The sequence below is a fragment of the Colius striatus genome, chromosome 27 (assembly GCF_028858725.1).
Source record: "Colius striatus isolate bColStr4 chromosome 27, bColStr4.1.hap1, whole genome shotgun sequence".
Classification (NCBI taxonomy): Eukaryota; Metazoa; Chordata; class Aves; order Coliiformes; family Coliidae; genus Colius; species Colius striatus.
Window position 1 is genome coordinate 2,235,451 of NC_084785.1, and position 127,076 is coordinate 2,362,526.

General features: G+C 58.0%; 8 protein-coding genes across 14 annotated transcripts; 1 reads left to right on the plus strand and 7 right to left on the minus strand.

Annotated features, from left to right (window-relative positions):
• Positions 1–6,289: 6,289 nt before the first annotated feature.
• Positions 6,290–7,470, minus strand: TCIM (transcriptional and immune response regulator). The gene has a single exon (XM_062015797.1). It carries the CDS (start codon positions 7,425–7,427, stop codon positions 7,107–7,109), a length of 321 nt encoding a protein of 106 aa, XP_061871781.1. The 5' UTR covers positions 7,428–7,470; the 3' UTR covers positions 6,290–7,106.
• Positions 7,471–20,470: 13,000 nt separating this feature from the next.
• LOC104561280 (indoleamine 2,3-dioxygenase 2) lies at positions 20,471–27,613 on the minus strand. Its single transcript, XM_062015766.1, has 10 exons — positions 27,515–27,613; positions 26,864–26,959; positions 26,167–26,286; positions 25,856–25,974; positions 25,666–25,680; positions 25,070–25,169; positions 24,809–24,926; positions 24,492–24,543; positions 22,031–22,179; positions 20,471–21,049 (listed from the first exon to the last, which is right to left on the minus strand). The coding sequence occupies exons 1-10, from the start codon at positions 27,611–27,613 to the stop codon at positions 20,679–20,681; spliced, it is 1,239 nt and encodes a 412-aa protein (XP_061871750.1). The 3' UTR covers positions 20,471–20,678.
• A 2,054-nt stretch (positions 27,614–29,667) lies between these two features.
• Positions 29,668–38,260, minus strand: ADAM32 (ADAM metallopeptidase domain 32). Its single transcript, XM_062015768.1, has 20 exons — positions 38,227–38,260; positions 38,059–38,135; positions 37,811–37,872; positions 37,539–37,617; positions 37,066–37,142; positions 36,765–36,948; positions 36,345–36,410; positions 36,035–36,106; positions 35,244–35,410; positions 34,857–34,938; positions 34,594–34,730; positions 34,039–34,225; positions 33,430–33,519; positions 32,907–33,105; positions 32,134–32,242; positions 31,333–31,516; positions 30,886–30,966; positions 30,169–30,286; positions 29,985–30,087; positions 29,668–29,755 (listed from the first exon to the last, which is right to left on the minus strand). Exons 1-20 carry the CDS (start codon positions 38,258–38,260, stop codon positions 29,668–29,670), a joined length of 2,196 nt encoding a protein of 731 aa, XP_061871752.1.
• Positions 38,261–38,633: 373 nt separating this feature from the next.
• Positions 38,634–61,757, minus strand: ADAM9 (ADAM metallopeptidase domain 9). 3 transcript variants are annotated; one of them, XM_062015796.1, is made up of 23 exons: positions 61,603–61,757; positions 55,692–55,789; positions 54,971–55,035; positions 52,827–52,905; positions 50,958–51,034; positions 50,035–50,227; positions 49,231–49,296; positions 48,726–48,797; positions 47,902–48,071; positions 47,572–47,653; positions 47,044–47,177; positions 46,533–46,704; positions 46,335–46,427; positions 45,953–46,148; positions 45,480–45,585; positions 44,603–44,786; positions 43,920–44,000; positions 42,932–43,037; positions 42,224–42,356; positions 41,680–41,770; positions 41,026–41,153; positions 40,185–40,324; positions 39,862–39,949 (listed from the first exon to the last, which is right to left on the minus strand). In XM_062015796.1, the coding sequence occupies exons 1-22, from the start codon at positions 61,694–61,696 to the stop codon at positions 40,210–40,212; spliced, it is 2,535 nt and encodes an 844-aa protein (XP_061871780.1). In that variant the 5' UTR covers positions 61,697–61,757; the 3' UTR covers positions 39,862–39,949; positions 40,185–40,209. The 3 variants fall into 3 exon arrangements, with proteins under 3 accessions (XP_061871778.1, XP_061871780.1, XP_061871779.1); XM_062015794.1 differs by lacking the exon at positions 40,185–40,324 and having other exon boundaries at positions 38,634–39,949; XM_062015795.1 differs by having other exon boundaries at positions 39,866–40,324.
• Positions 61,758–64,662: 2,905 nt separating this feature from the next.
• On the plus strand, positions 64,663–66,282 carry TM2D2 (TM2 domain containing 2). Of its 2 annotated transcripts, XR_009820504.1 has the most exons (5): positions 64,663–64,947; positions 65,027–65,114; positions 65,203–65,318; positions 65,515–66,053; positions 66,161–66,282. XR_009820504.1 is itself a non-coding variant. In XM_062015852.1 (4 exons), the coding sequence occupies exons 1-4, from the start codon at positions 64,733–64,735 to the stop codon at positions 65,726–65,728; spliced, it is 633 nt and encodes a 210-aa protein (XP_061871836.1). In that variant the 5' UTR covers positions 64,663–64,732; the 3' UTR covers positions 65,729–66,282. The 2 variants fall into 2 exon arrangements, 1 of the variants encoding a protein (XP_061871836.1); XM_062015852.1 differs by having other exon boundaries at positions 65,515–66,282.
• A 1,701-nt stretch (positions 66,283–67,983) lies between these two features.
• Positions 67,984–84,575, minus strand: PLEKHA2 (pleckstrin homology domain containing A2). 2 transcript variants are annotated; one of them, XM_062015850.1, is made up of 12 exons: positions 84,464–84,575; positions 80,956–81,119; positions 80,309–80,365; positions 78,603–78,651; positions 77,984–78,081; positions 76,167–76,313; positions 72,885–73,031; positions 72,689–72,757; positions 72,495–72,565; positions 71,530–71,593; positions 71,040–71,117; positions 67,984–70,689 (listed from the first exon to the last, which is right to left on the minus strand). In XM_062015850.1, the coding sequence occupies exons 2-12, from the start codon at positions 81,094–81,096 to the stop codon at positions 70,348–70,350; spliced, it is 1,263 nt and encodes a 420-aa protein (XP_061871834.1). In that variant the 5' UTR covers positions 81,097–81,119; positions 84,464–84,575; the 3' UTR covers positions 67,984–70,347. The 2 variants fall into 2 exon arrangements, with proteins under 2 accessions (XP_061871834.1, XP_061871835.1); XM_062015851.1 differs by lacking the exon at positions 76,167–76,313.
• A 3,131-nt stretch (positions 84,576–87,706) lies between these two features.
• On the minus strand, positions 87,707–89,102 carry LOC133628041 (prostate stem cell antigen-like). Its single transcript, XM_062015769.1, has 3 exons — positions 89,093–89,102; positions 88,342–88,455; positions 87,707–87,915 (listed from the first exon to the last, which is right to left on the minus strand). Exons 1-3 carry the CDS (start codon positions 89,100–89,102, stop codon positions 87,707–87,709), a joined length of 333 nt encoding a protein of 110 aa, XP_061871753.1.
• A 1,678-nt stretch (positions 89,103–90,780) lies between these two features.
• Positions 90,781–120,831, minus strand: TACC1 (transforming acidic coiled-coil containing protein 1). Of its 3 annotated transcripts, none has more exons than XM_062015819.1 (13): positions 120,813–120,831; positions 111,819–111,928; positions 104,851–105,868; positions 102,212–102,272; positions 101,629–101,827; positions 99,999–100,054; positions 97,776–97,910; positions 97,550–97,626; positions 96,936–96,979; positions 96,674–96,834; positions 96,142–96,248; positions 95,337–95,457; positions 90,781–94,632 (listed from the first exon to the last, which is right to left on the minus strand). In XM_062015819.1, exons 3-13 carry the CDS (start codon positions 105,630–105,632, stop codon positions 94,564–94,566), a joined length of 1,812 nt encoding a protein of 603 aa, XP_061871803.1. In that variant the 5' UTR covers positions 105,633–105,868; positions 111,819–111,928; positions 120,813–120,831; the 3' UTR covers positions 90,781–94,563. The 3 variants fall into 3 exon arrangements, with proteins under 3 accessions (XP_061871803.1, XP_061871802.1, XP_061871801.1); XM_062015818.1 differs by lacking the exon at positions 120,813–120,831 and adding an exon at positions 120,336–120,355; XM_062015817.1 differs by lacking the exon at positions 120,813–120,831 and adding an exon at positions 112,464–112,633.
• Between the last annotated feature and the right edge of the window lie 6,245 nt (positions 120,832–127,076).

Here is a 127,076-nt window from a genome sequence, read left to right on the forward strand (position 1 = left end):
AGAACCATTTTCCCATTCAGAGTATCAGGTGAGTTTGAAACAGGAGCCCAGCTGGAGGATTCAGCCAGTGTGGGGAGAGTCACTGAACAATCTTCTCTCAGCTCTGCAGTGTCACAGCAGGAACAGCAGCGGCTGGGGAAAGTACCTGGGCACTGGAGATGTTTGTGTGCCAGGCTTTGCCTGTTTCCTGGAGGCATCAAAGCAACTTTACTTGGCAGGGACAATGGAAATCCACTCCCTTCTTCTGCATAGAGCTTTGAAAAGCAGGAGTTGTTCTCTGATGTGGTGGCAAAGCAGCAGGGATGGAGCAGAAGCTGCTGCAGCTGCCCAGCTGGGTGCCTTTGCCACGGGGGTGCTGTGTCCCTCGTCTCTGCTACCCCCAGGCACGTGGGACACCACTGACCTCTGGGCTTTGTGTAGGCTGTTGGTGTGGGGATGGGGCAGCACAGGGACCCTGAGCACCACTGAACCCCCACTGGGGCAGCTTTGCCTGGGGGTTGGCAAGCATAAGGACCTTCCACATCCCCCAAAAAGCTTCACCACTGCATCTTCTCGGCCTCTTCTCAGCATTCCCGCAGTTCCTTGCTCCCATGGGCAATTTCAGGTAGCAGTTTCTCCCTCCCTTCCCCCCAGAGTGATGGGCTCGTGGCCCAGGGGCTGAGCTCTGTGGGAGGGAGGCAGGGAGCCGGCAGGGCTGGGCAGGAGCAGCACAGCCAGCAGCACCAGGAGCTGCTCCTGCTGTTTCCAGCCAGGTGTTGTGGGAATCGGTGGCTTTGGTGAGTCAGGGAGCCCCATGAGTCAGGGAGCCCCCCTGGCCCTGGGCCCTCGGTGGGTCATGGAGAGGAAGCAGCTTTTCCACGGAGGAGGAGGTTGCAGTGCTGAGTCCCAGCTGTTGCTGGGTTGCTGAAGCCTCCACTCACCCCGCTGATGCTCTTGGCGTGTGGGTGGCTGGAGAAGCCAAGGCTGGGAGGTGATGGCTCACTGCCTCAGCTCTGATTCACTGCCCAGACCTTCCCCTCCCACCCTTAGAAACCTCCTGGCGTGCAAATGAGCCCCACAGGCCACCTCTGCAACAGCTCCCCCAGCTTCCAAACCCTGGCTGCCCTCCTGGGGAACCCACCTGGACCCTCTGCAGCTAAAAACACCCTGTGGGAACTAACCCTGGAAGAGATGGCATTGAGCTTTGGGTGCTTTAGGAAAGCCTCAGTACTGTGACATCCCTGTGGGAGAAGGGGTGGCTCCTGAAGTGCTCACTGTGGGAGAAGGGGTGACTCCACTGCTGCCCATGGCCGAGAGCATCAGCATTGCTGGTGTTCAGTGTCCAGCTCCATGGATATAAGGGGGTTTTCCCAGGGGTGTGTATTTATGTTCCTGTCATAGCCTGACTCCTACTTTTTAGCAAAGATACACAGCAGCTGTGGCACCTCCTGTGTGCTGCAGTATTTTGGAGGCTTTTCTTCTCCTAAACAGCCCTGTCTGTCACCTCAGGCTGACCCTGTAGCATCATTTTGCTGCTGCCTTAAAGCCCAGGCCAGCTCTTCTCCAGGTAAACCACACCAACCCAACCATCAGCCTCCCTGCTTTGGGGCTCTTCACTCCCATTCAACAGGCTTTATGGCAGAGCTTTTCCCCTTGCAGCCACAGATGACACACACCTCATCTGTGCTGATGCTGAGCAGAATCCTCTCTGGGGGAGGGTGGATGGGTCCCTCTGCTCACAGAGCAGAGACCACCTCCATCCCAGCTACTGTCTCTCCCTGTGTCTCTCCAGGCTCTGGTGGGAGGAAGGGTTTTCCCCTGAGCCCTTTGTGGGTGGCTGATGTGCTGTGGTGCTGCACTGAAGGCACTGTGGCTCTGCTCTCATTCCTCATGTAGTTTATCCATGAAAGCAGACGAACCTCACCACAGGTCATCCCTAAGCAGCCTCTGAGCTCTTTCCCCTTGTGCTGTCCAGGTGAGCAGGTCGGGGTGGGGGTGGTTTTTGCCTTACCCTGAGCCACCAAACCCCTTGTGCTGAGGTTCTGGCTTCCCTGGGTGCCTGCAGGGTGCCAAGCAGAGTCTGTACCTCTGGGCAAAACAGATGCTCAGTTCAATTTTTAACTTGCCCCATTGCTCTGTGGCATGGAAGGGAAACATGCCCCGAGGTGCTGCTGCTGACTGCACTCAAACAGGGCTGTTTGGAGCCTGGCCCAGCCCTGCTGTGGCCTCTGCTCACCTTGTGTGTGTTTGGTTTCAGCAGGTCACAGTACTGGATGTTCAGATGCTGGGGGACGTCCCCATCTCCTTCCAAACACACTGGACAGGGTGAGCAGGAGCACTGACTGGTTCCAGCCCCATCTTCCCAGCAGCAGGATGGTTGCACAAGTGGTTTGTTTGGAGAGGTGGGGAAGGGGTGTTTGATGGAGATCTGTCTGCTGTAGCTCCCTCCCCTCTTTGCTCTGTGTTGTCTCTTTCTGGCACCCCCTGAGCTGCTCCTCACCTTCCCCAAAGCTCCTTTTCTCTCCTGGCTTTCCCCAGCACTAACTCCTGGGCATGGCTGCTGAGCTAGGGGTGCACAGCCACCCCCCCCCCCCCCTCTCCTCCTTGGCTGGGGCAGAGCATTAGGAACACCAGCTATAATTAGGCAGAGAGGCGTGTTCCTCAGGATGCTGGGCAGGGGACAGGCAGTCCAGGCAGCCCCAGGCAGGGGAAGGAGCGGGGGCAACGCCCGGCCCGGCTCCTGCCAGGGAGGAAACGCCTCAACAGCCTTTTCCTCTGTTTGTTGCAGGGGAGGCTGCAACAATGGGCAGGAGCAGCACGGGGCTGGGTGATGGCTGCAGCACACGGCCCCACAGACAGCCAGTCTGCAGCAGCGGCGCTCAGGAAGGGGCTGGCACCAGGGGCTGAGCTGCCCCAGCACCAAACAGCACTGAGCTGCACCCAGCACCAACCCTGAGCTGAACCCAGCACCAACCCTGAGCTGAACCCAGCACCAAACAGCACTGAGCTGCACCCAGCACCAACCCTGAGCTGAACCCAGCACCAACCCTGAGCTGAACCCAGCACCAAACAGCACTGAGCTGCACCCAGCACCAACCCTGAGCTGCCCCAGCACCAAACAGCCCTGAGCTGCACCCAGCACCAACCCTGAGCTGCCCCAGCACCAAACAGCACTGAGCTGCACCCAGCACCAACCCTGAGCTGCCCCAGCACCAAACAGCACTGAGCTGCACCCAGCACCATCACTGAGCTGAACCCAGCACCAAACAGCACTGAGCTGAACCCAGCACCAAACAGCACTGAGCTGCACCCAGCACCAACCCTGAGCTGCACCCAGCACCAACCCTGAGCTGCCCCCAGTACCAAACAGCACTGAGCTGCACCCAGCACCATCACTGAGCTGAACCCAGCACCAAACAGCACCATCACTGAGCTAAACCCAGCACCAACCCTGAGCTGAACCCAGCACCAAACAGCACTGAGCTGCACCCAGCACCAACCCTGAGCTGCACCCAGCACCAACCCTGAGCTGCCCCCAGTACCAAACAGCACTGAGCTGCACCCAGCACCATCACTGAGCTGAACCCAGCACCAAACAGCACCATCACTGAGCTAAACCCAGCACCAACCCTGAGCTGAACCCAGCACCAAACAGCACTGAGCTGCACCCAGCACCAACCCTGAGCTGCCCCCAGCACCAAACAGCACTGAACTGCACCCAGCACCAACCCTGAGCTGCCCCCAGCACCAAACAGCACTGAGCTGCACCCAGCACCAACCCTGAGCTGCCCCCAGCACCAAACAGCACTGAGCTGCACCCAGCACCAACCCTGAGCTGCCCCCAGCACCAAACAGCACTGAGCTGCACCCAGCACCAACCCTGAGCTGAACCCAGCACCAAACAGCACTGAGCTGCACCCAGCACCAAACAGCACTGAGCTGCACCCAGCACCAACCCTGAGCTGCACCCAGCACCAACCCTGAGCTGCCCCCAGCACCAAACAGCACTGAGCTGAACCCAGCACCAACACTGAGCTGAACCCAGCACCAAACAGCACTGAGCTGCCCTGAGCACAAACACTGAGCTGCCCCCAGCACCTCATCCCCCAGCTCTGTATGAGGCTGGAGGAGCAGAGCACAGCGTGGGCACAGGTACCAGGGAGAGTTTTGCTGGGTTCTACCCTGGGTGTGCAGCCTGGTGAGGGTGAGAAGCTGCAGTGGTTGGATGTTTTGTAGTGGTTGGATGTTTTTGTACCTCAGGCTCTCACTGATAAATGTTTGATAACGATTAATTGTGAGGTTTATGCTGTCCAAAGGTCCCACAGGCTGGGAGCAGGGAAATTGGCTTTTTCCACAGTAAAAGCCCAGTAAACACCTAACTTTAGGGGTTTTTGGAAGTAGATTTAACCAGAGGTGCCACTTTGGCCAATAATTTACACCTAATGAGGCAAGAGGGAGTTGATAGCCACAGGATCTTCTCAATCATGCTGAGCAGGAATGTCTGGGCGAGGGTGGGACGTGCCAACAGCTTCAGTCAGCGCTGCCTTCAGTCTGCCACAGTCCTGGCTTCCTCCACAGCCCACGAGGAAACAAAGCTGGCAGCTGACACACAGGGCTGCCCTGGTTGTGCCTAGCAAGGAGCTGGCTGTGGCTGCAAGGAATCAGAGGGACTGTAGCATGAGTCAGCTCTGGGAGCTGAGTGGGAGTGGAAGGCAGGAGGATGGCGTAAAGCTGCCGTGGTACCCATGGGGTGGGGAGGCTGAGAGCATCCTCTTGCAGGAGGGTTGGTGGGGTCCTATGGTGTAACCCACCCCAGAGGCAGATGGATTTGGTGGCTCCATCATCCCCCTGGTTTCTGTTTTGAGTGTCACACAAGAAATGATGGGGAAGCCCAGAGATGCTGCAGCCCCAGTGCAGCAGGAGAGGTGTCCAGGGCTGCAGGCAGCTGCCCAACAGCCCCTTTGGCCTTTGTAGGAAACAGGTGGCCACTGAGCAGCCCTCCTGGCCTGTTTTGGAAAGCCCATGTGAGGCAGTTTGTGCTGCTACAGATGGTTTGGTGGGGATGTGTTGTGAGTGTGTGAAAGAGCTGCAGCTGAGCGTGGGCTGCTGCCCCAGAACAGGTCAGGTGCCAGGAAACTGGCAGCTCTGGAGCAAATCCCACCCTGAAGCAGATTGTTATGAGCAAGGGAAAAAGGAGCTTTTGGATGCTGTTTCAAATAGGTCTGACTCCAACCAGGTGTGACCTCAGCTCTCTGTAGTCTTTCTGGGAGGAAGGACCACCGTGCATCACCCCTCCCCTGCCCCAGAGAGGTCTCTGTAGCTGATGCTGAGCGTGAGAGCAATGGGAGCACAGGGCAGGGGGGCCTGGATGAGCTCTCCTGCCTCATCCAAGCCTCTCACCCTGCAGTGAAGGCTGCAGTCACCTCTTCCACCTCCTTCCTTCAGTCCTGGGGATGCTCAGGAGAGCTGGTGCTGCTCCACACACAGAGCACTGCACCCCCCAGCTTGGGGCTCCCAGGGAATACTTGGATATGCTTCACCACACTATAAATAATTGCAATTATCTGTTCTATTAAGTAATTTAAAGGGTTCTTTCTATTCTCCCTGACTTATAGGCAATTTGGAGCTGTTACTGTAGGCAAAGAAAAAGCCCTCTGTAGCTGGTCTATCATTCTTCTGAATTGTTTTATCTTTGTTGCTCTAAGCAGAGCCATGGGAATGTTGTTCCCTAACCCAGCAGGTTATTAGAGGACACACTTATAAATAACCACTCTTGGCTATTTTTGAGTCTTTTCAGCACAGTCTATCATTGGAGTATGGCACAATCTGCAGGAAAACAGAGGCCAACTCCACTGCTGCCAGCTCACTTCTGTTTCTTTGGATGCTTGGGGAACCAAGTGAGTTCTCCTCAGTCTGCTTTGCAGGAGTGCCAGGAGCCTGAGGGGAGGCACAGCAAGCTCTGCTTGCAACTGCTCCTTTGCTGACCCCATTTTGCTGCTACACTAGGGCAGAAGGTGCCACTGGCCTTTGTTACACAGGGGAAAGGGAGCAGCTGGGTTGGATTTACACCTAAAGTCAGTGAGGTCTTGCTGGGGATGCCAGGATCACCACAGCAGCCATGGGAGGGACTGGGCTGGATGGCAGAGCTGCAGAGAAGCTGGGGGCTGCCCCAGGCTCTGAACAACTGAGGCAGGGAGGATTCAGGAGAGGGGCAGGGAGTCTGCCTTTAAAGTGAAATCTGTATGGGATGACCAGAGAGAAACCCAGACCCCCAGCCTTGTGGGAGGATTGAGCATTTCAGACAAGAGAATTCAGTGTTACTTCATGGTTTATTAAACTTCAGATCACCATATGCAATAAATTATAGTCAGAGTAACCATCACAACGTGCCCACCAAACCTTGCCATCAAGTACTTGCCTCACAGCCATTGCCATGATACAAAGCAGAGCTGCACTCACTGCATTTAGAACCTCTAGTGTTAATGAGGAATGAACAAAACACTAAGGAACTTCACAGTAGGTTCAGGGAAGTGTGGCATTATTATTGCTTTTATGGCAACAGTTCAGGCTGCTGGAGCAAGGAAAGGTCCAGCTCCGTGTTGTGTCTCTACAGCAAATGCATTCCCTGAGGGCTGAGCTCCCTGCAGCTGGCTGGGTGCACTCACAGGCACTCCCACCAATGCAAAGTGGCCCTGAGCAGCAGTTGATGAGTCTCCAGAAGGTCCCTGTGAGCCCCCAGCAGCCAGGCTCAGCGAGGGCTTCAAGGAACAGGCAGAGCACGGTGAACACTGGAGTCCGTCAGAAGGTCTCGAGTCGTGCCCAAGGGTGGGGGGTTCCCCTCATGGCTCACTCCCACGGCTGCCTGGAAGAGCCTGGCTACCTCTGCCCAGGAGACACCTCCCTGCAGGGAGCCTCTGGCTGCCACCCTGCCATCTGCACCCGTGCCGTGCTCCCCGCCGGTGCTGGCCCACGCCGATGCTGGGGCTGCAGCGCCGCTGCCACCCCTCAGACACAGCTGGGCTGAGGCCAGGCTGCTGTGCCAGGTCCTGGGACAGTGGAGTGTGGCAGGAGGTCACGGGCAGTCCCATCCCAAAGCGTTCTGCTCCATCTGAGCTCCCTGGGCCAGCTCAGTGCACCTTGATGCGATATTTCCTGAGCGTCAGGAACTGCAGCAGTTTGTCTTTCCTCCTTTGCTTTAACGCCATCAGCGCTCTGGTTTTCTCCTCCAGGTCCTGGTCTGTGGCGAGGATGATTTTGGCTCTTTCCTCTGCTTTCTTGTCTCCAGAGTTCTTGAAGAGCTTCTGCAGGGCCTCCTGGCTGATGCTCTCGAAGATGTTGGCCGCGGCTTTCTTGCGCAGGGCGGTGTCGAAGCGGCAGCCGTGCAGCGAGGGGCTCACTCGCAGCGACCCGGACATGGCTGCAGCTGGGGAGCTCCTCTTTGCTTTCATCTATGTGAGTTTTGCCCTGTGTCGAGTCAGAGGGATCCAGTGCTGTGCTGGCTCCCCAGGACTGGTATTTAAAGGCAGTCTGGAGGAAAAGCCCTGGGAGGGTTCAAGTTCCAAGCGGTGATGTCAACGCCGACAGTCCCAGTGTTAACGGTTGAGTTGCCAACTTCCCTCTGCAGCTCCAGCCCAGCACTGTTGTGCTTCTGTGCTGGGGAAGGTTTTCCTTTCCCCCTGCTGCACAACAGGCTTTGTGCACGTTCAGACACAGCTGAGCTGGAGCTGCCGGGGCTCCAACTCCACTCCTGGTTCGCTGTTGGTGCAGAAACGCTCTGGGTTTGGAAGCTCCCATGTCATAAACAGTTGGGGCTCCAGGTGGGAGCTGCTGCAGTGCCAACAGAGCTGCTGCCTGCCAGCCTCTGCCTGCCAGCCTCTGCCTGCAGATGTGTGCTTGGCTGTGGCTGGGTCAGACACACAGTAAGGCAGCAGAGCCCGCTCAGCTCTGCCCATGGGACGCTTGCTGCTGCTTCCCAGCTGATCTGGGTCACGTTCAGCACTCACAAAGCTGTTTGATTTAAGTGGCAAAGGCTTTACCAAAGGCAGCTGATCCATAACGTCCTCTGAGGTGACTTCCCTGGGCTGCTACACCCCAGAGCTGCCCAGCCACACGTGGCACATCAAATATGTGCCCAACCAGGGATGCTGCAACTGCAGCAGCAGCGGCACTGAGCAGCTTTTGCCCTGCTCCTGCCTCGAGTGTCCTTTTCCTTTAACTTCCATGGGAGCAGCTGCTCTGCTGCAGGAGTTTGTGCTCTGCACCCCACCCTTGGCCAACGCCAAGCCCTTGGGCTGGGAGGACTTACTCATAGGGATTAGCTTTAGGCAGCCCTTTGAGGAGCAGGGAGGTGGACTTGATCTGCACAGCTTGTGTTGCTTGGCAGCTGCCTGAACATGAGCCAGGAGTGTGCCCAGGTAGCCAAGGACAGGGTCCTTTCTGGTGACAAGGGAGGTTGAGGTTGGAGCTAAGGCAAAACTGTTTCCCTGAGAGGGGTGTCAGCCCTGTGCCAGGCTGCCCAGGGAGCTGGGGGAGTGCCCAGCCCTGGAGGGATCCCAAAGCCGTGGGGCTGAGGTGCTGAGGCTGTGGGTCAGTGCTGGGCTGGGCAGGGTGAGGGCAGGGCTGGGGCTCAGCAGCTTCAAGGGCTTTAACAACCAAAATGACTCTGTGGCCCTTATGGGCTGATCCCAGCTCAAGGGCTGCCGTGACCCCGTGAATCCCCCTCGCTGGGGATGTGCAGTGGGCACTTCAAGGGCCTGGCACTGACCACTGCAGAGTCCTGCTGGGCTTAAAGATCTGGTACCATTGAGCACACCTAAATCTGTCCCAGTGTGCTCAGAAGTCCCGTGGGTGCAGGGAGCTGGAGGGGGTGTCTGTGGGTTGGTGGCTGAGCAGCAGCCGGATGCTGCAGAGCTCTGTTTGGAGACTCAGCAGCCTGTTTACTGCTTGTGTTGATGACCCCTATTACTCATCCTCAGTGAACAACCCCAGAAACAGCCTCTGTCCCTGTGCCAGTTTGGCCAAGAGCCTCAGGAGGTTTCCCTGACGTCCAGAGGTGATGTCCAGCCACGGAGCTGACCCCTGCCCGTGATGCGCAGAGCGGGGATGACGCTGCAGCCCTCAGCCCCAGCTCCATCCAGGCCCTTGGGAACTTCAGCTGGCCAGGGCTGAGCAGGCTCCTATCTCTAGGAGAGGGAATGAGCTGCATTTTAGTGCTTGGCCTGGGACTCAGGGGATCATTCCTAAGTGCTGGGCATGCCCTGATGCTCCACATTCGCCCACATCCCGTCAGAGGACGGCTTTCCCCTCGTGCCTGCCGGGATGGTGTTGGAGCTCTCTCTGCACATTCCTGCTGTGGTTTGTTTCACTGCCTCTGCATTGCTGTCATTGTGTGGGTTACTCTGGATGAGTGTGTCAGAGTTTCCTTTGTCTGTGGTGCCTGTTACGTGCTTTAGTGGACAAACAACTACTTTGCAAAGCCTCCTTCTGCCAGAGAGACTCGAAAGGCTTCTCCCTTTGCTGGAGTCTTGCTGGATTTGTGAGTTACACATCAGCCACAGCTTTCTCTCTGGAAATAAGATCTTTTTGATGTGGCTGGCTCCTGGGTCTGTGCCTGTGAAAGAGCCTCTTTATATAGACTCCCCTTAACATGAACCAAGAGGGGGAGCAGCAAGGACCACGCTCATCACTGCTCCCCTCCTGCTCAGGTGCCAAGTGCTGCCTGGAGCTTGGTGTAGGGCTGAAACATGAACCATCCTTTGCTTCACCAGGCAGGTCAATGGTGCCAGAAGATGTTGTGGCCATAGAAGATGAGCTGTTGTTTTGCAAAGCACACTTGGCCCCATTGTAACCCAGGAGCTGAGGCACGTTCACATCTTTCTCCACTGCTCTCCCTGCACATGGAACCATTCTGCAGGTATTTGCAGAGCCCTGGCTGAGGGAATAAATTAACAATCTCTGTGGAAGATCCAAGCTCAGAAAAGTATCTGCCATGGAAACAGAGAGTGAGGCTGATGCTTGAGGAGACGTCAGAGAGCTGCCAGGATGAAGCGTGTGTCTCCTTGTGAGCTCATCTTGCTCCGAGAGGGAACAAACGTCTCGGCCCCTTCTCAAGCTTCTCTGCCAGCTCTGTGTAAATTTAGTGGTGCTCAGGGGTGGAACATGCCTCCTCTGGGGTGGGTTTTTTCTAGTAAGTTTTGTTTATCTTGGTCTTTTAATACTGCCTTTGCAGTAGTGCCTGGGAGGAATTATTCATGTGTTGTATGGGAGCAAAACCTGGGAGGAGATGTGATTCCTGCCAGAGCTCTCCTGCTCTTCTTGGGGAACTGCTTCATGAAGCACAAACACTCTGTTTCACACCTTAATGGGAGGATTCATTGCTGTCCCCAGCAGAGCAGCTCAGCCACAGCACTCATTGCACTCAGCCTCTCACAACCTGGTGGGCCTGGGGAGCTCAGCTCCTGGGGGGATGAGCAGGTTTGGGATGAGCTCTGAGGTGTGAGGGGCTTTTCTGGACAGTGTGTCCAGAGCTGGGCACTGGGGCTGGGAAAGGGGCTGCAGCACAAGGGTGCTGGGGAGGGGCTGAGGGAATGGGGGTGCTAAGCCTGGAGAAGGGGAGGCTGAGGGCAGCCAGGAGCCCTCTCTGCAGCTCCCTGACAGGAGCCTGTGGGGAGGTGGGAGAGGAGCTCCCAAGGACCAGAGGAAACAGCCTCAAGTTGCACTAGGGGAGGTTTAGATTGGAGATGAGGGAGAACTTCTTCCATGAGAGCCCTGGCCCAGGAGGAGCAAGTCCTTTGGTGCTGAGGTGAGGGAGCCTGGCCCAGGCTGCCCAGGGAGGGTGTGGAGGCTCCTCAGGAGGTTTCCAACCCCACCTGGACACGTTCCTGTGCCCCCTGAGCCAGGGGAAGCTGCTGGAGCAGGGGCTGGGGTTGGCTGAGCTCTGCAGAGCCCTTCCAGCCCCCACCATGCTGTGAGGCTGCCTGTGACTTGCCCTCTCTGGGCAGGGGCAGCTGCAGCAGCTTCTGCCCTTCCCGCAAAGTCTTGCCGAGAACCTTTAGTCTGCGTTTGTGTAACTGTCCAAAATCACTCCAAAGAAGGAAATCTGCTGTGCTTTTGCATTTGGCTGGGGCATGTTTTGCATAGCTTTCCTTTCACTGGCCTGCCTAAGCCTGCACAGCTTGTAACATGGTGTGGGCATCCAAAGGTGCAGCAGAGCCCTCGGAGAGCAGTGGGTGCTGCAAAGAGCATCCCAGCTGCAGGGGACGTGCTCAGAGCCTTTGGAAGGGCACCTAGAAGGCTTTGGAACAGGAGAGGAGACTTCCATTGTTGCCTGAATAGATAGATATGATGCAAAATGTCTTCCCTGAGAGGGTTGTTAGACACTGGTAGAGGCTGCCCAGGGAGCTGGGGCAGTGCCCAGCCCTGGAGGGATCCCAAAGGCTGAGGTGCTGAGGCTGTGGGTCAGTGCTGGGCTGGGCAGGGTGAGGGCAGGGCTGGGGCTGCAGCAGCTTCAGGGGCTTTTCTAACTAAACAGTTCTATTATTCTATGATTAATTCAGTATAAACTAAGGATCTGAAATAGGAGCCTCAGAGTGTCTCTTCCCTTCCCATGCTTTCCCTCTCCCTGTGGCTCAGCATCTGGCTCACTCACAGCTCCTGCTGCTGCCTGGGCAGGCTGGAGAGTCTCTGCTCTCTGCTGGGAAACTTCTCTGGGGTGTCATGCTCTGCAGCAGACACAGCTGCAGGATGGCTGTAAGGCCAGAGAGGATCCAGCTCCTCGTGCAATCTGAGCAGAACCCGCTTTAGGAGAGGATGGGACTGGCTGATCTCTGCAGGTCCCTTCCAATCCCCATCATTCTGGGACTCTGGGCCACCAGGGATGCAGGTTGGACTGGCCTGAGGGAGGGGGGATAGTGGCCTCAGAGCTTTGCAGAGCCCAAGGAACACCCTGAAGCTCAGGCCACGTGGGCCCAGGAGCTGAGCATCGCTCCCTGCAGCGAGACCATATAAGAGTAAAGTCTGTGGTGCTGCTGATAATGGATCTCTCCTCTCTGCTCATAAATCCTCTGGTGAATGTATGATCACTGAGTTAATAATGCAGGGCAGGGCATAATGAACAGCCAGTCACAGGGAGTAAATCACGAGAAACAGAACAGAATCAGAAACTCCTGGCACTTTGGGAAGGCTGAAGCCTTGCAAAGCAGCCCTGCAGGGAGGACACAGACTGCTGGAGTGGCTGGGGCTCGGGAGGGGAGGCTGCCTGGGTCAGGGACCCATGGGTAGCTCTTCTGTTGCTTGAGGCTTCCCAGAGGTGTCTTAAGAAGGGAAACTCAAACTGTAGTGCTCCCTACTTGTGGTGGGAGATAATTAGCAGAGATGCTGGTGCCAGGCAGAGCATGCCTGCTAGGGAAACAGAGGCTGTGTCTAGAGGGGCTGCAGGCAGTGGCAGGCAAATGATGCCCTCTGAGCACTATAGAAAGGAGTGGGTTTGCTGGGGACCCAACTGAGCATTGTGAGGGGGTCCTGGGGTGACCCCACAGCCAGGTGAGCAGCTGAGCTGTGAGGTGAGTGCCAGCAGGACCAGCACCCTCCAAGGGCTCCTCACCACGGTGTTTGCAGCCAGCTCACCACGTCCTGCCCTTGCCATGGGACTGAGGGAAAGCATTGTAAGAGCCTGACTTCAGCATCCTCCTCCTGTGTCAGCAAGACAGGGCATGGCAAGGAAAGTTTAGGCTTTCAAGCACGAACAAGCTTTTTTCTTTCTCTGCTGAGTTTCCTGTTTGATGTTCCTGAAGGTCCCCAGGCAGCTGAGGCTGGAGGAGGCTGAGGGCAGAGCTGGCTCCAGCGCTCAGACACCTCATTGTCTGGTGCTGAGGGGACGGGCTCACGGGAAATCCTGCCCTGGGGCTGGGCCCTGGGGCTGCCTCGGGGTCATTGTCACAGCCCAGCCCCAGCCACACGTCCCAGCGCCCCACCTCAGGGCTCTGAGCTCTGCAGAGCTGCTTCCTCCGCTGAGCAGGGGCTGGCGGACAGGATGTGTCCCTTTGTGCTGCTCAGGGGCCCTGGGTGCCCTGCTCAGCTCCTGGAGCCACAGAGGCTGCAGCCCAGGGCTTGGGATGGGGTCAGCAAAGGGAGCTGGGGGCTGCTGTGGGCCATGGCACGGCACAGCCTGGCTGGGGCTCAGGGACAGGGAGCAGAGCATCACACAAGCAGTTGGGTTGGTAAAGCCCCTGAAGCTGCTGCAGCCCCAGCCCTGCCCTCACCCTGCCCAGCCCAGCACCAACCCTCAGCACCTCAGCTCCAGGGCTTTGCAATAGCCAGATGTGCTGTCCCTCCCCACCAAAGCATCTCAGAGGCTGCTGGGGAACCCAAATACCTGCCCAGACCAAGCAGTGCCTGCTGCTTTGGGACAGCTGAAGGAGAGGTGGGCAGCAAAGCCCCAAGACATTCATCCTGCCTGGTCCTGATGCCACAAGTGTTTGTGCTTAATGATACTGACTGTGCAGCTCCTTTCATGTGTTAAACCTCAGAAGCCCCTGAAGCTGCTGCAGTGCCAGCCCTGCCCTCACCCTGCCCAGCCCAGCACTGACCCCTCAGCACCTCAGCCCCAGGGCTTTGGGATCCCTCCAGGGCTGGGCACTGCCCCAGCTCCCTGGGCAGCCTCTACCAGTGTCTAACAACCCTCTCAGGGAAGAAATCCCTCCTCATCTCCAATCTCAATCTCCCCTGGGGCAGCTTGAGGTGTCAACACACAGCAGCCAGGGGTCATGGGGGGACAGAAGCTGCTGGTCCTGATGATGCCAGGACAGGGCTGAGGCTGTTCCCCAGCTCCTGGGGGTGGGCAGTGACCAACCCCTCACACTTTTGAGGCAGTTTTGGGTTCTGGTTTGCAAAGCCCAGGTGCTGCTTCAGCATCCAGCTGGAAGCAAATCAAAACCAGCTTCCCAGGTCGTGGTTGTGGGAGCAGAAAACCTGCAAATTGAGGTTGCAGTTCCTTCATCTTGAGGCAAAGCAGAAGTGGCAGGTGGCAAAGGGGTCTGCTGCCCTGGCTGGCTTTTGGGGAGGAACAGGGTGTGTTTGGGAGCAGGGTGTATATTTGGGAGCAGGGTGCAGATGAGGTTTGGAGACATGTAACCCAGTAACACTGGGAGAAGAAAGCTGCTAATTGGGGCTGAGGGAAGCACCCAGCCTGTGCCTATAGACATTGGGATGATGATATGGAAATTGTGTGGGAGATAAGCTTGGAGTTGTGGTGTTATCAGCCTTGTAGTTCATCCCTCCAGTAACAGGAGAGCTCCTCAGAGAAAACAGATGGTGTTTGCCTCCCATCACCCTCTCTCATGGCCCGACAGCTTGCACTTTGTAGGTGCTGGAGAAGCAATCTCTGCCACCCTGCCTCCTCCTGTCCCTGCTGCCATCAGCCCCAGCCCCTGCAGGGCTCTGCATCCCCTGCTCCAGGCTGATCACGGGGGTGAGGGGTTGTGGATGGTGTTTGGGAGGATGGGTTGATGCATGTTGAGGCCCTGCTGCAGTGTTGTGCATGCTGGCAATGCCCCTGCCTCGCTGAGGGACAGGAGCTGTGCTGCCCAGGCTGTCACAGGGGGTTGAGATGGTCACAGCTGCTGGAGCTGAGCTCAGGCTGATCACAGAACCATGGAATCACTTTGACTGGAAAAGCCCTTGAAGCTGCTGCAGTCCCAGCCCTGCCCAGCCCAGCACTGACCCACAGCCCTCAGCACCTCAGCTCCAGGGCTTTGGGATCCCTCCAGGACTGGGCACTCCAAAAAGGGGCCCAAAACTAAACATGGTATTCAAGGTGCAGCCTCCCCAGCCCCTGTTCTTGCTGGCCATCCCACTGCTGATCCCAGCCAGGCTGCCCTTGGCCTCCTTTCCCACCTGGGCACGCTGCTGGCTCATGCTCAGCTGCTCTCAATCCACCCCTCCAGGTCCTTTATCCCCCTGACAGCTTTTTAACCACTCAGCCCCAAGCCTGTAGCACTGCCTGGGGTTGCTGTGACCCAAATGCAGGTCCCAGCACTTGGCCAGCTTCCCAGGAGCGTTGCTGCCTGTTGCTGGGGCCATGGCAGGATCCTGAACTGGGGCCAGGGGTTGTTTTCCCCAACAAATTGCCACCAACAGCTCACGTCAGCTCCTTCTCCCAAGAGCAATAGCTGGGCTGTAAAGGCTGCTGCTATCAGAGGTGAGGCTGGCAGGGATGGTGCCAGGCTGGCATCACCCTGCCCTGCTGAGGGCTGTGTCAGGCAGAGCCAGGGCCAAAGGGACTCCCACAGTCCCTGGGTCACAGAGCACAGTGGCACAGACCTCTGCAAAGGGGGAACCCCTGAGGCTTCCTCTGCTCCCAGCCTTGTGTTGCTCTTGCACAGATGCTTCTGGATGGTTCCTCAAGGGTCACGTTGCCTCATTGTTATCCTCTCAGTGACTGATGCCTTGTTTACCAGGGAGCCTTGTCTTTGTTCTCAGGATCTGCCCTTGAATCCCTGATAAGTGTCCCTGCTGCTTTATGGGTGTTTGGGGCTGTCTGCAGCAGCTTGTTTATGCACAGCCCAAACACAACCCAACCAGTTTGGGGCTGCAGGTGTCTTTCAGCTCAGTGCAGGAGGGGAGATGGATGGAGGCAGGTTAAGAGTGCTTTGCAGCCCCTGTGAGAGAGAGCTGGCTGGGGGGCTGAGCTGTCACTGCTCCATGCATCTGCTTTGGTGGCAAACTGGAGAGCAGCCCAGTGTGCAGGTTGTGGGGGTGTGTTGGGAGCTCCATGACGTGGGGGGCAGCTGAAAATAAACCCCTTTGTCGGTGAGTGAGGAGCCTGAGGTCAGAGCCCAGCCCTGGCTGCACAGAGCTGAGTCAGTTCCTGCCACGGTGAGGCTCAGGGAAGGATCAGACAAACAAAAGCCTGGAGACATCTGGCCCCCAAACCCTGCCTCTCTGCAGCCCTCACCCCCCATGGGCAGGCAGGAGAGGATCCTGCTGAAGGGATGGCACTTGCCCCCCTCATAGGCAGAGCTGCACCCCACAAGCTTGGGCTGTGTGGGAGCTACACCCAGGAAGGATGCTCAGGGGGCAGATCCTCAGCACTGCCCCTCCCCACCTGCCACCACCCCCAAGAAATGAATGTGGCAGAGCTCCTGCTCAGCCTGCTCCAGGCTCACCCTGCTCCAGGCTCACCCTGCCTGCCTGGGGCACCAGTGCTCTTGGCTGGCCTCGTGGCTCAGGTTTAGTGATGCTGGAGGAGTTCCCAACAGGGCTTTTCATGCTGAATTAGGAGGTTTCTCCTGGAGCCTGTCACTTCCTAAACTCCTCCTGAGAGGACCCTCAAGGGCAGCTGGATCCAATCTTGGCCCCTGACAACTTGAGGGTTGTCTTGGCACGTGAGGACACGTCCTGTCAGACCCTGCAGCCAGCACCAGCTGTCCCAGATGCCTTCTCCTGGTGTTGTACATGCAAGGAATGCCCCTGATTTAGTGATTGGAGAAACCCATCTTTCCTAATAAAGCACTTTTCTTCGTGGTATTTATTATTGCAGTTACTCTGGCACAAGCATCATAAAGCAGGAACCTGCTGTGCTTGGCTCTCAGTAAATACAGCAAAAGACAGTCCCAGCCTGGGGGGAGTCTGCACTCAGAGCCTGGGCACTTCATCACCTCCCTTCTCACTGGGACCAGCCCTGGAGCTGCTGTGGCAGCCAGCAGCAGGAGCCCCAGCCACCCCCACCCCTTGATAGGGATCCCCCCCATTCCCTCCTTTAGTTCTCCACAGGTGAAAGGATGCTCAGAATGGAGAACTGAAGCGATTGCTGCTGGTTTCTCGACCCCAAAAGGTGTTTCCAGGCCATGCTCATGATGGATTTGTAATGCTGTCCCAGTCTGTGGAGGAGGGGAAGATGCACAAGGTGCACAGCAAGTGACAGGACGAGGAAATGGCCTCAGGCTGCCCCAGGGGAGGCTGAGATTGGAGATAAGGAACAACTTTATCCCTGAGAGGGTGGTTAGACACTGGTAGAGGCTGCCCAGGGAGCTGGGGCAGTGCCCAGCCCTGGAGGGATCCCAAAGCCCTGGAGCTGAGGTGCTGAGGGCCAGGGCTGGGACTGCAGCAGCTTCAAGGGCTTCTCTAACCCAAACAATTGTGTGGTTGTGTGTTGCTGCCTCTGCCTGTCCCTGCAGCCACCATCCCACCCACACTGCTTGCTCACACTTTCCATCCAGCTCCTCCGCTCCCTCAGCCTCTGGATCCCTCCTTGCCTTGGCTGGCTCTCACCCAGGTCACCTTCCAGCACCCTGCACAAGTTCCAGAGATGCCTCTGCTGCTGGGACTCCTGACCCTGCTGCTGTCCCTGGGAATACTTGAAACCAAACAAACCCACAAACACTGGGATTCCTGACACTTGCCAGCCCTGAGGCATCTGTGTGCCTGGTTCTGGGGCCAGAAGAGCCTCTGAACAATCCCAGTTATTCCACATGCAGAGATCAATCTCCCTCCTCCCCTCCAGCCACAGGTTTCCCTCTGTGGCTTGCTGCACACTTTATGATGTCCATCAATATCCAGGTAATTAAAAGCCCCTGTTAGCCAGGCCCTGGCTGCCTTCTGAGCTCCCCAGAGCTATAAAATCACCATCACCAGCCCTCCTGAAGTGCCCAGGAGGGCTGCAGCCCCATCTCAGGCTCCTGTGGCTGCTGTTACAACCCTGCAGGTCCCACTCCAGTGCTGCCCAGGCTGTGTCTGTGCCAGGATCGCTCCTGTTCTGGGCCAGAGCTGCTCATTTTGATGTGCTTTGTTTTCTGTAGCTGCTGCCTCTCCACAGGTCTCAAAGCAATCTGTTAAGAACAGCCAGGTTTGCTTTACATTTCCCCTTGGGAGGGCACAGAAATAATTACCTTCACCTTCTTTCTGGTGCTGCTGCTCCTCCCAAGCCCTGATGATGCTGGGAGTGCCCTGGGCAGCACAACCCTCCCAGCACCCAGCCTGGCAAGGGCACACACACACCCAGAGGGTGCTTCATCTCTGCCCAGGGAGTTACTCAGCCAGGTGGGAGCTACTGCAGGCCAGATATGATTAAAGGACATGACTCAAGCTCCAAAGTGCTAATTACAGCCCAGGAGGAGGAGGAGGAGGAGAGAGGAGCTGCTAAATTACACCTCATAGGGAAGGGGTGTGAGCAACAGATTGGGAAGTGATTGCTGCAGCTGCTGACTGCAGCACTATCCCAGCCCAGGGCCATGGGCACTGCTGTGCTGGGGACACCCCAGCCACACACCTCTCACCAGCACTGCTTTTGTCCTGCAGTGTGCATCATCCTGATGCACTGACTACATCACCTGCAGGGCTGGGCACTCCCCCAGCTCCCTGGGCAGCCTGGCACAGGGGCTGACACCCCTCTGAGGGGGGAAAAACCCTCCTTAAAAGTTCTTCCTTCCCCATCACATGGGTCTGACAAACAAATCTCTGCTTGATACAAAGGGGTAATGAGCTATCAAGAAGGTGGCCACACCTCCAGAGCAGGGCAAGGGGTGTTGGGTGCCTCCTGGGCTGCAGCCTCAGCATGGAATGTGTGTATCAGTGCTGCAGGGGCATGGCCTGTTTGCACTGATAAGGTGGGTGGTTTGCTTTTGTGTGGGTGGCTCTAATTTGGGTCTGGAGCTGCTGTTCTGCTTGTGGCTGAGGGCTGTGACGTCCCTCTTGGGTTTGCCAGCAAAGGAGCCATGAAGGGTCTGTGCATCCCTCTCTGGGTGCTGTCAGAGCTGCAGGAGCCCCCCCTGGAGCTGACTTTGAAGCAGCTGAGTCTGTGTGTTGGGTGCCTCTCTCACAAAGCAGCTGGTAAGGTGGCCTCAGATGCTGTGAGCTCTTGCTGTGTCACTCACTCACCTGGGAGCATCATGTCTTCACTGTTTCTGTGCAGCTTTTCAGGCACCTTCCTCACCCCCTGGAGTGCTGTGACAAAGAGTGTTGCCAGCAGTGCAGGGAACCTCCTTGGCCCCTTTTCCCTAAAGATGCTGATCCCAAGGGCTTTGGGGTGCTGAGCTGCAGGGGTTTGCTGCTCCTGCTTCACCTGCTGCTGTGCCTGGGCCAGAGGAGCCTGTATATTGGGTCCTGGGCTTTGGTTTGCAGCAGATACCTGGGGAGGAGCACAGCTGAGGTGTTTGTCCCTTGCTGGTCCCTTGAGGACACCACATCCCCTGGCACAGCACAGAAATGCTCATTGAGACTGAAGAAAGTGCAGCTTTGCCCCTGTGACACCCTGAGCCCTCCAAAAGCTACCAGGAGCTGCAATGGAACTGGCACTGGAGGGTAAAACCTAAACCTCAGGCCTTAATGCAGCATCTCCACGTGCCCATCAGCCTCCCTGCCACCCACCCACCCCTCTGCCCACTCCTCTCCCCCCTGGGATGGGTCTGAGTGACTTCAGCATCATGGCCATGACTGGGGAGCTGCTGTCTGTCAGCAGACTCTTTCCCTCTGAGTTACCCGTGGTCCTGCTGCAGCCCCAGCAGCTCTGCAAACGTGGCATTTCAGTGGGCAAAACCGTCTTGTCTTGTGCAGGAACAACGAGAGGAGCGAGTGGGGCCCCAGCCCAAATCCCCACGGCTGGGTTTGTCCCTCCCTCCCTTTCCCTGCTGCGAGGGAGCCAAAGGCGGGTTTCTGCCGCCACCTCGCGATGGAGAAGCGCTGGGACGCTGCCGTGCCATCGGGAATCTGCTTTATTATCCCTGGAAACCCGCTGTGCCTGCAGCCCCCGGCAGCCCCCGGCAGCCCCGACGCCCCGGGGATGGGCAAGGGGCAAGGCAAAGCAAGCGGGGCTGGGACAGACACGGCTCCTTCTGCACCGTGGAGAGGATGCTGAGCCCATCCTGATGCTGTGGAGGGATGCTGAGCCTATGTCAGTGCTGTGAGGGGATGCTGAGCCTATGCAGGTGCTGGGGAAGGATGCTGAGCCCATCCTGGTGTTGGAGGGAGATGCTGAGCCCCTGTCAGTGCTGTGAGGGGATGCTGAGCCCATCCTGGTGCTATGGAGGGATGCTGAGCCTATGTCAGTGCTGTGAGGGGATGCTGAGCCTATGCAGGTGCTGGGGAAGGATGCTGAGCCCATCCTGGTGTTGGAGGGAGATGCTGAGCCCCTGTCAGTGCTGTGAGGGGATGCTGAGCCCATCCTGATGCTATGGAGGGATGCTGAGCCTATGTCAGTGCTGTGAGGGGATGCTGAGCCTATGCAGGTGCTGGGGAAGGATGCTGAGCCCATCCTGGTGTTGGAGGGAGATGCTGAGCCCCTGTCAGTGCTGTGAGGGGATGCTGAGCCCATCCTGGTGCTATGGAGGGATGCTGAGCCTATGTCAGTGCTGTGAGGGGATGCTGAGCCTATGCAGGTGCTGGGGAAGGATGCTGAGCCCATCCTGGTGTTGGAGGGAGATGCTGAGCCCCTGTCAGTGCTGTGGGAGGATGCTGAGCCCCTGTCAGTGCTGTGGGAGGATGCTGAGCCCCTGTCAGTGCTGTGGGAGGATGCTGAGCCCATCCAGGTGCCGTGGGGTGTGTCTGTGGGGCTGAGCAGCAGCCCTGCTCTCCTCCCTCACCAGCCCAGAGCGTGTCCCCCGTGTCCCAGCCCGTGCAGGATGGGTGCTGCTGAGGCTGGGGGTGCAGGTGATTTTGGCCCATCTCCCCCCAGCTCTGAGAGGCGCCTGCTGAGCCCCGGGGGCAGCTCAGGCACTGATCATCCCTTCCCTGGTGCTGTCCCTGACGCTCTTGAGGAAGCTGAAGATGTGGGAGCCGCCGGTGCCTTTGGCCTCGAGCGCTGCCGGGGGCTTCCCCAGGGACAGCCCCGTGCCAGGGCCCGGCCCTGCCCCCCCAGCCCTGGCCTTGGCAGCAGCTATGGTGATGTATTTGGTGACAATGGTGATGTGGTAGGACCTGAACTCCGCCAGAGCCCAGACGCAGCGGTTGAAGGCGCCGCAGAGCTGCCGGGAGCCGCAGCCCAGCACGTGCTGCTTGAGCGAGGGGCCACGCTGGATGTGCTGCACGAAGGCTCGGTGGGCTGGGGGCATGTAGTCCCTCATCCTGTGCAGGAAAGCAGCTGCAAGAGGCCAGCAAAGGGAGGAGGAGGTTGTGGGTGGCAGCACCCTGCAGCCTCCTGCCCTCCCCTGTTCGCTCTTCCAAGGGATTGAGAAACGACCCCAGAGCAGCTCGTCAGCCCCAGGAGCGATGCTCCTAACCCTAAAGGGCAGGGTTGGTGTAGTCTTTGCCTCTCTTTGGGGGGTTCTTAGTGGCTGTAGGCTGGGCTGATGCAAAGCTGTGTGAATGGATGAGCTAACCCCTGGCAGCACACTGGTGAGCTCTGCTCCCTCCTCCCTGTGCCCACAGATAAGCTCAGAAAGGAGCTGATGTGCCAGGAACCAAAGGCTGGGCAGCTGGGGGCTGGGAGCAGTGAGGAAGGAGCTGCCAGAGCTATAACCTTCCTCCCTGACCAACTGGGCAGAGCCTTGGCCCAGCCAGGGCTGTGGCAGGGTGGGATGAGCACGTGTCCTGGCACATCTCAGATGCTGGGGTCAGTGCTGGTCCCTCACTCACTGCCAGACACTGAGGGGCTGCAGCGTGGCCAGAGCTGGGGAAGGGGCTGCAGCACCAGGGTGCTGGGAGGGGCTGAGGGAATGGGGGTGCTGAGCCTGGAGAGGAGGAGGCTGAGGGGAGACAGCAGCACTCTCTGACAGCAGCCTGTGGGGAGCTGGGGGTCTCTGCTCTCAAGTACCAAAACGAAACAGTTCAAGTTGCTCCAGGGGAGGTTGAGGCTGGAGCTGAGGCAGAACTGTTTCCCTGAGAGGGGTGTCAGCCCCTGTGCCAGGCTGCCCAGGGAGCTGGGGCAGTGCCCAGCCCTGGAGGGACCCCAAAGCCCTGGGGCTGAGGTGCTGAGTGGTCAGTGCTGGGCTGGGCAGGGCTGGGACTGCAGCAGCTTCAAGGGCTTTGCCAACCCAACCACCCTGGTTGTGTGACTGGCAGAGGTGGGCATGGCCATGGGCTCAGTGTGGCTGTGTCCTCAGGGGAAGGGGCTGGGACTCACAGGTGTCCTGGCTGTGGTGGATGCCCAGCAGCTCGTCGAAGGCGTGCAGGGTGCTGCTCTGCGCCGCGCTGCCGCCCGAGTAGCCCAGGGGCTGCTCACACACCCCCTCGTAGATGAGCCCATCAGGCATGGCAGGGTTGTCCTTCCAGCTGAGCAGGGAGATGAGGCAGTCAGGCAGGGAGAGGCTTGGGGGGGTGGTATTTGGGGTGCAAGAAGGGACCCTGGGCTGGCAAGATGGAGAGAAACCTTCCCGAGCCAGCCTCTGGAGCTGCTGCGCCTCCTCTCCCTCACTCAGCCTTGTCAGCTCCTCCTCAAACACGAGGTAAACTTGTGCCCCTCGACACAGGATTTGGCATCCAACAAGGTCACAGGTCTGGGGAGAAATCCTCACCTCTGTGAGCCCAGGATGAGCTGCACCTCCACCTCCAGCCACTCAGGTCAGTGCCACATGATGACTGGCACCCACAGAGCTGCTTTGGGTGTGCAAGAGGGGAGGGGGCACTTCTCTGGGCAACTTCACATTAACTCCTTATCCCCATGGCCATCCAGGTCACCTCTGCAGCAGAGTCACCCCAATGCTCAGCTGAGCCCTTGGAGTTTGTACTTTGGATGTTTTTCTCATGTTGCTCTCAAGCTGGTGCCTCCAAAGGGCAGCACAGGCCAGGCTGCCTCTGTTCCAGCACAGAACCAGGCTGCCTCTGTTCCAGCACAGAACCAGGCTGCCTCTGCTCCAGCACAGAACCAGGCTGCCTCTGCTCCAGCACAGAACCAGGCTGCCTCTGTTCCAGCACAGAACCAGGCTGCCTCTGTTCCAGCACAGAACCAGGCTGCCTCTGCTCCAGCACAGAACCAGGCTGCCTCTGCTCCAGCACAGAACCAGGCTGCCTCTGCTCCAGCACAGAACCAGGCTGCCTTTGTTCCAGCACAGAACCAGGCTGCCTCTGCTCCAGCACAGAACCAGGCTGCCTCTGCTCCAGCACAGAACCAGGCTGCCTCTGCTCCAGCACAGAACCAGGCTGCCTCTGTTCCAGCACAGGCCAGGCTGCCTCTGTTCCAGCACAGAACCAGGCTGCCTCTGCTCCAGCACAGAACCAGGCTGCCTCTGTTCCAGCACAGAACCAGGCTGCCTCTGCTCCAGCACAGAACCAGGCTGCCTCTGCTCCAGCACAGAACCAGGCTGCCTCTGTTCCAGCACAGAACCAGGCTGCCTCTGCTCCAGCACAGAACCAGGCTGCCTCTGTTCCAGCACAGAACCAGGCTGCCTCTGCTCCAGCACAGAACCAGGCTGCCTTTGTTCCAGCACAGAACCAGGCTGCCTCTGCTCCAGCACAGAACCAGGCTGCCTTTGTTCCAGCACAGAACCAGGCTGCCTCTGCTCCAGCACAGAACCAGGCTGCCTCTGTTCCAGCACAGAACCAGGCTGCCTCTGCTCCAGCACAGAACCAGGCTGCCTCTGTTCCAGCACAGAACCAGGCTGCCTCTGTTCCAGCACAGAACCAGGCTGCCTCTGTTCCAGCACAGAACCAGGCTGCCTCTGTTCCAGCACAGAACCAGGCTGCCTCTGCTCCAGCACAGAACCAGGCTGCCTCTGTTCCAGCACAGGACCAGGCTGCCTCTGTTCCAGCACAGGACCAGGCTGCCTCTGTTCCAGCACAGGACCAGGCTGCCTCTGTTCCAGCACAGAACCAGGCTGCCTCTGTTCCAGCACAGAACCAGGCTGCCTTTGTTCCAGCACAGAACCAGGCTGCCTCTGCTCCAGCACAGAACCAGGCTGCCTGTCATCAAGCTGCAAGCCCAGGCACCAGCCAGCATCCCCCTCTCCTACACCATCAACTCACAGCCCCTGTCACCCCCCTCTGTTTGATTTGCCTGTCATGCAAAAACCAAGGGGCTAAATGCTCACTCCCAAAGGCAAAGAGGGGTGATGAGTGCAGAGAGAATGGGCCTGGCACAAGAACAGCTCATGACCCTCTGAGGGAGGCACTGGCTGGTGCAGCCCTGGGTGCTGGCTGCTGAAGCTGTGGGATGGCTGGAGCAGACTGTGCCCCAACTGCAGAGCAAAGCAGAGCCATTAGCAAACAGCCTGGTATTTTTAGCTCTCCCAGGGATGTATTTATAGTAACCTTTACTAGTGGAAAGCTCTTCTAAGCAGAAGGGAATTTCAAAGGCATGTTTTTGCAGGCTGATGACCATCAAGACAGGGTCAGCTTGGATGGAGTAAGGAAAAGAGAAACCTCAGTAGGACACAGGGAGCCTTTGGGCTGAGGAATGCAAAGAGAAACTCCTGGAGCAGCCCAGGAGCAGAGCAGAGCCCCTGGAGATGCTCCCAGCCCCGCTGGAATTACATGTGTCTGCACAATTCCAGCTGCCTGGGTGCAGGGGCTGTGCCAGGGCTAAGCTGAGGTGTGGGATGGAGAGAGGGGAGGGGGGAGGCAGCCCCCAGGGAAGGAATTGCACTTACCCAGACAGAAAGATCCGGATCACAGAGTAAAACACTGCTGGGTCCACACAGTCTAGGAGGAAAACAGACCAGAGATGTTGCTGTGGGCAAAAGGCAATGGCTGCTCAGAGCTGCTCAGCCCAAAACCACACAGAATCCCAGAGTGGTGGGGTGTGCAGGGCCCTGCAGAGCTGCCCCAGCCCCTGCTCCAGCAGGTTCCCCTGGCTCAGGGGGCACAGGAACGTGTCCAGGTGGGGTTGGAAACCTCTGGAATCCTCCACACTCTCCCTGGGCAGCCTGTGATGAGCTGAAGCACTGAGGACACGAGCTGCCCTTACCATGCATCCTTTCCAGAGCTTTTCTCATGCCCCCAATGGCCTCTGCCAGCTGCTGCAGGGCTCTGTGCAGAGCCTCCTCATCTGCCTGCTGCACAGCACGAAGGGCCTGAAGGGTTGCCTGCAGGAGAGCACCAAGTGATGAGGGGGGTGGGATGTCTGTGTGCAGCAGCTCTGTCGCTTCCCCCAGCCCACAGCAAGCACACAGGGGCCAGGCACAGCTCGTGGGTGAGCAAAGAGCTCTGGGGCATGGCCAAACCCTACCTTAATCCCAGGCACAGCTGCCTTCTCAACCAGCAGGGTGACGAGGATGAAGCCTCGCAGGCTGGCCCCGCCGGGCAGCGAGAGGATGGTGTCCAGGTTCCTGCAGAGATGACCCGTGGGGGTTGGCAGGGAGATTGCTTGGCATTGCCCCACACACCCCAGAGCCTCTTGAAGCCTTGGAGCAAAACCTTCCTGGCTGCAGAGTCTCTTACCTGCACCCCAGGCAGAGAGGAGCTGGCACAGGGCAATAGGTGAGAGGGGCTGCTCTGGTTCTGGGGGACCCATCAGCCCCAAACACAGGATCCCAGCATGGTGGGGGTTGGAAGGGACCTCCAGAGCTCATCCAGCCCAACCCCCTGCTACAGCAGGTTCCCCTGGGCTCTGCACAGCCCCAGCAGCCCCTGGCTCAGCCCTGGGCACGGCACAGTGCTGCTGTTGCAGTGGCATTTGAGTGCCAAAGACTGAGCTGCTTTTTGTTGTGCTCATCTGTCCAGAGCTGGGTTCAAGCTCAGCAGAGCCCTGCAGTGCTCAAGTGCTAAGCCAACTCAAACAAAACTAATACTGTTAGAAGGGAAATAAGCATCTTCCATACTCACTCCATTTCCAGGGGCCTGAAGGCATCATTTTGTGGTCGTTGCCAGCAAATGCACAGCAAAAGGAGAGAGAGAGAGAGATGGTATCAAAGGTTTCAGCAAGGGAATGTGCTCTGGAGGGAAGAACTGAGCTCACTGTCCCATGGGAAGCCCTGTCCCCAGGCAGGATAACCCCAGGGGCACCTGCACTTACCCATTGGGGTTCTTCCTCTTCCAGTTGGCCAACACAAAGTCAGCGTGGCTGAGGATGGGGGGGAGGCCCAGGGCCTGGGAGATCTCCCAGAAGGGCACAGCAAGGTTTCTGGGCAGGACCTGAAGGGCACAGGAGAAGCCAGGCTGCTGAATGTTGCCCACCCAAGGACCCCTGAGCAGGCAGGAGGGCTCCTGCTCCTGCTGCAGCCTCGGGAGAGAGGCTTTGCCTCCCAGGGGATGAGTCCTGAGGGTGCAGCATCACCCTCCCCAGATCCCCAGGAGCAGGTTAAAGCTGCTCCACGTCACTTTTACCTTCACAGTGCCCTCCTCTCCCTCCTGCCAGAGGTAGCCCATGGTGATGAAGCTCAGCACCAGATGTGCCAAGTGCAGCTCTTCACGCCCTCGGAGGTGCCCAGAGCTCAGCTGTGGCATCTGCCAAGAGACAAAGGGGCACCACAGGCAATGCCACAGCACCTCACCAGCCTGGGAGACACCCTCCCAAGTGCCTCTCCCTGCCCTTGCCCCTGCCCAGAAGCCTTCCCTCCCTCCCTGTGGCATTTGGTTTCTGAGCAGGGGGAGTAAACAGAGGGATTTTACTCAAGGTGTCCCCTCCCCTCACACTGGGATGCACAGGAGAGCAGCTGATCCCTGCATGCTGGGGGGGTCTGGCTGAGCTGGGGGGGCTCAGGGAGCACTGGGGGGGCTCAGGGAGCACTGGGAGAACTCCCAGAGCACCTGGGCTCCTTGGCATGGCCAGGATGAGCCACGTCTCTCGTGCCATCTGGTGCCCTGGCTGCTTCAGCTGGTCAGTGTGCCTTAGGATCTGCCACAGGAATTGCTCCTGTGCCAACCCTGAGGCTTTGCTTGTGCTGTGCACAGCTCCTGCCTGCCTGAGTCCTTGCTGAGGACACAGCTCTGCTGGTGCTCTGCTTTTCCCTGCCTTTTGCAGACACTGCTGTGTCAGAGCCTGCTTTGGGAGAGCTCCAGACACAGGGAGGGTAGGGGCTACCTGCTGAACTCGTGAGCGGAGCTGATGGCTCTCAATCAGCTGAGGCAGGTCGTGGGCAATCTCCATCCAGGGCCCATAAGGTGCTGGCAGCTCTGTCTTGGAAGAGAGAAGCAAGAGGGAGCTGTTATCATAGAGTCATAGAATAGCTCTGCTTGGAAAAGCTCTTTAAGCTGCTGCAGTCCCAACCCTCCCCTCACCCTGCCCAGCCCAGCACTAACCCCTGGCCCCCAGCACCTCAGCTTTGGGATCTCTCCCAGCATCCACCCAGGTGATGGTTTGTGTCTGGTTCCCCTCTTGCAGTGCCAAGCTGCACGATGATGAAGTGATGGGTGATAAGGACCTGCCCATCCCTGGCCTCACTTGCAGCAGGGGGGATGTGCAGCCTGCCTGCCTCCCCCTCCTCCCTGACACCCTGCACAGCCAAGGCCAGGCTGCCAATTGCAAAGCTCCTTCTCCTCTCCCCTGTGCCACAGGCTGCAGCCACTTCAAACACGACTCAAGGGAAGGGTTTGGCTGCTGAAGCTGCCTGAGCCCTGAGCTGTGGCTCTTCACAACCCCCCTGCAGTGGCATCCAAGGCAAACAGTGAGCTGCTCAGCACCCCCTCTGCCTTCCTGTCCTCCCACTGCCCTGCTGGCACAGCCATCTCCTACCAGAGGATGGGGCAGAAGGAAGCCACACTCCTCAGAGAGCTGAAACCTCTCCAGCTCCAGCTCCAGCGGCGTCTCGTCCGTGCTGCCGGCCGCCTCCATGAGCCCTGGGCTGGGGCTGTGCTGAGCCAGCACCTCGAACCTTGGCCTGGGGGAGGCAGGGTCCCAGGGCCCCACAGCCCAATGGCCACAAGCAGCAAGCAAACATGGGTAAAGGTTGCAGATAAGGTGTTGTGGTGGAGCAAACGTTGAGCTCGGTCCCACCCCCTGGGGCTCAGGGAAGCTCCCGGGAGCTGTGTCCCTCTGGGACCTGCCCCCAGAGCTGCAGGGATGCTCCAGGCTCCTGGGGGATGCTGCACTGACGAGGCCTGAGGTGCTAAAGGCTGCTGGCAGCCCAGGGAAGCTGTCCTGGCATCCTGGCATCACCAAACTCGTGTCCTGAGTGCCAGGAAATCCACCCCACGAGGTGCTGGCCCTGGCCATGAGCCTGCAGGGGCTGCAGAGGGGCTGATGGGGAGGATGGCAGTCACCTCCATGGGATGATGGGGGTCTGGGACCTGCAGCTTCTCCTGTATCCAACTTTCCCCCCTTTTACACTTTGCTTTCCCCAGGAATTAGCAACTTTCCCCTGCCTCTAGCACACAGACAGCGTGCCTGCTGCCAGGAAATCCACCTCTCATCTTCCCCTTCCTATGTTTGTGTATTTTAGGTGTCTGTTTGCTACTTTCTTCCCTTGATGACCACCCAACAGCTCCCAGTTTACAAACACACAGCTTCTGTTTCCCAAGCACAGCTTTCCCTGCTCTGCCCAGGCTGGAAATCCCACCCACCAGCTTATCCAGTAATTCCATGCTCTCTGCCTGACTCCCACACCCAGAACAGAGGATTTGCATTAAGTAACTAATAACCACCTTACCCATCTGTTTCCAATCCCCTCCTCCTGGCACAGAGTCTCCTCAGTCGTCTCTACACAGCAATCACAGGAGAGCCACAGAGCAGGGCAAGGAGGATGCTGCAGAAGCTTCAGCAAGGCCATGGTGAAGGGGATGGTGATACCATCTATGGAGAGAAGCAGCTTGGGGTAAGGGCTGGGCAATGCCACTGGAATGGGAGGAGAAAGTCCTTTGGTGCTGAGGTGAGGGAGCCCTGGCCCAGGCTGCCCAGGGAGGGTGTGGAGGCTCCTCAGGAGGTTTCCAACCCCACCTGGACACGTTCCTGTGTGACTTGATCTAGGTGGAACCTGCTTTAGCAGGGGCTTGGGCTGGAGCAGCTCTGCAGGGCCCTTCCAACCCTCAGCACTCTGTGATTCTGGGATCCAGAAGCCTTGAAGGCAGCTGCTGGGCACCGACATCAGTCTCCAGCACCTCTGGCATCAGTCCCCGGGGAGTGTCACCAGCAGATGTGAATCCCCAGGCTGTGTCATCTCCAGCTGCTGGGCTGGGGGAGCTGCTGGGCTGGGGGAGCTGCTGAGCTGGGGATGCTGCTGGGCTGGGGAAGCTGCTGAGTTGGGGAAGCTGCAGAGTTTGGGATGCTGCTGAGCTGGGGATGCTGCTGGGCTGGGGGAGCTGCTGGGCTGGGGATGCTGCTGGGCTGGGGAAGCTGCTGAGTTGGGGAAGCTGCAGAGTTTGGGATGCTGCTGAGCTGGGGATGCTGCTGGGCTGGGGGAGCTGCTGAGTTGGGGAAGCTCCTGGGCTGGGGGAGCTGCTGGGCTGGGGATGCTGTTGGGCTGGGGATGCTGTTGGGCTGGGGGAGCTGCTGGGCTGGGGATGCTGTTGGGCTGGGGGAGCTCCTGAGCTGGGGAAGCTCCTGGGCTGGGGGAGCTGCTGGGCTGGGGGAGCTGCTGGGCTGGGGATGCTGTTGGGCTGGGGATGCTGTTGGGCTGGGGGAGCTGCTGAGCTGGGGGAGCTCCTGGGCTGGGGGATGCTGCAGGGCTGGGGGATGCTCCTGGGCTGGGGGATGCTCCTGGGCTGGGGGATGCTCCTGGGCTGGGAGAGCTCCTGGGCTGGGGATGCTGCTGAGCTCTGAGGGTTCAGACCGCCGGGGTTGCCGCGGGGTCTGTCACTCACACAGCCCCATCAGCAGCTCCCAGCCCCATCCCCATCCCGGCCCCATCCCGCCCGACGGCGCGGACACGCGGCTCCTTCCCACAGCCTTTATTAACGCTCCGCTCCCGTTCCCGTTGCCAGCCGCCGCCCGAGCTCCGTCTCCATCTCCAGGCGGTCGCTGCCTTCTTCAGCGGCTGAGCTGCGTTTGGGGGGACACAGAGCAGCATCTCAGCATCCCCCCCCCCCACCCCCACCGAGGGACCAGCGATCACCTCATCTCCCCAGGGACCCCGAGGCATCGCACCTCAGCCCCGGGGAATCCCCTCGTAACCGGGTACTGCCCCGAGGGAATCACCTCAGCCCCCTCCTCCTCCCGGGGACCCCCATCCCGCCCCCGGGGGGTCCCGGCGCATCCCGGCCCCTCTCACCCCCGCTGCCGCCTGCGGTGCCGGAGGACGAGGCAGATGGCCAAGGAGAGCAGGAGGATGCCCAGCAAGGAGCCCAGCAGCGGCCAGGCCAGCGGCACATCATCTAGCAGGAGACAGCCCGATGGCAAAGGGCAGGACCACCGGCCCCTGCCCTCCCCCCGCAGCCCCTGCCCATCCCACTAACCGCTGTCTGTGCCCTGGAAGCCGCTGTCAATGCTCCCTCCCCCGGGGGATCCCCGGCGCCTGCAGTCAGGGGGCTGCCAGCCAGGGTCACAGTGACAGTGCCTCTTGTTGTTGCACACCTGGAAAAGCCCGAGGTTGGGGGGGGGTTAAAACACCTCCCAGGGAACTGACACCAACAGCCCGTCCTGCCCCGGCTCAGGCTGCAACCGGGGCTCTGGAGATTCAGGAGAGCATCAGGCGAGGGGCACATCACAGAGTGCAGGCTCCAACAGCCCCCAGACACTGAGCACACACAGAACATCCCCCTCCTGCCACACTGAACACACATCCCCCTCCTGCAGAGCCCAGGGGCACTTGTGGCTGATGGGCAGAACGCCAGGAGCAGCTCACACAGAGCCCAGGAGCCTTCTCCCTCCCCACAGCCACCCTGGCACCGCTGCCCTCAATCCCACACCCCCTCAGTTTTGCTTTTGTCCCCTCCCTCCATACCCCAACCCAACCACCAACCTCTCCCCCCCAGGGAGTAAGAACCACTGTCCTATGCCCACGTTGGTTTTAGCACCAAGGCTTTACAGGGTTTGGCTTTACAGGGTTTTACTCCGTGTGAGAGCTGAAAAGGTGATGAATTGGCCCCATTTCAGCCTAAACAAAAGGGTCTCTGGCCCTTTGCTGTGCCAGCAGAGCTGGGGGATGCAGCCACCCAGCCCCAGTGACTCACACCATGGCCGTGACACTTCACTTTGCTGTCACAGTCGTATCCCAGGATGGAATGTGGGTGACAAGTGTTGTTGATACACACCTGGAAGCACACAGTGGTTTGGGTCAGAAGGGACCTTGAAAAGGCATCTGAGCCCAACCCCTGAGAAAACCCCAGGAGAAACCAGCCCCAGCTGCAGCTCCTGGTGCTTTGGTGTTGCAGCACACAGCCCTGATGGCCCCAAAGGGAGGGAAATGTGGGGTTTTCTCTACATAAAACACCCCAATGGTGCTTTTCAAAGCTGCAGTTGGTGCCTTGGGCTGTGGCTGCTGCTTCCACACCAAAGCTTTGGTGTCATGGGAGCGTGTTCTTAGGTTTGTAAACACCCTGCAGAGCAGCAAGTGGCTCTCAAACCTCGTTGACATTCGGTTTCCATCTGACACAGATGATTATACAAGGTTTCCTCACCTTTCCAGAGCCACACTTTGAACCTGGTGGAACCAGGAGAGGATCCAGACTGGCTGGGATGTCCAAATAATTCAGAGACACACACAAATGCTGATGGACTCGGACGTAAACCACAGCAGCAGCCTCTGATGGGAAGGGGGTGCTGGATGGGTACGTGCAGATTAACTTCCCACATCTGAGATCCCTGCAGAATGAGTGTGCACAGGGTGAGACATACACAGTCCTCTGTGTGTGTGTGTGTGTGGATGGATGGATGCTGCCCAATGAAACACTAGAGACATCAAACAGCCCCCTGCAAACCTGGAGCACTGCATGGTAAAGAGATACAAGCTGCACTGGGAAGTCTTCTCCCAAGGAACAAGTGACAGGGCAAGAGGGAACAGCCTCAAGTTGCCCCAGGGGAGGTTGAGGTTGGAGCTGAGGCAGAGCTGTTTCCCTGAGAGGGGTGTCAGTCCCTGTGCCAGGCTGCCCAGGGAGCTGGGGGAGTGCCCAGCCCTGGAGGGGTCCCAAAGCCGTGGGGCTGAGGTGCTGAGGCTGTGGGTCAGTGCTGGGCTGGGCAGGGTGAGGGCAGGGCTGGGACTGCAGCAGCTTCAAGGTCTTTAACAACCCAAATGCTTCTGTGAATCTCTAAGTCCAAGAGACAATGTGTGACACAGGGAGTGACAACAGAGTGCTAACAAGGAGAGCACACACGTAACTCTGCACTGCTCCATCACCTCACCATCAGCTGGGGTCTTTAGATCTTCCCTGACTGCACAGACCCAATGAAAGGTGGTTTTTGGCCCCTTCCCAAGCACATACCTCCAAGTACAGGACTTGTATCTTTGCCTGGGCTGGAGCCCACAGTGTCCAAACCTGTCCTGCTGACTATTGAGTTCCTCATAACAAGACACAGGAGCACTTCTTGAACCTACAAGTTCAGCAGCAATGATTAGGGTTTAAAGGAAGACAGAGAGGAGATATTACACTAACTACCAACCTCTCAATCTCTTTCATCCTGCTGACAGCAGAACACAGATGCTGCTGCTTCATTAGAGAAAACACTCGTTCCTGCACTGCCAAAGCCTCACCAGCCCTGAGCCAGGCTCAGCAGGCAGGAGCTCAGCTCATCCATTACCTTTGCTCAGAGGTAATCATTTGCTGCTTCTGTTGTTGTTTTCAGTGTTATTTCTGAAGAGCTGGGAGAACTCCCTGTTACTGCAGGGCACATTGACCAGAGTCAAGCCTGAGCCTGAAGCTGTGTCACCCCTCTGCTCCTGCCCCCTGAACCATGCAGGAGGAGAAGCCCAGGCCTTGCACAGAGCTCTGTGCCTCATCTCTCCCATCAGACAGGGGCAAGGGCATGCCCTAAAAACCTTCTGGCTTCAACATGCGCTTGAACTTGGGTTGAGGCTCACAGGGGGAGCACCCAAACCATCACCAACCTGCCACAAACCCTCCTTTCCACTGAAACCAGAGATGAGTGACCTGAGCTGGGCTTATTAAAGAGCAAAGACTTAAAGCTGAGCATCTTTACTGCTGTGGCCACTTGCAGTTGAAGCAGTTGAAGCAGTTCCCCCAGAGCAGCCCGTTACCTGTCCCGTAGAGCCGCTGGCACTGCAGGTCTGGGGCCTGGCAGCGGCCCCGGTAGCAGTAGCCGGTGCCACGCTCGCAGCTGTGCCCATCCTGCACGTGCAGGTCAGGGGGGCAGGAGGCTGAGGCCCCGCTGCAGAACTCAGCCAAGTCACACTGTGAGTCAGCAGCAGGGCGGCACGGCCAGTACTTCTTCCTGAACTGCCACAGAGAGCAGGCACAGAGGAACCTTCTCTCCATCCTCTCACACACCCCCCAGCCCCTGGAGCCCCTCCACAGCCCCAGCCCCAGCCCCTTGGGATCCCCCCCTGAGCCACCACACATCTGGGTCACTGCCTAAGATGGTCTTTCCCCAGGAGTTATCCTCTCGGGGGTTTCTGGGGGCTCAGCTGCAAAGCCCTTCCCCATCCCAATGGGAGTGTCTCCCCTTGAGCAGCACAGAGCTTGTCCCCATCCCTCAGCCACAGCAACACACCCATTCCTGCAGAAATAAACCTTGCAAATAATGACAAAGTGTGTGTTTACCTGACAGTTCTTACAGCACAGCCCCGAGGAGCACTGAGCCCCTGCCACCAACTGACACGTCTCGGTGCAGCATTTGTCCTTCAGGCACCCCTGGGGACACACCACAACACCAGCTTATCCCACTGCTTTGTTCCCCCAGAGGTTGTTTTACTGTCAGAGGTTTCTCCTCTTCCTTCTTGTCCCCTAAAAGCTACACTTGGGTGATACCCAGCAGGAGAATCACACACTCACAGGGGTTGGACCTGCAAAGCTCATCCAGTGCAACCCCCCTGCCAGGGCAGCACCACCTAGAGCAGGGCACATGGGATCTCATCCAGCTGGGGTTGGGATGTCTGCAGAGAAGGAGCCTCCACAGCCCATCTGGGCAGCCACTGCTCCCTCACCCTCACAATGAACAAGTTCCTCCCTGTATTTCTTTGGAACCTCTGATGCTGCAGCTTGTCCCCGTTGCCCCCTTCTCCTATCACTGGCCATCCCTGAGCACAGCCTGGCTCCATCCTCCTGGCGCATGCCACCACAGAAACGCTCTGTAACCCTTCTTGGCTTGGCCTCTAAGCTGTGCCCTTTGCCTGAAGGCTCCTGCCAAGTGGCATTTCCCACAGCACCCACCTCCTTGCTCCCACAGTCGCACATCTCGCCGGGCTCCCGCAGCCCGTTCCCGCAGCCGGCCGCTCGCCGCTCCCGTGAGCCGCTCCCACGGCGCCTGTGCAGCAGGCACCTGCCCCCAGCCCGCCTCAGGAAGCTTCCAAAGTCCCTGATGCTGCAGCTGCTCAAGGCTTTTGCCCCTCTGAAACGTCTGGAGGGAAGCAGTTGAAGGGCTTGCTGGGCTGCTGGCACCGTGCTGCCGTGCGCTTTCATTCACCACACCACGGCTTTGCAGCTTCTGATGAGCAAAGCTGGAGGACTCAGCCACGTCCTGCTCTGAGCTCAAACAGGCTCTTTGCTCTCAAGCTGAGCACTGAGTTAATGATTCTTTTCTTCCTTCTTAAAGGAATAAAAGCTGCTATTTCAGCTTGGTTGTGATTCTTGCAGCAGTGACACCCTGGGACTGGCCTCACCATCCCAGAGCCACACACGCTTGGCAAGGGCAGCTGTGTGAGCTGGATGCCACTGGCTGTGGCCACAGGACCGCCCTGCCCACCCCTAAGCCCCTGGGCAACTCACAGTGCCTCTGGGCTCATGAGGCAGACGTGCCCAGGGCAGTGGCAGGTGCCAGGGGGGTCGTAGCTCATGCCCAGGCTGCGCCCCAGCAGCTGAGCCAGCAGCGTGGAGAAGGATTCCAGTGTCATGGCCCTGTGGAACTGGAGGGAGGAGAGAGCAGAGCTGCCGTGGCTGCGCCTTCCCCTGGCTGGGGATGATCCCAGCCGAGGGAGCCCCGGCCACAGGGGGGCTGGTGAGGGATGGGCAGGGGATGGGCAGCACTGTACCAGGGCCACTGCAGCAGCAGCATCTCTCTGACAGGCTGTGCCCAGAGCTGTGGTGCCCACGGGGGCTCCTCGGTCCCTGTACCTGCAACACAGGCGCTTGGCGGCCGGGGACGCCCCAGGGCTGGGGGCACGAGGGGGATCCCCGGTCTCCACAGCCCCCTCAGCCCCTCCTGGGCTGCCCCAGTGCCCCCCAGCAGCCCAGGCTGTGTGACAGCCAGGGAAAGGCTGCCCAGAAGGTTCCTGAAAGTGATGCTGCCAGCCTTAAGGAGTTAGGAAACACACAGCAAACCCTTTGAACCCCCCACTTTCCCTGGGGGTGTTTGCAGCACGACCTGCACTGGTTTAGCCCCTTCTGCCCTGGCTGGGGAGGGGGATCCTTTGCCTTACACCAACAGATAAGCTGCATCATAGGAGTGCAGAGCCAGGGCCGAGTGCTCCCGGCGCAGGAACCGCTGCAGGACGGCGTCTGCGTCCCCTGCCGTCGGGATCTTGTTCTCCTCTGCCCACAGCTCCAGGGAGGACAGCACAACTGTCAGGTTCAGAGGGTCAAACACCTGCACAGGTAACAGAGGACATGTCTGCTCACATCCTTCTGAGCTCAACAAAGGCCACGGGAACAACAAGTGCTGTTGTGGGTCGCTGAGTGACACCCGCAGGACAGACTGAACAAAGGGGCTGGGAACAAACCCAGGGACTCCCTGGGAAGGTTTTAGGGCCACCAAGATGCTGAGGGGATGCAACATGTGTGTGAGGAGGAAAGGCTGTGGGATCTGGGGCTGTTTAGTCTGCAGAAGGCTGAGGGGGGACCTCAGTCCCTAAAGGGCAGGTGGTGAGAGGATGGGGCCAATGCCAGGGAACCCCAACTTGTCACAGTGCAAAACTGCCCCCACAAGCAGCCAACCATCACTCTGGCACTGAACATACCACTGGTGTTGTTACAGCTTTAAAAGGGAGGATTTTCACACTTGCTGAGCCAAACCTTTCTATTAGCCCAGAAGGACTAAATCCTTCTGACCGAGTCTGAACCAGGCAGCTGAGAAGCTGAGGACGCTGTGAGCCAAGGCCTGGCATTAACACAACCTCCTCCTAAAGCTAAAAGCAGCTCACAAATAGGTTGCCAGGACTAACATCAACCCCCCATCACCTCACTACAATACAAACCAAACCCTCAGACTCACAGTATTGACCAAGCTGAAGAGCTGGATCATCACCTGTGCTGCAGCACTCGTGTCTGAGCCCAGATAGTGGGACTGAAAAACAACCAAAGAGGGAGGCACGGACCAGGATGAAGCAGAAGAAGGATTACCAGCAGTCAGGGGTTGCCCAGAGTTAATCCTGTGATGGGAGCTGTGGATTTGCTTTCTCTCTCTCCCACAACATCCACAGTTCACGTCCCATTTCGAAAGGGGAAGCCAAGGTGTATCAAAGGTGGGAAATGGCACCATTTCTGTGCTGAGAAAAGCCAGGGAGGGAACAGCATGGACTTACCAGAGCCTTGTCCAAAACCACGTGTACTCTCAAGTGTTTGGGAGCCTGTGCTGCAGCTGGGAGTGGCTGAAAAACAAAATGCTCTCCAGTGCTGTTTGTGTCTCTGCTCTGGAGTCAGCTTATTGCTGAGGGTGGCTCCACGGCCCCAGTGCTCACTCAGAGGCAACACTCCCACACTCTCTTCAAAGCAGCCAAAGGTGAGAAGCCATTTCCAACCTGCCATCACCCTCCCTCAGCCATGTCTCTCCTTAGGGATGGGATGAGCAACAATCCCCACAAGCACTGACACCCCCAAGTCCCCCCTCCCTCACCTCTGCCCACCCAGACACCAGCAGCAAAGCCTCCTGCAGGATCAGCCCCTCCTCACGTGATGGGGACGTGGGGCAGCACCACAACAGCACCACAGCAGCATCCACTCACCTCAGCAGCTCCGTGGCCTTTGGCCCACAGCTCTCCTGCCCCCAGCCCAGCCCTGGGGCGGCCGCTGCCCCGGAGGGAACCCAACGCCTTCTCCTCCCTCACTTGATACACCAAGTGCTCGAAGGCAGGGGCAGAGCCCAGGGGCTCGATCCTGTAGCTGATGTTCTCAAACTGCAGCCAGCCCCTGCCAAGGTGCCTCAGTTGCCACCTCAACAGGGAGGTTGCCCCAGCCCCGGGGGTATCCCTGAGCTCCCCTGTGGCACCCAGGGCAGGGCAGCGTGGGGAGGGGGTGGCTCCTCACCTGAGCCCTGAGCAGGTGCTGAGGGTCACTGCTGAGCCAGGGGACCCCTCGATGTACCCCCGGTACTGGCAGCTTGCCTGTGTCAGGACAGAGGACAAGGAGCCCCTGCTGCAGCCACCAAAGCAACCCCAGCAGGTGACTTTGTCCCAAATAATTCCAACCAAACAGGGTGTGAGGCTGTGATGAGCAAGGTAAGGAACGCCCTGCCCCCTGCAGTGATGCCTCTTGTCCCGGTCCCTCTGTAGCCAGTGTCAGGATTCTACAAGCTGAGCAAACTCAGCGGCTCCAAAACCCTTCACAAACCAAAATCTGACCCCAGCTGGGAAGGAAAAGCTTTTGGTTTCACCCCAGCACCTCCTGCTGTGATCAGGAAGCAAAACCACGGAGAGAAGAGGGGAAGCACTGCTCTCCTGCAGCAACTGCCCCCAAAATACCCAGCAGCGAGGCTGAACCACCAAGCAGCTCCCCAGTACCTCGCTCCGGGGCCAGTCAGCGAGCAGGGATCCCTTCTGCTGGGCTGTGTAAGCCCTGAAGTCATCAGATAAAAAGAATCTACAACAGGGAAAGCAACAAAATGCTCTGCAATGGCTTCAGCCAGTCTCTAGAGCTGACTGCAGGTCCTGCAGCCTGTGCTGTCACCCCGGGTGATGCCACAACCCGCTGGCACCGGGGCTCGTGGGCACAGGCATCCCTCCAACCCTGCTCCAGCTCCCAGCGCTCGGGCACAGCCCCAGGGCCGACTTACTGGTGCTGCAGGCGGATGGTGAGCAGCCTCCCCTCGACGTGCAGGGCGTAGGACACCGTGTCCTTGTGCGCGGGGAACAGCCGGGAAAGGGACAATTAGCGACAGCGGTGAGCGCTGCCCCGAGCGCTGCGAGCTTCCCTGGAGGTGCCGCCGCTGCTGGGGGGTTGTTAGAGCTGCCAGCACGTCTCTAAGCCCCATCCCCGTGCAAGCGGAGCGAGGGTCCCGCCCGAGCCCCCCCAGCTACGTGCCTGCCCCGGGGCCGCCTCCGCCGCCGCATCCTCCGGCAGCCGCCGCGGGACCGTCACCCGGCCCAGCACCGCAGAGCCTGCACCGGGGACAGGGAAAAACCTTGGAGCCGGCCCCAGGGGGACACGGAGGGGCGCGGAGGGGCGCGGAGGGGCCGGCGCCGCACTCACGCAGCAGCAGCAGCGGCAGCAAGCGCAGCGCCATGGTGGCGGCCGCTAACGGCCCCGCAGCGCCCGTTGCTCCGGCGCCGGGGGAAGCACAGACACGGCCAACGGTCCTTGTACAAAAAAACGGCATCTTTATTGCTTGGTTTGTGTTCTTACAAAGGGGGGAGGGGGGGGAACAGCCCTTTCGTCGGGGCCCGGCGCGGTACCGCAGCGAGACGCGGGGCCAGGGCCGGTCTCACCCCCCCGGGACACGATTTCTTCACCCAGCCGCCTCCTCCCGAGCCTCGGGGATGGGGATGAGGGTCGGGGGGAACAGAGAACGCGGTACAAAAGCAGCTCAGTAGTCATCTGCGACATCCCACACGTGTAAAACGGGAGCGGTTTCCTCCCCCCCCCCCCCCCCCCCCCAAGTAGAAAACCCCCTCATTTTAACTATGAAAAGGCACCATTTGCAGCACAGTTTTAGTTTCACACACACCGGTAGGAGTCAGCACATCCCTCTCTCGTGGGTGATGGCAGCCTGGGGCTGAGGAGGTCCCCAGGACACCCCCCTCTCCCCTCCCCAATGCTGACAGACAGCCCAGACCCAGGAGAATACAAAGAGGAAGGGGTTAAACTTGGGAGATTCCCCCCAAAGCCCTGTCTGGTGGCATTTAGGTGATGTTTTACCTATTCTAATAGTGTTATAAAGCTTAGTCTAAGGTTATGGGAAACCACAGAAGTTCAAGTATTTTATTACTGCAGAGGCCAACACTCTATATATCTGTAGATGCATATACACAGAAGTGGGGGGTTGGCAAAATTAAGGGGGGGGTTTACAGGTTGAGTTTGCACTCAGTGGCCAGCACAAAGTGGAAAAGCCAAGCACTGCTCAAGTCCTTGCTTTCAGCAAATTGGCTCCTATTTGTGACCACCAGCACTCAGCCTCCACCCACAGCACACAGCCCTGCCCTGGGTGTGCAACACACCTCCAAACCATCACCCCAAAACGCTAAAAAGCTCCTTTCCAGCCAAGAGTTTCCAGCTCTAGTTGAGCCAGGCAGGCTGAGGGAGCTGGGAGCATCCTGACTGACAGCAGGAAGGGTGGAGGGGAGGTGGAGAGGCTGCCTGAGCCAACACACTCCTGTTCCCAGTGCTCTGAGCAGCTCAGGAGCTGTTTGGCTGCTTAGTGCCCTGCAGGGATTGCTCCTGGTCTCCAGCCTCACATTAAAACCTAAGAGAGCCTCATTTTTTTCAACCCAGCCTGTGGCCACATCCTTTTTGTACCTTTCTTTCCCCTGCCCATTGCTGGCTGTTAGTGGGAATTAGTAGAGATTCTCATTTAGCAACTCACAATGACTTAAAACCATTAGCCCCAGTGCTCAGGGAGCACAGCTCAGGGTCAGTCAGCATGGAAGGGAGAAGGTAAAGGTATTGTTACACATCAAGAAACACACACACATGCAGTAACATGTTCACAAGGGGTTTGTCTCCCTCTGAATAAGCCCACTCCTCACTTCCCTTGTGCCATTCACCCGGGAATGGTTCATTCCTCCACGCAAAGGGAGTGTAACTGGCCAGATTTCCTTGTTTGGGAGAACACTGTGGGGGTTGCTCCAGTTCTTCACCTTTAGAAAGATGCCAACACACCAAAGCATCTCCTTCTTCACGGGGATACCAACAGCAGCTCCCACTTGCTGTACTGGAAGGGTTCTTGGAGCAGGCAGCTCCAGTCCCAGCTGGGGTCCTACAAAGCCACAAAACTCAGACAGCTCTAAGGGGCAGGTGGGATGTTTGCAGCTCCTGTAGCTTTGGCAGAGGTATTTCAGTTTGAGGTTTTACATTCCTCGTCTCAGGACGCCGTTTGCCTCGGCCCAGAGGGAAGGAGGGAGGGAGGAGGGAAGGTGTTCCTGCATGGCCACGGGCCACTCCATGCAAGAGGGGAACTGCAATTTCAGCTCTCAGTGAACACATCAGCTCACCTGAAGGCCTCAAAGAAGCCAAAAGCTATTTGGGAGGCAAAGGCGCTGGTCGAGAAGGGAAATACTGTCCCTGAGGTAAAGGCCCGAGCGGGGCTGGAGCAGCGCCCTGAGCTGCGCCCTTCTGCTGCGGAGGCGGCGGCCTGCGAGGGGACACACAAGCCACGTTGTCACACCAGGCACACACAGCCCTCTCCCTCTGCCTCTGCCCTGCCACCAGCCCTGTGGCCACTGCACAGGCTGCCCAGGCTCAGCCCCTCCCCGATGGCCCAACACACCGTGGTCAGACTCTGCCTCCCGCCGCCCCAAAGCCTCAGGGAACCAGCCCTCCCAGAGCAGTTTCACGGAGCCCAGGAGCTTCCCCAGCAACACAAACCATTTCCCAGCAGCCCTCCCCAGGCCTCGCAGCCCCTGGACACACTTTGATGGCACCACAGCTCCGAATCACAATGAACAGGCCAAAGGAAAGGCCGAGGGAAAGGTCGGTTCCAAGCGGATGAGCAAGGATCCTGCTCCCAGCAGGTAAAGCTCATGAAGCAGCAGTGACAGCTTTCTGAGCAGTGTCCTTTCCAACAGCTTGGTTTTTGAGGGGTATTTCCCACACCTGCATGCAGAGCTCAGGGAAACCCTCCCCCCAGAAAGTGGTTCAGCAAACGCAGCCGTGGCAGCGCGTCAGACGGACGCTGTGGGTAACGGCACTCGAGTTCCACGGTGGGAAATGAAGGCAGAGGCCTCTCTCAATGGGAAGTCAGCCCTGCTTGCATGCAATGTGTGATGGAACACCCTGAATGCTACAGACATGAAGGCAAGGACAGTCCCTGACACATGCAACAATTGCACCAACCTTGTGGGCAGCTTCTGCGGCTGCGGCGCCTGGTACTGCGGGGCTGGGTAGTAGGAGGGGTGGTAGGGCTGCTGAGGATGCTGGTGAACTGGGTAAGATGGAACAGGAAAGGTATTTGGTTCCATATGCTGCAAAGAGAACACAATGAGAACCTGCACAGCTTGCACTCAGGGAAGTCAAAGGGTGGTTTGGTCAGAGACTGCTTGCAGAGACCTGGAGATCTGAGACAGGCACCTTCCTCCTGAGAAACTCAGCACAAAGAAGCACCAGCAGGAGGAAAAGTGCTGTGTTTGGGGGGAAAAACCCAGCAAAGTCGATGGGGACAAGTGTTTGATTTGCTCTGAGGGTGCTGGGCTGCAGAGGAGCAGGGGCCAGGCAGCCAGCGAGGATCACTCCTCCCCTCAGGTGGAGCCGCGGCCTCCAGGGTAAGGGAAAGGGCAAAAAAGCTCCAACGGTGGGAAACTGAGGAGTTTCCTCACCCACCCCAGGAAATGATTCTCCTCTTTGGCAGCAGAAAAGCCCAGTTTGCAGAGAAGAGAAAAATAAAGTAACTTGGAAGCTTTTATCCAGGTGAAAACCATCCCAAAGTGCCTTTGTCTGTTGGTTGAGAGCAAAAGCCAGCAAACGAGGTAACGCAGAGGGGATCATTCCTACCCTTGGGGCACAAGGCATGCCGTGGGAGAAGCCTCTGTGGGGGTAGGCCCTTGGCTCAGCCTCAGCTCTGGGAGGTGGTGGCTGACGTGACCTGGAATCCAAATGAACACAGACTGAGCACAGGGTGACGTTACTCACAGCCCTCAGCCCGGCTGTGTGGCTCTGCCCTTGCCACAGGGCCACGCAGGCTCTGAGCCCAGCACTGCCAGGTGATTTATACTCAGCACACAGCAGCTACCAGGAGGATGCTGTTTGCCACATGAAGCTTTTCCTGTTTAGGATGGTGACAGCTTCATTTTGCCACTTGACACCAAAGACATGGCCCAAACCCCGGTGCCAATGCACCACATTGGGCACAATGGCAGAAACAAAGTGCTCTCCTCCCTCAGTCTGGGATGGATTTGGCTGTTCTGTCACTGCTCAGGCATCACCTGATGCAGGGGCCTTTCCCTGCCATCCTGGGACTCAGATCTGTCCTGGGCAAACAGTTGCCTGTGGACTGCCTCAAAGGGCAGGGAGAGGGTGAAGAGGACACTGTACTTACGAGTGGCAGCGTGACATCCATCTCCTACAGCCTCTCTTCAGCCTGTCTCTTTTTGCAAATGCCAGAGCAGCAGCCACAAGGAGTGGGAGGACCAGGAAAAAAAACACCAGCAGCCCATCTCTGAGTGAGGTGTCTGCCAGGGACAGCAGGAGGGAGAAGGAAAAGAGGAGACAGCGTCAGCACCACTTGGTAGGATTGTTCCTGCAACTACATCCCAGATTTCACAGAAGCAACCCCACAGAATCCTGCAAGGCTGCAAGATAAATGCCCAAATATCTGGTCTGCTGATTATCTCCTCAGAGGGCAGAACTGTGCAAGCCACGAGACCCCAGCCTGCACCAGCCTATTGATTCACTGGCTCCATGCCTCATTTTTCCTCCTGAGGATCTTATGAGCTCAACTGAGAGGAAAACAGAGCTTCTGCCCTTTGCTCTGATCCTAAATCTTCCCTTTCTCCTGCCCCTGTTTGCTGCACAGACAGGACTCAGGTTCTTAATGACTGTTACATTTTTTATGGGCCTTTTCCTTTGGTCCCCCTGTCTGTCCATGCTCCAACAGGCTTCTCCAGAATCATTTGCAAGCAAAAGCTGAAGAACCAACCACCAGCACTTCCAGGCACCACCACTGAGCTGTTTTCACAGCACCCAGCCCAGCACCACCCTCAGCAGGACCAGCCCCCAGCCCTGGTGCTGCTTTAGCACTACTTGCCATTGTAAGGGGGGCCACTGTCCACGCTTCCCCCGTAGCCCTTCGTGTCACAGTAAGGAGGGGCCCAGCCTTCTTTACAGTGACAGTTCCTGTTGTTATTGCACACCTGTATTTAAACAGCCCAAACACCACAGTCAGACTTCATAACTCCAGTTCCCACACATCTGAAAGCAGTGTGCAGTGCACTACCCCCTGCTCTGTGCCTTCCACGTCACTCAGCCTGGAGGACTTTAGCCACGAAGTCCCACCTCAATTCTACACAGTTCTTGGCCAGGCCTCTCAGGATCTCACATGACTGAGCACAGTGCTGTTCAGGATGAGCTTCCAAAGATCAGCTGCTGTCCCAGCAGCTCTGGGCCCTTGTTTTGGTTGAGATGCAGAGTTTCAGATTACATGAGTAACACTGGAGTTAGGAATTCTTGCCTGGCAAAAGAACATCAGCTGAAGAGCTTGTGTCAGAGATGGCTTTGATGCTGTTATAGGCTCTCTTGCCCAGACACATTTTACAGAGGGTTTGACCAACAAACCAGAGAAATTAAGTCACCATCCACCATTTGAAAACCTGTTCAACTCACAGAACTTTGATCTGATGGCTGTTAAAGGCCTTTTTCTCATTAACAGGACCAAAAAAGCAGCTTTTCATGGCAAAATTCACCCTTAAGAAGCCTACAGAATGTTTTCACTGTACTGGACATCAGGATCACTTTATTCCACCCTAGTTACAGCCTTAAACAGAGAAGGGCAAAAGACTCCCCAGGTGCAACAAACAGCCCCTCGGTGCACTGACACCGTTGGTGAAGCAGTTCCAGTGTGCCTGGTTCAAACTGGGACTTCAGTGAAACAAACCCATGTACATGCCTCTAAACACCCAGTGTTCTGGTGACAGATGGCAGAGGATCTCACATTGAGATACTGATACTGGCAGTGGTCACAAACCTGTTAGTGGAAGGGGACTCTCAGGGGCAGCAGAAGCTCTTGCTCTACTCACCCCGTGTCCGTGGCATTTCCTCTCCACGTCACAGTCGTAGTTGAGGACAGAGGCACTCACACACTGGAAGTGTCTGCAGATCTAGGGGAATGGAGAGATGCACATGATGAAGCAGCAAGATGACATTACTGACCTAGCCCTTCCCCCCTCTCCAACAGCACAGGGCTCTGCAGCTACTCTGTGCTCACTGACCACAAAGCAAGCCTGGACTCTCGTGTGATAAGCCCCAATTTGTCTGTTCTACACAAAGGCTTCTCTGGATGGGGTCTGAGCTGTCATTGGAAGCCTTTTGTCTCTAGGCTGAATGTAAAGGGAATGGCAATTAAACTGTGCAAAGTAAGGAGCCAGGGAATGCACATTCCTCTGCTCCCAGGCTTTGCAGTTTAGCTGGATCTTAATTGAAAGTTGTCTTAGAGGCATTTGTGTCCCTGGCTCTTCCTGCTCACTGCCACAGCAAAGATTCTGGCTCTCAAACAACTTCTTTGGCTTGCTCTAGCAATGAAAAGCTCGTTACATTTGTGTGTGTGTGTGTGCCCTGCAGTGTGGGGAACCAATCTCCCTGAGATCTACATTAACTGCAGGCACCAAACAAATCCAACCCCAATCAACATTCACAAAACAATGCAGCTGGACATTTTCCTCACATGAACCTCCCAGAAATCACCTTTTAATTGTTGAATTACCTTCCCAGTATCACATTTGGTGCCTTCATTCACCATTCCTGGGTCTGGGACGTCGGAGCCCAGCTGGAAATCTACACCCCAGCACGTGGTGCCTCCAATGGGAGTCTGGATAATAGCAGGCTTAATTCCAAACACTGGCAGAGCTTTCACATTCTCACACTGCAGCTTCCCACACATGGCATTCCTACAACACCAACAGATGAATGCTGTAGTGACACTTGAAACTCTTCTGAGGAAGAGACTAGCACACATTTGATAGGATCTCTTCTTTCTACTGGGAGGCACCACTGGAAAATAAAGCTGAGGCAACCCAGCAAACAAAACTGAGCTGGGTCTCATTTCAGTGCTGCAAGAGTGTGGATTCACCCCTCCTTTCTGTAAGCTGGTGGGAACTTTATATTAGAGGAAATATGATGAGTTGCTACTTGTTTTTCTCTGTGTGAACACCTTAGGGTAAGGACAACCAAGGATGGGAGATCTGCCTGGCACACAGATCCCTGAGGCCATGGGACACTGCACAGGGGGGACTGTGGCACAAAAGCTTCCAACACAGCTACAGAATAATTGCCTGAAGATTCAAAGTCATTTCAACTGTTATGTGCAAGAGTTAAAGCCAGACAACCCAAGCCAAAAGCCAACAACACTTAAAACTGCTAAAGAGTGCAGGCTTTAAGTACCAAGAACAGCTTCAGAACTGAGGATCACACACATCTCTTTTCTGTGTGGTTTCAGAATGATGCATGTCAACAGGTTAGCTTATGGGATCCTGTGTGTGCCCCCAGAGCACCTGCTGAACACCCCAAACTAGTACTGCAGCATCCCCAAAAGGATTCTCAGTGATACACTGAGGAACGTTGATGCACTGGGCTCAACTCACCAGCTGGAACACTTCTTGTAGTCATGGCCATGGAAACCACAGTTGCCAAATCTGTCACCCTTGGAGTTCACTTCAGCAAAACAAATGTTGGGGGCTGCTTTGGCTTCTGCAAACAACAGTCCATCCCCAGACAGAGGAAACCAAGTTAGATAGGGACAGAAACATCTCAGCTCATCACCAGAGCAATGATCCTCCTGTACTCAGTATTTCTCCTGCAGCAGAGAGCTTAAGAACTCAATCAAAACATCAAAGTTCAGAGAGAGGGTGAAAAATAGCCACTGAACACTGACTGAGTTACACCATTTGATATTCCTTCCTTATGGCTTTATGCACTGGACACCCAATGTCACGGGGCTGTCAGTGCATGAAAATGACCACTTGGTAAAAAAGTCCACCAGAGTGAAGCTGTGACTATAAACCTGGTGTATCCTTTCAGCTGCAGCTAGGGAAGCTGTAACACTGCTTTTCCTTACTTGAGCCAAAGATATCCTGACACTGGGCATCATAGTACTGGCAGACCCCGTTGTAGCAGTAGGCCTGCTGGTTGTGGCAGGGGTGGCCGTTCTGCACCGTGGCGTCGGGCTGGCAGAACTGCGACGTGCCGTTGCAATACTCCGGGAGGTCACACTCGTCGTTTCTCGCCCGACACTCAGTTCCCCCAGGAAGGAGCTAAAGAGAGAAGGGAGAGGGAAAATGTGTCTGAAAATAGAAAGCTTAGAGCACAGCTCAATGTTGATCTGAAGCTGGGGGTGCCCTGTGCCTGACCACCTGCAGTGGGGGTGCCCCGTGCCCTTGCCAACACTCTCCTTCCCCAGCCACTGCAGAATGCTTCCAAGGGACACCTGAGTCTCTCACCTGGCAGTTTTTACAGCAGTCACCATAAGCACATTCAGCCCCAGACTGCAGCCTGCAAGTCCCTGGCTCACAGCAAGGATCACTTTCACACTCCTGCAAGAGGGAAGTGCTGTCAGTGCCAAGCAGTCACGGTACCCCCCTCACACAGTCCCCTCTCCAGCAGCTGGCAGCATTAGTAAAACCCCACAAGCCACTAACCTTTGGTGACCCACAGTCACATTCCTCCCCAGCATCTACCAGCTTGTTCCCACAGTAGGGGACGCTGTAGGTTTCATCAGGCTTGGGAACGTTGAGCAGGCAGCTCCCACCTTTGTTGAGGGTGAGCTTCTCAAAGTCTTCTGCACTGCAGCTGCTGAAGTTCCTCGATCCTCTGCAAGGGAGGAACATGAGCTTGTCTTTGCACTAAGCCAACCCAGGAGCATTCCCTCAGTTTGCAGGGTGAGGGTAACATTTCCCCATGACCTGCAAGTGTGACATGACTTCTGAGAGTACTTTCAAGGTGAAAGCAACCTGTCACAGCCAAGTGCAAGAGTCAGGAGGGTTTGACCCTCAGGAAACATTTTGCCTTTGGCCTACCACGATGCTGGAACGTGTGTGAGGAGGAAAGGCTGTGAGACCTGGGGCTGTTCAGCCTGGGGAAGAGAAGGCTGAGGGGAGCCCTTATCAATGCTGATCACTCCCCAAAGGATTGACTCTGAGGGTTACTTACGATGCTCCAGAGCTCATAATACAACTGCTTGCTCCACAGTGACAGACACGTTCATCATCGTGGTTCATCCCCAGGTTATGTCCCAGCTCATGAGCCATAATGGATGCAAACATCTGTATACTGATTCTTCCAAACTTCACAGGAGCAAAGGAGAAGGAAATTAGTTAGATGGCTGATGTTGAGCAAGTCAGTGTTTGCTCCTGGGACACAAAGGCACTTCATGAACACGATTCCCAGACCAACTGTGCCTGCTTCCCACCCAAGTGCATGTCACCTGCTTAGCAATGAGCCCTTGGGTAAATGTATGTGGGGTGCTACCTACCAACCTCTGCTCTTGAGTGCTGCACACTGAGGGGAGGGGAAGCTGAGCAGAGGATGCAGAAAACTACAGGGAAGTTGTGATCCAGAAACAGCTGGGGGCCATATAAAAGGCCCCACTAAGCCCCTTCAGCTGCACTTCCATGAAGACCTCTGGAGTGCCAAACTCTGCTCTTGATCACATTCACAGTATCACTACAGATATCTCACCACATTAATGCCTCCAGCGTGGCTCTTGGAGCACACTGTCCCAACGTAGGCCATCCCAGCCGTGCCACCAAACCCCTTCTTCCTACAGTCATGGGGAGAAAAAGGGAAGGCTGTCACCTCAGTGTGCAGGCACAGGACACTGCCAGCAGCACAGCCCATCCACACAGCTTCTCAGTGCATCCCCTCTGCCTGCAGGGCACAAGATACTGCTTTTGCAGTTTCCCATCACTAACAAAGCCCTGCTGTTGATTGTGGATGTGAGTGGCCCAGCTCAGCAGCCAGGAATGAGAGAAGCTCCTGAAGAGCCCAAGGGAGGGAGCTGCAACTCACAGGACAAACTGGGCACTGTCGTGTCTGCGGCGCAGAACCAGGTTCTTCTCTCTCCACTGCACAAAGTTTGCCAGCACATCCCCAGCCCCTCCATCCGTGCTGATGATGTTTTCATACTTCCAGATCTCGAGTCCAACCAGCACAACACGGATGTTCAACATGATGTACATCTGGGGAGGGGAAAAACCAAGGAGAAACGCTTCTGAAGACCTTCAGATGACAACAAGTGCTCTGGTGTTCTGTATCTTACTGCAAGGATCTGCTGCTTCTGTTTGGGTTCAGAAGGGGGTTAAAGTAGACAATTCAGATCACCAGAATGCATTTTCCCTCTGATTCAGACTTCTATTGGCTACAGGACCAATGAGAAAAGCCAAAAGGGAGATAAAGAGTCTCAATCCTGACGAATGGCATCATCTGGCTGATGAGCTGCAGCAACTGCACCATTCTGTCCTGTCTCTCACTCTGTGTAGAGCAGGTTGGAGGAGTTCCCTAAACTGAGTCTCAAGTACAATGCCTGCAGATGAATTTAGAGGTGGAAAACCTTTCACAGACTCACCAAAGCCCACTGTCAAATCCTGCCATCCCTTTGCAGCTCCTGCTCCTCTGTCACTCCCTCAGCACAATGCTCAGGCACCTCTCTGAGTTCCACCAGTCATCAACACGATGGCTGAGGATCAGGGTTAGCTCCTAGCTTGATAACAAACTTACTTTCACTCTCACTGAAGTGGCAGCAGAACAGACTCTAAGGTGGGAGCTCACACAAGCAACCAGAGCTGCTGCACACAGCATCACCCCCACTGACACTCAGCACAGCTTCAACTTACACTGTCAAGGAAGTTTGCCAGTTGCACCATGTGTTCTCTTACTTCTGTTTCACTCTTCCCAAAATCTTCAAACTGCAAGACACAGAAATGTAATCATTAAGGGAAGAGATAAAGAGTTTGAAAAAGGAATGAAACACTTGAATGCTGGTAACATGACAAACATTTCTGCCTGGCTCCAGACCTCCTGCCAAGAGGATGCTGATCAAGTCAGCAGCATCTTCACTGCTACTGCTCAACAGATCAATACTCCAGAGAAAAGAGCAAAGGCATTTTTTGCCACATTTTCCTTGTGTTAGCAGATCCCCTGCTGACAGAAACTCTCCATGCCTGACAGTTTACTCTTCTCCTGCAGAGTTCTGCATAGAACATGTTCACTCAGTCTCAGGTTTGAATAATAATCTTGGTTTAAGTGTCTATCAACAATCCATCTGGGAGTGATGAAGACTAAAGGGCTTTCCAAGCCATCTCTGGGGAGGAGGAAGGGAAAGCCACACACAGCCCCTACCTTTTCTTTATCCACAACGATGAACAGCTCCACGTATCTTGTCTGATGGAGGACTGCTCTCTTTCTCTGCAGAAAACAAAAGTTATAGACAACTTCAATTCCATTCAGCTGTAAAGAGAACAGAAAGTCATGACATTGTCACAGTGGTGTGACAGACACACCCCAAGCACCTCGTGCCAAGAGGGAAATAAGCCAAACCCAAGGAGTGTAATCCAATGCAATGACAACTAAGTGTCCTACACTGATATTGAGCTGCACAAAGCTTTCAAAAGCAAGGGACCTCTTTTACTTTTCTCATGGGTTTCTTTGGAAGGCAGCATGCACTTCTATAAAGGAGCAGAGAAGACACCAGCAGCAAACACCAACAGCCCTGCTTTTACTGCAATCATGTTCCTCTAGAGCAAACCCCGAAACAAATGGGACCTTCACACCAAACTGTTACTCTGATGGTGAGGAGAGTGGAATAAGCTCCACAAGATTCTCCTGGCTCCTGATGCAATGCTTAGCTAATGAGCCTCTCCAGTGAGGGTAGTGTTCCTGCCCTCAAAAGCCCCAAGAAGCTCTGCCTGTGAATAATCTGACTGGGCTCCAACACTGGGCTCACTGCCGTGTGCAGCAGCAGAAGGAAACTGCACCTGCTTTGTTGAAGCAACTGAGCTTTTGAGCAGTGCAGAAAGCTCTCAGAATCAGAAACCTTTAGGTATGTGTTGAGCCCCAGGAAATCTGATAAGCTGCTTTCATATTCTTAGCCCAACACTCACAAAACCCTTTACAGGAGACTGGAGAAAGCAGAGCAGCACTTACTCGCAGCAGCTGAGTCATGCTGGGATGGTGACTTTCCTCTCCATCTTCCCCCTCATGGTCTGCTCCAGTGGTTACTCCACACATTGTGGGCTCTTTCTTCACATTATCCAATCGATATAAAATGTGTTTAGAGCCAGGAGAGGAATCCATGGGCTCAATCCCATAGGTGATGTTCCCTATTGTCACCAAACCCCTAAAACACAGCAGCACAGGAGAAATTCTCACATCAACCACAGAGAACAGTTACTCAGACAAAGGAACAGTTATTCTTTGACAACTAAAGGCATGTCTATATCTCAGCTAAAACAGCATGCTTCATTTCAAGCCTGAACCAGCCTGTCATGGGATAGGGCCTTCCCAAATGCAGTAAATTAGACCCTCGTGGAAGAGTCTGCAATGCCCCAGAAATTAAATCACAAGCTTCAAGCAGAAGTGCTTCAGTTCAAACACACTGTTGCCACTCTGGCGTCTGTCATGGCACTGCAAAAACAACCCAATAAGTCCCAAAGCATTTGGAAATCAGACCAAAGGAGAAGAGAAATACAATGAATGCTCAAGTGCCCAAGCTTTAGGGCCAATGGTGTATGATCTGCAGACTGCTGTTCAACATTCCATCCTTGCACTGTCAGTTCTTTGCAGGGAGCATCTCTGCACATCAGGAAATAAGCCACAATGTCAAAGAGCAACTTACTGCAAGCTGCATTAATCAACTTAATGAATGGCATTGCAAATACCTGTTAACTAGGTGGATAAAAGATACCAGTGACAGACTGCACAAAGGCACAGGCTATCACAGCTTGGCCCCAGACAAGGAATCCCTGCCAGGCTGAACAGTAGTTAAAAACAGAGCAAAGGTCTGGTTTCAGGTTCAGTGAGCTGTGAGACTCACGTGACAACAGGGACACAGAAGAGTGTTGTGCTACCTGAGCCCCGAGCAAGTGCTGACGGCCACCACAGAATCCAGGGTCCCCTCCACGTACCCCTGATAGTGGCAGTGATCCTGCACAGGAAAACAAGGGTGTGTTAACACAGATTCTCTGGTGACATAAGGGCTACATCTGCCACTGACCAGCAGTAGTTGGGATTTGAGGATATAAGATGCTTTACGTTCAATTTCCTACATGCCTTTCATCTGCAGCCTGTAACAGCTCTGCCACAGCAGAACAGCACTGCACACAGTGCACACAGCCCCAGCATGGCAGGGCTTGGAAGGCACCTCCAGAGATCATTTAGTCCAACCCCTTGTTAAAGCAGCTTCACCTAACATCTAAAACTGTCCTCCCCTGCCTTAGTGCCACAAGGACTTACACACATGGAGCTAATCCAGCTGGACCCTCATGTCCCTCTCCTGTAAAGCCCATGATTTTCACACCTGGGGCCAGCAGTTCATTACAGATTTCCTCCTAAAATCCCACTCAGTCATTGTACCTGAAGCCAGGCTCAGAGGTGGTGCTGCCAACACGTTACAGACACCAGGCAAGCAGGGCTCAGCAGCACTGTCTAGCAACTGGATTTCTTAACTTGACCGTGAGCCATCCTGCTCTTAAGTTCAGTCCTCCACCCTGCCTCAAATATTTCGAGGCCAGCCCCTCCCTACAGATTTGGGCCAAAGCACCATTTGGTCTTCTAGAAAACAGTGCAGCAGAATGTTTGTCTTGTACATAACCTCTCCCCAGCGAGGGGAGAGCCAACAGCTCCTGCTCTCACCAACAGGTGCTGCACTGCCAGAGCTTTCTGGTTGCACAGTACGTCCCTCATCAGCCCTGAGCAGACACAATCCTCCTCTTTTGTCTTCTTTGTGTGTATATGTAACTATTTTGGAAACTAGACAAGGAGGTGGTGTGTGGCAAACACACTGCATTTACTCTAGCAAGTGCATTTGTGAATGTGATCACAGCTTGTGGCGCCCCTTGTTTCCGTAACAAAGGCACAAAGCACTGAAGGCACCGTGCTCACCCTTCAGGCCCATGCTCATCCTTCAGGCCCACTGTGACTTCCATGGTCTGCTGCAGAAAAAAAAGCCTTTTTCCTCTCAGTCAATCCCATTTAACAAGGAAGTAAATACTCAATTGACTCAGGTGCTCTGTTTTCCAAAGGAACACTGATGATAGGGAAGAAGAGTGAAACCAGTAGAAACACTCTGATGCTTTTCACATTGTACAAGCTGCTTTTAACTCTCACTCTCCTGAGGCAATCACATTTTCAAAGGCAAACTATCATGCAGCCTGCTCATGCAGAAGAGAAAAAGGGAAGGCTGCAACTGCTTCTTTAGTTGGAACAAGTCCAGTGCTAGGCAGGTCACATCCTTCTCACATCCTCCTGACTGATCTCATCCCTTCGTGTAATTCCCAAGCTTCTGGACTAACAGCCTGTGTGCCCTCCAAATTCTTACAGTCACTAACAGCCAGCCTTGCACACTGAAAAGAGGGGCCAGCAGCTGACTGACCATTCTGACTTGTGGATCAATCTGGAAGATTACTGTATGTAAAAGTAAAAGCTATCTGTTCACTCACTAGACAACCCCAGTTCTGCTCCAAGTGCTCCAGTCCCTCAGAGCAGCTTTTACTTAGACAGCAAACACCTCCACATGAGAAAATACAGATCTTCTACAGACTCCAGGATGGATACTCATCCAGAAATCAAGCTTCTTTCCAGCAGAGTGCAGGGACAGGATGAGAAGGTGGCTCAGTGAAAGACACAACCATCATTTTATAACCCCACTCCTTTATCCTGCAGATGCTCAGTGTTCAAGTCACCTTCAGGGAGGATATAAAATACCAAAGCAATCCTACCTGGACATCTGGATATTCAGATTGCAACTTCCCCTCTTTGTTATAGGTATAAACTGTGAAATCTTTGGGCAGCAGATCTCTGTAGGGAAAGGGGAGAAGGAACACAGAGAATTGAGTGAAATAGTTATGACAATACAAAAAGGCAGCAAGCTGTTCCTGATCAAAAGTGTCACAGAGGCTTTAAGCTGCCATTAAATGAGGAAATATTCAAAAGGGACAAAAAACCTCCAATGAAATTAACACAAGAAATGGTGCATTTCCACAGCAAAATCCCAGATACCAGAATGGCAGAACCATTAATGAGACCAAATCACCCACCCCAGGGAAGGAAAACAAGCATCAGGCCCCATTAAACTGTGCTCAAAGCTTGCATTCCTACAGAATTAAATGTATGAATGTGTTCTATGTTGTCCTGGTTTAGCCAGGAGCAGCTTTTGGCTTGGTAACAGGGGGAGCGGGTTGCAGTGAAGACCCTCCCCCGGCTCCTAGGTTCAGACCCACCTCCGGCCCGGCTGGGCCAATCTGGCGCCTCTGCGATCACTATTTAGGGGACGGGAATTTGAAATGCGAGTCGGGAGGTGGAGAGTGATACAAGATGGAGGCCACCACGCGGACCCTTCAGCCAGAGAAGGAGGAAGGAACGAGAAGCAGTAGACCGGAGACCCCTCTGCAAGCCGTGGCGAGAATACAAGCTGTGCCCCTGAAACCTATGGAGATTCGTGGCAAGACTGAGAGCCACCAACAGCTCCGTGTGGGTGAGCCCGGACGGGCGAGGGACTGTGTGGGGAGACGGCCATGGCCCAGGCCGTGTTGGAGAGCCTGCGCGCCGCAGAGCAGCCCCACGCGAGAGGCAGAGAGGAGCTGCAGCCTTTGGAATAAGTGGGCATCGGAGCAGCCCGTGCAAGTCTGCCATGCTTGTGAGTTACCCCACGGACTTGCAGGGAGGACTGGTGTGGAGTTCACCCGTCCTGAGGAGGGACAAACGGCAGAAGCTCTCGGAAACCGACTGACTGAACCCCCCACTGCCTGCCCCCCCCGAACCGTTCAGGGGGGGGCAAGGTAAAAACACCGGGATCAGGGCTCTGAACCCGGGAAGAGGGGAGGGGTGGCAAGAAGGTGTTCTTAAAAAGGCTGGTTGGACTCTCCATTGATGTATTACTCTGGGTTGTTTCATTTTGGTTATGTTTTGGTTGATTTTGCATTAAATTATTTTCTGTTTTCTTCCCCAAAACCGAGTGGCCTGGTCTGTTTTGTCCTGAACCTTAAGCGGCAATTAAGCCCTCCCTGCCCTCGAGCAATCCTCAGCCTCTTCGGTACTCGAGGCTAATCGTGGCCTTTGTTCCCTGATGGGCCTAAACCACGACATATGTATATAAATCACAGCTCTCCCCCTGCTGCATCTGACTTTGCTTCCCCAGCCTGGGGAGGAAGTTCACTGAGAAAGTCTCCCACGACTAAGGCTGCTGACCCGTGGCAGTAAATCCCCTGCATGTGGCAGAGTTGAATTCCCACGTTTCTGAGGGTCAGGGGCTTGGCAAGTGGCAGCTGCAGATCCCCAGGGCCTTGTATATTTAAGGAGTCCTGTCTCTTTTGGCCATGATGAGAGCAGTTTGAAGAAGCAATGCCATGACAAATGGTAACTTGCTGCTGCAAGAAGGCCTCTCAAAATTAAACTCAAGACAGACATCTGTATTGCCTGTGAGTCTGTATGAAGGCCTTGGATATCAAGGCAGTTTCCTCATTTATTAGCATCCTGGTGCTACTGAGACAGGAAAAAACCCTCCTGAAGCAATGAAACCCCAGAAAAAAGGGAAAATATTTACTTGGAATATAGTTCAGTTTGTTTATTTTCAGATGTGAATGGAGACAGTCACTTTGTGGAGTCCCCAGATCCCCTCTGAGAACACCACTGCTTCCTCCACTGCCAGGGGATCACCAGGGGCTGCAGGAGCCCAGCAGGACCACTGGCTGCCAGCCAGCACTGTGGGACTCCATCCACTTGTGCTGTCATCCTCCCTGGATTTCACATGTAACTTCACTTCTCAGAAGGAACCTCAAACAACTGAAGCCCACATGCTACCTGCCAGCTCATTATTTGGACACAACAGCTGGAAGTTAATAATCCAAAGGAATTCATCACTCACTTGTTCTTTTCTAGGTGAATCCTGTGTTCTTTTCCCTCTATCTCGATGGCATATGACACCTTGTCCTGTGTAGAAAAGAAAGAAGTTGTATTTTACACATGTTAAGGAATAAAACGTTACTTAAAGCAACAAAAGTGTGGCAGAAAGCAGCCCCTGCAAGATCCATTACTGCTACAACTGTAGCACTGAGGGAGACACTGCCACTCTCCTCGGGACCAGGCTGCACCCCTGTGTCTGAAATAGACAAGAGGATTCGCTGGAGATGCAGCTGATACCAACAACATTTACAGCAGCTGCTAGAGGGTTGCAGAACTCTGAGCTGCCTCTGCCACCACCCTCCGTGCAGGTGCCCCAGTGCTGGCCAGGGGAGCAGGTAACTCCTTCTGCTCCCAGGCTGGGCAACCAGGAGCTGTCAGGATTTGCTCTGCTTCCCTGCTGTGGCAGGGCTGACCCAGGCTGTGCAGGGCCTCCTCAGGTCAGAGTTTGAGCATCTCCCAGGACAATGATTCCACCACCTCTTCTGAAACTCCCTTCAGGCAGTTTTTACACCCGGATCAAACATCCAGCGTCAAGCTGGAGATACTTCCCGTGGCACTTTGGCAAGGAAGGATGTTTGTTTGCTGCTAGATGAGCCTGCAAGTGCTTTGTGAGAATTTCAGCCAGTTTTGGGAGGCTGGCACTCGGGCCATGGAAGTGAAGGTGTTTTTAAGAGTGCCCATACCTGTACCGAGGAGACGTTGGAGGCCTCTCGCCGCTCTCTTCCCAACCTCTGTGGGATTACAACTTCATAGGAAGACAACAGAGAAACCTGCTGGAAACCTGGAAAGCAGAACAGAAGCACTGGCTAAAGCAACAAAGCAACCAGAAGGTGGCACGTGGAAGAAAGTGGTACTTCAGGGAAAGCCCCTTCAGCGGGAAGGAGCCAGCCTGGGATTCCAGTTTAGGTCTCCAGCTCACAGAGCCTGGAACTGGGCTGCCCAGTTTGGGGCTGTGGCACTGCACTGGGCAGATCCCTCTGCCACAGCTTTAGTGCACACTTGCAAGCTCTGCTTTTAATATGGCACCAAGCTGCCAAAGCAGCACAGACATTTAGAGAGCTGTAACCCCAAAGGCCCTGATGAGAGCACAGTGCACACCTCAGAGCAGAGCACGCTTGGATTGCCTCACAAAAGGCCAGAGAAAGCAACACCTGAGGAGCAGACACCAAATGTCCCAGGTTTCCAATTGCAAGCTTTGCATTCCAGTTGCCATCTTACAAGTGTCTACCTTGTACACCACCTTTCATCAGTAAGCAGAGCACTTAAAGCAGGTCAGCACAGAGGGAGCTTGCTCAAGGACAGAAAGAAAGACAGAACTACAGCAGCTCCACCATGCAGCCTCTGTAGCTCAGCTCCCAGGGGCTCCAGCAGCTCCTGTGGGGCCTGGCAGCACGAGGCCAGCCTGGCCTCACGCCCTCGCCCTGCACATCACGGCCAGACTTCCGACACACGGCCAGGGACACTCATCATGCTCTTGGAGAGCTCTGAAGGGCCTCAGAAAAACAATGAGGTGAAACAAAGGCATGCAACAAAGCAGCTTTTGGAGATCACTGTAGAAATGATTTGCATATGCAGCATCAGACAGATCCTCTGGACCCAACAAAAGCCTCCAGTCCAAGTTTCCTTTATAAGGCAACGTCAGTTCTTGCCCACAACCCTCTGTAATGACTGTGTAAACAACAATAAATTGCACATGTAAGTACTTGTCCCGTCAAGGGCTGGTGTCTGCCTGAGCCTGGCTCAGGAGCTGCTCCCCTAGGAAGCAGGAGGCTGGTTGCCTGGAGTTGCAGGCAGGATTAAGAGCAGCAGTTTCACTAGCTCATGGCAATGGAATCGGTGAGCTCATCAGAGGAGCCTCAACCTCCCAACCCAAAGGTAGGGGGAAGGGAATGGTTATTCTCCTCCTGCCCGTTTGTCTCCAGAAATAACTGACACGTCTAGAGGGTGGTGAGGGGGTGTTTAGGTTCTGAGATCCTCTAAAAACTCCCAGAGTGGGACCCAAAACACTGCACTCATTGAAAAAGCAGCCACTTGGACAAACCTCACGCTGCCAACTCCAAGTGCAGCTGCAAGAGCCCCACAAAGGCAGCACGTGCCCAAAGCCTCGGCAGGGGGCCTGTCCCAGCTTTGGGACCCAGGCAAGAGGCCCTGGGCAGGCTCTAAATGCCTAAGGGTTTCCCCCAAAGCCTCCCAGAGCCAACACTGCCAAGCTCCTGCTCCTCCCATCCCCAGCACGAGCTGACACAACCTCTACAGTGCCACCAGCACCTCGGGTCAGTGTTTGGTCCCAGTTAGTGACTGCCCAGGTGAAAGGAACGTCCACTTCTGTACTTTTTCCACCCCACAGATGCCCACAGAGCAAACAAAAGCACTTGGATTGCTTTCAACTTCTCTCCTGTTACAGCACACATGTTCAGCACCTATTCATGGTACAGTATGTGTCACACAAGCAGAGGCAGAGCCACCTTGTTTCTGGAGCAGTAACACAGTCCACGTGCTGCAGCTGAAGCTTCACTAACTACAGCGACTGTTGGAATGAAAAGGCACTCAAACAGCAGAGAGAAACGTCCTGAAAATAGCCCTTACATTCACAGGCTACAGCAAGTACAGTGTCAAGACCTCTTTGGCCTGAAAGCAGGGGAGGGAAGGGCTGCTTCCTTCCCTGAGAGGAACCACCAAAAGTACAGAGTCAGGCAAATCACTTCTCTGCATTTCTAACCACACGTTTGGCTGGTGCCCAGGCCCCAGCTACGGCACGTGGCTGCCCTGCACTTGTCACTTCCACACTGCCCATCCAGGAGTGCCTTGATTAGTGGGGAATGTGACACTTGGGCAGTTTGGGAGACCCTCTTAGGACACAGGCTACAGAAACAACGGGGCACAGCTAATCCTTAGCAGCATGCCTCCCCAAAAGCAGCTTGGAAGCAGAAGACAAAGGAGTGAATCATCAAACGGAGCTCACAAAGCTGGGAGGGATTTCTGGGAAGAGTGCAACTCCGAGAGGCTGCCCCTGAAAAAGTACTGTCAGCTCTCTGAGCACCCAGAGAAAAGAAACCCCAATTGCATCCAGTGTATTTATGTTGTCTCATCACTGACTGCCTTTAATTACCAGCCATCAGAGGCACTTAGGAAGACGTGAATCATCTTCCCCTCCCCGCCTCAGCCCCACAGCAGGAGCCTTGTGCACATCCACGGCGTGCAGGAGCTTGAAAATCCAAACTGCTTACAGATGCCCTTCCAGAATGACATGTAACCACCAACAGCTTCTTCAGTGTGTGTCTTGAAATAGTTACACAACAGGAAAAGCATTTTTAGGTACAGCCGACCTTCCCACTCAGATGACAGCTGGAGGAACATTCCTCCTTTGCACGCTGGAAAGACAAAGCCCTGTCACTTGCAGTAAGTAAATATTTCCCATGTCTGCTTAGAAAGATTGAGAGATTTAAACCACCAGGCTACCAAACCTGCTGCTGAGAGCAGGCACACTTCCCAGGAAAGCAGCAGTTTCAGTTCCTCTCGTGCCTCACAGAGGGCTCCATCTCCAAAGCACCCAGGAACATCTGCCCATCCCTCTTCATGGCTTCTCTGTGTCCTTTGCTCTAAATGTGCAGACCAAGCGGGTCTCCTTGTGTCACAGGGTCTTTGTAGGGGTAGGAAAAGATGAGCAGCTATGACAGCAAGGGGAGCAAACTCATCTACTTGATTTATTTGCACCTGGAATATTTGTTTAACATTGATGCCAGCAAGGACAGTCAAAGCCATTTCCTCTTGGTATTCTACCAGAGGGGTTGGATGTGATGAGGACACTGAGCTCTTCTATAGCAGTATTTCCTAGAAACTTCTTACCTCCCTCCTGCTGAAATCTTGACCCAAGGCACAAGTGTTTCCTGTCTAGACTCTTCCTGGTCCTTCTGCCCTTCCTAAAGCCACCATAATTTGTCTGGGACACAACAGCTAACTCTCATTGCACCATGGCTTCTGTGCTCTGGTGCTGTCACAACATCCTCTCCGCTTTGGAACCTTCTCAACAAGAAGGAACAGCAAAACCACACTATCCTCTGGTGCAAGATGATGGATATCACCAGAACACCCTTCCTCCTGGGTCGACGGCCCTGGAATCTCTGCCCTTCCACCCACAACAGCCTCGTCCATGGGGAGCAGCTCCTCAGACAACAAGCCCACTTGCTTCCTCCACGTCTCACCAGCTGTGCAGATATCAGCTCCCTTCACACAGCAGAGGTTCGTGGGAACACTTCTCTGTCTTTAAGTCTGGCCACCAAAGGAAACCCTACAATGCAAACTCTGTCACAGTTGAGCAAATAAACTTCATTTCAGCTTGAGAAACGAGATGGATCAAGAGATGCAAAAGCTACACAGTCATGTTTCAACCTTCCTTTTCCTGAAAGCAAAGCACTGCAAGAAGCAACAGCAGCTACACTGGTATTTCTTCTCTCTTGTTACTCTTCCCATGGAGGAAATGGCCACAAAACCCCCTCTTTACCCTGCTCAATGATTGTCCCATGTTTCTGGAAAGACGGCTGAGGCAGTGCTGTGCATTTCAGGAGCTGAACAATGGAACTGTCTTGACCAAACACTGCATCTGCCCAGAAATTCAAAGCACAAAACACTTCAAAAACTCCTTTTGAGAAGCAGAGTATGGCTAAGAACATGCTGATTGCAGAGGCCCAGCAGCACAGCCACAGTCCCTGCCCCCAGCGATGCAACGTCATTTCATTCTGGATTTACACAGCCAAGGGTTGAGGCCTCCTCTGGACACAAATAGAGGAACAGCTACATTACACAGATCCCTCCAGGGAACACAGCACTAACATCATGCTAATTGAGGACTGTTTAATTAGTAGCTTCCGGTGATACCCCAAATCCTGCCTCATATCCCTGTTTACTGGGGAGTGTCCAAAGCACGTGCATTCCAACCCAGAGGTTGCAAGTTCCTGGCTAAACTGAAGCAGGTGAGTTGTTTCTTCCCTTCTCCTTCTCTCTTGGAGCTGAGACATAGGAGGTCTGTTCACTTTCAGCACAGATTTGGCATTATTAGGCAGGACAAAGACTTCAGAAGGCAAAGAGAAACACTGCCATCCGCTATCCCTAACACCACAGCCTGTGTTTCCTCTCACAGGTAGGAACTAAAATCCTCCTCCTCAGAAGGCTGGCCAGAACAAGCATCCAATACATGCTGGATATGTGTCATGTGAGCCTTCACTGGCACAGCAGTTTCCAGCACACCGTGTTGCCTCTACCAGCAGCCACCTTTCCCAGCCCAGCACACAGCTCATAGCCAGCAGTAACACCACGCCAAGTGGGAGGCACGAGAGACATCCACAGCACAGCATCCTTCAGGGAGAAATACCCAGCACAAGAGCTGTTTCTCAGAGTGAAACATCAACACTAGTTTTAGGAAAGATTGCTCAGAGAGGAAGCCCTGCCTCTGAAACGATGCATTAACAATAAACACAAGTTTAAGACAGTGCTTGCATCCCTTCAGGAGGGGGAAAGCAATGACAGAGGCATTTCTGCTTGTCCTGTATCCATAAGATCAGAATCAGCACCATAAGAGCCTGTAAACAGAAGAGCTTCAATTCATCAACAGCCCCTAAAGCCACCACAGCCTCCACTCATTAAAACCTCATGAGGGGAGCACGCTGTGTGCTCGCTGCCCTTGGTGACAGCACAGTGCTGTGCTCCAGCCCCTGCCCCAGGCACAGCCTCCATCCTCCTCAGAGTAGAAGCACAAGCCCCAGCTCCACCATGGCCACAGACACCCAAACAGAGAAGGGAAAAGACATGGAGCCCTGCACAGAAATGGTGTGGGTGTCCTGTCACCTGCACACAGAAACACAACATCCTCTGGGCAGGGACATTCCTCGGTCGCTCCCAGGATCTGCTCACACCAACATCTCTGGGGGGAACCTGCAAACAAGCTGCCCACCCCACCCCACCGTGTTTTATGTTCTCAGCTTGCCACCTGCTTAGCAAGAGCCTGGAGGAGCATGTGGAGAGCAGCGAGCCTGGCACATGCAGCTGGAGAGCAACACACAGCATCCCCTGGCTGCCTCTGAGCTCTGTCAGGTGAAGGGGCCGCAGCAGCCTCCCCGCGTTTGGGGATAAGACAAAGGCCCCGCTGTGCCCTCGGCAGCATCACTCATCCCGTGCCAGGCTCAGGAGGAGCATTTTGACAGAGGGTGCTGGGCAGGGCCCGAGCTGTGTCACCCTCCTCTGGCACAGCCCTTCCGACGCCTGCGACCCCCCACGGGCGGCCAGGCCTGTCCGCACGCAGCCCTCTGAGCACCGGGGGGCGGGCGGGACCCCAGCGCTCCGCCAAAGGGGAAGGGCAGGGGTCTCCCATCCCACCTGCCAGCCCCGAGGAGGGGACAGGGGCTGCCGACACCCCTCCGCTGGCCCCAGGGTCGGGCCGGGCCCCGGCAGCCACGAGGAGGGGGCCGAGTCTCGCCGAGGGGACGGGGAAGGGCCCGGCCGCGGAAGGGGAGGGGGGCTGGAGGCCGCCTGTCAGAGCGGCCGGAGGGAGGGAGGGAGGGGGAGAGGGGCCGGCCCAGGCCGCGGCCCCGGCGCACTCACCCGCGCGGCCCGCTTGGCCGGGCACGGCCAGCAGCAGGAGGCAGAGGCAAGCGCGAACCGGCCGGGCCCAGGCCATGGCGTTCCGCGTCCGCATCGCCCGTCCCGGGCTGGGGCGCTGGGTCCGGCCGGCGGCCCGCGGCCTTATGGAGCCGGGCCGGGGCCTGCGCCGCGCCGCCCCGGGGCGGAGCCGCTCCGCCCGCCGCCAGCACCGCGGACAAGGGGCGGCCGCGGCCATCCACGGGGCAGGGCCCGAGCGGCCCCGCGGGACCGGGCTGGGGCAGGAGCACGGGAGAGCGGCCCCGCCGGGGCAAACCCAGCGTTAACATCCCCGAGGGCTTTTTAGAGGGGGAAAATAACCGATCCCCGAGGAAAACGCCGAGGGCTGGTGTCTAGAGCACACACACACCATGGCGGTTCTGGCTTTTCCTTCCGAACAGCCGCGTTTATAAGTTTGGAGGGCACGGGAACACGCCTCGGGGTTATCGCTCTGCTGCGGATGAGCGAGAGACACCGCTCCGGGATGAAGCAGCATCACGGGCTCAGGGCAGCAGCTGCGCGGCTCTGACCGGCCACCCGCTACCGCCCTCCACGGCAAGAGGAGGAAAAACAACGGGCTACACATCGCTCACGTTACCCCACGGGTGATGGAGAAGCACCCTGCAGCGGGGTTAAATACCGGGGGCAGATGGGCCTCGTTCTCCCTCCAAGCCCGAGCCTGCTGGCTCCCACACACCACGTGCGTGGTGTTTTATCCATAAAACACCATAATCTGCCCTAAATAAGGCACAGTGAGGATTTTGGATGCAGCCAGGACTTCACTATGTCATCAGCAACAGTCCAGCAGGCTCAGGAAGCACACTCATGAACAGCACATCAGTGACTGCTGCCTCACAGGCACCTCCACATCCTGGCAGTGGCTCTTTCCCAAATGCATTCTTCTCAAATGACACTTTTTGCCTGGCTTCCAGCTGGAGCTAACGACTGCCCTCTACCTGTCCCAAAGCATGCTTGGCACTTCCAACCTAACGACCTCAAGATGCTGGTGGGGGGATTAAATGAGGTAGGAGAAAACTGATGGAAGCAGGCAGCAGCTTGTCCAGATGTAGCAGGTTGATGGGAGGATCATAGTCTCCAAACCTCTCTCTACCTTTATAAAGCAGAGTGCACTGTTCCCTTCAACAAATCACCAATTCTCATCCAGAAAGCACCCAGAGGCACATCTCTACAGCTCTATGAGCACAACAGAAAAGGGTCAAGATGAAGCAAGGTGGGGATGTCCCAGTGCCAATTGTTTGGGGCAGTTAGGATACAAAAAATCTGCTCCTTGCCTGTTCAAGCAGGATAAGTTCCTCCTCTGGGCAAGGGAGATGGTTTAGACAACTCTTGACTTCCTTTTCCTGTTTTCTCAAGGCACCGAGTTTCATTTATTTTCACACTACTTCCAGGGAGCTCAAGAGAGCAGAGACAGTCTCACCCCTGTCTCTAAGCACTTGGCTGTGCAGCTCCCTCTGGACTGTGACCTGCTGCTGCCCTGGTTGGTATTTCCTTGCTACCACCTCACACAGCATCCCCAGCCCATTAGGACATGACATCTTTTCCCTCAGCAGTTAAGGTGGTCAAGCCTGAAACATCAGGCTCTAACTCAGGACTTTCATTTACCCCCACAGAATGGTGTAACACCCGAGTAAAACACACACTCAGTGTAATCTTTCCTCTGCCTTCCTTAGTGCTGCAAACAAAATCTGCTGCCACTCAGTCCATATGTTATGGCATAGTTAAGATATTTCTAAAGCCACTTGGAAGGTTCTTAATCATTAAAGAAGAGCTTAATGAACCAGCTGGCCATCACATCCAACTGACAAATCAATTCCTGCTGCAGGTCAACACTAGTGGTGACACTGCCCAGCTCTCCAGTCCAAGCACTGCTGTTAACACCAGTGCACACACCAAAGGCCCTTTGAGAAGGGGGCACAACCCCACACCAGGCACACAGGGGCTGTTGGGCTGATACTCTGGGCAGCTGTCTAAAGCCTCTTTGGACAATCCCAGAGTGGTGGGGGGGAAGGGATGTTAGGCTGGAGAAAATAAACTGGCCACAGGCTGAGGGACCTGCCTCTCCACAGAGTCCCAGAGTGGTGGGGGCTGGAAGGGCCCTGCAGAGCTCACCCAGCCCCTGCTCCAGCAGGTTCCCCTGGCTCAGGGGGCACAGGAACATGTCCAGCTAGGGTTGGAAGGAGAAGGAGCCTCCACATCCTCCCTGGGCAGCCTGGGCCAGGGCTCCCTCAGCTCAGCACCAAAGGACTTGCTCCTCCTGTGCCATTAGCACTGCCTGTGTGCCAGCCTGTGCCAATCACCTCCTGCCACTGGCCCCCACACACCAAACACTGGCCCCAGCCTCCTGCCACCCATCCTTTAGTGCCTGTTCTCCCACCGAACAACTCTCCACATCACACAGCGCTGCCGCGGCTGCCAGGCTGCTGCCTCGGTGCTGAGCCTGGGCTGGGGACGACCCGTGAGCCTCGAAACGCGCCAGCGAGCCCCTCATCAGCGGGGCCGGACGAACTCACCGCGCTCGTTACTTTACAACACACGGTCAGGCCGGAGAGGAACCCGCGCAGCCGGCTGTCCCGGGGAGAGGGCCTCGGGGGCTCCCACCTGCAGGGCGAGCTCCCCGCACTGCTCACGGCATCCGGCGGCTCCCCCGGCGGCTCCCCCGGCGGCTCCCCCGGCGGCTCCCCCGGCGGCTCCCCCGGCGGCTCCCCCGGCGGACAGTGCAACACACCCCGGACCCCGCCGGTCGCGGGGACTGCGGCCGCCCCTCAAGGCGTTATGTAGCCCGCGCACGCAGGCCCCGCCCCCCGCCTTCGCTCATTGGCCGACACGCCTCTCCGGTAGCCAATCGCGTCCTCGCCGCGCCCACACTGCCCCTTGACCCCTTCTCAAGCCTTCTCGCAACTTCTTCCGCCTTCTCGCTGATTGGCTTTCCCCGCCCTCCCCGCGGAGAAACGGCGGGTTGCCATTGGCCGAGGCGGACGGGGAAGGGGAAGAGACGAGCCGCCATTGGCTGGGAGGAGGCGGCGGAGGAGGACGGGGCAGCGGCAGCGGCGTTCCCTGCGGCGGGGCCGTCGCCATGGCGGCGCGGCGGCGCGGGCCGCTGGGGTACGCGCTGCTGTGCGGACAGGCCGCGCTGCTGCTGGGCAACGTGCTGCTGCTGCACGGCGCCTCCCGCGGCCTCCCGGGCAACGCCAGCGAGCCCGAGCCCGGCCCCGACGAGCTAGAGCCGACCGCCGCCGCCGCCTGGGCCTACACCGACCCGCGGGCACCGCTCGTGCTCTGCACCTACCTGTGAGGGCCGGGGCGCTGGGGGCTGGGCGGACGCCTCGGCCTCGCCGCCCCCCTCACCGCTGCCCTCACCGCCCCGCAGCCCCGAGGAGTTCGTGGAGTGCGAGGAGCCGGTGGACCACGGCGGGAACGCGACGGCGCAGCAGGAGCTGGGCCACGGCTGCGTGAAGGTGAGTGGGGGGCGGCCCGGGGTGAGCCCTCGGTAGCGGCGGCTGAGGGTGTTCCCGGAGCTGAGGGTGTCCCCGCGCCGCCCCGCAGTTCGGCGGACAGGCCTACGGAGAGGTGGATCACACGCGGGTGCAGTGCCGGGCGCTGGACGGCATCGAGTGCGCCGAGCCGAGGACGTTCCTGCGGGGCAGCAGACCCTGCGTCAAGTAGGACGCGTTCCCGGGGGAGAGGGTGGGAGAGCCCTCCTCGCCCCCATCTCCCTCTTCCCCGAGCTCCTCTCTCCCCGCTCCCTGCATCTCTCCCGGCCCCCGCGGGAGGGAGCCCCGCCGTCAGAAACGCGGCGAGGCCGTCGGGGAGGGCTGACATCCCCCTCCTCCGCTTCCCCTTCGCCTTCCCCTGCAGGTACACCGGCCACTATTTCATAACCACGCTGCTCTACTCGTTTTTCCTGGGTTGCTTTGGAGTGGATCGATTCTGCCTGGGCCACACCGGGACGGCGGTGGGGAAACTGCTGACCCTGGGAGGTTTGGGCATCTGGTGGTTTGTGGATCTGATTCTCCTCATCACTGGAGGGCTGATGCCCAGCGATGGCAGCAATTGGTGCACCCTGTACTGAGGGGAGGTGATGGCACCGCTGCGGGGCTGGAGCTGGGCCCCTCCCCAGCACCCGAGCAGACTTTGGCCTCACACAAAGACCGAGTAGCAAAGCTGTAGCTTAAGGTGCAGGATGGTCCTTCCTGGGACTTCCTCTGTACAAACCATGGACACAAAATGGTTTGGTGTATATTTTGCTTGTTTAAAATAGGCTGGATTCTCCCTGCAAGTGGGGACAGTGTAAGGAATCAGGCCTTGCACTCACAGCTGGTCAAACAAAGCTTCATAAAGCCTGGACGTTGCTGACTCCACATCTGCAGAGGACACCCAGCCACGTGGAGACTTGGGTTTGTCTTACTAGACTTTGCAAACCTTGAAGGTTGAATAGCTCAATAGAGTGTTGAGAGACTCTGTGGCAAAGGGATGAGCTCTAATTGTATGTTGTTTGTTGCAGGGGAAGCTGGGTTAGGTGGAGCACAGGCTGCAGCTTTGGGAGAGCGCTGCTTGCCACGCTCCTGCAGGTGTGCAAAGCCACAGGGCAGCAAATAAAGTCACTGTCCAGGCTTCTCAAAAGAAGTGCTTGTGTCTGTTGAAACGTGCTGGAGAGCTGTCTGGTGGAAAAGGACCTGTGGGTGTTTATCAACAGGCACCTGAACACGAGCCAGCAGTGTTCCCAGGCAGCCAGTGGCATCCTGGTTTGTGGCAGCAGTGGTGTGGCAGCAGGAGCAGGACAGGGATTGTCCCTCTGTGCTGTTATTTGACCATTACCTGTTTCTCCCCCAGGCCTCTGCCCTTCCTAGCAAGCAGGTTGCATTCCTTTCCCTCCTGCTGCAGGGTTGTACTTGTTAAAACCCATGACCACCGAGTGGCAACATTTCATGTTTCACAAAACTTAATTACTAGCTCTGCCTCATTAGTGACAGAGGCTCGTTTCCACCCTGCAGGGAATGCCCAGAGCTCTTGCAGAGCTGGGAAGGGTTGGGAGCTGCTGTGGGGAGCTGCTGTGGGGTTCCCCAGCTCACGGCCTGGGGTGTGTGTGGGGCCAAAACAAGTGGGAGCCTTGAGTGACCTCTCACCCAAAAGAGGAAGCTCCACCAGCTGCAGTCTGAAACCTCACTGAGCTGAATAAAACTGGGAAAAGGAAGCTGCAGTAAGTCACAGCCAGAACCAGACACAAAATCCACATATGCAAAGGCCAGTCCTGTGTGGTGTGAAGCTCAGCACGCAACGCTCTCCATCCTCACGCAGCACAGTGCTGCCACCACGGGAGCTGCTGCTGCTGGGAACTGCTGGGAACTCTGCTTCTTCCAGTTTGGGTTTGTGGTTTATTGCAACAGGCCCTCCTCTCCAGGGAATGGGGTTTATGTCCCCTTCAGGTCAGAAGGAAGCTGCACTGGGCAGCTTTGAGTAGGTCTCGGGGCAGTGGGGTAGGGACAGGCTGCAGCAGGGAACTACCCCTGTTCTTCAGGCCAGTGGAACAACAGGGCTGAAAAGCCAGTGGGGAGACAGAGGGGAAGTTAAGCAGTGAGCCAGAAAGAGGTGAAACAACAGCCCCATGTGCAAAAGCCCATTGTCATTGACATCCCATCATGTCCTGGGCCCCACAGCTGCCAGCTAACAGCACGTACAGACCATGCTGAGGAACACCCTGGGACTGCTCCCACAGCTTTCCTCCTGCCCACATCCACAGAGAGGCAAAAGCAGCTGTGGAAAAGGACCTGGGGGACCTGGTGCTACCTCCTCTCAACCAGCCACTTCCCCCTGGAAAAATGTGTTTAAATGAGGAGTTTTGCTGGGACACACCTGCCTGTGGAAGGGCTCAAGGGGAGCAGTTCCTGGAGCTGTGTTGGCAGCAGCAGAAATCAAACTTGCACCTCACATACTGCCTGGAGCTGGATGGTTTCTGCTCCCATCTGTCCTCTTCCTCACCTGGGGAAACACAGGTTAGTCTCCAGCCCCTCCTTCTCTAGCAGTGACAAGATGAAATGCTTTTCCAAAGCAGGAGGCCACTCAGTGCTTTTCCCCAGCAAAACTGCCTGGGGTGGGTGGGGGGAGCAGCCCAGCCAGCTGCAGCTCCACAGCAGGGGTCTGTGAGGGGCTTCAGACAGAATTTTGACATAAGAAACACCAAGCAGGACTTTGGCAGCCTCATGGAGCATCCCCAAAGCTCCCATAGGACCCTCCCTGGCTGCTGCCCCCTGTGCCCTCACCCTGCTGGGGATGGCATTCATTAATGGTGCTCATTACCTCAAACAAACAGTGCCAACAGACAGCCTGGAAAAGCAACTGGGGTTTCCTTCTTTATTTAAAACCACAGAGGGGCCAGAGAGGGGTGTTCCAGCCCCTGCAGGAGCAGATGCAGGTGAGGGGCGGGAGGGGGGCACTGACAGCAGGGCAGGCACAGAGCATCGCCCACGCTGGGCACCTCGGCCCTAAGAGCACTTGGAACCCACAGCCAGGACTCAGAGAAATGGCTGAGCCCACTGGGGAAGTTTCCACAGTAAAGAACAAACCCACGTCCCACCTTCCCTTCCACACAAGAGCCCTGGAGCATCCCTGGGCCAGCGGGGAGCACGGCACAGGGGAGAGCTGGGAGGCAAACGCAGAGCTGAGGGGACCCCGCCTTGCTTTACAGAAAGCAAACTCCCAGCGAGCTCTGGCTGCATGTGCCTGGCCCCTGGGATGGGAGAGAGATTCCTCCCTGCAAAGAACACACTTGTTAGAGCCTCAGAGCCAGGCTTTGTGCTGAGGGAGGGTGGGAATGGGAACCAGCAGTGTTACGACAGCACCGGAGCCACTGCTAGTTTCTCCTCCTGGATAATTAACCCTAATTGTGCAACAAGCTTCTGCTTTCCCATCCCAGGCCTGAGGAGCCTTTGTAATTACCAAGCAATAAAAACAGTTGGTACTGGGTGGTTGTGAAGCCTTGCACAGAGTCACCAGCAGCCCCCTGTGTGTGATGATCCCCAGAAACGAGGGCAGAGCTGTCACCACACGCCGGGACGCAGCGAGCCAGAGGCTCAACGGACCTACAACGGGGTTGAGATGAGCCAAACAGCAAGTCAGCCTTCAACAGAAACAACCCCAACCCAGAGCTTTCCAACACTAGTGCAAATAAAGCAAAAAGGAACAGCAGGATCTAGGGTTCCACAGTTAAATAACAACTATTAACACTTGCCCTGTACCGTTCACATGGCTTCCAGCTCTGCCCTCGACCCAGCACCTCCACAGCGCCCCTCTGAAGCTCTGGGGGGAGCTGGCCCTGCCTGCACTGAGACTGACACAACCTGAGTCTTGTGAAGGGCTGAAACGCTGCAGAGCTCAAGTGACAAAGCCCCTCTGGATGCCAGGCCCAGCCTGAGCTGGAAGGGCAGGGACCAGCCAGGGGGTTGTTTTGCTCCTGGGGAGCACGTGGAGCTGATTTTGCAGAGCAGGGAACACATAATGCCAAAAAGAGAAAGGGAAAGAGGAATAATAAAGAATAAACTAGGCCCCAACAGAGAGAAACCTCGTTCAGAGCACTCTGCAGCGCTCAGCTCCCCATGCAGCCCCCACACCAGCCTCTTGGATTCATCAGCTGAGGCGGCAGAGGCTGCTCCTGTGTCTGACGTGGGGCTGCCACTGCAGCTGGGCACGTAGAACCCCACAGGCACCTCCTGCAGCCTTGCCCAGCGTGCCAGGGCTGGGGATACCCACAGAACACAGCAGCTTAATGCCAGGGCTGCCTTCCCTCGCTCTCATCTCAGCTTAATGCAGTTCTGGGTTAAAGCTTTCCCACCCAAACGTGTGCTGCTGCCTTCCCTGGCACACTGACAACAGCCCAGCCACTGCTGCTCAGCCAGCACTCAGGGCAAGAGCCCTCAAAGCAGCAAGGATGTGGCAGGGTGGCCTTGCTCAGCACCCAGGGGCTGCACACTCATCCTTGGGGTGAAGATGTCAATTTGGCTGCCTAGGGAATACCTGAATTCTCTGATTTAGTGATGGAAATCAGCTCATGTTGCTCTAAGAGCTTCTGCTGTCCTTCCAGGCAGCAGCAGGGGAGGTGGCTGGGCTTTCCCAGCTCCATTAAACACTCGGCTCCCGCTGCCTTTTGCTAAAAGCACTTCACCCAGGCTCAGCTTTCTGGTGCCCAGGGGTAGGCAGAGCAAAACCAACCCCGTGCCTGAGGATCCTCCTGCCCCCCATCACACCAGCTCAGACAGCACCAGCAAAGCCTTTGGAGGGGCTGAGCAGGGAACGTGCCAGGGCTGGGCTTCAGGCAGCGTAAGGAGCCGCTCTCCGAGGGAAAAGCCACCAAACGGGAGGCGACGGCGTGTCCCCGAGCTCGCTGCTGCAGGCTGGTCTCTCTGCAGCTCTGCCCAGGGAAGGCTGAGCAGCGTGAAAGGGAGACACAAGGCAGGTCACGTTCCCCTTCGGGCCCCTGAGACGTGGTTCTTCGGGCTCGGTTTGGGGTGGAAGTTCCGCGTCCGCCACACGCAGCCAGGCAGCAGCAGCGCCGTGCTCCGGGCACAGCAGGCCGCAGGGACGCGGCTCCAGGCGGGTTCTGGAGGGCAGGGAGCAGCAGCACTGGGGGGAAGGGGCCGTTTCACCCCCAGCCGCCGCGGCCACGAGCAGGGAGCCTGGGGGCGGCTCCGGCCCCGCTCACACGTCGGACGTGCGGACGCCGTCCTCGTCCAGCCCGAAGGCGAACGGCTTCTCCTTGAGCTGCTGCGGCTCCGAGCTGTGCCGCAGGCGCCTGCCCGGCGCGGCCCCGGCCTCGTGCTCGCCGCAGCCCGGCAGGAACAGCGAGTCCCTCGGCCTGGGCATCTCCCCCGGCGCCGCCTGCTTGCCCTCTGCCCGAGGCACCGGCGTCCAGGGCTGCCAGGACGACGTGGAAGGGGCTTTGCACAGGGCTCTCCTCTCCTCTGCCGCCTGACGCTGCTGGGACGCGGCCGAGGAGCCGCCGGCCTTGACCATGGACGTGGATCTCATGAAGGACATTTCCTGCAAGGGAGAGCTGCCTGGGCACAGGGTTTGGGAGCGATCTGCAAAGCCCAGGCCCTTTGCATGAAGGAAAGAGAACCCCCAAGCAAACTGGGAGTGTGAGTGTGGCAGCAGGAGCAGGGCAGGGACTGTGCCCTGTGTGAGCCCTGGCGAGGCTGCAGCTGCAGGGCTGTGTGCGGTGTCCCAGAGGGATCTCCCCTGGAAACCCACAACAGAGCATTTTCACATCAGAGCATTTTCACATCAGCATTTTCACATCAGAGCATTTTCACAAGCCACTAAAGAAACACCTTGTGCATTAGCATCACCCTGATTCGACACTACACCTGCACAGGAGGGCTGTGACCTACCCTGGGGCGGGTTTTCAGAGCCTGGACTGCCCCTGTGATCACCCGGATCCAGCTGTGCATCTCCTCGGGGCTGTCTGCCTGCAAAACACACCAGCCCCAGTCACACTGTGCCTCCTGCAACACCCCCCACCACCACCAGTGCAGCCAGAGCTGATCCCATCACAGCAGAGCATGGACACACGGGGAAGTCTGGCCAAAACCGTGCAGCCCCAGCCCTGCACGCTCAGGGGCTCAGCACATCACCCTGTGCTTTTCCTCTCTGCTTCCTCCTGCTCAACACAAAGAGCTGCTGATTAAAATAAGCCCAAAGGGAGAAGCGAAACTGCCCAGCAGTTCTCCCTGTGCCCCACCAGCATGCAAAGCTCTTCCAAACTCATCATGGTTGAGAGGCTGCTGGGGAACAGCCCAGGAGGATGGAACAGCCCAGGAGGGTGGCTGTCAGGAGCTGAACTCGCTGCCCAGGAGAGCAAAGCAGCCTCAGCTGCCTCACCTGAACGTAGAAGGTCCTGGAGCTCGTTATGATTTCAAAGAGGTTGTCCCGCATCAGGAGGTCACTAGAAACAGCGAGAAGGAGACAGTCCCTGCTCAGAGCCATCGTGGGTGTCAACGTGAACAACTAACTGGTGTGTTTATCCTCATCTCTACAGTCTGCTGGGGAAAAACATGCTGAAGGCAAACCTTGGAGCTCAGCAGGATTGTGAGAAGATGGCTCCAGCTCCCCAGGGACCTTCAGCTACACACAGACTCCAGCATCTGCTGCCAAACCCTTGTCCCTCCCCAGACCCACAGCCCTTCTCACTTCCAGTCAGTTTTAAATGTGAGCCTTATATTACTTTGTAAGAATAAACAACTGAAAGGCACATGAATCAATTCCATTTCTCTTCAGCTGAAGAGGCCTGTTCTCTCAGTTCATTTGTCATTGCAAATCTTCCAGTTGCTTTGGTTTTCATCAGCCTTTGGTGCAATAAATTGTTCCCAAGGCACTGTGGAGCCGCTTTGCTGGTCTACAGAAAACACCTACATATGGCTTTCAGCAGCTTTCTGAGCACCTTTATCTCCTGCCATTGACTGTGCAGGACCCTGTGCTCCTTAACTGATGGAGATAAGAGAGTGTGCCTGCCCAACAAGCAGCACCAGGAGAGCACAGGCTGGGCCGTATCCTGCATCCAGCCATGTCTCCCCAGACAGCTCATGGAGCTGAAGGGGAAGAGAAAGAGAAGGCAAAGCAAAGAGGAGACGTTTTGGGTTACAAGGTGTCACGGTTTAACCCCAGCAACAACTGTACCCCAGCCCAAACCAGGGCACAGGGTTGGAAAAGAGAAGCTGAGCCTCTGGGCTCCTCAAAGGAAGGAGCTGAGATCCCTTCCTCTGGTCCAGCTCCTGGGGAAGCTGCTCCCCACCATCAGGGGGTATGGCAGGAGCTGCAGAGCAGGGAAACACAGAGGGAAGCATTACCCAGACTTGACCAGGCACTCGTGTGTCTTGCAGACGTCCTTCAGGAGAATGGAACGCAGAGGCTCCTTATCCTGCAGAGACAGGAGGAGTCAGAGACTGGGGCTGGCAGCGCGGGGATGCGCCTCCCACAGCAGCCCCACACCTCTGCTCAGGAGCAGGGGCTGGGTGTGGGGAGCAGGGTGTGGGGTACTGACCTGATCACACTTGTAGTAACTGATGGAGAATTCATCCAGAACGAAGTAGCGCCGCTTCCAGCTCTTCCTCTGCACAACAGGCGAGGGAAGCGCTCAGTGCCGGGCTTCCCACGCCGCCCCCAGCGCACCCCCACGCGGGCAGCCCCCCACGCTCCTGCCTGAGCTGCCCCATGGCACAGGGGCTCCTGGCACTCACCACGTTGCCCTGCTTCACACAGTAGCCGCTCTTGAGCACGGGCGGCCCGGCGGGCGCTTTGGTGGCCGAGGCTGGGATGTAGCTCTGCGAGCGCCGCAGCAGCGGGTGAGCGGCCGCGTCACTGCCCTCCCCTGCAGCCCCTCCGTTCTGCAAGCAAACAGCACACACTGAGCAGCAGGCAGCAGGCAGCAGGGAGGGGAATCCCCTCATGGGAGGAAGGACACCAGAGCTGAGGGGGGAAGATTTTATCTCGCTGCACACAGCCTGCCAGACTGATGCCCTGTTGGCATCCACGTGGTGAAAGAGATGTTCAGGCTACAGAAGAGCAACGTGAAGGCTACAGAAACACAACTTGAGGGCTGCAGAAAATCCCCTGCAGCAGAGGAGTTAAAGCACCTCATCCACCTGCTTTATCAAACAGCAAAGAGGCGACTCAGCTGCCTCACAGACTGGGGAGCACAGTCCGAGGAGCTGTGTCAGAGGCAGAACAAGCCCCCAGCAGCTGGAACCTGGAGCCAGATAAAGCAGGGATGCTTCCCAACCAGAGGAGGCAATGCCTCATGGGAATAAACTGCTCAGGAGAGCCATGAAGTCTCTGCTCTGCTTTTTCACAGCCAAATTCTGCCACAAGCAACTGTGGCGTCTGGAGTTCAGGCAGATAATCATGCTCTTCCTCTGGCCCCAAGCTGTCTCTCCCCAAGAGCAACACTTGCTACCATGAGTGTGGATGGGCTTCACACCCAACACCCGTTCCCTGCTCACCCCAGCACTTCCCAGCACATCCCACTGCCAGCACCATCCCTCCCCTCCCTTCCCCTCCCTCCTCTGCACCACCCGTCCCCCAGCAGCGCCTGCCCTTCCCCCTCAGCACCACAGAGGATGGCTGAGATGAAAACATCTGTGTTCATGTCCTTCCCCCATCCCTCCAACCCCCTTCCTCCAGCTCAGTGCTGAGGTTTGAGAATTGCCATGGCAGCCAGGGTGGCTCTGGCTACCACCAGCCTTATATGGCACCCGTGCCGGTGCACTGCCGCTGCGGTTAACCAGTGACCTGCCCGTGCTGCTCCTTCCAGCACCTTCGAGAGGCTGCTTTGGTTTGTCCAGGGCAGAGACAAGCACCTACTTGGCTGGCCCCAAACTGCAGCCATCTGGGTGTCCCCAGATTGCCACCAACACCTCCAGAGAGCAGCGGAACAGAGCCGCAGCCTGGCTGGGGAGGGGAAGCTGCCCGCTGCCCCCGCCTGGGCTGCACCCGCTCTGTCCAACAGCACAGCTGGGGATGCTGCTGCAAGCAGGAGTGTTCCATGCAGGGGGTGGGGTGTGCTGCTGGCTGCTTTGGGGGTGCAGAGGAACACGGGGCTCCCCTGTGCAGTCCCAGAGCCGCGGCACAGAGCTGAGCCAGGAAACCACAGACGCGCCCAGGAAGCTGCAGCGGAGAAATGGCCATTTCCCACGGGGCCAGGGCAAGGGCACAGCCAGGGCTGGGAGCACAGGCACAGCCAGGGCTGGGGAGCACAGGCACAGCCAGGGCTGGGGAGCAGAGGCACCACCTCCAAAAACACCCTGAGTGAAAGACAGGAGTTGTGCAGGGGCTGAGGATGGAGCTCACGGCTCCTGGGAGGTGGTGGCAGGGAGGAGAGGGAGGCAGAGTCAGGAAGAAAGAGCAGCTTTAACCCACTGAAACAGAAGGAGAAGAGTCACAAGCCTGGCTGCTGCCTGGGTTCAGTGTTGGGCTCCTCACTGCCAGAGACTGTGGGGCTGGAGCACAGCGGTGCTGGGGAGGGGCTGAGGGATGTTGAGCCTGGAAGAGGAGGCTGAGGAGAGACAGGAGCACTGACAGGAGGCTGCAGGGAGCTGGGGGTCAGGCTCTGATTCCAAGTGACAAGACAAGAGGAAACAGCCTCAAGTTGCCCCAGGGGAGGTTGAGGTTGGAGCTGAGGCAGAACTGTTTCCCTGAGAGGGGTGTCAGCCCCTGTGCCAGGCTGCCCAGGGAGCTGGGGCAGTGCCCAGCCCTGGAGGGATCCCAAAGCCGTGGGGCTGAGGTGCTGAGGGCTGTGGGTCAGTGCTGGGCTGGGCAGGGTGAGGGCAGGGCTTGGGCTCCATGATCCTCAGGACTCTGCCATCCTGACCCACCCCACAGCCCCACACCCACAGCCACAGAAGTGTTAAAGCTCCCTCCAGCAACAGCCACTGCAATGATCTCATTCTCTGCTCTATTTTTAGTGCTGCCACTGATAAGGGCTGAAGTGAGACCCAGAGCTGGAGCAGAGCCCAGAGGTGGGAGACACTGAGGCCACGTGCTGAGGGAAGGGGGTGCAGAGCCACGGCCAGCAGTGCCAGTCACTGCCTGTGCCACAGCTCAGGCCCTTTGGCTGCTCTGATGGGGACACACAGAAGGGGTCCTTCTGTCCTGGGCACCTCAAGGGGTGACATAGACCCAGGGCATGTGGGTGGGTGGTGCAGGATGGTTGGGAAAGGGAGCAGATTCATACCACCTCCTCCTCCTCCTCACACCCGCTCGTCTCATCACACCTCACAGCCAGACAAAGGAGAGGTGCTGCAGGGTGCTAAGTGCAGCTATTTATACACCCCTGAGTGGGAAGGGTTTGCAGACACTGAGCTGGTTTCCAGAAATGAAAGTGCCAACCAGCCTCCCCAACAGCCCAACTGCCTCCAGCCCCACAGCCAGGCCTGCCTGGGACCCCCAGAGCTCCCCCAGACCCCCTGCCCAGCCCAGCAGACCCACAGCCACAAGCTCTGCTGCTCTGACTCCTGGGTTGAGGAACACAGAGCCCATCATTGCTGTGCATTGCTTCTCCCCTCATTGCCTTGCCAGGGCACAGTGATGGGGGGAAGCAATCCCAGCTCCTCAACACCCCCCTGACCTGTGCTCCCCTTCCTAAAGCAGAAATCCCACTATCATCTGCAACATCCTCATCAGCCCCAGTCACCCTCACCCTGCCTGGCTGGGAAGGCAGCACAGCCTTGCTGGGAGGGCAAGGACAGCAGCAGGAGCCAGACACAAAACCCAGCAGGGTCTCCTCCAAGCCCAGCTCAAGCTCCCAAGGACCCCTGGAAGCGAGATGCAGGAACACCAGAGCAGCATGTGGTGGGAATGGCCTTGCCCAGCTGTGCATGGAGGAAGCTGCCACTTTTCCTGCTCATCCCCTGTAGGAGCTGCTCTTGAAACACAGGAAGCAAACAGAGACCCCAGTGGGGTGCTGGCACAGCAGGGACCCTACCCCCAGCATGTGGGTCAGTGCACAGACACCAGCAGCTCACCTGGTTGATGGAGATGGGAGTGTGGACCACCACCCCCCCGATGATCTCAGTTTTGTAGGCAACCTGGTGCTTCCTCTCCTGGGCCTGGGGCACCACGGGAGCCTTTGCAATCTCTGTGGCTGGGGGGATGCTGCTGCCCTTTGGCACCTACAGGAGAAAGAAAGGGCTGAAGGGCACTGGAGTGAGGGTGCCAGGCAGCCTCATGCCTGCACCAGGCACCTCTGTCCTCCCAGCCTCAATGCAGCCACATCCCTTCATGAAAACACTACATGAACAAGCCACCCCAATGCAGGAGGGTGTGGGAGACACTGAGATGGGAGATGAGAGGTGCTGAATAATTAAGCATCATCTCAGCCCTGAAGCCCAGAGCATCTATGGGACACTCACTCCTTTAATAGGCCCTGCTCTACTTCCAGCTCAGCTTAATGATGAGCTGTCAGCTGCCTAATGAGGCTGAGCTGCAGCAGGGGCTGCAGGCTGGGCACTGTCTGAGGCTGAGCTGCAGCAGGGCTGCAGGATGGGCACTGTCTGAGGCTGAGCTGCAGCAGGGCTGCAGGATGGGCACTGTCTGAGGCTGAGCTGCAGCAGGGGCTGCAGGCTGGGCACTGTCTGAGGCTGAGCTGCAGCAGGGCTGCAGGCTGGGCACTGTCTGAGGCTGAGCTGCAGCAGGGGCTGCAGGCTGGGCACTGTCTGAGGCTGAGCTGCAGCAGGGCTGCAGGCTGGGCACTGTCTGAGGCTGAGCTGCAGCAGGGGCTGCAGGCTGGGCACTGTCTGAGGCTGAGCTGCAGCAGGGGCTGCAGGCTGGGCACTGTCTGAGGCTGAGCTGCAGCAGGGGCTGCAGGCTGGGCACTGTCTGAGGCTGAGCTGCAGCAGGGGCTGCAGGCTGGGCACTGTCTGAGGCTGAGCTGCAGCAGGGGCTGCAGGCTGGGCACTGTCTGAGGCTGAGCTGCAGCAGGGGCTGCAGGCTGGGCACTGTTTTAAGGCAGCAACACACAACCAGGCAGGTGGCATCTCTGCTGTGAGTGGCCCTGCATCCTCTGGCACACAGGCACTGCCAACCAAGCAGTGCCAGGAGAGGCAGGGCAGCAGCATCCCTCACTGCCAGCAGCAGCTGGGGAGCGCAGACTCCACGAGTTAGCGGGTCAGTGAGCATTGCTGTATGGTTGTGTGAACATAGAGCAGTGAAGGAGAGGCAGGAGATGGCAGACAGGAGCTGCAGCCCCAGGCAGGGCCCTGCCATGCCCCACAGCACAGGGCACTCAGCACAAGCCCTGGCATGGCAGGAGGAGTGAAAACCGACTGAAAGCAGTGGTGAAGCACAAGAAAAGATGCTGTTTGAGAGCTGAGGAGCTGGTTCTGAGCAGCTGGCAGGAGTGACAGGAGGGATATGTCCCCAGAGCAGGCAGGGATGGGGGTGGCTCCCACAGGACATTCCCTGAGAGGGGTGTCAGCCCCTGTGCCAGGCTGCCCAGGGAGATGGGGGAATGCCCAGCCCTGGAGGGATCCCTGAGGTGCTGAGGGCCATGGGTTAGTGCTGAGCTTGGCAGGGTGAGGAGAGGGCTGGGACTGCAGCAGCTTCAAGGGCTTTTCCAACCCAAATGCTTCTGTGATTCTATTAGATGCTGCAGCCACCAGCCAAGAGCTGCCCTTCCCTCTCAGCCTGGGCACCACCCCAGAGGGAAGCCTGGCAAGTTTGGCACACACCAGCTCCCAGGCCAGCCTGGCCACCAGCATCACAGCAAGGAGAAGCAGAGCTCTTCCAGGGCCTGACTGAGGCAGGACACAGCCACACCAGAAAGCAGCACAAGGCAACCCACCGTGATCTTACTGGCCCGGTTCAGCGCCTCCACCCAGTCCTGCAGGTCCTTCTGGTCACTGGCTTGTAAGAAGTAGCGCTGGGATAAAGCATTGATGACTGCCAAGGGAGGGGAGGAGGAGAGTTAGGGAAGCCCAGTCAGTGCTTGGCACTACTGAAAGCAATTAGCCAATAAATGAACATGTGAGCTCCCAGCCCCAGAGCCACCCACACACAGCAGCCCCAGAACCCCAGCTGGGTGTATCCTCACAGCACAGGGCTCAGGACAAGGCTTACACCAAGGCTGTGGCACAGCCCAAACTGGGACTTCACCTAGTGTTGAGTCAGGGTTTGAGGGCCCCTTGGGACTTCCTTTGCTCAGCACTTGGGTTTTAACTCTGCTCTGAGATGAGGATGTGCTGTGTGCTCTGGGCTTTGTCTTGGGCTCCATCCCCCTGGTGCAGCGCTGCAAAGGCAACACGGTGTGCTGGGATGGGCACAGGCCTGTGCTCTGCCTTGTGGGATGAAACCCAAGTGACAGGACTTGGGAATGGCCTGAGGAAGAACTTCACCCCTGAGGGGGTTGTTGAGCCGTGGTTTGCCCTGGCAGGTGCCCTCCCCAGCTCAGGCCCCTCACTCACCAAAGCAGAAGGGAGTTTTCGGCTTCTGTTTCGGGGTGGCGATGCTGACCTGCACCAGCACATCACACCAAAAGCAAACAGGGCTCATTAGTGACACACACTAGTGCTGCAAGTTTCCACCCACGTGCCCATGATGGAGAGGAAGCTGGTGTTCCCCAAGCTCCAACCCAGATCCTTGAGCCTCTCCCGGTCAAGCCTGTGAGGCTGAGGAATGAGCAGCCAGCTGTGGCACATCACAGGCTGCAGCCTCCCTTCAGCAGGGCTGGGGAGGGCAGGCAATGCATCATCCCCTCTGCAAAGGAGGAGAGGAGCCAGCTACCCTGAGCCAGGGCAAAAATGAAGGTTGCCACTGGGCAGGACCCAGTTATTCCATCCTCCTCACACAGCTCCTGGTTAGAGCCTGGCTGTATGCCATGGCAGGAGCCTGCAGGGCAATCGCTCCCACTCCAGGCTCTGCCACCCCAGGAGCAGCCAGGCAGGACCCTCAGCACCCTCAGGGTGTTGGCACATCCCCTGCCCAGGAGGATGGCACACACAGCACAGCCCAGGAGCCCCAGCACAGCTGCAGGAGCACGCAGGAACTGGCCCGTGGCAGATGTACCAGAGCACACACAGTCCCAGGGGAAGGTCAGTGCAGACACAGAGCTTTCATCCCCCACTGCTCCCCCTGGCACTGTGCTTTCCACAAACACAAAGCTTTCAAAGGCCTGGAGCAGGAGGGTTTCTGCTGGACTAGCACAGTCACTCTTGTCAGCAATCAAGCAAATGGAGGGGAACAGCAGCGGTTTCTCCCCAAAGAGCTGGAATCATCTCTATAAGAATAATGTTCCCCAGGGCTCCAAGCACAGCATTCATGGAGGGTTTCTTCTGCCAGGCTTCCTCCTTCAGAGCCAGCCTATAATGCTTTAAATATGTTTTCTCCAGCAAAGCTCCCTTCTCCTGGGGCACCTCCCAGGGCTGAAGCTGCTGGCATCACTGAATCCTGCACTTGGTGACCAGACACTGTCCAACAGCAATCTGCCTTTAGCCTAAAGCATACAGAACTCATAGTGAGGCTCCTGAACTGGGGAAGGCTCAGCCTCCCGGCATTGCTTCATCTGTGCTTAATTTATAAACCATGACTCAGCAGGAGCAGGGAGATCTGCCCAATCCTTGCCCCAGCTCCACGTCAGAGCTGAGCCCGGTGCTGCAGCTGGGAGCCCCCCTGTTCCCCCCCAGCAGCACCCAGGGGCAGCTGGTGGGACAAGGATGGCGACAGCTCCACTTTCCACAGCTCCACACATTCTGCTCACCAGCCCTGCAACACTTGTCACTTCTTGCACTGGCTTTGCCTGGATAATGCCACTAAGATCCTGCCCCAAGTCCAGCTCACACCGATGCTGGGCTCCCATCCCTGCTCAGCCCCGAGCACCCCGTGTCCTTCCTCATGGCAGACCAGTTCCTCTTCCTCCTGCAGCCTGACCTTGCAGCCTGTCCCACACTGCTCTGGGGGGGAAGGCAAACACTAGTCCCAGATCTAGGATCAGCCACACTGTGGGGATGCTCCTCTCCTCCCACAGACCCCTGTCCCAGGGAGGAGGGTCCAGGCAGAACAGAACCTCTCCCTGGGTGCTTGCCAGGGTGAGCCATTGCCTCTCCTGGGAAAGCCACATGGAGAAGGGGACAGAAGGAGCTTTCCTTTTCCCTCCTCCTGCCCCTGACATTACCTTGGAGATATAGGTGAGCTGCAGAGATCCAACAGCGCCCGCGCCGATGGCCAGGTTCTGCAAAGCATTGCCAGGGAGTTAAATGACAGGGAGAACACAGGAGGCCAGCCAGGCTGGCACTGGGTGGCACTGGGGTCAGGCTGCAGCCCCAGCTGCTTCCTTCCCCATGCACCTGGGTCACTGCACACCCAAAGCAGCAGCTGGGACTGGCCACGCTGCGCTGCACCCCAGTGCCGTGCCGTCCTCGGGCCCCTCCGCACCACTGACCCCGTGCAGTGGGACCAGCGGTGCCAGCTGGGCTCCAGCTCCCACCCTGCATGGCCCTGAGAGCAGGAGCCTGTGGGCAGGAGGCTGCCCTTTCCCATTCAGAGAGGCAATGGGGAATCTGCTGTGAGATGCTCGAGGAAGGCAGGAGCCTCCCCAGCCTACAAGCACTGTGCCAAAGCTGATGAAGCTGGGTGGTGTGCAGACCTGCTCCAGGGCAGGAAGGCTCTGCAGAGGGCACTGCCCAGGCTGCAGAGATGGGCTGGGGGCAACGGGATGAGGCTCAGCAAGGCCAAGCGCCGGGTCCTGCCTTCGGGCCAGCCCAAGGATGTGTCTGCGAGTCCCTGTGAGCTTCCAGGGAGGTGCCTGGGGTGGGAGCTCACCTGGGGGTTGTCCATGTACCACAGCAGGCAGTTGGCCTCCGTGTCCAGGATGAAATACCTCCGCAGGAACTTGCCACACGTCTCATTCTCCTCGATGTCCAGGAAGCCGCAGATCCGGTTCTGTCGGTCCAAGTACGGCATCCCGGGCTCCTGCTGGCATCACCCTGCCACGAGGGACGGGCACACGGGCTGGCTGCGTGACCCACAGCCCCAGCTGCCCCACAGCTGCTCTGACCGACAGCCACATCGAGCCCCTGGGTGCAGCCCTGCTGGGATGCCAAGCAGTCAGCCTGCAGCACAGCTCATCAGGCTCAGCCTACCGGGGCTGGCCCCAGCCAGCACTTCAGCTCCCAACCCATCCAAAGCTCTCTCTGCCTCTCCCACGGCTCCACACACAAAAAGCCAAGTCAAACGCTCAGCCTGCAGGAAGCTGCTCAACACAGATGTCACTCAGCACACCCCTGTGACAAGGAGAGGAGCCCGTGTGCAGCTCAGGCTGCAGGCAGGAGCACGACTGAAGTCACGAGTGGAAACGGCCTCAAGCTGCACCAGGGGAGCAACTGGCTGGACATAAGGAAGAATTTCTTCGCTGAGAGGGGTGTGAGTCCCTGTGCCAGGCTGCCCAGGGAGCTGGGGGAGTGCCCAGCCCTGCAGGGATCCCAAAGCCCTGGAGCTGAGGTGCTGAGGGCTGTGGGAGGACAAAGTAACCACAAAGGATTTGATGTGAGATACCAGGTCCCTGGGAACTGTTTGAGTGCCAGAGAGATCCTGACCACACTCCCAGGGAATGGAAACCAACGTGCAGCTCCAGCAGCAGCCGTGTGCAGCCAGGACGAGCCAGCAGGGAAAACAACGACCCATGGCCAGGGGCACTGCCTGTGTGCCAGCCTGTGCCTGTCACCCCTTGCCTGCCACTGGCCACCACACAACAAAGTCCTGACACCCACCCTTTAGGTACTTGTAAGTGTTGCTGAGCTGCCCCTGAGCTCAGGCTGCTCTTCTCCAGCCTCAACGGCCCCAGGGCTGCAGCCTTTCCTCCTCACACACACGTTCCATCCCCCCAGCATCTTGGTGTCCCTGCCCTGGCCTCTCTCCCTGCCCCCTGCAGCTGGGGAGCCCAGAACTGGACACAGGACTCCAGATGAGCCTCCTCAGGGCAGAGCAGAGGGGCAGCACAACCTCACCCTGCTGCCCACACTCTTCTTCAAACACCCCAGAGTGCCACTGGCCCTTCAGAGCTCCCACCCAAACTGGCTGCAGAGCCGCTGGGAGACCCCTCACAGCCCTGCAACGGGGCTGCCCTGCAGACTGGGGCTCTGCACCATCACCTCCAGCCCCATGCAGGGAGCAAAAGCAGCACCCAGGGCACAATGGGCACGAGGGGCACATCCCTCCACCCGGGCAGAGCCCCCTCAGCCACGGGCAGGGTCGGGGCTGGCCGTTAGCAGAAGGGTGAGAGCTGAACCTGGTGCGGTTTGTCCGGTAGCTGAGGGGTGAGTGCTGCAGGTGGCAGCAGCTGAGGTTGCACAAATCAGAAGATCTCATGCAGAAAAAAGGAGGAAATACTATTTTTGAGCTGAATAGCTGCAGTGGAACGGGGCCCTGAGAGACAAATGTTGTGCAAGAGTTGTGGTGCAGCTGCAAAGGTGGAGGTGGCAGAAAACAAGTCAACCTGTTGTCAGAGTTTATCACCAGAGATGAGTATCAAGGGCTTTGCTGAGAGAGAAATGGTGCTGCTTCAGTAGTAGAGCTTGGTTTCAAACACCACATTTCCCCCCATGCACATGTCATGTGGGCACTGCACATGGTGCTGCTTTTTTTTGTGGGCGAGGGGAAGCACCCAGAGAGCAGATTCCCAAGTGCTTTCATCTACAGCAACACCTTCACACCCAGCCTCAGAAAGTGCCTCTCCCTCCTGCTGCTAATAGAAGGCCAGAGACTGCCACTTAGGAGAGGGGTGAGGAAGAGCTGAGGTGTGCCACAGGCAACACAGGGATGAGCCCCTAGTCCCTCAGGACTGTGATGCCAGGCCCAGTGGATTCATTCCCCCTGCCATCCTTCATTAATCTGGCCTCAGCTGAAAGCCCACAAAACCAGCTCAGCTCTGGCTGTGGGAGCTGACCTGGGATTGCACTGGCATATGCAAAACCTTACAGGCAGAGAGGGCTACAACTGCTCCAAACTCTGCCCTCCAGCTGAGCTCCTCATCCCCACAGACTGCCCACAGACTGTCTGTCTCCTCCCAGCCACTGAGAACTGCACTTTTCCAGAGGAAAAGGATAAAAGCAGCATCCTCAGCTCCAGACACATCAGCTGCAGCCTCTGACCTTTATGGGAACGTGATGGGCATCCCACTGGCACTGGGCATGGGAAGCTGTGATTTACGGCTCTACTAATGAGATAAGAACATTGAGGCTATAGAAGGTGGTTTACAGGAAAAACACCCTCTCCCCTGCATCCTGAGCTCTTCCTAGGGAGAAGCAGAGGGTGCAGGTTCAAAGGGCACTGGAGCCTCTCCCTGTGGTCACTGCTGGCTCAAAGGCCCCGTGTGCAGCCACACACAGCCAGACTTTCCAGGAAGCACCCCCAGGAGGGCAGCGCTTCCCCACACCATCTCAGCTGCTCCTGGCACAGCTTCAGCCATGGCAGCAGGACCCAGGGACTCCCTGCAGCAGAAAAAGCCAAAGCAAGAGGAGACTCAACCTTTGGAGCACTGCAGCAGCCCTGAGCACAGCACAGCACGGCCCATGGCACCTGCGGGCAGCCAGAGCATCCTTCACCCTCCTCCTCCTCGCTCACACTGAGCTGCCCGGGGGTGGGTTGGGGTGCAGGATGACTACTCCCCAGTGCAAGAGGGCTGCTGGCAGCACTGCCCACAGCCCCCACGCGGCTCTGAGGCAGCCCTGGCCATGCAGGCGCTGGCTGGGAGCTGCAGCCCTTGCAGCACCCGTTTCCTTTCACCTGCAGAGGAGTTTCCAGAACTCGCTGTGCCCGACACACGAGACAGACGCTGGAGGCAGAGCCCGGCAAACTAACTCCTGCTAACTCCAGACTTTGCCTGAATGAAGTAATTAACCTGTTGAAAGGCAAGCTGGGAGCCGCGAGGATGTGCTGCTTCATCCCACCCCAGGACAAAAAACCAGCCAGGGGGACGCATTCTGAGCAGAGCCCAAACGCACCCTGCACCTTCCCTGCCCCTGCCCCCGAGCAGAGCTGGGCTCCTGCAGCCCCCCACGGGAACCCCGACCCCCGAGCAATCCCACCCGCAGCAGCCCCCGCTGAGCCCTGCTGCAAGCGCCGGGATCCCGGCGAGCCCCGCACCCACCCCACGGGAGCCACCCGCACGGCGGGGCCCGACCCGGGGGGGCTTCCGACCCCCGTGGGGTGGGAAAAAGACAAGGAGCGGGGCAAGCGAGGGGTCCCCAAGTCTCCCCGCGGGATCCTCCGACAGGCAGCGCTGCCCACGGGCGGCTCCGCAGACACGCGTGGCCCCGCACCCCGCACTCACCCCGCGGCGTCCCTGCGCTGAGCCCCCCGCGCATGGCCGGCGGGGCGGGCTGGGGGCGGCGGCAGCGGCTGGGTGTGTGTGCCCGTGCCCGTGCCCGTGCCCGTGCCCGTGCCTCTGCCGCCGCCGCCGCTTTTTTCCGGGTTAATTACGTCTCCCATTAGCAAACCCGGCCCCGGATGTGAGTGCGGGGCGCGGGGGCGGCTCCGCGGGGCCGGGAGGGGGTTGGGGGGGATCCCCGAGACGGGAGGGGGATGCATCGGGGGAGGGGGCCCGGGGGGTGACGGGGGTGCATCGGGGGAGATGTCCCGGGGGTGAGGGGGATGCATCGGGGAGCGAGGGGGATGCATCGAGGGAGGTGTCCCGGGGGTGAGGGGGATGCATCGGGGGAGGTGTCCAGGGGATGAGGGGGATGCACCGGGGGATTGGGGGATGCATCGTCCCACCTGCGGGGGCATCGAGGCCGGCTCGGTCCGTGCCCCCGCGGCGGAGCTTTGGGGTCATCCCGGGACCCCCCACCCCCGGAGCTTTGCAGCCGTGTGGCGGGGTGAGGCAGCTCCTGGCAGGGCCCCTGCCCAGCTCTGGGCTCGGGTCCTTCCTGGCAAATCCCCCCGCTTAGACCCGACAGAAAGCTGCTCGCTGTCACCCACATCCTTCCCCCCGCTCCCGCTCGGTCACGGTTGCTTTTGGCAACAGTTTTCTCGGGCCCATCCTGCGAGGTGCCCCGTGGGGTGCGTGGGGACGGCTGCGGCTCCCCTGAGAGCCCGAGCGGGGCTGAGCCCGGGGCAGGATCCGGAGCGAGCCCGGCGCCTGCGCCGAGATGCTGCAAATAGCCAGTGGCTTGTCACGCCAGAGAAGCCGAGGAGGGCAGACACACTCCGGGGCTGCGGCTCTGCTCCCGGGCTGCGGCTCTGCTCCCGGGCTGCACGTTCACACACAGCCCCGGGGCTGCCGAACCCCCCCGGGGCTGCCGAACCCCCTGGGGCACCGGCGCTGCTCTGTGCCCCTCGCCCCGTGCCGGGAGGGGGAGGGTCTCCGTTTCCTTTATCCATCTTAAGGCCAGGCTTTAGTTTTGAGGAGTTATGCCACTGCAGATGATTTTCTTCCCCCAAAAGCAATTGCACGCTGCCCAAGTGTTGCCAATGGAAGCCGTTGCCTCTGCCCCCAGCGTTTCCTATGCCCTGCATCATTCTCAGAACAAAGCTGCTGCTTTTCCCCTCCTCCCCCCACCCTCCACCACCCTGCCCGTGTTGCAGAAGATTGCCCAAACGCTCTTACTGAAACCATGTGTGTTGAGCTTCTGTGTGCCCGTGCTCTGGGCCCATGTCACCGCCCCGGGAGCAGATGAAACCACAGTCTGTCACAGCAGCCTCCAGCCCAGCCCGGCACAGACGCGTTGGTGAGCGTGAGCCGGAGCGTGGGCGCGGAACAGAGGAGCTGCCCCGCTGGGGTAACGGCTTCTGCAGGGGCATGGCTCGGGAAAGCTGCTGCACGAGGTCAGGGGGGGATCTGGGGAGCTGCAGACGCTTGTTCTCCCCCCACAACGTGGGCTCCCCGCAGCTGCAGCCTCGGGAATTCCCCACTTTCTCTCTGGAGCCACCTCTGACCCTGAGGCACTTTCTCTGCTGAAACCGCTCCGGTGCAGAGGGTGCAGGGGGAGCTCTGCTCACACACAGCCACAGAGGGGCTTCCCCAGCCTTTTGCACAGGAGCTTGTTTCCCCAGCAGCTGGGCCCTGACAGGGCTGTTTGCCCCATCTCTCCTCCCTCAAAGCCCAGGTTCAGCACCCTGAGACACACCATTCAGCTCTGCCACGGCGGCTGCTCTCCTCTCTGGTGCCGTCTGACCGTGGCCACGTGTCAGAGGAGCAGCTTTCCTCCCTGCTCCCATCCCTCCATGGTTTCCCTGTTGGGGGACAGTCCAGCCCCATGCCCTGCCAGAAGCTGCAGCCCAAACCACACAGGCTGTTATTACATGAGGAGAAAAGGACTGATGACCTCCTTCCATGTCTCCTGCCAACGCTACCGTGGGGACTCTGCCCCTTGACGGACCCAGGGTGCCCCCAGCCTGGATGCCCATCCTGCTGTGCCCATGCCATGGGTGTCCTCTCCATCCCACATTTCTCTCTGGAGCTCTCTGGCCTTGCCCTGCCATCCACTGCCTTTCCCCCTCCTCATCCCTGCCTGCTTTGCAGAGACTAAACTGTTCCACGGGGTATTTTTACACTGGGGCACCTCTGACAGCCCTTGTGACTGCGCCTGGCTGGGAAGCAGCTCTGTGTGTCACATGGCAGACAGTCACACCGCTGCTCTTCCTTTATTCTGACAACCTCTCACTTCTCCTCCTGTCCTTTTTTTCCCCCTCCCAGATATTTTGCTGCTGTAGCCTGTGAGCAGCCCCTTGAACCTGCAGGGGCTCTGCTTTAGCAGATGTAGGGGCGCGAGGGGATTCTCAGGGCAGGGCACATCTCTGCCTTGGGGCTTTTGGAGATGCCACCAGCAGACAGGACCTTTCCTTGGTGTACCATGAGGAAGGAGCAGGGCCCAGAACAGACACAGAAGCAGCTGCTTTCTGTGGCAGCAGCCGAGCATCTCTCCCGATTGCTGTTAACACAAGACTTGATATCCACGTTCCCCAGGACTTTTGACCCTTTTACCCTCCAGCACTTGCCAAGGTCAGTGTTTCAGCAGCATCCTGCAGCAGGGAGTTCCAAGGCTGGACCTGAGCATGCTGAATTATTTCTTCTCCTCTGTTCAGACTTGCTTTTTTCCCAGTTTCAGGCCTCGTTCCCTTTTTGCTTGTGTTCTGACTAAGGGAAACTCCAGCAGATTGCTTTGCTGGAGGAGCACTGGCTGAGCTTTCAGTCAGCACTTTGCATTATATTTCACAGCATCAGAGAATCTTTTTGGTTGGAAAAGCCACTTAAGCTCATGGAGTCTGAGCCCTCCCCTTGCAGTGCCAAGCCCACCACTAACCCATGGCCCTCAGCACCTCACCCGAGGTGCCTGGCAAAGCCTCCTGTGGTGGCTGTGCTGGGGTGAGCTCCTGTTCCCATACCAAGACACCAGACCAGTTCATTTTGGGCCATTCTCTGGCAAAGTTCTGGTTTCCCCCATAAATGAGAAGCAGTGGCAGTAAAGATGCTCTTGGGCTGCAGCATTTATTGGGGTGGTGGCAGCTCACCCTGAGCAGAGAGCAAACCCTAAGCTATCGCAGCAAGCAGCTACAGCAGGCTGGCCCAGGAGCTTCAGAGGCAGCTGAGCAGCAGCTTCCCCAGCAGAGCAGTGGCCAGCAGGCTGGGGGGGTGCAGGGCAGTGGCCCCCCCCCCGTTCCTGGAGCCCCTGGGAGCCCCGTTGCAGTCGTCGCTGAAGCAGCAGCGCAGGGTGGCTGCGCCCGAGCCGCCGTGCCGAGCCTGCTCACAGAAGGACTTGTAGGAGCAGGACTTGATGATGCTGTCTGCAAGGAAGGGCACAGGTAAAGTGTGTGTGGAGGGGAGGGGGTCAGGCAGCCCAGGGCAATCAGAGGCTTCTCTCTTTCCCCACTGAGCTGGGGGAAGGCAGAGCTCTGCGTTACAGGTGTGAAATCAAAGGCACACGGGACTGCCCAAGGGATGGTCACCCTGCTCCCAGCTAGGGCAGAGCACATGGCACAGCCCTGTGCCCACCTAGCCATGGCCACGGGTGAAAACACAGCCCAGGCTCCAGTGGAGCCAGGGAGCTTTTGGGAACCATCTCTGTAGCTCATCCCTGCTTCCCAGCACTAAAGGGAACCAGCTCCTGGTCTGCCCCAGTGGATCCTCTGCTTCCCCTCACCCTCTGGTCCCACACCCCAGCCCCTCCAGTCCCCCCCAGCACCCCTGGTGCACCCAGCCCAGGGCCTTACTGGGTGCAGTGATGGTGGAGCAGGCGTCAGCGTACTGGGGGCAGCTGTGGGAGCCCTGCTTGTTGCAGTCGTTCTCGTTGGCTGCGATGCATTTGTGGCATTTCAGAGCTTTACCTGCACAAAGATGGGGAGGAAGGAGGAGGAAGAGGAGGAGTGAGAGCAGCAGCAATGGCTGAGGGGCTCCATGGCCCCCAGCACAGAGCAGGGGAGTATGAGATTGAGCAGCAGGCAGCAGCTTTGGGGTGGGGGAATCTCTCCTGTCTGTGAAACTTGGTCAGAACTCCCCCAGTGTGACTCTGATGAGCTAAACTGGGCAGCCCAGCTCATCCGAGTCCTGACACTGCCAAAACCCCCTGGAACTGAGGGACCTGTGATCCCCCTGACACCAAATCCGGGCAATCATAAGATATTGTATTCAAATCTGCCTCCTTGTGCCAAATTTCCCTTTCCTGAGCGTTTTTGGGCAGGAGAAGGGAGGACTCCTCCACCCAGCCTCTGGGGGTGTCTTTAACAGCAGCTCCCCCCTTCCCTTGCCAGTGCCCAGGGGCACAAGTGCAGTGCCAGGCTGTGCCTCAGGAAGGACAAATCATCTCCAAAGCGTCCTCAGAGGAGGCCAGAGGGATGTTAGATAAGAGCAGCCCCCGTGTGCGTCACAGCTGATAACAGGGGCAGGAGCTGTTGGAGCCTCTAGGGGAGGGAATTGCAGGGCTGCCAGAGGTCCCTGCAGGCTTTGGGAACCAGCTGAGCACACCTGGAAGCATTGCTTTCATTTTCTGGCACTAAGAGGCTTTAACTAGCAGCACTGGTTTAAATATCTGCAGGCAAAGGACCACTCACCTCACCCCTCTGCCAAAAAACCCCCAGAGCTGAAGGTTCTGCTCCTGCCTGAAGTGATGGGTTTGATGCTGGTGCTTAAGCCCCAGCTGGTGCTGGGAGCAGAGCGTTTCTCTGCTTTGCTGGCTGAGCAGAGCCCTCTCGTGGCAAGTGGAGCCTGGCCCTTGGCTAGTGAGGACGATGTCGCAGGAGGCCAGAGCAGCATCTCCTGGGGAAGGAGAGAACCCGTGTGTCGGGGAACTGGGATTTCACTGCACCAACCCCCCACCCCCTCGAGCCTGGGTTCCACAGGGGGTCACTCAGCTCTGCAGCACAGCACAGCCTTTCCTTCCCCCTTCCCTAAAACACAGTGGTGCTTCATCTTGTCTCAGTGCAAAGATCCTGAAGGCAGCCCGAGCTTCTGGGCATTGCTGTGAGCACTGCAGCCACCCCCCTGCCTTTTAAGATGGCTTTTTTTTCTGAATGTGTGTGATTCTGCCTTTGAGAAGCCAAGTTTGAGCTGGGAAGCTCCATTCTAGTGATGAGAAGCTGCTGTTCTGTGGCTCAGCTACCCCTCAGCCCTGGGCCAGCAGCTTCTGTGGTCCTGATGGCAGAGGGAGGGTGAGGAGCAGGATGCTCCAAGGAGGAGCAGAAGCCACCAAGGAGGAAAAAGCCACCATCCCCACCCAAATGCCATTTTCTGGCATGAGAGCAGCATGGGGCAGGGCCACAGTGGGGAGGCAGCAGGGATGGGGGCAGGCAGCAAGCAGAGGAGCAGCTACAGCAATCTACCCTGCCCAGCTCTGCCTCGAGCTACAGGACACTTACTGTCTCCAGCCAGGGATGTGACGATGGCCAGGGCCAGGAGGGTCTTCAGGGTGGACATTTTCAGCAGTGAGCAGCCCAGGGCTTGTAGCCTCTGTTTTGTCTTAAGGTCTTAGAGCTAATCAGCTTGGGTGATTGGATCACTGGGCTGGGGATAACACACTTACTGCAGCCCCTGCTTAATGCCATCTCAGCAGGGGAGGACAGGACGAGGCTGCCCAAGGGCATGGGCTGGCAGAACACTGGTGCTGCTGGAGGTGGCCAGAGCTGCCCATGGTTGCCAGGCTGGGCTCTGCTCCCCATGCTGCCTGTGCCTGTTTTGGGATCCTGCTCCATCTCCAGCCTCATTACCCTTCAAAGCTCATGTCCAAGCCCACGGGCTCTATCAGACAAACCCCTTCCTGCAGCAGCCAAGGTGAGGGGGCAAAAACCCCTCCAAAGCTTTCAACCCCCCAAAAGAGAAGTGCAAGAGGGAGCCAGCCTTAGCACCCAGGGCCACAGAAGGGTACCAGGGTTGGTGTGGGGATTAAGGCAAGTCCCACAGTGGAACATCTCACCCCTGAGCTCTTCCTCCTGCCCCAGCACAACCTGCAGTGTGGTGAGAGCCAGGGGGGGCATCAAAGTCCTCTCAGGCCTGACTTTCAGAGCAGCTATGAGCAGGGTGACAACCACACTTATTTGAAACCAGCTGTACTGTAAACCACATTAATAAAACCCAAGTAGAACACTTTGAGCCTCCCTGGAAGATGGAGCCAGCTTCTCCCAGAGCCCTTTCCCCAGCCTGAGAAGCAGCCAGAACGCTTTCAGGAGTCAGAAACACAGGTTTTATTCAGGCAATGAAACATGGGGAGGAAAAAAATAGAGAGATATATATTAGTACTCATGATAATAATCTCATTTGTGTGAGGAGAACTCTTACAAATCTGGAGCTGACATAGAAAAGGGAAATGATTGTACATCCAAACCCAAGGGCAAAGCAGGGGGGTAGTAGTCAATGCAGAGACAGCTCCTGCCTTGGCAGGGGCACACTGGAGGGAGGGCTGGGAGGGCTTTGCAGAGGGTGACTACTCCTTGGCACTTCATCATGGGCAGGGATGTGCTGACACACACACACACACACACACACACAGACACACACACACACACACAGACACACACACACACACACACACACACACACACAGAGACACACACACACACACACACACAGACACACACACACACACACAGAGACACACACACACACACACAGAGACACACACACACACAGACACACACACACACACACACAGAGACACACACACACACAGACACACAGACACACACACACACACACAGAGACACACACACACACACACACACAGACACACACACACACACACACACACACACACACACAGAGACACACACACACACACACACAGAGACACACACACACACACACACACACACACACACACACACACACAGACACACACACACACACACACAGAGACACACACACACACACACACACACACACACAGAGACACACACACACACACACACACACACACACACACACACACACACACACACACACACAGAGACACACACACACACACACACACACAGAGGAGCAATGGGCAGCGAGCCCTGAGGGTCAAACAGGGGAATTCCAATCCTGCTGCAGGAAGGAGATGGGGTTGCAGTGCAAGAGGCACAAGGGAGTTGCTGGGCACCTGCTCTGCCTCCTGCCCTGGACTGGCAAGTGCCAGTGCTGAGGCTGAGCCTCTGCACACGGGATGCCCCAGCCCTGCCCCTGTGCAGCTCCACACACACACCACCCATCACACACAACCATCCACCATTAGAGAGATTTCCAGAGAGGGAACTGTAACCATATTATAGTTAATAAATCATTCCTTAGGAATCTTCTTTGCCCAGGCAGCAGCCAAAGTAGGGCCAGAGGTGGGATGGGGAGGATGCTGCCAGGGGGGTTACTGCTGTGGGAGCTGCTCCCCACAGGCTGCCTGGCCTTCAGCCTTCTCCTCCTCCCCTCAGAGGACAGGCTGCAGCTCTGACCTCAGGCTGAGGTTGTGGGAAGTGCTGAGGACTCAAACTGCTGCCATTACCTGCCACATCTTCAGTGCTCCTAAAGAGAGAGACTGGCCTCAAACCCACCCAGGGCAGGCTCCCAGTAAGCCCAACACCCTGAGCCTGGAGCTTTAACATGACCCCCCCTGCATGAACAAACCTGACCCTGGCTGGCCACAGCAAACACAGAACTCACATTTCATCCCTTCAGGATGAAGCACAAGGCTCAGGGGGACTGTGACCTCCTGCACTTGGGCTCCAGCAGCCTCATGCTGGGGTCTCTGGGCACAACAGCAAACCCCGTGTGCCAGCCCAGAGACTGGCCCCAGTCAACTCTGCAGGAGCCCTAAAAGCAACACTGGTGACATGCTCCCTTCAATGGCTGAAGGGCTGGAAAGAGGAAAAGCCAACTCCCCAAGAAATCCCTGGCTCTCAAGGGGCTTCACTTACCTGCACACACCCTCAGAAGCTCCAAAGGGTTTGTTCCCCACCCAAGCCCAGGCAAGTGTAGCCACCAAAGGGTCACCACATCCAGGCAGGAACGCTGCTTTGGAGTGGGAGATGGGGAAAGAAGAGGAGGAGAGTGATGCTGTGGTCTGCAAACCCCCAAATGCTGATGGGACAGAGGGGCTGGGGCTGACATTTGGACTCCTCAGGCAGAAATAGCCTTTGTAGGTGACCTGACAGAGGGTTTTGCTACCAGGGAGGTGTGGGGAAGACAAAGGGGAAAGGTAAAGAGGAGGGGAAAAAAGAGCTTTTTCCTTTCTGTCAGCTGTGCAAAGGGGTGAAGGTTCAGCATCCAGCTCCCAGTGGTACCAGCCTGGTCACTGGGAGCACTGGGCTGTGTGTGCTCAGGCAGGCTGCTGGCACCTCGGCTTAACCTGTACAAGAAATCCTCTCTGTACATAATACAACAAATCAAATAGACAGCAAGTGTATGGCTCTGCCTTAGAGGGCTGTTTGCACTGCATGCTCAACACAGGGAGTCAGAACATCGAAGGAAACCACCTCAGTTCTTCTACAAAACAAGGCAGCAGCAGAAAGGGTTGGGAAAGCTTTGGAGAGGTTGGGGGGAAACTGCCCCAACAGCAAAGATTCCCTTATTTGAGGCTTTACCACTACCAAGGGGATCCCCAGCCCAGCCCAGGGTTACTGCTCATGGCAAAACCTCTCAGGCAAGTGCAACAGCGTGACCAGGAGCTTGCACACAGCTTTGAACCCGTCACATCACCCCAGAGCCCTCCCCCAGCTGCCAGCACAGGGCAAAGGCAACCTCAGCACTTCTGCTGGAGCTTGGCATGGGCCAGAGAAGTGAACAGCTCAGGAACAGAGCAGGCAGCCTGCCTGCATGGGAAGCCAGAGCTTGGGCTGCAGCCAAGTGCTGTTTCCCTGCTGCCTGGGTCTGCCTGTGCCTGTGGAGACTGGCTTTTGTTTGCTTCTCTTAATATTCAGTGCTGGAAGGGCATTTGTGACAGCAGCACAGGAGCCAGGGCAGCACTGCACTCCCTGACTGGGGAAAAGAACCTCCAGTCAGCAGAATGCTGAAGCAGTTCCAGGTTTGCTTCCTTCCTTCTGCAACAGCCCCAGTGGGGAAGCTCACTGTGGCACAGGGAAGCAGCAGCAAGAGGCACAGAGGACCACAAAGCCCAGGCTAAGAAACCTCAGGAGATGCCAGGCTTGTGGGCAGAGGGATGGACAATCCCAGCTCTCCTGAGCCAGCATCTCCCCTGCTTCTCAAGCACCTCTTGGTGCAGGAGCCTCCTGCTCTCCTCTTGGCCAGACTCTCCCTGGAGAGGACTTCAGTTCCCACTGGTGCAGCTGCCCTGGGCTACTGGAAGGAGTGAGCAGAGAGCCTGAGTGCTCATAAATGCTAATAAAGTGCACCAACACAGAGATGTCAGCTTCCTTCCTCCAAGGCTGGCACAGCCAGGGACCAAGAGCTGCTGTGCTGTGTTTCACCCACACACCAGAGAGCAGGACCAGCCCCATTGACCCCCCAAACCACATCCATCTACTGGGAGGCTGCTTCAGCCAGGGGACCCACACTGCTGGCCCCAAGCCATGTGTAATGGGTGCCAGGGGGACTCTGAGCCCCTTGGTTGCCTCCCCAGCTGTGCACCCGGTGCCAGATCCCCTTCCCCAGTGCAAGGGCCATGGTGTCCCAGCCTGGCATCACCACATCTGACCGTGGGGCTGGGCCTGTGCAACGTGAGGACAGTGAAGGGACAGAGCCCGGGGTGGCACCTCCCAGCTGAGAGGTGGCATCTGTGCAGATGGCCAGCGAGGTGGCCACTCGCTGTGGAGCCCAGGAGGGACACACACCCCCCAGCCTGACCATGGGGAACCCAGTCCCTGAGCCCCTGGGGTGCAGGGGCTGTGTGGGGAGCTGGAGCAGGCAGCTGGATGCGTGTGCTTCTCTGCTGGGAGGGTTCCTGGGTGCTAAGGCAAAGTGCTGACGTTGGGAGGAAAGCTGCAGAGTGCAGAGTGCTGGAGGAGGGGCAGCCAGGCTCAGTCTGTCTTTCCCAGCTTTGCAATCAGCTCGTCACAGATCTTGGTCAGCTCCTCGATCTCCTGGTTCTGGAAGGAAAGAAGAGCTTGAGGAGCTCCCCCAGGGCAGCACAGATGGGGGATAACACCCAGGTCCATCTGCCACAGACAGATCTGCTCCTGCATCTTCATCTGGGTGCTGTGGGCACCCCTGGGCTCATCTCATCCCCTCCAGACCCTGGTGCTGCAGCCCCAGTGAGCCAGCTCTGCCCATGCTCATGCCAAGCTCCTGGCAGCCCTGAGCTGGCAGCCACCTCACTGCAGGCAGCCATGCCTATATCTCAGCAGAGCTTGCATCTCCTTCTCAGCATCCCAGGATGCTGGGGCTGGAAGGGCCCTGCAGAGCTGCTGCAGCTCCAGCCCCTGCTCCAGCAGCTTCCCCTGGCTCAGGGGGCACAGGAACGTGTCCAGGTGGGTTGGAAACCTCCCCAAGGAGCCTCCACAGCCTCCCTGGGTAGCCTGGGCCAGGGCTCCCTCCCCTCAGCACCAAAGGACTTTCTGCTTGTGTCCCAGTGGAACAGTTTGTGTCCCAGTGGAACAGTTTGTGTCCCAGTGGAACTCTTTGTGTCCCAGTGGAACTTTCTGGGACAGGACACAGTCACCATTAAACAGCCGAAACCCAAAGCAAACAAACCAACAGCCCCCAAGCCCCTGCAAAACACTTCCTGGGCCAAGATGCTGTCCATCACCAAGAGGATGCTGAGGTGGATGCAGAGGGGAGGGAGGGCAGGTACCTTCTGCTGCAGGGCTCTCTCCAGGGACTCCACCTTCATCTGCTCCTTGCGCAGCCCCGCGTGCAGCGCCGCGCTCTCCGCCTTCGCCTTCGCCCGCACCACGGCGATCTCCTCGTTGGCCCTGCCAGGGGTTTGGAGAGAAGGGGCTGGGTGGTGCCCACACCTGGAGTGCTGTGGCACCACACAGAATCCATCCCACCATCGTTTCAGCTGGAAGAGGCCTCGGGGTGCGACCACAGAGGTGGGAGCACGGCGCCGGGACGCAGCCGAGGTGGGTTTGCTCAGGTGGGTTTGCTCAGGTGAGTTTGCTCAGGTGAGTTTGCTCAGGTGGGTTTGCTCAGGTGGGTTTGCTCAGGTGAGTTTGCTCAGGTGGGTTTGCTCAGGTGAGTTTGCTCAGGCGCAGGAGGATGGGTTCAATCAGCTCCTGCACGCTGCTGGGTGGGAGTTGTGCTGCCTCAGGGGGAAGCTAAAGCAGCTCCTCACCTGCCTCACTCGAGGCTACTGTGTGTTGGCGAGCTGCTGCTCATCAGCTGAGCCTCTGGTAGCAGCCCCTTTGCACCTACAGGCTGGAGCCCTCTGGCAGTGATTGCAAACAGAGCCTCAGTTTCTCCATTCAAAAGAGCCCCAAGCAGAGATCAGAGAATGCATTTGGGCCTTTGTGCTGGCTCACTTCCAGCCATTTACAGTCACTTGAAACCCAGCTTTTCACATCAATAAGCTCCTGCCTTCCACCCTCAGGGAAGCCAAACAGAGACACTGCCTTACAAGGTCTTTCAGCCCCCAGCAAGCTCCTGCATGACCTTACTTGTCTAATTTCTCTTCTGCATGGACTTTCAGGGCCTGGTAGCGCTGCTCCTCCTGTTTCACCCGGCTCAGATAATCCTGAGCACACTTCTTCAGAGCCTCCTCGTTCTGCAAAACAAAGCAGATGCATCTGCTGAGCACACAGATGCTGCTCTGCTGGGCTGATACCAACTGCTCTGAGTGTCAAAGCTTTAAATAGAAGGAGCTTCTCCCTTCCCTGGAGCCCCTTGTCCAGCTTGGGAGAACAGTGTGTAGGTGGGAGGGGGGTTTCTCAGGGTGCTTTGCCCTGGAACCTGCTCTTCCCTGGGCCACAGCTCTGCCCAGGGCACGATGCTCCACTGCTGGAATGTGGAGAGGAGCCAAAGAGCCTCCCTGTGCTCCCTTCCAGCACTGGAGAGACTCTGCTCCTTCAGCACAAAGAGGGCAGAGGAGAGGAGAGCCATGGTGCTGCTGCATGGGACAAAGCAGGGACAAGGCTGCACAGAAATTCTGCAGCCAGGGACTAGGGAGAAAGAAGAAACCAAGGTAAGGACCTTCTTAAAGCCTTCTAGGACACCCTTCAGGTTTTCATATCTCCTGAAGAGGTCTGACAGGGACCTTTCCACCGAGTTCAGGTCTGCCAGAGCCTGGTCCTTTTCCACCGTGAGCTGCTGCAGGTTCTTCTGAGACGTCATGTTTGTCCTCTGCTCGTCCTCTGGGAGGGACAATAAAGAGTGGGGACACAGTGACTGAGCAGGGATGCCTGTGGCAAGCAGCTCCCTGCCCCACGTGCCTGGCCAGGCAACAGCAGCTCACCTATCATCTGGGCAATGGTCTTCTCATACTCAGCCACGATTTTCCTGGCAGGAAGGGAGGAAAGAAGCAAGCAGGTAAGAGCTGGTGGGTTTTGGCACACACATACCTACAGCTCTGCTGCCCCAGGCTCTGCTGTCCCTTCACAGAACCCCAGAATCCACAAATAATGGGGCTTGGAAGGGCCCTGCAGAGCTCACCCAGCCCCAGCCCCTGCTCCAGCAGCTTCCCCTGGCTCAGGGGCACAGGAATGTGTCCAGGGGGGGTTGGAAACCTCCTGAGGAGCCTCCACAGCCTCCCTGGGCAGCCTGGGCCAGGGCTCCCTCACCTCAGCACCAAAGGACTTGCTCCTCCTGTGCCAGGGGCACTGCCTGTGTGCCAGTTTATATCCATCACCCCTTGTCCTGCCACTGGCCACCACACACCAAACACTGGCCCCAGCCTCCTGACACCCACCCTGGAGGGACTGAGCAGCATTGCTGAGGTGCCCCTGAGGCACAAAGGGAACACATCTCCTGGCAATCCCACCCTGCTGACACTGAGCCACATCATCCCACTGCAGTCCCATTAACTCACCCTGGATGAACACAGACCAGAAGGGACCAGAAGCATTTTACCTCATCTCTAACACTTCCTGGTGACTCTCTTCATATTTCTTCTTCCACTCATTTGCTTCAATCTCCTTTGTGATGATCTAGGTTGTAGCAAACACAGGACACATGGGACATGCTCTGGGTGGTTTCCCTTGCTGTCCCACGCCTGTGATGAGCAGGGGACCAGACCCCATCCTGGGCAGAGCTGCCCCTGCTCCCCCCAGCCCTCAGGACAGGAGCAGGATCTCACCTCCTCTCTGATGAGCGTGAGCACAGCTGTCTTCTCACATTCACTGAGGCAGATGCCATCCAGGGGACTCTCAGTCCTGCTCAGGCTGGTGACTGCTGCAGGAGACTTGTCCAAGGAGCACAGCCTGGGATTGCCCTGGGAGGAATCACCCAGCTGGGATGCTGCCTGCCTTTTGTATCCATCCTGCTTCCCCTCTTTGGGGTGTTCTCTTCCATTCTATCAGCCTCTGTTCAGGCACTGAGCCTCCCTACCTGCACAGGGACAGCTCAGAGCCTGGTACCAGACACCCAGCAGAGCCCAAATGGGGATTTTAGTGCAACTTCTGCCCAGTCCCTTACATGGGACACACAGGGGCTGCCCTGGAGAAGCAGCATCCCAAAGAGGAGACTCAGGAAGGGCCCATTTCAGAAGGAGCAGACCCAGCTCTGAGCAGAGATGTGCTCACATCTGCCACCCCTTTGCTCTCCCCATGGCTGGTTCAAAAATCTCTCGAGCCTGGAGGCTCTTTGCTGAGCCACAGCAGGAGCTCTGCAGGGGCTGCCCCATCACCCCCATCACACATCGCTGCAGCTGACGCAGCCACATTGCTGCTGGCAGCTGCAGGGACACTTGCTGAGCCTTGCTGACAGCCCCAAATACAGCAGGGAGCTGCTGGGGGGCACAGGCTTCACCTCCCTGCTGAGCAGGGCTGTGGCTGCCCCAGCTCTGGGGCTGCTCCCACTCCCCTCCCCGAGGGACAGCCTGTGGTGCCTCAGCTGTCAGGGAGAGCCCTGAAACCAGAGACGCTCGTGCAGGGCTCCCAGCACCCTCCAGTTTCCATTGCAGGTGCTCCCAAGAGGGCTGAGCAGGGGGTACCCCCATCACCCCCTGCCTTCTCCCCTGAGATCCCGTCTCCTTTGCACCAGTGCTGCAGCCACAGGGACCAAACTGGGGGGAGAACCGAGCCCTGGGACCCAGGTGCCAAATCCTGCCTGGATGCTGGTCTCATCCTTTCTCTCAGGGGGTCCTGAGTCCTGAAAGGCCTCCAGAAGAGCATTCCTTCAAAGGCTGCCTCACACCACCGCCTGTTCCTCCCTTTATCATCCCAGCCCAAGTGACAGCCCCACGCAGCCATCTCCTTGGGAACCAGCTGCCAGGCCATAAATAGAGAAGTGCCTGGCAGGAGACAGGCTGCTGCTGCAGTGTTTTGGAAACCAGAGCACCACAGCACTTTCCTCCCTCCCCTCCTCCCCTGAGCTGCTGCTTCAAACCCTCCAGGGCTCTTGCAGCAGTGGGCAAGCAGGAGCCACTCCCCCAGAGTCACCCCTGGGTGCAGGTTTGGGTCTGGGCAGCCCAACCCTGGCCTCTGTGGTTTTGGCAGCAGCATCTCCCCAATGCACTTGAACACCTGCAGGTCCCTCTGCCCACTGCCTGTCCCATGGCAAACCCTCCCACGCTGTGCTTTTGGGATGAGTCCAACTCATCTGCAGGAGCAGAGGCTGCCCACGCTGCCCCTGGCCCCAAACAAAAGGTTCACTTTGCCCAACGTCCTTGTGGGGCTTAGCACAGTTAAATCTGTCTCAGAGCAGCTCATTGTGCTGATGTTGCTAATCTCATTGTCATCTGCTTGCCACCTCCAGCAGCTTTGGGCAGGGGTGGCTAAGCTGGCACGGGGTCCCTCTGCAGCAGAGGGGTCTCAGGGCCACTGCAAGAGCTCCTGGGGCTGATGTGGCACTGCCAGGGTCACTGGTGGCTGCAGAGCCAGGGCTTTTGTCACGAATCCCCCATCTCAGCTGTCAGCTGCCTTCCCCAGAGCAGCACCTGAGGATGGCTTGTAGGAGGCACTGGCTGCCCTGGGCTCCCCCACACCAGCCTCAGCTCATCCCTTCCTCTCTGCCCTTTCACTGCCATTCAGCCACATGCAAAGGCAGCATTTGCCCTCCCACAGCCCCATCCCTGGCTCCTCACCAGCCTGCTCCACCCCCAGCACCCCTCCCTCCCTCCCTCGAGCAGCAGTGCCCACCTCCCCTGCCAGGCTCCTCCTACCCACTAATCCCTATTCTTTAACCAAATCCCTGCGTGGGCTTTGGCAAGAAGTTTAACTCCCCAAGAACCTCATTTCAGAGAGCTGCTGGCATGGGATGAGCAGCAACATTTGGTGCAGCTTCCCCCCAGCCCTCTGCAAGAGGGGGGATCAGCTCTGCTGCAGCACTGGAGAGGGAGGAGGAAGCAAGAGGCACTCACAGGGAAGATGCCAGGCTCAGCTTTTTCCATCTGCTTGCAGATCTCCTTTTGAGAACCTAAAACCAAGGGAACACAACCTTTTAGCTACCAGGGACCAAGCTCCTGCTGGCACATGCAGATTTGCTGGGATGCAGAGGGAGTAACCCCTGAGCTTCTCCATCCCCTGAGGCTCTACATCCCCTGAGCTTCCCCTTCCCAAAAGGCTTCTTTGCCCCCAGCTCCTGCCCTGGCAGGGAGGATGCACCCTGCAGCCCTGCCAGCCTCTGCTCCCACTTCTGGAGTGGAAACCCACACTCCCCTCTGGTGGCAGTTCCCCCCTGTCCCCACACCAGCATCTCCCATGGGAGAGATGCAGGGGCCATTCAGCACTGGGCAGGATGTATCCCTGGGGTAAAGCCCAGCTGCTTGAGCCACTCCAAACAGCACAAGCCTCAGCCCAGCACCCTCCAAGGAGCTGCCACACAGCCCCTGTTCAGCAGCAGAGAGATGAAAGTCACCTTCTCCCTCCTGCAGCAGTGGGACACCCTCCCATCCCACAGAGCCAGGGGGAGAATTTATGAACCTCACTGAAACAACTGCAGCCCTGCCTGGCTGTTCATGTGTTAACAGGGCACAGAAAGGTGTATTTGGAGAGCCAGGAAGGAGCAACATGCAGCTGGGGACTGCAGGTTACCCCACGCCCTGGTCAGGAGCTGCTTGCCACAGCTCACAGCACAGTCCCTGCAGCCTCTGCACCCCTGCCTGGCCCTCTGAGACAAGCAGCAACAAATGAAACCTCCCAACCTCTCCACTGACTGTCAGATCTTTCCTCCCTTGAGACACAAAAGACTGTTTTCCTCTCCTGAGAGCCTGCAGCTCTGCACAGCACTCAGGAGCAATGATTAATGGGTGCCTGCACAGAGGAGAGCTGCAAACCCTCCCTGTGGCCATTCCTCCTGCTTGCACCTATAACTCTGCCATTGATTAAATGTCCTGTTGCTTGGCTTTTAATTATCTCTTAATGGATCGGTCAGAGAGGGTAATGACATGGCAAAACACCATTAGCAGAGGGGCTTCTGCAGCAAGGCTGACATCTCCATCAGCCACAGGACAGTAGCCCCACTCTGGTATCCTGCAGATGCAGAGGCAGGACACACACCCAGAGCATCACAGAATGGGTTTGGGTTGGAAAAGCCCCTGAAGCTGCTGCAGCCCCAGCCCTGCCCTCACCCTGCCCAGCCCAGCACTGACCCACAGCCTCAGCACCTCAGCTCCAGGGCTTTGGGATCCCTCCAGGGCTGGGCACTCCCCCAGCTCCCTGGGCAGCCTGGCACAGGGGCTGGCACCCCTCTCAGGGAAACAGTTCTGCCTCAGCTCCAGCCTCAGCCTCCCCTGGGGCAACCTGAGGCTGTTTCCTCTTGTCCTACCACAACCCCTTGTGCAGAATGCTCTGGACTCTGCCTGTGTCTAATGACCAACCACACTGTGATTCTCCCACAGCAGCAATAGTTGGAGGGTTCATCACAACTTGCAGCAGCCTTCAGCCCTGTCACTGTGCATCAGCTGTGTTGTCTCCCCAGCAGTGGGAGGCTGCAGGGGCTGCCTGGGCAGCAGCAGGGAGCATCTCCAGAGGCAGCAGGAGCCTCCTTACCTGGCTCCGTGCTGTGCTTCACCACTGGCTCAGGAACGTTTGAGCACTCAAAGTACTCCAGGTCATCTTCTGGCTCAGCTTTCTTCTCCAGCCCAGCTGGTTTCTGAGCAGAGGAGGTGGAGGCCAACTTCTCCTCATCAGTGGCGTGTCCATCCCGATTTGCCACCGCTGGGATTTCTGAGATCAAGGCTCCTTCATCCTGTGGGATCAAGGCACGTGCTTAAGCAGGACTCAGCTAATCCACAGGGATCAGGCAGCCAGGTTGCTGGCCAGCCCATGGAGAGCAAGGGGAGCTTTAGCATCCCCCAGCAAGCTGCTCCCCAGCAGCCTTTGGCAGAAGGACACACATGGTGCCAGGGACAGAAGCGATTAACAGGCCAAATCCATTAACCCAAGCACAGAGATTGGGGCTTTGCCCTGGGCCAGGGCTGGGATGGACACACACATGGTCCCCAAGGAAACATGTGGAAAACAGAGCATTAACTGGGCTGGAAACCCCCAGGGCCAGGCTCAGCCTGGGGTGAGCACCGAACAGAGCATCCCTGCAGCCAGGCAGCACCTCCCAGGGTCAGACCCCACGTACCTGAGCACAAACATCCAGGGCCAGGGACTGTGCCTCGTATTGCTTCGCCTTGCAGCTGCTCCTGCAGAGGAGAGAGAAGCAGCCAGCTGAGAGGGGCTTGCTCAGGGAGGGGCTCACAGGGAGGTGGTGGGGGCAGGAGTGAGACAGCCCAAAGCAAAGGGGAGGCAGCCCCAGCGCCAGCAGCCCCCTCCCCAGGGCAACCCCGAGGCAGGGCACGTTCCAGAACGAACAGAGGGCAGGAGCAACGAAACCACAGCACTACAGAGCAACTGGGTGTCTCCTGAGGTGTTTATTCCTGTGGAAGGATCAGAGGAAGGAGCCCGAGCTGCTGGAGGCGAGAGGCGACTGCCAAGGGTTTCCTCTGCTGCAGCCACGTCCAGTGTGACAGCATCCCCAGGTCTTGCTCCACAGTGGTTTTCCACGGGAAGGAACCATTCCCAGGCTGTCCCAAGCCTGCTCCCTGCAGCTGCAGCTTTGCCTGGGAGCTCTCTGCAGCATGTGTGTGTCTGCACTGCTGGGGCAGAGGGCTGCTGGTTACAGAGCTCTGCTCCGAGAGCACCAGAGCAACCTCCCGTGCCTGGCACGCTCCCTCTGCCAGATCCAAGCGCTGTCCCGAGGAGAAGGGCCTTGCAGATGGCAGAAGGTTTAGCTCAGCTTGATCTTCCAGCTGCCTGGATGCTCTCCAGCAAGGAAAAGTCTCCCTGGAACTACATCCCACGGTCCTGTAAAGGCACCCTGCCGGAGTCCCTCGGGGCAGGGCCGCAGGCACGGCCGCATCCTGACACAGCTCCTGCCAGCTCAGCCCCTGGGGAGCAGCTGTGTGTGGCACAGGGCTCCTGCCACTGAAGCCACTGAAGCCACTGAAGCCACAGGGGCTGAAGGAGTCAGTGATGAGATGCCACAAGCCCCAGCACTCGCTCCAGCACGAGAGAGAGAGCAGAGCTCTCCTCACACACCTCAGCACCCTCTCTCTGCACCTTCGGCCATCTCCTGCAGCTCACTGCCATGCTTGGACCCCTCAGAACACAGACAGTGGCTAAGCTGGAGACATGGGAGAGGGTAAAAGCCTCCCTTACTTTCAGGACTAAAATCTACCCAAGGAGATTTTAGGGACAGAGGTTGCACAGAAACCTGCTGCCCTTCTGTTGGCCAACACACTGGTCTGGAGCAGCTGCACAGCATCAGAAGGTGCTGGGAGGGGACATGCTGTGAGGGCAAGCACAGGCACACACCTGGGGTGCAGCTCTCCTTCCTCCCTCACCCCCAGGATCAGGTCCAAGGGTGCAGGACACAGCTCAGAGAGCAGGAGCCAAAGGGCAAGAAGGAGCCTGCATGCCACGGAGATGAGTGGGGCCAGCACACAGAGAGAGAGAGAGAGAGGATAAAAAGCAGCAAAGGAAGGAAGGAACCCAGGAGAGAGTACTTACAACAGAAAACAGAGAAATTTCGCTTGCTCAGAAGTCCTGAAGCACCAAAGCACAGACAGGGAGAGAGACAGATGGAGAGAAGAGTGTATGAAAAGACCCAGATCCAGCTCTCCTCTGGAGCTCACAGGGAGCTGCCCAGCTCTGGCTTTTTGGGAGGAAGACGCAGATGGAGGCTGCTCAGATCCTGCACTTACAGTGCTTTTGGTTGGGAAAAGCCCCTGAAGCTGCTGCAGCCCCAGCCCTCCCCTCAGCCTGCCCAGCCCAGCACCACCCCATACCCTGCAGAGGGAGGGCAGGGAGAGCCCAGCCTGGCATCTCCAACAGCAGGCTGAGACTTCAGCCACAGGTATTTATGGTACAACAAGCAAACCAGCAAGAAAACAGCGAGGTTTATCGACTCAACCTGTCCCCAGAGGAGATTAATTGCCAGGCAGGGCTAGGAGCTGTCACCATCCACACAGGGGTTTTAAATAGCACGGTTCAGGAACTAAAAAGGGGATTTAAATCGTTCAGCAAGGAACAAGCAGCTCCTCAGTGCCTGTGCTGATGTGATAAAAGCACCAAACAATCCTGCTCAGCCTCCAGCCTCTTCTCCTCTTGTTACAAGAGACACTCAGTGGCAGCTCACGAAACATCCCAGCAGCATCTGATGGGCCAGACCTGCTCCTGCAAGCTCCAGGAGACCTACAAAGCCTTGTGAGTGCCTGCCAGACCCTGCAGGCTCCAGCCCCTGTTGCAGCTTTGCTCTGACTTCAACACCCTACAACTCCTGCACTTCAAGAGCTGACCCTGCGACGCAAACCCCGCTCACGGAATCGTTTTGGTTGGAAACAACCTTGAAGCTCATAAAATCCAACCACTGACCTCACACTGCCAGGCCCAGCACTAACCCACAGCCCTCAGCACCTCAGCTGTGTGTCCTCCCAGTCTCTCCAAGGGTGAGGACTCCACCAGCTCCCTGCTCTGGCTGGCACCCGGGACACTGGCATCGCTCTGGGACACCCACTCCAACGCTCCCAGGGACTGGGGAGCTGCCTCTGCAGCAGGTCAAGGGGTGGGTTAAACAACCCAAGGCACATGTGGCTATTTTGGGCTCACTCAGAAAGCACAGGAGCACCATCAGCACCAGCACCATCAGCACCAGCACCATCAGCATCAGCCCCAGCGCCACGGCTGCTGCGCTCTGCGGGACGGACAGAGCTGCCCACTCACGTTATCAGGCGCGACTTGGGCTTCTTTGGGGAGCCTGTGCCGAGCTCCTCCCGCGCCTCCAGCGTCTGGGACTCGAGGATTTCGTTGAGGCTGTTGTCTGCAGCGGGGCAGGAGTGGCTGGTGCTGCCAGCCAGGGTCTTGCCGGGCTGAAACGGATCCAGCGAGTCCAAGCGATGGGGGTCGAAGCGGGAGGGAGCCCCGGGGAGAGGAGGCGAGTTCTGCAGCGCCGAAGTGGCAGCGAAGGGGGTGGCAGCGGGGCTGTCCCAGGGCACAGGGCCCAGCCTGGGGGAGCCCCTGGGGGGCAGCAGCTCGGTGGGGCCCCTCTCTGCATCCTCAGCCGATTTCTTGGGGGACTCTCGGTGTCTCTTCGGCGTCAGCTTGCTGGCTGGGATCCTGCTGCCCCTCCTGGGTGAAGCTCTCCTGCTCTCTCCTCCCTCTGTGACATCAGCCTGGGCTTTTGGGGGCTGTCCTTTGTGTTCTGGGGGCTCTCTGTGCTCGGCCAGGGGCTGGGGCGGGCGGCGTGGGGACGCTGGGGGAGAGCCCCCCACCACAGAGACGTCTGTGCTCTCGTCGCACCGCTCGGGGTGGAAGTGGCAGGATGCCTGGGGCACTGGGCTCTCCTCTGTGCTTTCCTCTGCTCTCCTCCCCAGTGGAGGTGTTTTCCCTCTCCCCAGCTGGCCCTGGCTGGGTGAGCTCTCCTGGGACGGGGCAGCAGCCTCCAGCTCTGCCAGCCCCACGCCAGCAGCCACCGCAGCCTGTCCCGGCGCGTCCTGGGGCACCATGGCCGGCTCCACAGCGGCGTGGCCAGCGCTGGCCCCGCTTCCCAGCACGGCTGGGGGCTGCCTCCCAGCCAGGGCTTGTGTCAGGGATGAGGCTTCATGGTTGGTTTCCCCTTCAGCGTCCACGCTGGCTTGAGGGGCTCGGGTCTCTGGCTGAGCCTCATCTCTGGGGCGCTTCCCAGCAGAGCTGTCCCTGCGAAGCTGGGCTTCTACCAGCGGGTCATCGTGGCCACTTGGCTCTGAAAAGATAAAAGGAGCTGGTTAAACACCTGCCTGCCACACATCCCCTTCCAGGAGGGTTCCTCTCCCCTCCCCACGGCTGCCCCAGGGTTGGATTTTACCCAAAGCTGCCAGAACCACCTCACCCCAGCTTCAAGCGCTTGTCTGCATCAGCCCAGCACACCTTCAGACACCTCCATCCATGCCTTTCCTCTCCCCACCTCTCCCTCCCATCCCAGTGGGCAGCAGCACCAGAGGTTTTGCCAATCCCAGCGAGGTCCCAAGGGCCAGACACCGGTGGGATCACTCTGGGGGTGGAAACACTGACATCCCGGTGGGAACGGCAGCGATGGGGAGTCACTGCTCACCTGGGTGGGCAGGTAAAAGTTACCCCAAGGAATTCAGGGAAGTATGACATGAGAAAACCCCACCCACTGCTCCTGACACAGCATGGGGTTGATGCTTTGTGAGCAAAAGCATCACTGAGCTGCATCAACACGAGGAGCCGAAGCGCCAGGAGAGCAAAAACCCCTCTGTGCAATTGGTGATGGGGAAGGAGGGAGGGAAGGGGGGCACAGGAGAGCAGTACTGAGCCCCCCAAAGAGCAGTGAGCTCAGAGGAAAGGGCCTGGTGGCAGGGAACGGGATTTCCATCCTGCTCCTCGAGTCTGTGCACGTCCATCTGCAGCACTCCTGCCTGTCCATCGATGGCAGGCTCCCCACGCTGCTGGCAGAGCTTCTTAATCACAAATCCTGATCCATGACTTAATCACTGTTACTCCAATCCCTGCCCCAAAAGCCTTTTACTGTTTAATCTTTTCTTTGCTGTCAAGGGATGGGGAAGCTCCTTATCCACGAGGTATCCTGAAAGCTACACCCACTGAACACCTAGAGCCAGGCCCTCTGCACAGGAGAGGAAAACACCCACTGCCACCTCCACTCAGCTCATCTGCACCTCCTCTCCTGCATCTCAATGAGGGATAAGCCTCATCTCCCTGGGAACTCCCTGGGGTAAGGCAGAAAGGGATGCTGAGGGGCTCAGCACCATCAGGGAGCGCAGGACCTGCAGCTCCCACTGGCACCTTTCTGGGGAAACACAGCCACGTGCAGCCCCAGCCCTGTGAGCATCTCCCTGTTCCTGTGGTGGGGGCATTTGCCACCAGCTCGTGTTTGCTGGTGGCTGAGGAGCCACAGGCTGGCAGAGGGGAACAGCAGGTCCCCAGGCTAATCCAGGACACCCAGCCAACAACCCTGACTCAGCTGATGCCTTGTCCTTTGCATAATTGATCTCCAGGATGCTAAAAGCCATGGAAATGAATCATGAGGGGCCATGTGCTCCCTGAGACTGCAAATAAAAAAGCTCCCTCCAAACAGTCGTTGTTTTGCTGCCCCAGAACACGCCTCAGTAAACAGCCACCCGCTGGATCCGTCCTTGGGGTGCAGCCAGGAAACCCCGAGGCAGCGCCTGCCAGACGCCTCCATCGTTAGCACCCGGGAACATCTCCTTAACAGACCCCAAAGAAAGCTTTCCTACCCTTGCCATATTGCTCAGATGTTTCAAACCTCACTGAGCCAGCCCTGAGTAGAAGAACAGACTTCAAAGCCAGGGCAAAAAGGCACCTTTTAAATGCATTTGCCATTCCCAGAGGAAGGTTCTGCAGCTGCTGTTCTCACAGACAGGAGCCCATCCCGGCTTCTAACCCAAGCAAGGAGTAATTACTTGTTGAATAACCAGCAGTTTGGCATGCAAACCACCTCTCCTTGCTGGGGATGCCTGCAGGGCAGGGAGAGAGGAAGGCTTGGTGCATGTCACCATCACTCAGAGCAACGGCTTCTCCTCTGCAGAGCCCCTTGCTCAGATCTTCCCATGGCGTGACTCGCTTGTGTTCTGCACCTGAGCCAGCTCAGCACATCCACACAACCAGCCCAAGCACTGAGGAACTGGAATACACTGGGAGATAGAGTGAAGACAATCTTCTGAAGCAGAGCTGCCCACAGGGACCTGCCAGGACCCTGGGCGCTGTCAGGGCACAGCCCAACCTCTCGCAGGGATGGAGAGCCAGCCCTTCGCCCCTCTGCCTGCTGATGAGGACAAAACCCCTCCTGTAAAGCAGTCCCAAAGGTGACTGCAGTCCAGGCAAAGCCCCCTGGGTCCTCCTGCCCAGCAAGGGCTGGGGAGGGACAGCCTAGCCCTGAGCCCCCCACCCCAGCCCCAAGCAAGCAGCTGTGCTTCCTCCCCCTCCTCCTTTCCCCTGGATTTCCTCTCCCCGGAGCATTTCCTTCCCCTCCCTGAGCATTTCCTCGGCCTCCACCGCAGCTGATGCACCGGAGCCCTCGTTCCTGCGGGAACAATGCCACAGGCTGCACAAAGCAGTGACCGAAGGGTCTGTGCTCCAGCCCCGCAGCCGCCCAGCTCTGCTGCCTTCAGGCATCGGGAGCAGCTCAGTGCAGCGCTGCCCATTGCCAGGGAGCCCTTCCCAACCCCGACGAGCTGCCTGCAGCTCTCCCTGCCCCTGCACAGCCTCCCTGCAGCTCTCCCTGCCCCTGCACAGCCCCCGTGCAGCTCTCCCTGCCCCTGCACAGCCCCCATGCAGCTCTCCCTGCCCCTGCACAGCCTCGGTGCAGCTCTCCCTGCCCCTGCACAGCCTCGGTGCAGCTCTCCCTGCTCCTGCACAGCCCCCATGCAGCTCTCCCTGCTCCTGCACAGCCCCCATGCAGCTCTCCCTGCTCCTGCATAGCCTCGGTGCAGCTCTCCCTGCCCCTGCACAGCCCCCGTGCAGCTCTCCCTGCCCCTGCACAGCCTCCCTGCAGCTCTCCCTGCCCCTGCACAGCCCCCGTGCAGCTCTCCCTGCCCTGCACAGCCCCCATGCAGCTCTCCCTGCCCCTGCACAGCCTCGGTGCAGCTCTCCCTGCTCCTGCACAGCCCCCGTGCAGCTCTCCCTGCCCCTGCACAGCCCCGGTGCAGCTCTCCCTGCTCCTGCACAGCCCCCATGCAGCTCTCCCTGCTCCTGCACAGCCTCCCTGCAGCTCTCCCTGCTCCTGCACAGCCCCCGTGCAGCTCTCCTTGCCCTGCACAGCCTCGGTGTGCATCCCCAGCCCACAGCTCCTCGCCACCCCCGTGCAGTCACGTTGGAGAGCTGCCGCACCGGCTCCGCACGCACTCACACTCCTCCTCCTGCACTCCTCCCCCTGCTCACGTCTCCTGCCTGCAGAAACAGCCAGTGCCTGCCCAGCCCCGGTTGCCTCAGCAGCCATCTCCCTGCCCCTGCTTCTCATTTTGGGCCAAAAGTGTGCTGAGCAGCCACCAGAAGCTCAGGAGAAGGCAGTCTGGCAGCCAGGCTGACCCACCACACACACCCATCCCTCTTGGATCAGCTCTCCTCAGAGGTATCCCAGCAGCATCCCAAAAAGGTGACCCCAAACCTTCCTCCATCCCACTTCTGGCTCTGTGCCCCACAAAGTGTGTGCTCAGTGGCCCCAGCCCAAAGCAAAGCAGGAGCTGTGCCCTGTGGGTGCTGGTGCCACCGTGCACACCCACGTCACACAGTGCATGTGGAGCTTTTCTGCACTCTCTAAAGGGAAAAAGCACAGACAGGACAGTCTGGCACCACAGTAATAGGCACTTGGCACATTGTAATCGTGGGGCCTGTCTTCCTTAGGCTGAAATGAAACACAAACACGGACCAACCAGCTTCCCTACACACCACCCCTCCGAAATGAATCACACAGACTTGGCAGCGCTGCGAGGCGAAGGCCCTGTGCCCTTTACATCCCACACACAGCAACCAAGGGAAGCAGCAACCAGCCATCCCCTGCACAGCCCTGGATGCCACAACCACCCAGTCACTCTGTGCAGCCTTTGCTTGGCCTCTTGCTTTGCGCTCAGCGTGAGTCACCCGCTTCTCCCTTTCGCAGCACAGGAGATGTGGCGGGTGCATTCAGCCCAGGCTTACTCAGCCAACGACTTTCCCCCCACCTCTTCTGGCTTTCAGCTTTTGTTTAACAGAGGTTGATCTATTTTTGACTCCATTCTGCTCAGAATGAGGCGGCTGCACCGGAAGACACGTGTCCTGCAGCAGGGTAACGGCAGCGAGAGCCAACCGCCTGCTCCCGGCACTGATGGCTCCATGTTTGTTGCTTCTGCTCAGAGTATCTTCCTCTGGCAGATGCCTGAAGGTGAGAGGAGCAGGAATGGGGCAGAATCACAGTCTCCACTGGCTGAGACAGCAAGAGGAAAACTGAGTGTGAACGGGCATAAAGCCCACCCACAGCCCCTCCTCTGGGCGACGGGACTGGCTCCATTTCTGTCCCTCAGAGCAGGGTTTGATGCATCTGAGTCATCCCTCAGCTGCCAGCTCCAGTCACAGCTTCTGCCTTGCAAGTTTCTAACCCTGTTTATTCCCAAGGAAGGGTGAGACTGTGGCTGGAAGACAGACAGCATCTTGCTGCCGGTGCCCCTGTGCCTGGGAGATGTTGCATCTGCCCAGTCTGGGCTCCTGCAGCCACCCTGTGCTGCCCCAGCTCACCCCAGTACAGGCACCAGCCCTTTCCCAAAGGCTCTGGAGCAGCTGGGCTGTTCCAGCACCGACCAGCAGCCATTCCACTGGATTGCTCAGCAGTTGCTGCCACTGCTGCTGCTCCTGAGCTGCAGGCAGACAAGGGGCACAGGCTGCTGCAAAGCAGTACTGTGAAGATGAGACCTTTACCATTAGATTACCCAGAGTATGGTGGTTTAACACCCCACCTGGCTATTCCCTTCCCTCCACCACTGCAGAGACACAGAAGAGATGCAGCCAGAGCCCCAGGCAGGGAAGGGGATGGGTGCACTGGCACTGTGGGTTTGGCCCTGCTGTATCCAGCATGGAAAAACAGCTTTTCCCACAGATCATCCCCTGGGCCCTGCAACACTGAGACCTTTGTGTACAGGGTGCTGGGAGCAGCTGGCTCCTCACTGCTGTGCCAGGCTGGCCCCAAGGAGCTGCTCATCCCAGGATGCAGGGGCACTGTGGGGACAGTGACTCCTTGGGAGTCTGCAGCCACACACTTCCCTGAGCACAAGCTTTGGCAGAAATGACCCTCATAGCTGCTAGGAAAGCCTTTATCCCCCCTCTCCCTCACCCTAAACATCATCCCCCAAAGTGAATATGATCTCCTCGCAACAGGCAAAGATTATTCAGGAGCTGTGATCACCAGAAGCATTAACCAAGTGCTCTCTCTCCATCAAGGCAAACAGACCTGTGTTATCTCCAGGGATGGATGGGCACCCAGACCCATCCCAACAGCAAAATGCTGCAGGAGATGGAGAGCTGCAGCACCCTGTTACTGCCAAGGTCACACAGTACCTGGGCTTCTGCAAGGGGAGGACCCTGGGCCTGGTTCAAGTTAGCACACTCCAAAACCAGCTCAGCAGTAAGCTACTGGGCTTACAGGTCAGGCAGGAGAGGGCAGAGGATGCTCAGAGACCTCCCAGCCCCCTCTGTGTCCCAGGAGAGGTTGCCCTTCCACAGACAGCCCTGGGGACTCCCAGACACCCTGACATTGCCCAGTCACCCTGCTCTGCCGACAGAGCAGAGAGAGGAGGTCTCCCTCCTGCCCTGCCCTGATAACCTCCAACCGTTGGTGGCAAAGCTTCAAAGCCTCCTCCCAGCAGCACAAAACCAGACACAAACACCAGGCTCAGCCACAGGCACCAGCTGCAGTTCCCCCTGGAGACAAGGGTGTGATGACAGAGGGGGGAAAGCTGGTCCCCAAAACGCCGAGGGTTGGTGGGGAGCCACGCTCAGAGGAGCAGCAGCCAGGAGCAGCCCCACAGGAGCAGGGGAACAGCCCCTTGCAGAGCACAGGGTCCCAAGCAGCCATCCAGGCCATTAACCACAGAAAATATGGCAGGCACGATTCACAACAAGCCACTTCTCCTCCTCCCCCCTCCCTGCCCGGCATCCGGAGCTCAGGGCTGGAAGCTGCCGCTTACCTTGGGTGCTGCCCCGCGGCGGCGGTCCCGGCGCCTCGCAGAGCTCCTTCAGGGCTGAGCACGTCGGGGTTTCTGCTTCAGGGGTCTCAAAATTCCCTTCTGAGTCCGAGCTGCCGAAGGGAGGGGAGGGGAGGGGGAAAGAATGAGGAATGACAGCTTTCAAGGGTAGCTCTGAAATCCTGCGCGGTGCCTACCCAGCCAGCCAGAGCGGCCCCGGGCATCCTGCGGCAGCCGCTGCTCTGCCCGGCGCGACACGCTGGCAAAGGGGAAAGGAGAGCAAGTAACACATCGTGAGCATCCCCCTGCGTGTCCCCAACCCTCCTCTCGGCCGAACCTCCGGCGCCGCTGCTGTCGGGTCCTTCCCCGGGCCGTCTGAGCATCCGAGCACCGACCTCCAAGGACGCGCCGGCATCTTCCCCCACGCTCCGGAGGCAGGTTGGGAGGCAAAGCCTCGGTGCTCCCGCCCCGTGCCCGTCAGCATCCTCCCAGGACAGACGCCCCCGGCTCCTCCGGGAAGCTGCAGCCAGCCGGGACCCCTCCCCGCCGCCGCCCCCCGGGCAGCCGAGCTGAGGGCAGGCAGCGAGCGTGCAGCGAGGGGAGGAGGAGGGGAGCGGGACCCGACACGCGGGGCCGCGGGTCACTTGCCTGAATCCCGGAGCCGCTCCATCCGTCGGCGGGTCCTCCTCCGTCCCCCCGTCCTCCCCCTCGGGGCCACCCCCGCCCCTCACCGCCGACCAGGTCCACCGAGCCCACTGCACCGGCGAGAGGATCTGCCAGGCGCTGAACGCCATCGGCCCCGCCGGAGCCCCGCACCGCTCCCCGCACGGCTCCCCGCCCCCGCCGCCGCGCCAACGGCCTCCCCCCGCACCGCGCTAACGCCGGCGGGGACAAGCGCCCGCCCCCCGGCACCGCCCGCCCGGGACGGCCCGGCCCCGCACCCCCTTCCCCCGCCTCCTCCGCGGCGCTGGGGCTTTGGGTGCGGGATGTGCCCCCAGCCCCCGCCCGCCCGCCCGGCCGGATGGATGGATGGGGCTGGACCGAGCGCCTCGCTCCTCCCTCCCCACGCAAACTCTCAAATTCACCTATTTTTGCCCAAAGGCGGGGCCGGGACAGCCCCCGCGCGGCTCAGCCACATCCCCAGCCCTCCCCCCCTCCAAAGGAAACCTCCCCTCAGTCAAGAGAGCTGTGAAGCCAGCCCCCCGCCTCGCTTCATCCCACGTCTATCGGTGCTGCACCTGCGCTGCGAGGCGGGGAGAGAGGGATGGGAGATGCCAGCGAACACCTCAGCTGGCTGCGAGCATCATCCCCCCGGAGCAAGCAGCGACCCCAGGGCAAACAGCCCCCAAAGCTGCAACCCCCGGGTAAACAGCCCCCAAAGCAGCAACCCCCGGGTAAACAGCCCCCAAAGCAGCAACCCCTGGGCAAACAGCCCCCAAAGCTGCAACCCCTGGGCAAACAGCCCCCAAAGCTGCAATCCCCAGGCAAACAGCCCCCAAAGCTGCAATCCCCAGGCAAACAGCCCCCCAAGCAGCAGCCCCTGGGTAAACAGCCCCCAAAGCAGCAGCCCCTGGGCAAACAGCCCCAAAGCTGCAACCCCGGGCAAACAGCCCCAAAGCTGCAATCCCCAGGCAAACAGCCCCCAAAGCAGCAGCTCCTGGGCAAACAGCCCCCAAAGCAAAGGGGAGCTGCCCAGAGCCCCACAGACTCCAAGGCAGAGGGCAGAGACACCTGCCCCTTGCATTTTCCAAGGGAACAGGGGCTCAGCAGCCCTGGCTCATGTTATTTCCTTCCCTGGCTGTAGGTTTCTTTATTTATTAACCTATTGTTGGTTAAAAATAACAGCCCACAATCCCTGCAGGAACAAAAGCTGCCATGCTGGCCTGGAATCTTCCCCCACAACCAGGGCTCCAGCTCCCAAACTCATCACCTCCCCCACACTTGCCAGAGAGAGCAGAGGACGCTGCTGGTGCCGTTACCAAGCCCTGCCAGGACTGTCCAGGGCTCAGGCAGCGGATCCGTTACCAGCAGCGGAGTGACGAGCTCTGGCCAGTTGCTGCCACAGAGCTCCCAGCCCTGGGATGGCTCAGCCTGCCCCAGGCAGCAGGGCCCAGGGGTGGCCTGGGAAAGGGCAGCTGCCTGTCCTGCAGCACAGCCAGCCCAGCCCCTCGCCAAGCAGAGCTCTGGCCCTCAGTAACCACAGCAAGTGCTCCCACAGGCCGGTGCTTTCCTGTGAGTCATCAGGCAGCTCCGAGCAGGAGGAATGCTGCTGGCGGGCACAGAGGCCTCTGGGTCACACCAGACCCGTCCATCTGGTCTGGCCACCTCCACCAGCAGCTTCCAGTACATACTTCAAAGGGCTCATTCCTCACTGGGGAGCATCTCAAATAACCTCGCTACAGGGATCCTTTCTGCCAAGCTTCCATCTGTTGATGTCCTTATTAAATCTATGTGTCATTGCTGCACGCTTTTGCTGCCTGGCATCTGTCAAAGAAAATCTCTCACCCCCTTAACACAGCATCCCAGCATGGTGAGGGCTGCAAGGGCCCTGCAGAGCTCACCCAGCCCCTGCTACAGCAGCTTCCCCTGGCTCAGGGGGCACAGGAACGTGTCCAGGTGGGGTTGGAAGGAGAAGGAGCCTCCACAGCCTCCCTGGGCAGCCTGGGCCAGGGCTCCCTCACCTCAGCACCAAAGGACTTGCTCCTCCTGTGCCAGGGGCACTGCCTGTGTCCCTCTCCACAGAGTTGCTCTCCAGCAGGTCAACACAAAGCTTCCAAATCTCCCCAGAGGTCCCTCTGGTTCAGAACAAGGTGCTGCCAGCACCCTCTCAGGGCAGCAGCAGAAGCAGCTCTTCTGTTGGACCCCAGATCTTGGCTGCAGCATCACGCTGCCCTCCACCTCACCAGGGGACAAGGACCCCTGTTGCCACATAAAAAACACCGAGCAAGAGGGGACAGACATTTCTGAGAGCTGAGCCAAACCCCCAGAGGCTGAAGCAAAAGCAGAACCTCAACATCCTGTTTGTGCTGCGGGCAGAGGCGAGCTGCCTGCTTCCCAGCAGCTGAATTTTACATCAGGGGCTGTCTGTGGGAGCTGCTCTGCAGCACTGCTCCCTGCAGCCTCAACTCCTCCTCACACTCTCCACACCACCAGCCAGGGCCAGGGCACAGCCACGTTTCGCCATGTGAAACGCGACCGACGCTGGAGCCGCGGCTGCTGTGGGTGCCAGCGGCTGGGGTGAGCCGCTGCAGAAGGGAAGGAGCTGCAGCTGGTGACAAACAGCACACAGACAGGTTTCTGTGCCCCCAGCTTGTCACAGGAGGGAAATCAGCAGCATCTGTCGGTTGTGAGAGCTGCAGACACGGTGCACCCACTGCCGCCGCTGCCCAGGGGAAGGGCAGCAGCCAGGAAGGGGATGAGCAGCACGGGCTGCAGAGCTCCTGATGTGCAGAGCCCTGGGGCAGGAAGATACCAGAGCAGTGCAAGAGCTGAGCCTGCTCCCACTTGCTGTTTACCACAAGCAATTAAGAAAATGCCTCGAGTGGCATTTTCCAGCTTGGCACCCAGCACAGCCTGGCAGCACCACGGGCTGCAAAGCCAAGGCTGAGGAGATAACCTGACTTTGTCACTCACACCGGGGGCTCTGGCTGCCAAACAGAGCCTGGCAGAGTCAGCAGACACGCTTCTGCAGAGCAGAGAGCATGCTGACCTGTTCGAAAACGAGACCTGCCAGCAGTTCCCAGCCACGTGGGGAGCTGCAGTCTGCAGAGGCAGCAGCTGGACGAGCCATCCTTCCCCTGGCTCTCACCTCCAGCCCCAAACTGCACAAACACAGCAGCTCAAGGGCAGGCAGCCACGTCCACGTCTATGGATGGATGTACAGACACCACATATGTTGGGGTGCATGAAGAAGAGTGTGGGCAGCAGGGCCAGGGAGGTTGTGCTGCCCCTCTGCTCTGCCCTGGGGAGGCTCATCTGGACTCCTGTGTCCAGTTCTGAGCTCCCCAGTTGCAGAGAGACAGGGAACTGCTGGAGAGAGGCCAGTGCAGGGTCACCAAGATGCTGAGGGGACTGGAGCATCTCTTATGCTGCACCCCAGAGCATCCCCTGGGTGCAACAGCATCCTGGTGCATCCCCTGGGCATAGCATTCCCTGGGCATGGCATTCCCTGGGCATGGCATTCCCAGACTATTCCCCGGGTGCAGCAGCATCCCAGAGGGTCCCGGAGCACCCCGTGGGCACGGCAGCATCCCAGAGCATTCCCGGGCCGTGACAGCATCCCGCAGCGCCCCGGACCGTTCCCCACGAGCGACAGCATCCCGAAGCACCCGGCGGGAGCTCGGTGGGCCGTGCTCTCACTAGAGGGCACTCCAGGATGAGCTTTCCAAGGGCTGCAGAGCTCTGCTGCTTCCCTCGGGCTCCCACGGCCCCAGGAACGGAGAGAGCTCTTCAGCTCCACCTCTGCCCTGCCCCCGGGTGTCAGGGTGGGAGCTGGGTGAGCAGCCTGAGGGGAGGGAGCCCAGTGTGATGCAGCAGGATGCAGCCTCGCAGAGCCCTGGGGCTGAACCTGGGCAGAGCCAATGCCCTTGGAGCAGCCTGAAGGATCCTCTGGCATCATCTCAGCCAGCCTGGAGTCTTTCACTCAGTGCTGGGCTCCCCAGCTGCAGAGAGACAGGGAACTGCTGCAGAGAGGCCAGGGCAGGGCCAGCAAGATGCTGAGGGGCTGGAACATGTGTGTGAGGAGGAAAGGCTGGGGAAGAGAAGGCTGAGCTCAGGGGCACCTCAGCAATGCTGCTCAGTCCCTACAGGGTGGGTGTCAGGCTGCCCAGGGAGGGTGTGGAGGCTCCTTGGGGAGGTTTCCAAAGCTACCTGGACACGTTCCTGTGCCCCCTGAGCCAGTGGAACCTGCTGTAGCAGGGGCTGGGGCTGGGTGAGCTCTGCAGGACCCTTCCAGCCCCCACCATGCTGGGACTGTGTGATACCAACTGCCCTGAAATTCCAGGCAAACAAAACTCCCTTCTCAGGCTCTGCTGCTGCCATCCCCTTGCCAGGGTGCAGCAGGAACTCGGGCATCACAGGCTGCAGGAGGAGCCTGGGGCACCAGAGTGATGCCCAGCGTGGGACAGCGCTGTCCTGGGGAAGCTCTGCTCCCCTGGGACCCATCACAGCCCCTGCACGTGACAGTTCCCATTGCTGCACATTCCATCAAAATAGCTCTACAGAAATAGGACACAACTGTCACCCCTGAGTGCAGCCACCACCCAGCAGCCCCCAGGCCTCAGCTGTCTTTCCCCAGCACACTGCAGCCAGAGCAAGAAACACAAACGTGGCCACAACATTAAAGAGGAACAACACAGAGATGACCACGGTGCTGTCCCTGAGGCTTAAACACAGCAGCCACAGCTTCAGCTCACTGATGCTGCTCCTGGGGATGTGAGCTCATGTGAGGCAAGAACAAGTAGAATTGAAACAGCCTCTGCAGAATACAAAGTCTCTACATATGCAAGTTCCAGCCTGATTTTCACACTGATGAACACAAGCATCTGCCTTCACCTGGCTGCTCCTCACCCCCCTGTTAACTCCTTTGCTCTGTTTGCTGACCCTATCAGTGCTCTGTGGCAGGAATGCTCTTATCAGGTGTTTGTCAGGCCTTGGCTCCTGCCTTTTAGTCAGGGCTTGGAGATGTTGGGAAATGCAGGCAGCACCTCAGCCCCATAACCCAGGGTGCTGGCAGCAATGGGGGGCAGCTGGGGAGCGAGGACAGCAGCTGGCACAGGGAGCAGGGCCAGGGGAATGGCAAAGGGCACAGGCAACATGACTTAAGTTTGCTCAAGGTGGAGCAAGCAGGTGGGAAGGAGAAGGAGAAGCAGCACAGTGAACAACAGGATGTTTTCTCCACCTGGGAACACTTCTCATTTCTGTGTGGGAGACCAGTGCAGGGAAATAAAGGCAGGACTGAGGAGTTACAAGGGGAGGAACACACTTGTTTTCCTTGTCTGAAGCCAGCATTTGCAAACAGAAGGATGTTGGTGAGTGTTTAGTGGAGCAGCTCCCTGGCTCCACGTCACCTGCTCAGAAAAGCCTGGCAGAGGCTCCAGGGTAAGTGCAGCTCTCAGCCAGGGTCTCAACCTGGTCCCAGTGACCTGCCCAGTGTCTCTGCATTTTGGCAAGCACTGGCCAGTGTGGTTTGGTCAGAAAAGCAGCAGCAGAGCAGAGTTATCTCTGCATGGCAGGGGGGCTCAGCACACAAAACATTCCCACGGCCCACAAAGTGTTTTGGTTGATTCCCAGATAAGATGCCTCTAGTTTTCCTTTTGCTCAGGGAAGCCTGTGAACCTTCCCTTTTGTTTCCAGCCAGCAGCAGCTGTCCCAGCCCTCACTTTGGCTTTCACCAGCCACCAAATCCCAGCCGGTTTCACCAAGCCCCCAGTTCCACCGAGCCCCCAGTTCCCCCGGGACCCCAGCCAGCAGCTGGTCAAGAGTAACCCCGAAAATCCCACTGTGGGGGTCCCCACTGCTCACCCCGAGGAGTCACACCATGAAACACCGACCGACCCACCCCCGCATCCCGCCCCCCGGTCCCGCATCCCCCCGGCCCCGCATCCCCCCCCGGTCCCGCATCCCCCCCCGGTCCCGCATCCCCCCCCGGTCCCGCATCCCCTCCGGCAAAACGGAAAACGCCGCCTGTTTGGACGGGGGCAGGGAAAAGGGAGCAAATTCCCCCCTCCCCTAACTGTATCACATCATGCTCTGGGCCCGCACCGTCCCGTCCCGCCCCGTCCCGTCCGTTCCTCTCCGTTCCTCTCCCCGAGCCGCACTCACCGGCGCGGCGGCGCCCGCGGCTCCCGCGGCTTCTGGCTCTGAGCCACCCCCATGGCCGGGCCGGGGCCGGGGCCGGGTCCCGCTGCTCTCTGCCGGCTCCGACGACGTCCCCGCCTCCGCGGGAGGGTGGGCGGCCCGGCCCGGCCCCGGGCAGCTGCTTCCCTCGGGACGCGATGCGCCCGTTCACCGCCCCGTCGGGGCGGGCAGCGACGGATGGAGCCCGGGGCGGGACCGGGACCCCTCCGAGCGGGGCAGGGGGTCGGCAGCCGCCCCTCGGGCTGCCCAGCGATACTGGCAGCACAGCGGGGAGCTGGGGGGGGTCTCGGGTGGGGACCGGCGCGGGGCAGGGGGCTGGTATCACCCAGCACACCTCACCTGCTCTCTTCACTGCAGGACGTGCTCTTTTGGGTTAAAAAGCAGCCACACCTGCACATGGTGAGAGTTGTCTCCCAGTCTGCTGACCCTGACACTACACATGAGCCCTTACTTGTAGTTTGGTGGCCACAAAGCCCACAGCCCACTTTTGTGACCCGTCCTCAGCTCTCAGTGGCTCCTGAGAACACAGAAATCAGCTGCTCAGGGGGGACACCGGGTGCCCCTCACCCAGGCATCTGACCATCTCCTCTCCAGGCTCCCAGTTACTCTCTGCACTCCCCAGTGCTGGGGCTGTGGCTTCAGCTCTGAGGATGCTGGAGCTGCATCCACAGGGCACAGAGCTACCAAGAGGTAAACTTGGTGCCAGGCTGTTACCAGGTCAGCTCCCAGCCTGGCATCAAGGAACCAGCACCCCACACACGTCCACAGCACCTCTGCTGGATTCACCCTCTTTCCCTCTTTTCCTTCACCCAGTGAATTTGCTGGTGTACAGATTTTAACACCACGGATCTGCTCTGTTCCTGAGAGCAGAGCACTCCACACTGCACCCCAGAACTGCCTGCAGGGGCTGAACATCCTCACCCACCAGGGCTCCCAGCAGACCCCAGCCACCAGCAAAGCCCCTTGTGCTGCATGTTCAACCAGAAAATGGGGGCTGAGCCCTTTCTCTGGGGCACCCAACCTCAGCTGAGAAACCCTGACAAAGCACTGATGCCAACCCTCCCTCAAAACAGCCCCTCCTCAAACCCTCCCTCGAAGACGAAGACGGACAAGTTGTGACCCCCCGTCAGGCAGCAGCCAGACCCCTTCCCAGGGAAGATTTAGCACAGCATTTAAAAGCCCAGAGGTGACCCTGCTAAGGAAACATCCTGCTTGGATTTCTTTAATTAAAGTGCCTGAGAGAACACATCCATTTCTGACACCATTTGGGGCTTTTTACAGCAGAGGAACTGGAAGCTCAGATATTAATCTGCTGCTGCTGTTGCTCAGGACGTTCTGGCTCGGGTTGCATTATTCTTTTTGGCAAGCAAAGTGTTGACACCCTTGAAAGCTTTCACCTTCCTAAACATGAGAAACAAACCCACACCACAAAAATAATCCAATCAAAACCAATCCAAGCTTCCTTGGATCCAAAAATATCCTGATGGGCTCGGCTGCTCTCCTGCCTCTGCAAGTGCCTGGCGTGCCCATGGGCACACACAGCCATGCCAGCCCCACAGGGCAACCCCCTCTGCTCACACAGGGCCTCTCACCACGGTTGCAATTGGCCCAACAGCCCCCAGCCCCCCAGAGCCCACCACCAACGAGAGAAAGGAGCGTTACCTCTGGTGCTGGCATGGTGGGAGAGAGGCTGGAGGCTGCGGTCACCGCGGCCGAATCAGGTGACAACCATGTGGGACGTGGCGTGGGGCTCCTGCCTCTGGCTGCATAATCCCTGGCAGCAGTGCAGGCAGCAGGCAGGCAGCACCCTGCACCTCACCACACAGCCTGGGTGCTCCTGAGCCTGCAGCACTGGTGACATCTCCCCTGGGATGCCCGTGGGCAAAGGAAAACCCAGCAGCAAACGGCTGCCAGAGGTCTGCTCCCCACAAGCACCCCATCAGCAGCACAGGCTGGGGGTGACCTGCTGGAGAGCAGCTCCAGGAGAGGCACCTGGGAGTTCTTTCCCATCCTAACAAGGGTTATGTAGCACCTCAGGAGAGAAAACCAGTTGCCAAACAGCAAGAAGCACAGGGTGCCATCCCACACCAGCCTCCCCAGAGCCCCTCAGCCTGACAAGCCAGCAAACAACCAGTTCACCTTTCCCAGCCCCTGTGAGAGTCAGTTCCACCGCTTGCAAGCTGCAGCCTCAGCCTCAGAGCAGTCACAGCTCTTGTGTAAGACCCCTGGCAGCTCCAGCCAGGCCTGCTCTGGGGTGGGGGGGTGAGGGGGGCTGCGTGGGATGGCTTCACTTCACTTCCCAGCTGTGCAAAGTGTCACAAGACTTAACAGTCACACACAGCCAAGGCCAGGAATCTCTGCCTGGAAAGCTGTCCCCTGAGGGCAGGAGCTGGCAATGCCCACCTAGGCTGTGGGAGAAAGGCAGGCAGAGGGCAGGCAAGGGCAGAGAGCAGCCAGATGTGCTCCAGCTGTGAGGACTTGCAGGGGCAGCAGCTCTGGGGCTGTTTGAGTGGCAGAAGCCAGCTCAGGTGGGGCTCCCACACTCCCTGCCCGTCTGGCAACCCCAGGAGCACTGAAGCCAGCCAAGGGTGAGTGCAAGGAGGCAGATGGGAATAATCATCCAGATGCTAATTGCATAGAAATTTCCATGTTGCTGGGAAAGAGGCAGCCTGAGCCCTCACTGCATCCCCAGCCCTCACTGCAGCTCCAGTCCTCACTGCATCCATCCCCAGCCCTCATTGCAGCCCGGGACAGAGGTTCTCAGCTTGGACTGTGACTAAGAGCTGGGGCTGTCACATGGCTGGTGTTTAAATGCCTTCCATTTAACTGCCAACGGCTCCAAACCTGCCCTGGGCTAAGAGGCGGCTGGCAGGGAGTGCCCAGAGCAGGTCACCTCTGCAGGGGGCTCCCTGACACCCCCAACCCCTGCCCACTCACACTGGCAGAGCAACAGCAGAACCTCTCAGGAGGAGGATGCTGTGCCTGAGCCCTTCTCCACCTGCGACCTGCTCCAGGCACTGATGCCATCTCCCCTTTTGGCTTCCTCAGAGGGTCCCGAGGGAGGGCAAGTGCTAGCCCAAGCAGGGCAAGCAGAGAAGAGCTTCGTGCCAGCACACAGCATCTCATCACACGCTGGCAGCTCCTCCTTAGCAACACAAACAGAGCCACAACACGGAGCTGGGAGGCCGATGGCCCGGCAGCCTCTGGCAGGGAGCCCAGCTTGCCCCCGCGGGCCTGGCAGGTGCCAGTGCCCTGCTCTGCCTTGGCACAGCATCAGGACACCAGCGAGCTCTCTTGGCAAGGAGGAGGTTGTGCAATTCAAAGGTGTCTCCCAAGGTCTGGTGGCTGGTGGGAGAGCAGCTCAGCACCCCGGGCTGCCCCACGAGCCCTTCGCTCCCAGCTCTCCTCCTTCCCTCCAGCCTCGCTTGCAGGCAAGTGCTCCCCAGCCCTCCGTTCCCTCCTCCCTTCCTACCTTTGGTGCTGCAGACTTGTCCCGGGGCTTATTCACTCTCTGCTACCTGTCCCGGGGGCTCCTTCCCTTGGAAAGCAGCTTTGCATGAGCAGCCGCCTGGAAAAGGAGCAGGGAGGGAGGAAGGAAGGGGCCGGGCGGCGTGGGGAGGGGTGTCTGGGCAGCGTGGGGAGGGGTGTCTCGCTGCACTCTGCAGCCCTGGGCAAAGGAAGGAGGATGTTTTGTAAGGGGCAGGGAGAGGGACCCGGCTGTGGGAGCGGCGGGGGGCACAGACGGCGCTGGACGAGCCGTCCGGGCTCCCGCCGGCACCGGAGCCGCTCCGGCTGCAGCTCGTGGCCGTCTCCTGCCGGGGCCCCACTGGTGTCATGCTGTAAAAATGTGCTCTTGGCTGGAATTTGGCAGCCTGGCCTCCAGCGGGGAAGGAACCTCTCGGTTTACAGAGGGAGCTGCAGCCTCGGGGCTGCACGGGGAGGAGATGGGGCGCTGCTCCTGAGCCCCCCCGTGCTGCTCAGCACCCCGGGGATGCTGCTTCGCCCCGGCTGTGACGGCCAGACGTGAGGACAGGGACAGACAGACACAACCGCTGAGCTCCTCAGAGAGGCTGAAGAGGAGGTGGCATCACCCAGCACACGGGTCCCAGGTTTGGGGCAGCAGCAGGGTCACGATTCGGAGCAGAAGGAAACATTTGCCTGTGAGGTTTCAAACCCCAGCAGAGGGGTTTCACAGCCAGGGTGCAGTGCTGAGCATCCCCTCATCCCACAGCCTCTCCTCTCCAGCTCCTGCTCTCCCCTCTGGGGCACCTCTGCCTCATTTTCCAGAGCCTTGAGGGCATCATCATCACCTCCCCCTCCCCACTTTGTCCAAGCCCTGACTCCCATCTGGTCCTTGACCGTCACACAGGGGCAGGGCTCGGCCCCACACACCTGCACAGCTCAAGCCTTTCAATGAAACAACCCCCTGGCCTCACCCCAAAGGGCTCCTGCAAGAAGGGCCATGCTGAGCTCTGCTCAGAGCCATGGGCTGGATGTGGTCCACTCCTGCAGAGGGAGTGCTAGGAGAGGGAATGGGCAACGGGCCCACGCAGCCATTTCATCCTCAGAAAGCATCAGGCAGGGGTGTTGCTTCCCAAAGGGAGAGGAAAACCCTGCTCAGACGGGGAACTTCCCTGCACAAGCAAACCCTGGCACTGGGCTGGACTCTGGGCCCTGCCCTGTGCCCTGAATTACCTCCCCCAAGAGCCCTGAGCCCGCAGCAGCTGTGCAGAGCCTGCACAGCAGAGCGAATGGAGCCAGCCCTCTGCATTCCCACCTGCTGCAACAAGCTGGAGGAAGACAGTGACTGGGAAGGACAACGCTGTGCCACGTGTCAGGGCAGGCAGGGAGGGGGGTATGAGAGCCCACAGGCCCCTGTCTGCCTTCCCTGAGGAGCTCACAGCCCAGAGACACCCCAGCACCCTTCCCAGACACCCATCCCTCCCTCCAGGGCAGAGCGGAGGTCCCAGCCCGTCTCACCGGGACATCCCTAGTGCCTCACCTGTCCCAGATCCCTTGCCCAGGTAGGGTCTGGGATGTGGCAGCCCCCAGCCCATGCCAACGCCATGTCCGTGTGCCCGGGGTGTGGGATGGGACAGGAGCAGCCCCTGCTGCGGGAGCTCCTTCAGCAGAGGGCAGTGGCGTTCCCTCGCTTGTCTCATCGCTGGCCCCAGTCCAGCCTCAAACTCCCATCTCCCAGCTTGCTCTCTCTTTTCAGCTGAAACTTCCTGTTAGTTACCATTTCCATTCTTTACCTCTTCAGCAGTGCAGAAAATTGGCACTTAATCCACCCCTCGAGGCTGCGCGGTGCCGGCGGCTTTAATTGAGCCTGGGCTGCCTCCCCCCGGGCACATCTGGGTCAGCGAGCTCAGCCTTGTGCCACATTCATTTCCCGTCCATCCCATCTTTATCTGCCCAGAGGAATCTGCTTTCCTGCAGCTCTCCATCTTTTCTTTCCCCTGTGCCTTCCTCAGCCGGTTCAGCAGGTTGCTCCAAACCTTTCAGCCTCCCCGCTTTTGGAAGGGGAAGGGGGGGTGTCAGTGATGTGCTGCACAGTGATGTTGCAACTCTGGGAGCTTCCCCAAGCATTGAAAATCAGTCAGAAACCTGAGCCTCGTGTTGCAGCCCTGCCTTGGCCAGTTGTTTTCCATGAGCTGGTCCCAAGCATCTGGCCCTGCACGGGCTGGAAGGATGTTGGAGCGCGTCAGTCAAAACCAGAGCGGTGAGGATCGAGTAGCACTGACCAGCAAGCTTATCATCGGGCCAGATTTATAGCAGTGGCCTAAACACACTCCCAGCTCAGCCCCAGTTCCCTTATTGCATCATCTGGGGCAGAGACTGCTGCAGTGAGTACCTGAGATCGTCACTGCTCAGAGCACAATCTGAGTCCACAGTGTGGCTGAGCTGCTGGCCCAGGGCAGGTGTCCTGCTGGGAGATCACAGCTCCCAGGGGAGTGAATCAAATGCCTCTGAACTCTTGTTTTGGGGTATTTGTGAGAAGTTGCTCCTCTGCCAAGGCTGTGCCCAGCAGGACCCTCCTCACCCCAATGGGGCGAGGTCCCAGGGGACGGGTTGCCAGAGGCAGCACCTTCAGAGCAGCAGGAGGCTTTTCTTCCTATTTAATACATCACCACTCAATTTACTTGGGCCATGGAGTCCTTCCAACACTCAGTACAATGAGTTAGTATGTGCTGCTCTGGAGTTGGGATGCAGGCTGCAGACCCCACCAGCTGGGAGCACGCTGCTGCGGGACAAAGAACAATGGGAAGGGGCGGCTGGGGAGGCAGCACCCAGCCCTGGGCTGCGTCTGGGGCTGCTGGAAGCTCTCACACTCTCCACCTTGAGAGGATCACAAGCTTCCAGACCCTCCTTTTAACCCCCTGCCTCATCCCCTGGGTCACCTTCTGGGTGCCGAAGGGGCTGCCTGGCCGGGCTCCGGGTGCAATGCGGCTGCTCCTCGGTTCCAGCAGGTGCCTCCTGCAGCACCACACACGGCTCAGAGACCCCTCTTGCCATTTAGCCACAGGCACCAAGGCATTTGCCACGGCCTCCTGCAGCACCACACACGGCTCAGAGACCCCTCTTGCCATTTAGCCACAGGCACCAAGGCATTTGCCACGGCCTCCTGCAGCACCACACACGGCTCAGAGACCCCTCTTGCCATTTAGCCACAGGCACCAAGGCATTTGCCACGGCCTCCTGCAGCACCACACACGGCTCAGAGACCCCTCTTGCCATTTAGCCACAGGCACCAAGGCATTTGCCACGGCCTCCTGCAGCACTACACACGGCTCAGAGACCCCTCTTGCCATTTAGCCACAGGCACCAAGGCATTTGCCACGGCCTCCTGCAGCACCACACACGGCTCAGAGACCCCTCTTGCCATTTAGCCACAGGCACCAAGGCATTTGCCACGGCCTCCTGCAGCACCACACACGGCTCAGAGACCCCTCTTGCCATTTAGCCACAGGCACCAAGGCATTTGCCACGGCCTCCTGCAGCACCACACACGGCTCAGAGACCCCTCTTGCCATTTAGCCACAGGCACCAAGGCATTTGCCACGGCCTCCTGCAGCACTACACACGGCTCAGAGACCCCTCTTGCCATTTAGCCACAGGCACCAAGGCATTTGCCACGGCCTCCTGCAGCACCACACACGGCTCAGAGACCCCTCTTGCCATTTAGCCACAGGCACCAAGGCATTTGCCACGGCCTCCTGCAGCACTACACACGGCTCAGAGACCCCTCTTGCCATTTAGCCACAGGCACCAAGGCATTTGCCACGGCCTCCTGCAGCACTACACACGGCTCAGAGACCCCTCTTGCCATTTAGCCACAGGCACCAAGGCATTTGCCATGGCCTCCTGCAGCACTACACACGGCTCAGAGACCCCTCTTGCCATTTAGCCACAGGCACCAAGGCATTTGCCACGGCCTCCTGCAGCACCACACACGGCTCAGAGACCCCTCTTGCCATTTAGCCACAGGCACCAAGGCATTTGCCATGGCCTCCTGCAGCACTACACACGGCTCAGAGACCCCTCTTGCCATTTAGCCACAGGCACCAAGGCATTTGCCACGGCCTCCTGCAGCACTACACACGGCTCAGAGACCCCTCTTGCCATTTAGCCACAGGCACCAAGGCATTTGCCACGGCCTCCTGCAGCACCACACACGGCTCAGAGACCCCTCTTGCCATTTAGCCACAGGCACCAAGGCATTTGCCACGGCCTCCTGCAGCACTACACACGGCTCAGAGACCCCTCTTGCCATTTAGCCACAGGCACCAAGGCATTTGCCATGGCCTCCTGCAGCACTACACACGGCTCAGAGACCCCTCTTGCCATTTAGCCACAGGCACCAAGGCATTTGCCACGGCCTCCTGCAGCACCACACACGGCTCAGAGACCCCTCTTGCCATTTAGCCACAGGCACCAAGGCATTTGCCATGGCCTCCTGCAGCACTACACACGGCTCAGAGACCCCTCTTGCCATTTAGCCACAGGCACCAAGGCATTTGCCACGGCCTCCTGCAGCACTACACACGGCTCAGAGACCCCTCTTGCCATTTAGCCACAGGCACCAAAGGCATTTGCCACACCAGGATGGCCACCAGCTCCAGCAAGCACGGCCACCGTGTGCCTGTGCCTGGCTGCAGCTCTCCCCAGGCTCCAGGGACTGATCTGCTCCCGCAGACAGGGGAGGAGATGGCACGTGGGGCTGTGGAGAAGCTCCTCTTTGCCCTGGACTTGCCCCAGCCCCTATTCCCATGCACAGCCAAGGCTGTGCACAAGCAGAGGGTGCCCACGTGTGCAGAGGCTGCGAGGTCTGCTGGGGCTGGGGAGTTGGTACCTGTGGAGGGAGGGCGAGGGGAAGAAAAATATCTGCTGTTGGAGCAGAGA

Bases quoted from the DNA above. Each gene is read 5' to 3' on its own strand.
- LOC133628041 (XM_062015769.1), bottom strand. The intron at 87,916-88,341 runs GTAAGGCCCTGG...CCTTCCTTGCAG, and splicing joins CTCCACCATCACTGCACCCA to ACAGCATCATCAAGTCCTGC.
- TACC1 (XM_062015817.1), bottom strand. From the start codon at position 112,609: ATGGCGTTCAGCGCCTGGCAGATCCTCTCGCCGGTGCAGTGGGCTCGG. The intron at 97,627-97,775 runs GTGAGATCCTGC...GCTACAACCTAG, and splicing joins TCACGCTCATCAGAGAGGAG to ATCATCACAAAGGAGATTGA. The intron at 95,458-96,141 runs GTAAGGTCATGC...AACCCCTGGCAG, and splicing joins GCAGAAGAGAAATTAGACAA to GGCCAACGAGGAGATCGCCG.
- PLEKHA2 (XM_062015850.1), bottom strand. From the start codon at position 81,096: ATGCCGTACTTGGACCGACAGAACCGGATCTGCGGCTTCCTGGACATC. The intron at 80,366-80,955 runs GTGAGCTCCCAC...AATGCTTTGCAG, and splicing joins GGTACATGGACAACCCCCAG to AACCTGGCCATCGGCGCGGG. The intron at 71,594-72,494 runs GTAATGCTTCCC...CGCTGTTTCTAG, and splicing joins GAGTGCCTGGTCAAGTCTGG to TGACCTCCTGATGCGGGACA.
- LOC104561280 (XM_062015766.1), bottom strand. From the start codon at position 27,613: ATGGAGGCGGCCGGCAGCACGGACGAGACGCCGCTGGAGCTGGAGCTG. The intron at 24,927-25,069 runs GTAGGGTTTGGC...GCTCTCCTGCAG, and splicing joins CAGCTGTGCCTGGGATTAAG to GCAACCCTTCAGGCCCTTCG. The intron at 24,544-24,808 runs GTAAGGGCAGCT...TTTTCCTCCTAG, and splicing joins AGCTCTGGAAAGGATGCATG to ACTGTGTGGACCCAGCAGTG.
- ADAM32 (XM_062015768.1), bottom strand. From the start codon at position 38,260: ATGGCGCTGCGCTTGCTGCCGCTGCTGCTGCTGC. The intron at 33,520-34,038 runs GTGGGTGCTGTG...GTGTGTCCCCAG, and splicing joins GCGACTGTGGGAGCAAGGAG to GGGTGCCTGAAGGACAAATG. The intron at 29,756-29,984 runs GTGAGAGGGGCC...CCCCAAACGCAG, and splicing joins CACCGCAGGCGGCAGCGGGG to CTCAGCCGCTGAAGAAGGCA.
- TM2D2 (XM_062015852.1), top strand. From the start codon at position 64,733: ATGGCGGCGCGGCGGCGCGGGCCGCTGGGGTACGCGCTGCTGTGCGGA. The intron at 64,948-65,026 runs GTGAGGGCCGGG...ACCGCCCCGCAG, and splicing joins CTCGTGCTCTGCACCTACCT to CCCCGAGGAGTTCGTGGAGT. The intron at 65,115-65,202 runs GTGAGTGGGGGG...GCCGCCCCGCAG, and splicing joins TGGGCCACGGCTGCGTGAAG to TTCGGCGGACAGGCCTACGG.
- ADAM9 (XM_062015794.1), bottom strand. From the start codon at position 61,696: ATGCGGACGCGGAACGCCATGGCCTGGGCCCGGCCGGTTCGCGCTTGC. The intron at 55,036-55,691 runs GTATGGGCACTC...TTTTCTACACAG, and splicing joins CCAACGTCTCCTCGGTACAG to GACAAGGTGTCATATGCCAT. The intron at 48,798-49,230 runs GTAGGGGCTGTG...TGTGTCTTGCAG, and splicing joins TCGTTGTGGATAAAGAAAAG to TTTGAAGATTTTGGGAAGAG.
- TCIM (XM_062015797.1), bottom strand. From the start codon at position 7,427: ATGAAAGCAAAGAGGAGCTCCCCAGCTGCAGCCATGTCCGGGTCGCTG.